The 144,179-nt window shown below is 45.4% G+C and overlaps 2 protein-coding genes across 6 annotated transcripts in view; one reads left to right on the top strand and one right to left on the bottom strand.

Annotated features, from left to right (window-relative positions):
- Positions 1-56,502, top strand: part of TP53INP2 (tumor protein p53 inducible nuclear protein 2) — a 59,528-nt gene extending 3,026 nt beyond the window's left edge. For 2 of the 5 annotated variants that reach the window (XM_054045392.1, XM_054045390.1), the window contains exons 2-4: positions 24,283-24,660; positions 40,593-40,938; positions 45,468-56,502. In XM_054045392.1, coding sequence (XP_053901367.1) covers positions 24,537-24,660; positions 40,593-40,938; positions 45,468-45,717 — 720 coding nt within the window. In that variant the 5' untranslated portion in view covers positions 24,283-24,536 and the 3' untranslated portion in view covers positions 45,718-56,502. Of the gene's footprint in view, positions 1-7,595; positions 7,664-24,282; positions 24,661-40,592; positions 40,939-45,467 lie in introns of those variants that run through there. The other 3 variants (XM_054045393.1, XM_054045391.1, XM_054045394.1) reach the window with 3 other exon arrangements.
- Positions 56,503-64,727: 8,225 nt separating this feature from the next.
- NCOA6 (nuclear receptor coactivator 6) lies at positions 64,728-131,581 on the bottom strand. Its single transcript, XM_054045630.1, has 16 exons — positions 131,463-131,581; positions 120,507-120,622; positions 115,703-115,857; positions 114,428-114,706; positions 111,075-111,230; positions 109,969-110,091; positions 107,131-107,259; positions 103,182-103,997; positions 99,827-99,973; positions 97,749-98,859; positions 89,695-89,816; positions 85,200-88,121; positions 82,261-82,329; positions 79,711-79,747; positions 70,500-70,648; positions 64,728-64,774 (listed from the first exon to the last, which is right to left on the bottom strand). Exons 4-16 carry the CDS (start codon positions 114,660-114,662, stop codon positions 64,728-64,730), a joined length of 6,063 nt encoding a protein of 2,020 aa, XP_053901605.1. The 5' UTR covers positions 114,663-114,706; positions 115,703-115,857; positions 120,507-120,622; positions 131,463-131,581.
- Between the last annotated feature and the right edge of the window lie 12,598 nt (positions 131,582-144,179).

The raw sequence follows: 144,179 nt of genomic DNA, 5'->3' as shown, positions 1-144,179 counted from the left end.
ACTTTTTTAGATCAAAACTTTCAAATGCATCCCATGCAAAACTGGTGTAATACCTTTATAATAAGTTATTTGGACTGGAAATGCTGCCATCACGAAATGCTAGTTACAGATTTATTTAACATCCCATATTACTGAAGTTTTGACTAGTTAGATTTTTAGACCCTGATTCAACAAAGCACTTAAGCGAATGCATGAAGTCCCATTAGCTTCAGTGGGATTTAGGCATAGGCTTAAATGCTCCGCTGAAGGTCCTGGTGTCCATGTTAGGCCTTAGCAGATTGACAGATGCAAATACCGGCACTGGCATGGTGAAGTGTATGTTACAACCCTCTCTGCACTATGGAAGTTTACAAGAACAGCAACAAATCTCACTGTTCAGCTGAACTTGTGTTACACGCACATCAGCCCTACTGCAGGCAAATTCTGGCTGCTGGACCTGTTCTTACCACTTGCTTTTCAGGTGGTTAGAAATGTCAGAAGTCATTAGATCATCGTCTACTCTAGGGGCCGGATTTTCATAAGGGCTGAGCAGTCAGCAGCGTCCTTTAAGTCACCTACATTAACTGGCCAGAGCAATGGAAGCTGCGAGATGCTGAGCCTCTGAAAATCTGGCTCTAGTTGTGGGTTCTTAGCAATGGGGACGGGGAGTCTAGCTTCAGTTCACCAGTGCTAGAACTAGTGGAAGCCCTGGGATAAGGAGTGGGGGGAATCATTTTGTAAATTTCCCCACGGTAGACAGAATCTAAGGGGTAGATACACCCCCCACTCAGAGCCCAAACCAAGGCCTAAATGCTATTTAAGCCTAGGGAGATTAAAGCATTGTCCCTGCTACAAGAAATACCCACCGCTGACCATGCACGTCAATAATGGGTGCAGCTGAACGGGTATTGACCATGGTTTTCTGCAAGCATAGATAAGGGCATTCTGTGTATCAGAAGCCACAATTAAAACTTGTGTGGGGCTTTGTGTTCTGCCCAGGGCCAGGGGTGAGTTTCACCCAATTCCTTCCCTTCCTTAAAAAGCTCTCCTTTTCTACAATACCTACAAACAAAAAAACTTGACAATGGTTAGGCCACTGGTGTACTGGGACCACAGCCTATCAAACTGACCAATATTGTCTCAGTGTTTTCTTGTGTTCCCCCATCAGCCGGTCTCCATCTGTTGGATGATATTTAGATTATAAACTCTTTGGGGCAGGAACTGTCTTTTTGTTCTGTTTGTACAGCACCTCACACAATGGGGACCTGGTTCATGACTAGGGCACCTCAGTGCTCCAGTAATACAACAATCTAGTTTATAATTCTGCCACATTTAGTCTCAGACATATTTTAAAAAAAACAAACAAAAAAACTTTGCCCTTCAATAAGTTTTCCCCCCACTCTTCCCAATAGCAGCAGAGAGACCTGCTTAAAAAAAAAAATCCAATTGTCACAGTAAACATTCCATGGTTTACATCAAAATCTCTGAATATCTGAATGAATGTATGAGATGCCAGCAGTTTTAGTTTGAGGAATAATTTTGCACTAACATCCAGTGCTTGCAGCCAAGAGTAAAGACCTCTGAGTTCTAATAAATTATTTTTTTGGCCCTGATCCTACAATAAGCTCGGCCCAGGCAGATCAACCATGCAATCCACAGAGCCCTAACTGAGCGCTGTGCAGATACAGGGCTCCAACACCATGGTGCTCATTGTAGGATTGAGGCCTTTGTATTTTGAAAGTAAAATGTTCCAGATTAGCATTCAGTCTTATGGTTTTAAAAATTAGCAATTGGCCTGTTCATCCCTTGATAAACATATATACAGGTACTCCTATTAATATTGTTACATATCTGCTTCAAAAGGAGACCAAGGTGGCTTCAAAAAATCCACATGCTAAACCATGGTGCTTTTGTATATCCCAGCCTGTTGAAACAAAGCCCAGACTTCTGGGTAATGTCTTGAAGTCTACTCTTGACTTTTCTCCACATACAGCATGTAATGTGTTAAATTTATCATCAGTGAAGTGCCACTGACTCCAATGGATTTATATCAGGGACAAATTTGACCCATTGGGTGTTGCTTTCAGCAAAGCTGTCTTCACTGTGGGAGTTGCAGTGTATTTGTATGCCTGGGGTTTGTACTTCTCTCAACTTCTCACCCATGAGAGCAAGAAAACCCTTGTGTCCACTTCAGTGACAGAACAAAGCCCATCAACTTCAGTGAGGTGTTGAGACAGGATTCTTAAAGGGATGCTGCCAAGCATAACATTTTTTGAGAGAGTGGAAAAAAACCCACACTTTTCCTTCTCTCCACCACAAGTTACTTAGAGTGTTATTTTGTCACCTGAAATAGCTATAAAACCCATGTATGATGTATGTTTGCTGCATTTCACTCAGCTTGGAGAATGAAACTAGATAGTTTCATTTTTCTGGTTCTCCTGCACAATGCCTGAGTGCTTTGGTCCACAGTATGTGAGCAATCAAAGCAAAAGTAGTCTTCTCCACTGAATGTAAAACTTACTGATAAAAACCATTTTTCTTCATATTAGATTTCCCAACTACAGAGCACCTCTTCAGCATTTAATAACTGATAAGGCCCTGAGCCTGAATTCAATCTTCACAGACCGACCCTTGAGCCCAAGTGACACGCCACTGGAGTCGATGGCTCTACATAGGTCCTAATCCTGCAATTGGCTAACTTTGAGCATCAATTAACATGGACAAAGTTCCCTTTGGGGAATGCATTAATGGATTTAGTTCACTGTTAGTTGGCAGCCACATATAGACACTGGGCTTGATCTGCAGAGATTTTTTTTTTTTTTAAATGATGGATTAAATGCACTAACCCAGCCTTGCAAAGCTGCTCTGAAGATTTACGAGCCCAGGAACAAGGTCTGCTCCCCCACCCTTTGCTGTGAAGATTGATGTTAATGAAGATATTGATATGTCACTCATCCATCCAAAAAACTCATTACTGTCTGGGTGACCACAATGTTGGAAGGCTGCATACAGCTCCTCACCCTATATTTTTTGCTAGAGCAATAAACTTAAAATGTGTATTGCATCCCCTCCAGTGGCTATTAGGATAACAGCCTTACTACTGTTGCCATATAATGGAGTTTCCCCTTTAGCTAATGGTGTTTAGAGGTGTGTGCCGTGGTGTCAAAGGTCCCATACTCAAGTGCTGCTGCTGACCTATGACTGTGGGTAATGCTAGCACATCTGTGTTTTAAGAGCTATGGGGTTTATATATTTCCAAAAACTATCTGCCTAAGAATCCTGGTCTAGTTAACATCTTGGGATTGTGACATTTCTTTCATTGCACAGCATTTTCCAAGAATAGGATGATTATAGACACCAAAGGAAGGAATTATTTGTTTGTCTTTTTTGTAGAACTAGCTGAAAATAGCATTTCCCAAGAGCATCAGCGGAATGCACTTGATTTGTGCCTCCAATGCATGACAGTGACGCCTGTATGGGGTATTCTTAGCTCCGCTTAGGAAGAATGTAGTGTTTGTCGTCAGTCCCTGTCCTGCTGTGTAGTATTTATGGAAAGTTTCTGGGATCATGGTGCCATTTTCTGAGTAGTATTACAGCCTGCGATTCTAGATCTCCTGCCCCTGTTAGCTACAAAGAAACAGACTCCTACTCCTAGCTTCGGCAGGATTCCTATGCATCAGAGGTCTTTGTTGCCATTCCTTTCTCCTATTCTTAGCTTCTAGGGCTATTTGCGGAGACAGTGATTCACAAAACAAAGCTAATTATGTATGCAGATTATGGGGAAAAAATAGTTAAAGCCTTTAAACAAACTCTTATTTGAATCTGTTTAAGTGCTTAAAAATATGGAATGGTTGGACTTTTCAGAAGAGTGATGACAAACTTAACCCTTAAGAAGCAAGTTTATCCTTAAGGGGGTGTCATTTGAAGACTGTCTACTTTCCACAGGGTGTCTGGCCACTGGGGATTGCTGTAGCAGGGAAGAAGTAGCCTCTTGGTGCTGGAAACTGAGGATGGGTCGGGATTTAGAATTCTGACTGGTCCTCTTCCTTCTGTTGGGGACACTCCAGTTGGCCCACCTTCCTCTGCTGGCAGTTTCAGAATCAGTCTTCAGGGTGGGGGCCAACCTGGAGAAAAGGCAGTACTGACTGGAGAACAACCTATACAAAACCTTGGAAAATTCTGCATGGGATTAGGGGAGCGGGAGGTGGAGAGGAGAAAAACCCAGAGGAATTTATAATCCAAGTGTCAGCCAAAATGTTGTACCACAGTGACTACTTGCTCGTATGCAGGAGAACTGGGTGTTTCTTCTGCATATAGCGAGTTGCTGCTTTGGGGCTTGAGGTTGATGTTTCACAGATGGCAGCTTGTATCACACAGAACTTGGTGGCACCAGCCACATCTGTGTTTGATTTCCCCCCCCCCCCATCTCTCCAGCCCAAACAAAACAAAGCTTTTGTCCATTCATGCAGCACAGTGTAGTCCCCTAGCTGTCAGACTGTGAGCAGATGTCCCCTACCCAGGGTCATCCACAGATAGTCTGAACTGTCACTCCATGGCTAGCTTCCTTTGCAACTCAGAAGGAGGAGTAGATTTGTGTACAATCCCTAGACCCTACTTCACACCAGGACTAGGGTGACCAGATGTCCTGATTTTATAGGGACAATCCCAATTTTGGGGTCTTTTTCTTATATAGGCTCCTCTTACCCCCGACCCTCTGTCCCGATTTTTCGCATTTGCTGTCTGGTCATCCTACACCAGGACACTTTGCTCCTAGACTCAAGGAAGTGATGCACAGACAGGGCTAAGGCCAGACCATGCTCGCCTAGCCAAGTGATGGATGCTGTCCCAAGCATACAGGAGTCTGCAAACCTCCAAAAAACTACACAGGTGTTTTCCCTGGGTGCCCTACAAAGCGCTCCACAAAGCAGCTGTGGGGTTCTGTTAAGATGGAAGAGTTTGTGGGGAGTTTATCACTGTCTTTTACACCGTGTTAAACACTAGAACTGGTTGGAAAGAATTGGCGGGTGGTGGGGATGGAATCTTTCCCTGTGGAAAGTTTGACTTTTGATTGGGGAAAAGAAAAAAAAAAAAGTCAAAAATTAGAACTGTCCATTTAGGAATTGCCATCATAGTGCCTCATGGAAGTTGTAGTTCATGCTCCCATTCTCCTCTGTATGCTGGCCTCAGTGATATAACTGCATCTCCCATGCTATGCCACTGTCCCCCCTTTTAGGGAAGATTCCACACCCCCACCTTTAATTTCAGTTAGATGGTTGTAGGTTTTGCAGTTGCCAAATGCTGTTAAACCATGTTGTACCCCAGAATTGGCTACATTTCACTGGTGGGTGCAATGATTCCTGCCTATCTACCTGGAGACAAGAGACGGTCATTACTCTGAACATTGGAGTGGACAAAGCATCTAAGACCATCTATATTACAAGAACTGACTCCAGGGACAGTCTTAGATGCAACTTACTGCTGGGTCCCGTCTACACTATCTCCACAACTGGGTTAAAAACCCCAGACAGTCCAAGGCTTACATCTCATTATGGAGAGCAGTAAGGGCCCCTCACTCCCGTCTACATTATTTTTAACCAGGGACCCTAGCTTTTTTCTGTTAGTGGGGCCAAGTTTTTTTAAAATCCAGATAAATGATTGACAGACAAAGCAATTCTCTAACTACTTTAGCACAGGCCTTTTTATTTCCCTGCGTGCTGCTGCAATCAGCGGCTACCATTGCAAACAATGGATTGGCGGAACATTTCTAAGAGCCCGAGAAGCAGTGTGTCTGCACCTTTGCTGGATGCACTGCAGATGTGAGGGGGGCAATTGGCGGGTTACTCCTTAGCCATGAAGACAGCTGCTAGCTGCCCATAAGCCTTGGCAAATGCTGAGTTGATCCCCTAGGAAGGGAATGTTTTCTGTGAATGGCTGGGTGGTTTATGGCACAAAGTGCTAATCATGTTGGACAAGAGCCACTGATTGTAGGGCATGGGGAAACAGCCTGATCCTGCCTCCCTTGGAGTTTTGCCATTGATTTTAGTGGGAGTGGGCTCCCGGCCCATGTTAAGATCAAAGGTCATGCCAGCCCTTGTACAGAGAGCGCTCTCTCTACTACAGATGCAGAAATAGCAGTTTTCAGACCAAAGTGCATTTCACAAGCTATCCATACAGGACTGTCCCCCAGCTCTGAAATGCAGCTGCCTCTAGGATGAAGGGCAGCAGTCAGTGAGCTACAGTCGTGCAAGTAGAATTCAATTCTTACTGGTATGCTGCACCAGCATGGGGGAGAGGGGACGTGACCTCCCCATATGATCCCACTCCAGGGCCCTGTGCGCTCCCCCTCTCATGTTACCTGGGGTGGGGGGCGCTCCCAATGGGTGAACAAGGCACAGCTGCTGTGTGGGTTGCTAAGAGAAGAGGAGGACTTGCTCTCTGGAACAATAGCCGGCTCAGAGTCACACCTGCTTTGGGAATTGCCAGCAGAAGAGCTTCAAACCAGCTCCCTCTGACAGAGAATATTTTTTTCAGCCACACTGGCAACCGAGCCTCACGCCGGCAGCTCCCCTGGCATGGCTGTACTGCCCCCAGCCCTTCCATGCAGCTGCATCTCCTGAGTCCTGTCCGGGGTCTGTGCAGCAGCCCCGCCGGAGGACAGTGTTGGGGTGGCTGGGGGGAGAACGAGAGTAGGGGCGGTACAGCTGCATCAGAGGAGCTGCCAGCATGGGGTTCTGCTCCTTTCGCCGCTGTGGTTTCCAGGAGCACCCTGAACTGCGGGGCTCTCCTGGGAACTGAAGGGGTGAAAGGAGCAGAACATGGGGCTGCTGGGTGGCCCCATGTGGGCAGCTCCTCTGGTGTGGCTGTACCACCCCCTGGCCTCACGCCCCCCCCCCCCCCCCAGCACTGTCCTCTGGTAGGGCCGCTGTACAGACCCCAGACAGGAGACGCAGGCACACAGCTGCGTGGAAGGGCTGGGGGCAGTACAGCCGCACCGGAGGAGTGGCTGGCGTGGGGCCACCCGGCAGCCCCATGTTCTGCTCCTCCTGTGTCTTTCTGGTACGCTGTACCGGCTATAAATAGCTTATTGGTACAGCGAACTGTACCGCCCTACTTGCACCACTGGTGGGCAGTACCGGCAAAAGTGCAACAATCACACATGACGCAAACATGCCCGGAAGTGTCCTTCACTAAGCATGACCCTTGTGCATTCTTTACAGTAAGCCTTGAATGACCGAGCTTGGCACCAGCTATGCCTGATGTTGCAACAGGAGTAGAAACAACATGTTGGCCAAGGACACCCAGGCAACCCTATCTCTTATGAAAGGCCTTTCAGGCCCTTATCTCTCTGTGCAGGAGAGATAAGGATCTCAGTTTTAGGTTTCACTTAAGCAATCATCAACTAGATGGAATTCAGTTTCTCTGCCTTGGAAGGCTGTAGGCCTGAACTGCCTCTGAAAGCCCAAACCTGAGATTCCAGAGCGTGTAAACATTTCAGACCTGATCCCTAGGCAACTGAGCCCTCCCCAAGTCATTCTGCATTATCTTGTAGGACATCCCCTGGATTACACTATGTAAGATTGGCAGGCCACTTAGGAGGTCTTCACATAAAGAGGAACCTGTTGCTGTAAGTGCCTTTCGTTAACTACTTCCCCCTTCCATTCATTGTGGAGGTTCATAGATGGAGGTAAGGAGCAGGAAATGGAGTTGGTTTTGAAAGGAACCTGCTCACCCATAAAGTAGTAACTAGTCTGCTAACGGTGGGCATGTTTTCACTGCAGAAGTAACCCTGATGGCTGGCACCTGATTAACTGAGCTTACGTGTGAGCAGCCACACTGCAAAGTCCTACCCCGGTTACCAGTACCGCACTCCCCCATCTGTTATTAGGACTCCTGGGGGCAGGGCTGATGAAAGGGGGACAACTGTACTAGGGCCCCAAGCTAAGCCCCCCCCTCCCCCTCAAAACCATATAAGTCTGTGTAAATAAAGTGCAGTGGGGGAAGTGGGCCCCAGCTTTCTCTCAATGGGCCTGCCTGGGGGCATATCCCATTGGTCTTTGCATTGAAGTAAGCTCAGCAGCTGAATTGTCAGCTAATTAGCCTGTTTGCCTGGGCCCAAGTGGAATTATGGGAAGGCTCTGGAGGACTATTAGAACTTGAGTGATTTAGTTTGTGTCCTCCATGCAAAGTGAAAGTTCGAGCTGGGCCAAAAGCACCACCAAATCTGTGTGAGAGGGTGGCGTGGGGAAGGAGGAGGGCTCAGCAGCAACTCCCAGGTTTACTCTGCAGTGAAGACAAACCTTGTGTATGTAGAAGTGGCCGTACTAGTGCCCCATCTTCTCTCCTTGTGTTTATTTTGCTTTAAGTTCGGGTAGTTGTAACAAACCATATGGTTCTAAGTCCTTCAGGCAAGGAGTGGAGACCTACTCACCAGGGGGGATTCCCTGACTCCACGTGGGAAAGGAGCAAGTTGGAGGACTTAAGTGTTCAGCTCTAGCTTGGAAAACCATAGTTAGGTGCAGCACTCAGAACCCCCTCCACCAGGTGTGTAGCCAGGGTTTTTAAGGGCCCCTTTACAGACAAACTGAGGAAACACTTTGCAGCTCTCTCTTTATCATCCAGTGGCTCAGAATAAAACATTTGGTGAGGGAGTGAGGTGGGGCACTGTCACTTTAAGACTCAAGTAGCATGTCACTGCTATCCCACCTTCCCAAAAGGGGGAACCAGTCGATAGCAATTTCTGAGGGTGTTGCTTAGTTGGTGTCACTATGGGCAGGTTCCATAAAAATAAGCCAAAGGCCTCCCTATTTTCCCTTTTGCTATGAGCCAGGCCTGGTGACTATTTCATGCTAGCAAGACCCCTGTCAAGACAATATACATGGGGGCCAATTCATCAGCTGGTTTAAGTCAGGAGAGCTCCACTGAAGTCAGTGGCATTACACTGATTTGCAACAGCTGGAGATTTGGCCCAGAATCTGTATTCCCATTAGTAAGAACCCCTTGTGCCCTTACTGAAATCTGTCTTCCACTGGACACACCGACTGGTTCATTGTTCCAGGATTGCCTACACAGGGTTTGCCTATTGTAGGGTTGCTCACGGCAAGCACTGGGCTACTGTTAATTATTAAACACTTGTGAAGACATCATTCCATGGCCTTTGACAACAGATAAGAAAAAGCAATTTTGGGGCATACTAGACCTAATTGTAGCTGCCTAGCTGGTAAAGGTAATAGCTTCAGGAATATAGAGCCTTGGACAGTGGCTAAAGCAGGGGTCTGAGAGCCAAGAATTTTAGTTTCAGGCACTGCCAAACTCCCTGTGTAACTTTGGACATCCAACTTAACTTATCTGTGCCTCATTCCCCCCTTTACCACCTGAGAAATAGGGATACCACTTCCCCGCTTGGAGGAAGGTTGAGCATCAGTTAAAGTCTAGACTCGAGTGTTTTATTTTTAATATATATATATATATAAATTATTTCCATTATACACTCTGATGGCCTAGTTTATAACTCAGCCCTAAAATTCACACACAGGCAAGAAACTTGCTATCTTGGGGGGCAAATCTGTGAGCAAGGTGTATGTTTGTATGTTGTTCTGCAGCAAAGATCAATTAAAAAAAAAAAAACCCTATGACTGCAATTCAATATGGGACAATTGCCAAGAGAAGTCCACGTGTAGGCCTAAAACATTGTCAGTGACCTTATAACTTAGGCCACTTTCACAAACAGTGTAATTTAAGGACACAGCAACAACCTTGGCCCTGGTGTCCCTTGTTATCAACCAAATTCAACCCAGGTGTAACACCTCTGAAATGGAGTTACACCAGGGATCAATTTGGACTTATACATATATGTATGTACAAACACTGTGTTGTTTAACAGTGAAGGCAGCTCAAGATAAACAGCCAGCAACATAAGCAGAAAAGAACCTAAGCAACCAACAGTTACATTCTGTTGTATAGTCAACAAAACACCTAACCTGTGACAATTTATAGAATGCTTATGACCAGGTCCTCATCCTACTTATACCAACTGAGGATCTGGCCCCTAACCCTTAACTAACCCTTTCATCATATTTGTTTTAGATCTCCTTCCCTCCTGATCTGTTTTGTTAATTAGAAGGAAAAATCTTAAGATTTAGAGAGCAATTTAATTGGAGTGAGAGAGAGAACTAAATTCTCTCTCTCTCTCACCCCCCCAATAGGGTTGCCAATCCTTCAGGATTGTCCTTGAGTCTCCAGGAATGAAAGATCATCATGTGATGAAGCCTCCAGGAATACATCTAACCTAAATTGGCAACCCTGTGTGTCACATCAGGCCATAGATTGGGCTGTGTTAGTCCTAAACTTTCTGTACAACTTGCTCACATGACAGATGTTGTGCAAAGAGACATGATAAAGTTCCAGTGCTGTATTGCTAGAAGAAGGCACACAGTTCCATGGTAAAATTCAACTGACTTCTGCTCTTGGCAACATGTGCCTTTAGCAAATGTAGACACATTCATGAGCATTCAGATGACTGGCTGATGGAATCTAGTACTTGCCATGCTGTAAAGGGGAGCCACCCACATTAAGATGTTGTATCAAAACCATGGCAACTCAGGAATGATCACTTAGATCTTCCAATGCTGCTGTTGATGGGACCTCAGATCCTCCTGCTCCAAAAGCACAGCCCCCCAGCGACTCTATTAGTGTAGGGCCTCTGACACACAGCTGAGCTGTTCTGGTTCCATCCAGCAGAAGTCATCAGGGCACATATGCACTAGCCAGTTAAAGCAGTAAACTTAAAAATATATATATAAATAAATAAAGATTGCTGGATCTGCAGAGAAATTAGAGCAATTTATGGGCTTAATTATGAAGTGGGCTCACAGACGCCAATATAAACTCCCAGAGAGCCCCAGTATCATGGCAATGGTTGATCTCATGCACTAGGAACCATTTAGCTTAGTGCAATTTGAAATGGAGACAAGGGCTCAGATCTGCCGATATCTAAAGCTCTTCCTGCTGCCAGAGAAAGTAGATCTGCCCAACAATCCCAACTCTGTGCCCCAGAGGAAAGTGAAAACCGTTGTGCTTGGGGTGGGGAAGGGAAAATCCTTCCTGACCTCAGATTTAGTAGGGCAGATTCCCTGAGCTTTCTGCAGCCTCGCTTTGAGCTCTGCCCCACCTAGAGCCAGCACGCTTTCTTCACGCCCGCTTGGAAAGTATCTAGCAGATGTAGGACTCACGCTAATAATTAACAGTCATTGCTGTAGGGCCCAGAGGCTGCTGGGATCAGGGCCTTACACACTGCACAGGCAGATAACATGGCTCTGTCACAGACATGAGCGCGCACACCCCGACCTCAGCTCTCGGGAACAAAGTGACGTTTGCTCCAATTCAAATTCCTGTTGTAACTTTTGCCCTTCTTAGTAGCACTATATTTATGTAGTTTGCCTACAATGCTAGTGCCATCTAGGAGGGGGATGCTGATGAAACAAGCTGCACTTAAGGCTTGGTCTGCCCTGCAGACTTACATCAGTATAACTACATCCACCCTCCCAAGAGACACAGCTATACCGACGGAACTCCCGACGTAGGCAGCAGTACATCGCCAGGTGTGCACTGCCCATTGACATAGCTATCGCCGCTCAGGGAGGTGGAGCGCCTACACCGATGGGAGAAGCATTAGATAGAGTCGTCACCAAGCGCCGCTGCAGTGTGTATGTGTAAACAAGCCCTAAGGCAGGGTTGGATTAAAGCAATCTGGCATCCTAGGCACACCCCTGGCCACACCCGTTTTGGCTCCTACTCGCAAGCCATCTGATGGGTTGGTGGGATGGGCAGGTTGCCACATTATCTCTGGGGGCACGGGGTCTCCCTGGACCACCCAGGCTTCAGGGAGCTGGGGTCTGTCCTGAAGGGGGGAGAATTTATGCCCCAGCCACCCAGAGGCCTGGTTGGTATTGGCCAGGGCCCTCTCACAAAACAAGAGTCCAGGGAGAAGCTTACGAGCTTTATTTCCCCTGCCTCCTACACCCGCAACTTACTAAAATACCGTGGCTGGGCTGCTTGGACCTGCCTGTGTCCCACCATGGGGCTGGCAGCTGCCCCTCTGATCTCCTGACTTGGAGGCAGGAGTGCTACAGGCCTGTCCCAAGAAGGGAAGAGACCCCTTGTTAAGTCTCTTTTGGCGCCTGACCCTTTGCCCATTGACTTTCTGGGGCCAGTGTGAGGGCACTGGGGTATAATCAGAGGCCGTGCTCTAGACGCACTCCCCCACATGCCAATGTTCACACTGCAGAACCACTATGGGGAGACCCTATAAGAACAGGCAAAGGGTGCTGGATTTCTCCACCACTCTGGCTGGAAGGAGCCAGTCTCATGAACAAGCTGGATTCATAGATGTCCAGCATCAGTCTAGTCCGCTTAGAAGAGTGGAGGCCTCACAAGCCAAAATGCAACTGGTTGATCTTATTTCCAGCCTGAGCAGCTTGGCATGCTCCCTTTCAAGGGCTGGTTATGTGCCAGCTCTGAAGTCCACAGGAGCCCCCCATGATCAGCCTCTGTCCTCTTCATCAGGTCAGAATGTGTCAGTTCCTTGCCTCTCCTGGAAATGGCTTCCCCTTCTCCCTCAGCCAGGACAAGCCCTGTGGGAGAGCCACGTTCAGCTGCATCCCACTCTGCTCAGGAAGTGGGAAGCCAAGGCCTCTATATAGTGTGAACCACAGATCTTATTCCAACCCTCCCTATATCCTTCAGAGGAGCTCTAGGCTTTAGACAGGTGCCAACTGCGTTGCCCATGTTTGCTGCTTGCAGCTCAGTCCACACCATGGCATGAACACAGCTCCTCCCTCCATCGCCTTTTCCAGGGTCACTAAGTGATGGTGTCAAGAGGGAGTTGCTGACTGGACTAGGGACTTAAAATCCTTCACTGCCCTTAATAAGGGCCCAGCTGGGCTCATTGCAAGCAATTGTCAAAGGCTTGGATTGAGTAGGTTTTAAAGAGACTCAGGCACAGGGAAGAGTCATTTCACTCACCAACATCCTTTCCTCCTAGCCCACTCATTGCTGATCTGAACCGTCAACAACTCGGTCACTTCTGCTCCAGAACAATGCTCTGCAGTTCTCTAATGACATCCAGCTTCAGACATGGGGGGTTGGGGAGGATTCACCCCAGGGCACTGGGCCCATACGAGCAACGAGGCACTGCTTACCCTCTGCCCCATGTTGAGGCCTGTTCTGGGGCAGATTTCACCCTTGAGAGGGAGGTCACTTCTCCCCCCCGCACACCCTTTTACAAATGGGAATATGGGGGGGGGGGGGAGGGAAAGAGATGCCAATATTTTCAAAAGTGGCCATTGATTTGGGGTGTCTGAGTTCCTGAGTGCTCAGCCTGTGCCCCCCTGGAGGTGGTTTGCAGAGTGGTGGAGCACCCACGACTCCGCTTTAAGTCAGTGGGAGCTAAAGGTGTTGAGAACCTCTGCAAATCAGGCCCAAAGTGTGTCTTAACACCCAACAGTTGAGCTGCTCCCCCAGAATCTCACCCCCTTTGGAGGACTCAGCACTAAGTGACTTGCCCAAGGTTGCACAGAACTCAGCTCTCCTGCCTCATGGACCAATGCGTTGAAGGATGGTTCAGCAGTTGTCTGCTCTCCCTGGAGCCCCTGCCCAGTTCACCTATCGATGCCATGTGCCTCTGTATATTATCGTTAGGATTGCTTCCCTCACAGTGCTGCACTCTCTGGGCATTCATTATGACCCCTCACGTTCATATAAAGCACCAGCAGACACTGGCCCAAAGGGTTTAAGAGGCAGGAGATGGCTCATTGTAAATGAAAATGTGTCTCTCTTAGGGCTGAATCTTGCCATTGTTCCATGGAAACCCTACGAAGGCAGCAAGAGTATTTCTGAACGGCTGCCAGAGTGAGATATTGGTTCTTCCATTGGCCTGGGACTGAGAGCTAGGTTCTCTAGCGCCAAGTCTCTGTACGAATCTGAGTTGGCACTTTGTGTCTAGGCCTCACAATCCCCTCTTATAGGATTGGTAGATGCACACTTCTGAAGGGCTGTATGGTCTGCGTTTGAAGAGTAAACTCGTAGAGCGCTAATACTGGGGCTGATCCTGCAGCATGAGCTCATGGGAGTAATCCCATAAATGTCAGTGGGCCTATTCTGGATAGAGCTCCATGCGAGGAATGTTTATGGATTCTCCTCCTCCCAGTACATGGAGGGACTCCACAATTTAAATGAGACGCTCTAATGGTTTGTAACATGCAGAGAGGGCTGCTACAGGAACTAACAGGGACCGCTTGAGTGCATGTGTATGGAGATCAGGAACTAAGGTAGACCAAACATGTAGAATAAGGCCGGTGATGGTTGGAGATACCAGCAGCTCTGTAGAGGAGAGCAGAGGGCCCTCTTCTTATAGGGAGAATGGCATTGTTACCGGAGTGATGTGACCCTCCCTCTTCCCTAGCTCTATAACACCCCTGTTTATCAAATTCTGGAAGACTGCATGCACAACTTTTTTCTAATTGAAAGCTGACTTTCATCCATCTCTTGTGTCCTCTCCACATTGCCTGCATAGCAGTTCCCATCAAGATGTTTACACGCCAGATTGATTAGCTTTGATGCTGCCAGTTACACAGTGTTCTCCAGCCTTTCATAAACAATGGAGCAAGTCATTAAAGTGCTCCGTTGTGCTAGTTACCTAGACTGTGCTTAAGCAGTGCCCCGATCTGAAGGGCATTCATAGCCAGTGAATAGAAAGCTTCCTGAATGCTTTTTAAAAATAGTTGAATGCAAAAAAGTTCAGCTTCACTGCAGCACCAGGGAGCAAGTGCTCCATGGTCAGCAGTTCAGGTGGTTCACATGACCATATTGTGCCTCTGCATTGTTTTCTTTTCCTCTGTGTTAAGCGTGAGCGGTGAGGTGTCTATCACGTTTTTAAATAGGCCGAGGTTTAAAGCCCTAGATTTGCCGAAGGCTGATCGTCAATGTTTGTTGACACAAAACATGCTCCACCAGCGAAGTGTCAGGTGGCTTTACATCCATAATGAGTTTATAGACAAAATGCCCACAAAGAAGGATGCCAGACATCCCAAGGAATGCAGCCCAGAGCCTATGGCAGGGGTCAGGGCAGAATTAAGGACCAATCTATACTCTAAAGTGGAACCATGTCATAACCAGAGAAACCATATTGTAACTGGCTCCCCCAGAGCAATTACATCTGCACTGGAGATTGGTACTACCAGGGCACAGTAGGCCTTTGCAGCAGATAAGAGGAAGCAGAGTGCAGTGGGCTAAATCCTAGCCCATGGCTCCATCCCCTCTGGACACATAGAAGGGATGGAAAGTGGCCCTAACCAGACAGCTGGGCCTTCATAAGAACAACCACACTGGGTCAGACCAAAGGTCCATCTAGCCCAGTATCCGGTCTTCCAACAGTGGCCAATGCCAGGTGCCCCAGAGGGAATGAACAGAACAGGTAATCATCAAGTGATCCATGCCCTGTCACCCATTCCCAGCTTCTGGCCAACAGAGGCTAGGAACACCATCCCTGGCTATCCATTGATGGACCTATCTTTTTGAACCCTGTTATAGTCTTGGCCTTCACAACATCCTCTGGCAAGGAGTTCCACAGGTTGACTGTGCGTTGTGTGAAAAAAAAAAAAAAAAAAAAAAAAAAAAACACGTCCTTTTGGTTGTTTTAAATTTGCTGCTTATTAATTTCATTTGGTGACCCCTAGTTCTTGCATTATGAGAAGGAGTAAATAACACTTCCTTGTTTACTTTCTCCACAACAATCATGATTTTATAGACCTCTCTCTCTTTTCCAAGCTGAAAAGTCCCAGTCTTATTAATCTTTCCTCATACAGCAGCCATTCCATATCCCTAATCATTTTCTGGATCTTTTCCAATTTCAATACATCTCTTTTAGATGGGGTGACCACATATGCACGCAGTATTCAAGATGTGGGCGTACCATGGATTTATATAGAGGCAATATGATATTTTCAGTCTTATTATCTATCCCTTTCTTAATGATTCCCAACATTCAGTTTGCTTTTTTGACTGCCACTGCACATTGTGGATAGTTCTCTGAAAACATCCACTCAGTGACTCCAAGGTCTCTTTCTTGAGTGATAACAGACAATTTAGACCCCATCATTTTATATGTATAGTTGGGATGATGTTTTCCCATGTGCATTATTTTGCATTTCTCAATATTGAATTTCATCTGCTATTTTGTTGCCCAGTCACCCAGTTTTGTGAGATCCTTTTGTAGCTCTTCACAGTCTGCTTGGGACTTAACTATCTTGAATAGTTTTGTATCATCTGCATCCCTTCTCTTGACCTATGGGAGTCTGTGGTGGTATAAAGCTGATGCAGCCACCCAATCCTGAACCCAAGCATAGATTAGTGTGCTGGTGTGGCCAGAGAACCTTGCACTCCAGCAATTCCCCAGCCAGCGCAGTCGTCCCTAGGGGACTATCCCTGCTGCCATAATTTAGAGCAGCCTTTAGGCTGCGTTAAGTTTTCCTGGAGATTGAACAACGTCTCAGCCAGGCCCAGGATCTGCCCCACTTCATTTCAAGGCTTGAAGCAGATCAGACTCAGAACACCCTTCCTGCATCTTGCTAGTGGACTGGTCACTTTCTGCAGAATACAAGAGAAAACAAACAAACAAAAAAAAACCCAGATGGCCCTTATTGAAACACCTCTTAGCTCAGTAGCATCCAATTACAGTGCCAAAGGTCCAGGAGTATGGATTCCTGGAATGAGGTGGATTCTGGGCATTTAAATCCTATTCAGCTATACCCATGGTCAATGGGTGACTTTCCCAGCAAAGAAAAGACTACTGAGCGCAGCTATGGGGAAGCCTGCAGGAGCTTCAGAGAATAGCTCATATGCCAGCCCAGTTACACAGGTGCTTGGGCGAACCAGCCACATGGAGCACTATGATATATGATTGGAGTAAGTTCTATTAAAAGATCTCTAACAGGGATATCACTGGTCAGGTAGTCTGCTGTACCCTATGGTACTTGATTTACCATACCTGGGAGAGGTGTACATACGTGGTTCTATACCTGGAACTCGGCCTGAAGTTCTGTGGCCATAGCATTTCCAGAGAGCTGTGCTTCAGGATCTCAGCTTTGTTATACTTCTAGCCCTCACAGTTGAGAAGAAAGCCTTGAAAGCATGAACTGAGCGTAACTGGTGCAGTATTATCTTTCTGAGCCTGCAGCCAGCCAGCAAGATTCACCACAATGACCTAGAAGTCTGTTTAAAAAAATCTAATGTGGATTTTTTAAGAGAGATGGGGCTATTCTAAAACAAATTGCATTTACTAACACAAGAGGTCCTGCCTTATTCATTTCCATGTTTAGTTCATTAAGCCTCTGTTTGTAAGTATTTAGATGAAGTGCCGCAGAATTTCCAGCCTGCTGCACCAGGCATTGCAGAATCCTGGGATCTTGGTGCGTCTAGCTTCTAGCTCATCTCAGACTAGCCAGGGCCTTACTGGTACTTACTGCATGCTCGGTGGTTTCAAGTGTGCCAACCCACCTCTAAGAAAGCACTGCACCCTGCAATAGCTTAGTCCAGGTCGGTACCATTAAAAAAAAGCCATAAATGTACAAATATAACAAACCATGGCCACAGATACGCCATTGTTGGTGAGCCTTAAATACAGAACCTTAGCACCACATGCTCCAGCCCCTACCATTTGAGCTAGAAAGCCAGCTTGTATGAGAGCCACTGTTCACTGAACTTCATTATGGACCTGATCCAGAGCCCATGAAGGTCAATGGACATCTCCCAATGGTCTTTGGGTCAGGCTGCTTAAGAGGAGAGGCAATGCAGTCATAGTGAAGGTTGCTCAGGTGAAGGGACAGCTCACCTGGGGTTTAATGATCCAGGAGAGCTCGTGAGGAACGAGAAAAGCGCTGAGCTGCTGCCCAGTTACTCTTGCAGCCCCAACTCTGGCTGCACGTGCTCAGGAAGCGGCTCTGAAGGGCTCCTTCGCAGGCAGGGCAGGCTGTAAGTAACAAGTTCTGGGGCCAGACACTAGCAAGGGACAGGGACATGGTCAGGCCAGCGTGTTACACAAAGCTGTTGTGGGCTGGCTGGTTACATAAACCAGCTACCACTTCTGTCCCCAGACCTTAGTGTTACCAGCTTTCAGGTCACTCTGCCTCAGAAGGGATAAGGGCCAGTGCTTCACCTTCACCAGCTTCCAGTCCCCCCTTCCCTTCAGGTCCACCATCTCCCTTGGCAGAATGGGTGGGTTGGTGCACTTGGATCTCTGGTTACTTCATAAGCTCCCCTTCTCAGGGATGGGGGGCAAATAGAGAGTCCACACAAGACATAGATACAAGTTCTGTCACTTGCTGTCATGGCCTCAGTGGTCTGTCTGGCCATCTTCACACCCAAATGGCCTTTGCCTGAGTGCCACTGGTTTAGTCCTTGGCCCCTCAATGCGAGGGCTCCCCATGCCTCAGGGGTGGGCCACCATTCCTGCTTCAGGGCTCAAGAGTCCTTCTAGCCCTCTCCCCTGCCTGAACAGCCCCTCAGCCCTGGATGAGATGCTCCAATAAGTCACTCTTCAGGCAGGGGTCCCTCACAGCCTTCTCCCTAGCTGTAGTCAGTCCACCACCCTTGGCCAGCATTGTCTACTCACCCCTCCAGGAGGCACAACTGAAGGTGCAGGAGAGTCTGGTCTCCCCCTCTACCCCAGCTCTAAGGCCCTAAATAAGGGAACAGCCATCTACTTTAAGGTCTTCCATCCCCATCTCTGTCCCCTCAGGCCTGCTTCCCACACTGCTTAGGTGGGGCCTCTTTGGCCTTTACTTCAGGCCTTCTTCCCATACTTCCCTAAGTCTGCCCCAGATCCTTCCTGGCTAAGCCCCCCTCATGTTCTGCTCTCTGGTTTCTCCCAAAAGGAATGGGGGGGGGGGGGAAAGAGAAGAGAGAAAGAAAGAGAGAGACCAGGCAGCATCTTTAATAGCAAGAATTGCATCCAGCCCAATCATCAGACCCAGCCACATGACTCCACTCCTATGCAGGATTCAGGGAAAACCAGACACAAGAGGTCCAACTCCTTTTGAGGGGCAGCTCACCCTATGACAGCCACCCTCTCAAACTAGAATCCTCACTTGCACAAACATATGCATGCAAAACTGTGTCTTGTGCATGCAAGTTCAATTTCCCCAAATCTCGCCCTTGATGTGGTTTTAATCCCTGTTTTTTTTTGGTCTCATCTGAATATATTTTTCCATTAATATGTCACACCGCCATTCTGTAGGTCTTCAAGATCTTTATTGACAATAATGAAGTTCAACCCTGCCCCCAGTCCCACTCTGAGTTAGAGAATTACTTCCCCCCCCCCCCGCCCCATCAGTAAAATTGGGATGGTAACAAGCCATAACATGGTGAAATGCCTGCCCTGGGCTAGAGGCAGGAACTGAACAATGATTGCCTGGCTCTGAACACTATGCTCTAATCACTAGACAATGCTTCCTCCCAAATCTAGAAAGAGAGACAAACTCAAGTATTCAGCCCTGGAGTGTAACTCTGTTTATTTGACCATTCGGACAAATATTTTATTTGACCTTCTCTCCCCTTTAACGTAATGGAGTTGTCAGAGGTTGTTCTGAAGGAGCCAGTTCTGTGCGGTGCCCCCAGGAGATGCTGCCATGAGGAAGAGGCGAGGGAATGGTGGCATTAAGTCATCTTTGCACCCTCTGAACTCTGTGGTGTTCAAAGGATTCAAATGGCCCCTGATATAGAGGAGAGTCACCCCAGCTGTTTAACTTATCGCAGTCCTTGAGCTGCCTATAGACCGCAGTGCATCCCAGAGTCCCTGGAGCATTACGGGCCTGGCTGAGTCCCTTCCTAAGCTGGTCTCTCACCTTCTTTTGTCTTTCTCCTAAAACCATCATATGCAAAATACCAAACCGCCAGGATAGAACTTGTGGGACTATCAGGACATTCACAAACCATCACTCAGTTCTCTCTGCTTGTGCATTAGACCTTTTCCCCTACCTCCTTCATCTTGTTTATTTAAATAAGCTGCTTGGGGGCAGGGATGGGACTATTTTGTTTGTCCTAGTACAATGGGGCATTGACCATGGCTGGTCTCAAGGCACTACCATCATAGGCAATATCCCAGGGCTCGGAACAGGGGTATAATGGGGTGGCTTATGGCAGTCCAGTGCTGGGGGAGTTCTTGCCCAGCCGCCTGGGACACATTAACCGGCCCTTTACACTGCCAGAGGAGCCAGATCTTTCCTCAGTTGTTTATAGCATAGCCAAGTCTCTGCTCTACTCTGCTACACAGTTTATTGATTTGGGAAGAACATGTATCACAAGGTTTGTATTACACACCAAGGTCATCGCAGATCTGGACCATAACATCATTGTAACAAACTAGCCCATGTGTTTTTTGTTGGGTTATTTTCTTCTTACTGCACTGCTGTACATAATTCTAATTATATACACAAAACCACATTACAAAGGCATTATTAAAGTTGCACAGCCAAGATTGCAGTAACTAGGAAATGCCAGGCATTGCCTATGCATTTCCTGTCACCCCTCATAGCCTGGGAAGGTGCTGCAACTCCCCTGCCTTAGTTTCCCTTCACTCAGACCTCCTCAAATACTCCACACAGGCCAGAGGTATAAAAACAAAAAGTGTTTCCCTTCTGGGGTCCTTTCCCAGTCAAGGAAGCCCACAGCCCTCTACTGGGGCTGTGCTCTGCTTCAGGTCAGCTTCTTCCAGCTGGCCTCTCTATCTTCCTCTAATCCAGCTCCCCCTGGCCCTACACAAGTAGCAAAGACTCACAAACACAAAATAAGCTCAAAATGAAGAGTCCTCACCCAGTATCTAGCTAGGCAGAGCCTCTCCTTCCCAAGGGTCTGTCTTCCTGCTCACCAGCAGCAACTCCTCATCATCCACAGAAACCTTCTTCTCTCTATAGCCATCTGCTAGCCCAGGCCTCTTCCTTATCCACCAGAGGCCTGATCAGGTGTGGTGACCCAAAGGTCACATGACTTGGTTAATTTTCCCTACCTGGGGAGGAGAGTTGGCGGTGTTACAGATGGGCATGAGACCCATTGCCTTTTAAAGGGCCAGCTACCCTGACTTCTGAGTACTTGACTTTGCAGCCTTAATAATATTATTTTAACTACTTTGTATGTGAGTGCGTGTATGTCATTTCCTAGGTGTTTAAAAAAGCAAACTGAAAAATCAGAAAGTCCACCTTGTGGCATCACATTGACACCCAGATGGGTCATCAGCCACATTGGAACCTTTAGATTCACCACACAGACCTCTGCCACTTGAGCAAATGATAGCAGTAGTAGGTTGTTATCTTTTATATGGAGTAGCACTAGAGGGGGGAATAGGACACTTTGCCAGGGGCTTTCACAGATATTTGCTGTCAGCAGAGGAAGGGGTGAGACTCATTTCTTGGGTTCCAGCCCAGGCTCTGGAGGGGAGTGTGCTCTAGTGGGCACAGAACACTTCTGTCTGTTTGTACCCTCCCTGAAGCTTGACCCCTTCTGCCCTATCCCCTCCTAGCAGTCCCTGTCTTGTGTCTCCTCACCCTAGGCTCCTTGTCCCACTCTCATTCTCCTCTCTTTTCCAGTCCCAGTCTCCACTCCTCAGACTTTTCATCTCAGTCCTGGTCTTGTCCAGCATGTTCTAGTCCCACCCCTCTGGGCTCTCCTTCCCAGTCCCTGCCCCCAAGCCCAGGCTCTTTGCCCAACCATTCTAATTCCCGCCTTGCCCCTAGTTCCTTCCTTCTTGCTTCCTTGTCCAATCTAGCTTTTTCCCTCCTTTGGCCTCCAGTCTCTTTCCCCACACCCCATGTTCTCCACCTCCCCTGGGTCCCGGTCCCAGTCCCAGTCTCCCTATCCAATCTCAGTGTGCCTCCTCCCAGCCTCTTTGCCCAGCCACTCCCATTTCTCCCCCTGTGCCTCAGCTCATCAGCAGATCTGTCTCATCTCCTTCTTCCTCCACCCCACAGGTTCCTCAGTCCTAGTCTCCTTGCCAGGCAGTCTGACTCTTTCCCCTGGATCCTTATCCGGTCTTGGTCTCCACCCCACCCCAAGCTCTCTCTTTGATCTCCCCAGCTCCCAGTCCTGGTCTCCTTGCCCAGCCTTCTCGTCTGACTCCCAGTCCTAGTCTCCCTCCCACCCCAGATTCTCTCTCAGCCCTGCCAGCCTGTATTCAGTCTCCCCCTCCCCCAGCTCCTTGGCCCATCTACCCCTCTCCCCCTGGTTGTTGAATGAGGCAGCTTTCTCTTCCACACTGTTCCTTCCTGCCCAAGGTACGAATGCAAATGCAATGGAGATGGGCCAGCACGCATGTGCTTTTGATTCTGCAAAACCCCTTCGGTTCATTTTCTTTCCAAGCCCAGGGTGGCTTGGATGTGGGTCCAATTTATATGAGCATGCAAAATCTGGCCGAGAGGGTGGTCAGATAAGTGGCTATGTCATCTCTTCTGCACTCCAGCAGGGAAAGGGCTGCTTTGAGGGCACGGCGCAGTGAAGCACTTTTCCTGCAATCTTTCATTATTCATTGTTCTCAGAGTAGATAAATATTAAATTAAAACCCACCCCATCCAACCACAGGGCCCTCATCCCTTAGCACAGCCATTGATAGAGGTTGTTAGTTCCCGGGCAGCAGCCTTGCCCAGCGGAGAGAGCAATGGACTGGGAATTGGGAAGTCTGTTCTCACTTTTGTCACTTAGTTGCTCTGTGCCTCAGTTTCCCCAGCTGTGAAATGGGGATAATGATATGCAGCTTTGCAAAGTGCTTTGAGGTCTAAGTATTTATTAGAGCTGGAGAGAACTAGTGGACTGACTCAACACATTTCAGTGAAAAATGGGGAGAACATGGCTATTTGTAATTGCTATTTATTATTCTCTTGTGTGAAGCTACTTCTCTGTCTGCAAAAGAGACATTCAGCCAGTTTAACAATCCTGCTGGCTGAGACTTACAGGCCAGGAGTTGCCTGTCAGCAGATGCCTGCTTTTTCCGGGTGTATATATTTAGTGTCTCATCTGTTTCCTCTTGATAAGGGGTGAATTCTGTTGATCAAACCCTAAGACTTAAATTCTAATCAGCTTCCTGATAGGATCATGCCATTATGCCCTTTCAAATCCCTTTCCAGCTTTTCATCTGCTGCCCCAGATTCTGCTGTGTAAATCTGGAGTAACTCCATTGAAATCAACAGGCTCCAGATTTATGCCAGGGGGATGAAGATCAGAACCTGGCTCAGGGTCTAATTTCCACCACTGTAATTAAGATTTATTGGACCCCCTCCCTCCAACACCTCCAACTCTCACCCAAGTAGGAGCACATGATGGGAAGACACGAGGATGCCTGTGACTCAAGGGGTGACTACCCATCCCAATAGCTGTGAACCAAACCTTAATCCTTGTTTAGTTAACTCACCGTGGGGGAAAGGGATAGAGGGTGGCCTGGTCATTTTCAATGCCTTTTGGCTTCCTGCTTCTGACCAGAGGAAGCCGCACTGACATAACCGGGAAAGTCTATTCTCATGCATTTTCCTGCCCAGCTCTACAGTCATGAGTGCATCATGTGCTCCGTGTGACCATCTGAACGCTTGAGTGTTTATCCAGTCCAGCCCCTTAGCCCATCCCTAGCTTTTCATAATAATAATATTTGGCACAATATCATAGTTTTCACCCCTCGATCTCACAACACTTTTCACAGATGGGGAAGTGTCAACATCCCCATTTTACAGAGGGGAAACTGAGGCACAGCAAGGGAAAGTGATTTGCCCGAGGTCACACAGTAGGTCAGTGGCATAACAAGTACTAGAACCTAGGTCTCCTGACATACAGTCTGCTCATCTCTTATTCCTTATTTAGTGCCGGAGACCTAGCCTGCACTTTGCAAACTCTGTGCGAGTGCCAGCGCGAGGCTGGTTTGTTTGCTCTCGAGGAAAACAGGTCAAAATGAATAAAAGCAAAAGGGGGTGAAGGGAAGGTCATTGCCTGAGGCACCGGGAGGGGAAAGAAAATGCTGAATGAACTCAGCATTACAGGAGGTGTCTGGGTGGTAAGAGTGACACTGTCAGAGATCAAGGGGCTGCAGCCGCCAGCCCTGAGGGGCTGTGCTTTCCCCAGCACACAGTACCCTATAAAAAGTGAATGGTGGCAGCGACTTGTCCTTGAGATCCAGATCAGGGTTTCCTCTCCCTCCTCCCTGCAGCCCATCTGAATCCCTCGTGATGCAGGAAGCTCTGGCTTCCACAGGGCATGAATGAATTTCTCCTTTCTTCGCAGGCCTTTGCACTGAAGCCAAGTGAAGAACCTCATGATTGCACTATACATAACTCGACTCAGCTAAGCTTTCACTAGGAAGGAAGGGGTTTCTGCCCTTCAGAAGGACTCGTCCACCCAGACAGGACTCTCAAGCGTCACTCTCCCACCCGGCACCCACCAGCAACATCCATCTCCGTGCTCTGAGGCAGGCACTCGACGCTGGGTTTTTCTTCTCTCTTCCCATCAAAGCTCACCTTGGAAACCATTCCCCAGCCATGTTCCAACGCCTCACCAGCCTCTTCTTCAGTGACAGCAGCACACCTGAGGGCCTGGAGGAACCCAAACCCTTTGTCTCTGAGGAGGAGGAAGAGGATGGATGGCTCATTATTGACCTTCCAGGTGAGAAAAGCAGAGGGCAGGGGGAGGGGGCCACCGCTTAGAAGGCCTCTTGTTTCACCGTAGGCCTAACGATGAGTGAATCACTTCAGATAAAATCCATCCCTTCCCACCCCTGCATCTGACGCTTTGACAGAAGCCCCAGCTGAATCTTCAAGGTTCTTGAGGGTCTGGTTAACTGCCCCCCACGTCCCATTATTATCTTTCATCCTCACTCTTCTTCTGGCCAAGGCAGGTCCCACTTCCGGGTCAGTGAGAGGAAGGGTGGTCCAGTGGTTAGAGTGCTAACGTAGGATTTAGGAGGTCTAGGTTCAAGCCCCTGCTCCCCAACAGACTTCCTGTATGACCTTGAGCAAGTCACTTAGTCTCTCTGTGCCTCAGGCTGCCAGGGGTGTTGCGTGGCTAACTAAATACTGTGAGATGCTGTGGTGATGGGGGCCACACACGTGCCGGAGAGAGCTGACGGGCAGTGGAGGGGTAGCTTGCACTGCTGCTGTCTGTGCTACATCTGGTCTATGGAAAAGCAAAACACCTAGTTTCCCTCATGGCAAAGGTACTTTAGGTTGGTACAGTGGTGGTTCCCAGCCCTACCGCTCACGGTAGTGATGTTGGAATTTCACCCAACACGTGTGCTCTGAGTATGCAGGTTTCTCTCCCTATCTGCCCTGCCTCACTATCCCTCCATTGGTTATAAATCATCTGGAGGCTAGTGCTGCAGGAGCTACCTCCAGGGAGTGTGAGGAGGGGAGATGTTCAGGATCTCATCTGGAGGGCAGCCGGGAGCTGGGGATCAAGCCCGCTAAAGCTGACAGTGCCACACGCCACCTGCTCCTGGTTTGTTTGCTTGGAGAGTTCCTAGCACCGCAGCGAATGGCTCACACAGAGTCCATCCTCCCTGCCGTGTTTGAATTGCAAAGCAAGAGGCTGAAGTTACGCTTCTAACTTCACTGCCAAGCCAAACACGATCAATCTGGAATCAGTCATTCGATCGCTCTCCTAAACTGACCCAACCAAGAGCAACAATCTGGGTTGGACACTCTCAGTGGCACTACCGTCACAGAGAGCAAGAGCATGCGTGCTAAGTGCCAAGGGATCTCTCACCCATGCTGGGGATGCCCAAAAAACATTTTCAGGTTAGTATCTTGCCTGAAGGATGAACATACAAAGGATTCTGAAACCCATCCAGAAATCGAGGCCCCCACTAATTCACATACAAATCAATTGGGCAAAGTTTCTGAGGTATGAACTTTACCTGTAAATGAGCCCTCCGTCGGGTATAAACTGATTTAAAAGGTTACAGAAGATCTCTTTATGTTCGTTTAATCAAAGAGTATTTTACCCTGTTGACCTAACGCAAACTCATTTGGCACTTACTTGTTTGTGGACTGTTCTCCCAGAGTTGGGAACAGACATGAAGGATATGCAGAATGCCCATTCTCCCCCAAAATCCATTTTAAAAGCAATGTCTTATTGAAGGCTAATGTCTCCCAGGCCTTTCATTTCTTATTGCTTTGTTCATTTAATAAGAAACAAATTTGAAGATTTCAAAATACCGTTCTTTTTGCCAATATGTTTGTTTTTTACTCTATTTTCATTTTCCAAGACTATTCTCACTGGGCCGGTGAGAGGGAAGCATGATTTAAGAACAGATAGAAAGTTTGGCTGCACCCTGCAGTTAGAGTTTATATATTTTATCCAAGCCTCTTAATTAAATTGTTGTGCCCAGAGCAAATTGTGCACACAAAGGAGTAGGGTGCAAACACCTACCTGCCTGAGTTGGGAGTACAAATGGGTGTCTAAGAGCTGCCAGCTGCCCAGGTAGTTTGTTATGGGCACAACATTGTGAGCAAAGCTTATGCTCTAATAAATTTGTTAGTCTCTAAGGTGCCACCAGTACTCCTGTTCTTATTGTGAGCAAAGTCCATGGGCCAAGTTGCTCCTGGGGCAACAAATGATTTTATCTCTGACCAGAGACTCTGTCAACTCACCAAAGTCACAGGTCTGAGTCTTCTTAATTCCCTGACATGTTGCTCTATAGTGTCATCAGTTTTTTGCATGCATGCAAAAAAATGGTCTCTCTCAAAGGTTTCACTCCTTTTTAGCATGCAATCTTCCTCAGATTTAGTCAGTATTTTACTTAATAATAATATATATATGGAGATATACCTATCTCATAGAGCTGGAAGGGACCCTGAAAGGTCATTGAGTCCAGCCCCCTGCCTTTACTAGCAGGACCAAGTACTGATTTTGTCCCAGATTCCTAAGTGGCCCCTTCAAGGATTGATCTCACAACCCTGGGTTTAGTAGACCAATGCTCAAACCACTGAGCTAGCCTTCATTGTCTTCAAACATTCATTTGTGGCAGACTGCTCTGTGAAGGAGATTTAACTTTAGAAAAAGCTCTCCAGAAACTGTGAAAGCACAAGCTAAAGAGCTGGATTCACCAGAAGGGTTATCCATGTACTAAATACAAAAGAATATAGCCAGGATAGGTCAAACCAGAAAGCGGAACTACTTGCTATGAAAACCACTGCTAGGGGAAGACTGGGTATAAACGGTGATGTGGAAGGTGTGGATCACAGCGTGGCCCCAAATAGAGTGTTGCCTTTGGGAAACTCTGTCAGAAATGAGGGGGAGATAATCATTTTGCAAAATGCTGCAGATGCCAAATGCAGAAAGCATTCAGTTGAAGACAACATGGTTGAGGAATTCTTCATAAACACACTGAAATCAAGCAAGCCTGATGAAAGGGACTGGATACTGCCTATGACAGTGAATAGAACAATAATTCCACTGAAACTGGACACAGGAGCTCAGGTTAACATTCTGTCTGAACAAGATTATGAGAGACTGACGATAAGACCAAAACAGGGACCAACAGAAAAAAAAAAAGTAGCTGGTTATTCTGGAACAAACATACCAGTGAAGGGGAGGTGCATTTAGGGTGACCAGATCACCAAAGACAAATATCGGGACGCGGGGGGGGGGGAGGGGGTGACGTGGGGGGGGCGTGGCGGGGGGCGGGGCCAAAAAAAAAAAAAAAAAACCCTTCCTCCGCAAGCGCTGGAGGGAGGCCCGGGAGACTCAGGGGAAGCGCGGGGCCGGGGTGAGTAACTTTCCGGCCTGGTCCCTTGCAGGCAGGACTCAGTCGGGTGGTAGGGAGAGGAGGGGGGCGGCCCGCGGGGCCAGGCGGTGGCTGTTCTCACCCCTGGCCAGCGGGACTCGGGAGCAGCCGCTGCTGCAGCTCCCACTGCCGCGGGGGCAGGAAGCGGCCATGGTGCTCCGCGGCTGCGGCTCTGGCGCCCCCGAACCCCCCGAGCCTGGGCCTGCTGCGGGGACCCAGAAGCGCACACGCTGCGCCCAGCCCCTGGCCAGTCGCGTCTGGGCTGCTGCCCAGCTGGTGCAATCCCGCGGCAGCTCCGGAGTGGGGGCAGCAGGCCCCAGCCCCCCCGTCCCGCTCGGGTCCCGCAGGGGAACAAATGGGGCTGCCGATGCCTCCGCCCCGGGGCCGCCGCGGGATTGCACCAGCTGGGCAGCAGCCCAGACGCGACTGGCCAGGGGCTGGGCCCAGCGTACGCGCTGCTGGGTCCCCGCAGCAGGCCCCGGCTCGGGGGGTTCGGAGGCGCCGCAGCCGCCGAGCGCCATGGCTGCTTCCTCCCCCCACGGCAGTGGGAGCTGCAGCAGCGGCTGCTCCCGAGTCCCGCTGCCCGGGGGTGACTGTTACTCACCCCGGCCCCGCGCTTCCCCTGAGTCTCCCAGGCCTCCCTCCAGCGCTTGCGGAGGGAGGGGGAAGGGTGAGCCCGGGGAAGAGGCGGGGATTCGGGTAGGGAGCCAATCGGGGGAGGAGGGGGCGGAGTCGGGGCCGGGGGGGGGGAGGTGCGAGTACTTCCGGGCTCTAGGCTCCTCCGGGGCATTTCCTTGTTTGTCCGGTGTCCCGACCGCATGTCAGTCGGGACGCGGGACAAACAAGGAAATATCGGGACGGTCCTGATAAAATCGGGACGTCTGGTCACCCTAGGTGCATTGCTAGTATCAACCATAAAAACACCACATACAGGCTCCCGTTCATTGTCGTGCCAAAGGAGGAGACACCAGTTTTAGGGCTGTCTGAGTGTGAAAAACTCAGTCTGGTAAAATGGGTGCTCTCACTACATTTTTTTTTTTTAATGGAGATATCCTATCTCCTAGAACTGGAAGGGACCTTGAAAAGTCATTGAGTCCAGCCCCCTGCCTTCACTAGCAAGACCAAATACTGATTTTGCCCCAGATACCTAAGTGGCCCCCTCAAGGATTGAACTCACAACCCTGGGTTTAGCAGGTCAAGGCTCAAACCACTGAGCTATTTCCCCCTCCCGATTTGTTGTGCCAAAGGAGGTGACACATGATACATGATCGTACTGTACCTGCCTAGGAAGCACTCTTTCGGGAATATCATGATCTGTTTCAAGAGTTGGGCTGCTTGCAGGGTGAACATACAATTCGGCTAAACAAGGAGGTCCCTCTAGTTGTCCATCCATGTAGAAAAGTGCCCTTTGCACTCTGTGATAAACTCAAGATTGAGCTTGCCAGGATGGAAGCAATGCAAGTGATACAAAAAATGGAGGCACCAACAGAATGCGTGAGCTTGGTAGGCATTGTGGAGAAAAGTAACAGCCAGCTATGCATATGCTTAGATCCCAGAGACCTCAACAAGGCTATCATAAGAGAACATTTCAAACTACCAACCAGAGAAGAGATTATGGCTCAATTTGCAAATGCACAATATTTCAGTACAGGGAGCGGGAATAATTTGTATAGTGGGGGGTGCTAAGAGCGATTGAGCCAAACTGTTAACCCTGTGTATGATGGAAATCACTTCAAGCTAAGGGGTGCAGCAGGACTCCCAGCACCCCAAGTTCCAGCACCTGTGTTTCAGTAAATTGGATGCAGCCTCAGGATTTGGCACCTAAAATTAACTGAAGAAAGCTCAAAGTTATGCCCATTTAATATCCCATTTGGAAGACATACATTCTTACACTCAGAGCCGGCTCCAGGCACCAGTGCAGCAAGCAGGTGCTTGGGGCGGCCAACTGAAAGGGGCGGCACATACGCCTCTTCGGTGGCAGTTTGGCGGTGGGTCCCTCAGTCCCTCTCGGAGGGAAGGACCTGCCGCTGAACTGCCGCCGAAGAATGAAGCAGCGGCGGTAGGGTTGCTGCCGAAGTGCCGCTGATCGCGGCTTTTTGGTTTTTTGGCCACTTGGGGCGGCAAAAATGCTGGAGCTGGCCCTGCTTTCACTTACCCTTCAGCATAGCTTCAGCACCAGAAATGCTGGTGACCACAAAACCATACATATGATCTATGAACACATTAATGGTGTTGAAAACCTCAATGGATGACATCATCATCATCTGGGGCTCAATGTAAAAGGACTTCAGGAAGTCCTGGATGCAACTACAGCTGCAAACCTCAAACTAAACAGGGAGAAATGTGTTTTGGGGGTTACAGAACTGACTTTTGTTATTTCCAATGAAGGTGTAAAACTTGATAAGAGGAAGATTTCAGCCATTGAAATGATGCCACATTCCCAGTCGAAGAAAGATGTCCAGCAGTTCCTGGGAATGGTTAATTATCTTGGAAAGTTCATACCTAATCTGTCAACCAAAGCAGCAGCTTTGAGAAAACTCCTAGAGAATAAAAACACCTGGTGTTGGGGTGCAGAACAGGAGGAATCATGGGAAGGTTTAAAACAACAACTGATACAAGAACCAGTGTTGAAGTTCTATGCACCAGAAAGGCCTATTAAAATCTCAGTAGATGCTTCACAGTCTGGGTTAGGCGCCATGATTTTACAGACATATGAGGATTGTTGGCAACCAGCAGCATATGCATCCCAATCACTGACTGAGGCAGAAACCCAGATATGCACAGATTGAGGAGGAGCTTTTAGGAATATTGTTTGCCTGTGAGCGATTCAATCAGTATATTTATGGACAGACAGTGGAAGTTGAAATGGACCATAAGCCCTTGATAGAGTTATTTAGCAAACCGCTAAATGACTGTAACTTAAGGAGTCAAAGAATGATGATAAAGCTGCAAAAGTATGATTTGATTGTGACCTACATGCCCGGTAAATTCATGTTCACTACAGATGCACTTTCCAGAGCAGTGCCTCCCACAAAAGCAGAGAAGACTTTAGAGACAGAGATGCAAATCTATGTAGATCTGATTATAAAGTCAGTTCCCATAGCTAACAGGAAACTGCGACAAATAAGAGAGGAAACAGAGAAAGATGAATCATTGGGGCTATTAAAAGAAGTGATAGTTAAAGGGTGGCCTGAAAAAATAAGGAGTTGCTGTCCAAGTATAAGAGACTATTGGAACTGCAGACATGAACTTGCTCTGATAGATGGGGTGATTTTCAAGGGCAGTAAGGTTGTAATTCCAATGAACCTCCGAAAAGAAATGGTACAGAAGATCCCCAAGGGTCATTTATGAATTGTTAAGTGCAAACAACAAGCACGAGAAGTGCTGTATTGGCTGCGGATCAATCACCAATTACTAATTTGGTAGGAAACTGCTTTTCCTGCTTGAAATACAAGCCATGCCAACCAGCAGAGTCACTGAGACCTCATCCAGTTCCACAAAGGCCTTATGAGAAAGTTGGCACTGACTTATTTACCTGGCAATTAAAGGATTAGTTAATAGTCACAGATTATTATTCTCCGTATCCAGCAATTTGCTCACTGCACCGTACTAATAGTAAGTCAGTGATAGCCGGCATGAAGGGAATCTTCTCCAGACATGGAATTCTAGATGAAATCTTTAGTGATAATGGGCTGCAGTTTTCCAATGCAGATTTTAGGCAATTTGTTGTAAATTGGAATTTTCATCACAAAACATCAAGTCCAAATTATCCCCCATCAGATGGGCTTGAGGAAAGGTTTATACGGACAGTAAAGAACCGTATGAAAAAGACTTTTGACAGTGCGGGTGATTTGTATAAAGCTTTATTGGTTTACCGAAGTACACCTCTGGAGAAAGGTTTTTCTCCAGCTCAGCTGTTAATGGGAAGAAGGATCCGATCTAATTTACCAGTCACTGATAACTTGCTGAAATCTCATAACAATGAAACCATACAGAAGATGAAAGAAAATCAGAAGTGGAAGCAGAAATTTTATTTTGACAAAAGGGCCCTCCCCTCTCCTAACCCAGGTGGTAGAGTGTGGCTGAGGAATCATACCTCTATTGAAGCCAAAGAACAGCTGCATCCAAGGTCTTATGTGTTCCAGACAGACCAGGGGACACATTTCGACAGTAAGTGAAGGGATTTAAGAGTACATAAGAACATAAGAATGGCCGTACTGGGTCAGACCAAAGGTCCATCTAGCCCAGTATCCTGTCTACCGACAGTGGCCAGTGCCAGATGCCCCAGAGGGAGTGAACCTAACAGGTATAGATCAAGTGATCTCTCTCCTGCCATCCATCTCCACCCTCTGACAAACAGAGTCTAGGGACACCATTCCTTACCCATCCTGGCTCATAGCCATTAATAGACTTAACCTCCATGAATTTATCCAGTTCTCTTTTAAATGCTGTTATAGTCCTAGCCTTCACAACCTCCTCAGGTAAGGAGTTCCACAAGTTGACTGTGCGCTGTGTGAAGAACAACTTCCTTTTATTTGTTTTAAACCTGCTGCCTATTAATTTCATTTGGTGACCCCTAGTTCTTGTATTATGGGAATAAGTAAATAACTTTTCCTTATCTACTTTCTCCACATCACTCATGATTTTATATACCTCTATCATATCCCCCCCCCTTAGTCTCCTCTTTTCCAAGCTGAAAAGTCCTAGCCTCTTTAATCTCTCCTCATATGGAACCCATTCCAAACCCCTAATCATTTTAGTTGCCCTTCTCTGAACCTTTTCTAGTGCCAGTATATCTTTTTTGAGATGAGGAGACCACATCTGTATGCAGTATTCAAGATGTGGGCATACCATCGATTTATATAAGGGCAATAAGATATTCTCTGTCTTATTCTCTATTCCCTTTTAAATGATTCCTAACATCCTGTTTGCGTTTTTGACCGCCACTGCACACTGCGTGGACGTCTTCAGAGAACTATCCACAATGACTCCAAGATCTTTTTCCTGATTCATTGTAGCTAAATTAGCCCCCATCATATTGTATGTATAGTTGGGGTTATTTTTTCCAATGCGCATTACTTTACATTTATCCACATTAAATTTCATTTGCCATTCTGTTGCCCAATCACTTAGTTTTGTGAGATCTTTTTAAAGTTCTTTTTGAAGTAATCCCAGAAAGTTCCAAAACATTGACAGTCAATGTGGACTCTGGCATTTCCCAACTGACTGATCATTTATCATCAACGGAGGAAGGAGAAACAGGCTAAGAGTAAGAGAACAACTCAGACTCTAATGAAAGGCTGATACTGAGAAGATCAGAGAAGGAGATTAAACATCCTGAAAGACTCATAGAGATTTGCTAACCTGCTGGGAAAAGGGGTATTTGAGGAAAGTGAGTGGTAAAGACTCAATCCAGAGTGATGTGCTGGTAACCTCTCCTCCCTAGGTAGTTGACACATTGATTTATGGAAATGAACTAGATGGGTTGAGAATTTTATGCCTGTGTTATTAGATAGTCATTAGCTGTTTATATATATGCATATAAGAGCTAATTGTTTTTTTTTTAAAGGGAAGATGTAGAGATATGTTTGTGGAAGATTATAATTTAGAGACACTCCCTCTTAAGGGACAGTATTATGAATAGAGGAATTTAGAGATGTGCCCTGGAAGCTGGGGTTGAGAATCGAGTGTAGCTGTGCACAGCAGTTCACCACAGAAGCTCTCTAGTTTATTCTGTTAAAAGTTTTATTCCTTTCTCATTCACTGGTTTGTTGTTTAATGAATCCCAAGGTCATTATTTATTACATGCATCAGCTGATCTCTGTCGGGATGGTGCACAATGAAGGCGTCTCAGAAACCATGCTTCCACTCCCCCGGAAGCTTTGGCACTGCTAGGGTTACCATATGTCCGGATTTTCCTGGACATGTCTGGCTTTTTGGTCTTCAAATCCCCGTCCGGGAGGAAATTCCAAAAAGCGGGACATGTCTGGGAAAATAGGGAGGGGTCGTGGGGCTTGGGTCCGGGCTGGAGCCGCTGGGGCTGGCCGTGCTCGGCCGGCGCCGGGGCCGGGGCCGGGCTGGAGCCGCTCAACCGGAACCGGGGCCCGAGCTGAGCTGGGACCGGGCCTGTGGGTGCTTGGCCACCGGCCGGCGCCGCTCAACTGGGGCCAGGGCCAGAGCTGGTGCCCCGGGGCCCAAGCCGGTGCCCCGGGGCCCGAGCTGAGCTGGAGTTGCTAGGGCCGGAGCTGCCAGTGCCGGGGCGGGATGGAGCCGCTCGGCCAGGGGGGCCGGACTGGGCCACGCCTACTCACGCCCCCCCCTCCGCCCCCCGCCCCTGCCCCTGCCCCTGCCCCAGCCCCAGCTTACCTGCTGGCTGCCTGCCTGCCTGTTTCAGGCTTCCCGCGAACATTTGATTTGTGGGAAGCAGGAGAGGGGGAGACGCAGGGGGGCGGAGCGTTCAGGGGAAGGGGCGGAGTTGGGGCGGGGCTGGGGCCCCATGGAGTGTCCTCTTTTTGGAATATTAAAATATGGTAACCCTAGCGCACTGCCCAGTGTCAGAGACAGGTTACTGGGCTAGATGGACCATTCGTCTGACCCAATATGGCACATCTTGTGTTCTTATGAAGGTCCCCTTGAAGTGAAGCTATTCCCAACACCGCTTCAGGCCCTCCGATGTCTGGCAGTCATTTGCAGCGGTGTTTGGGAATAGTTTCACTTCTAAGGCCCTTTTGTTCCCCTAGAAGTGAAAGTGAAACCATTCCCAACACAGCTTCAGGCCAATGCTGCTGTGTCTAGGTCAGGGGTGGGCAAACTTTTTGGCCGGAGGGGTTGCAAAACTGTATGGAGGGCAGGGTAGGGAAGTCTGTGCCTCCCCAAACAGCCTGCCCCCCCCAATCTGCCCCCTCCCACGTCCCACCCCCTGACTGCCCCCCTCAAAACCCCCAACCCATCCAACCCCCCTGCTCCTTGTCCCCTGACCGTCCCCTCCCGGGACCCCCCACCCCTAACCGCTGCCTAGGGACCCCACCCCCTAGCCAACTCCCCCTGCTCCCTGACTGCCCTGACCCTTATCCATACCCCCGCCCCCTGATAGGCCCCCAGGACTCCCATGCCTATCCAACCCCCCCCCCTTCCCCGTCCCCCCCCCGAACCTCCGCCCCATCCAACCGCTCCCTGCTCTCTGTCCCCTGACTGCCCCCCGGGACTCCCCACCCCCTTACCATGCTGGAGCCAGCCATGCCAACGCGCTGCCTGGCAGGGGCGGTGGGCCAGAGTGCTGAGGCTGCGGGGGAGGGGGGACAGCAGGGGAGGGGCCGGGGGCTAGCCTCCCCAGCCGGGAGCTCAGGGGCCAGGCAAGATGGTCCCGCGGGCCGTAATTTGCCCACATCTGGTCTAGGTGATACCACTGAGTCGCACTTAGAGATTGCTTTTTAAGGTTTACCATTTTCAGCCCTGAACAGGGGCCCTTCTGCCAGTAGCAGATAGCAGCAGCAGGTCAGTGTAGATGGGGCTTCTCCATCTTAATTTCAATGGTTTGTGCCTTTTCATTTCGGGGGTAGATTAGCTCACTCAGCCATTTGCAATGACAATTTAGGACCGTTTGCTTACAATTTAAGCAGAGAACTTGAGCAAACAACATTTCTGTGCACTGCCTTTCTATTCCTGCCGCTGCCTCGGCTGTCTCTTTTTTACCGGAGTCACTCTTCCTTTTCAGATATTTTTAGATATCCTGGAAAGAGACTAAGAATAAAGCTACCAACTGATACAAGAGCAAGTCCTGGCTGTTTTATCACCAGGACACCCTTTGCTTGATGGAAGGAGACTGAAGAGAGCTAGTCTCTCTAACCGTGAGCTAGACCCCTGGGATCAGGTGTTGCCCCTCCCTCGGAAGGAGTGGACTGGCCTCACTCTTATGAAAGTGCCCAGGTGGTGGTGATGGGTCTCTAAGTCACAGCATGGATGAGACTTTAACCTTCCCTCCCAGTTTTTTAGCAAGCACTGGCACTTGACACAGAAACAAGCTGGAATAGGGCGACCGGATTTTTCTAAGCAAGAAACTGGGCTACATGTCTTGGGAAGGAGGAGACAGTGCAGTGCATGGCCAGGAGAGCGTTCCTGGGGAATCAAGTTGGGGTACATGGGATGGCGATGGGCGAGGACTAACTGGGAGGCTGGACTGGCCTGTAAATGCTAGATGATTCCTTGGTTCTGAGGGATGTCTGGTGACTCATTGGGTGGAGGAGGTCAGGTCTGCAGCATGAGACGTCTGGCTGTGGGGAGGTCTCTGGGGCACCCAAGCTCAGCCACCCTGCTGTGAGTGTCTCTGGCTCAGCTGACCACCAGCTCCTTCAGGTCGCCTAAGCCTGTGATGGGGAGGAGAAAGGGGAACGTCAGATTTGTCAAACTGACAGAAACTCCAGGACAGGCCCTGAATCCCCACTAGTCAGGCTCATGCACACACCCCCTAAACAGTCCCCTTAACAACCAGCAGTCGATGTCATGCGGGCCACAGCCTTCCTGCTAGAACCCCACCAATGGTCCCTTGCATATAAATCCATGATATGCTCATATCTTGAATACTTCATGCAGATGTGGTCACCCCATCTCAAAAAAGATATATTGGAATTGGAAAAGGTTCACAAAAGGGCAACAAAAATGATTTCAGAGTATGGAATGGCTGCCGTATGAGGAGAGATTAATAAAACTGGGACTTTTCAGCTTGGAAAAGAGATGGCTAAGGGAGGATATGATTGAGGTGTGGAGAAAGTAAATAAGGAAGTGTTATTTACTCCTTCTCATAACACAAGAACTAGGGGTCACCAAATGAAATTAATAGGCAGCAGGTTTAAAACAACCAAAAGGAAGTATTTTTTCACACAATGCACAGTCAACCTGGGGAAACTCTTTGCCAGAGGATGTTGTGAAGGCCAAGACTATAACAGGGTTCAAAAAAGAACTAAATAAGTTCATGGAGGATAGGTCCATCAATGGCTATTAGCCAGGATGGGAGTGGATGGTGTCACTTGATCATTACCTGTTCTGTTAATTCCCTCTGGGGCACTTGGCATTGTCCACTGTCGGAAGACAGGATACTGGGCTAGATGGACTTTGGTCTGACTCAGTAGGGCCGTTCCTATGTTCTTATGCATCACAGGCTGATGAGTTTTTCCTCTGCATTCTGCCTGCCAGTCAGGGATCTATCCCTCCCCCTTCTCATGGGGGGAGGGATAGCTCAGTGGTTTGAGCATTGGCCTGCTAAACCCAGCGTTGTGAGGTCAATCCTTGAGGGGGCCACTTGGGGATCTGGGGCAAAATCAGTACTTGGTCCTGCTAGTGAAGGCAGGGGGCTGGACTCAATAACCTTTCAAGGTCCCTTCCAGTTCTAGGAGATGGGATATCTCCATTAATTATTATAATTATTCCAGCCCTCTCCTGGAGACTGGAGTTATGCAAAAACACTTGAAGGCTAAGCTGGCCAGGTCCACCCTATGAGCTAAAACTGTAACGACAAAGGCACAATAAGCCACCTACATAGGGTTAAATGTTACTCACGTCTTTGTCCCTCACTCACTGCCTCCTTTGTGTGTGCTGGGTCACTTAGCTAGATCATTTCAAATGGGTCCCTCCTTTCCTCCTCCAGCCCCAACCTGGGGCTGGCTCTGTGAGACCCTCACACAACTGATGAACCACTTGGAGCCTGAGGGTCTAGGCCCAGCTTTCAGAGGGGGTTGGGTGTAGCAGCCAGTAGCGAATTGGGGCAGACCAGGAGAGCAGCAGTAGGCAGCTTGAGCCAGGATGGACAGAAGCGTCTTCAGGCTTCAGTGGGGGTCGGAGGGGAAGAAGAGTCTATTGGGGTAGGTGGGGAGAGGGGAAAGCTATGTGGCTGGGTATGCTGCCTCCTAAGCACTCCTCGTGGCCCGGAGTGGCTCTGCTGCATCCTGACTCAGTTTCCCCTTCTGCTCAGGGCCCCTTAAGAATTCCACACAGTCCAAAAGATTTAAGACAAAATTCCTCTGCTCGGCTTCTACTTTGCTGAGCCCAAATAAACTCTTTTCCACCCAGACTCTAGCTGGACCCAGTTCCCCCTACCTGAGGGTCTGTTGTCTGTAGTTCTCCACCATCATTCCCCGCTGAGGGGTGTCACAGGCCTTCTCCCCCAGGCTATGCAGATTCACATAGGTTCCTGATCCTGGAGAGGAGCCTTCTTCACCCCAACATCAGAGGCTGTCTCTTCCTGCTCTCGGAGCTGCTGGAGGCTACACCCCCTACCTTCCCTCTTCTCCAGCTTCTCGCTGTCTCCCCCTGGCTGTCCACACACCTCTGTTTGTCTAGCCCTCCCATCCTGGTTTAATCACGTCACCGTTTCTCACATGACTGAATTCATGCTCTCCACCTGGGGCAGCGAATCAGCTGTGTCACAGGTGGGCTAAGCCCGCTCTCCCTTTAAAGGGCCAGCCACCCTGTCACAGGCTGGGAAAGGAGGCATGAAAAGTCTGTGCAAAAGCAGAGTCCTCAATGCCCATGACCTGGCAGGATCACGCACATGGTGTTGGTTGCCCAACCTGAATGGCTGAGTACCACAAGCGCAAAACCATAGGCCATTCTGATCTATGTGCTCAGTGAAAACTGCAGCTCACCTGGGAATTTTAGGTTTCCCTTCCACTTCCTGTCACAGTTACACATATTGCCTGTCTGGAAGGAAGCCTCCCTGAGAACCCAAGTGCTTGGTGGATCAGACACTTATTTAGCCTGGATCCTCCCCTCTTCTCCCAGTTACACAATTGGCTCGAGCAGTAAAGGTTCCGAGAAGTAAAGAAAAACAAGCAACCCAAACCACTCCAAACTAGTCTTTATGTCGCTAAATAATCTCCAGCCGGGCCTCTCGACATCTATTAATAGCCCAATCTCCAGGGACTGGGAGAATGACTCCCTGCTGTATGGAAGTCTAATTCTGGAGCAGCATAAGCCCTTTGGAAATATGTCCCCTGAAATGAAGTCTCTCATTGGCTGCCCTCTTCCAGCCCAAATGGCATCACCCCTTTCGTCCTGTCTCATGAACAATTGACCCAACATTTTTTTAAATGATTATTTTCTCAGAATTTAAAAAAAGATGATGCCTATTGAGGATCTCCAGGCCTTTTGCAACTCCCTGTAAGGAAAGAGTTATTCCGCCCTTTGTACAGAAGGAAAAACGGAGGCACAAAGGGTTTAAGTCATTTGCCAAAGGTTGCACAGGAAGTTAGTGGCAAAACAGAGGATAGCAGCCAGGATTTTGATTGTGACTTGACTTTGCTTTAACCACTACTCCACACTGCCTCCCAGTATTATTATGATCATCCATGAAATTCATGCTGGCCTGAAAGAAATTAATACTTAGCACCTGTAGAGCACTTTTCATCCGTCGCTCTCCAAGCAGTCTACAAAGGAGGCTAAGGGTTACTAACCACGCCTTACAGCTGGGGTAAGTGAGGCAGAGAGATGAATGGTCTTTCCCAAGGTCACCTAGTGATTCAGTGACAAGGCGAGCAGTAAATCCGGGTCTCAGCTCTCCCAGCCCACACTGGACCACAGTTGCTCACTGTAGGCAGATGCCTCATTGATGGGACTAATTGAAGCCATCAGTGTCAAACTAGCGATGAGTTTAGTCTGCCCAGCACTTTGTGCTTTCATATATCTTCCTTCCCATTGTCTTGCTGCAGACACACGTTCCGCTCAGATTTCACTCACACCCCAACCCGCAGAGGGGTCGAACACTAGACTGCACAAATAGATCTTTGCTCAGGGCTCCCTCTTCACTAGACCAGTGACCACTAGACCACTTCACTAGACCAGCCTGAAGCACACTGAGGAGCTCAGCAGAGGTTGGAGCAGTCCTGACTGAACCGAGCCATAATAACATCTTCCTCTGCTAGAACACAGCCAATATCAGAGCGAGGGGGGCCTGGAATCACACTCTTCCACCTGAGCTGCAAGAAACTGATGACAAGAAGCAGGGAGAGGAACTAACAGATTAGAGACAGGCTGAGCAGCTCCGTAAATTTTGACACGGCTGCCATTTAGGCTTAGGAAGGCCCCATCAACATCACAGCTATGATGGGGTCCAGGGCCCTGGTTAGAACACAGTGCTAAGTTACCGTGTTGGTCACATAAGCTTAGACTGTCCAGGTTTAGAATCCAGTTCCAATACGCCATTAACCTCCACCACCAGTAACCAGCTCAGGGAGCACGCGCATTGGAAGGGAGTCTAGCGCTGCCATAACCGTGGGGCCCCACCCTTCGGAATGCTCCGCTTGGATACAGGAAGGAGGAAGACGCCCTGGAGGGATACGTTTCCTCCTGACTCCTGCCAGTCCGCGTTGGTTTAGGTGGGGTGGACGGAGCGTATCTGTCCGAGCGCAAAGCACAAGCGAGACCAGTCCCCCGTGCTTTTCCCTGTCGGTGCTCTCATCATTCTTAGTGGTCCCTCGGGCACGCGGATGCTTGGCTGAATCGCCCCTTGAGGTGGCCGCGCTGTGCTGTGGTGGTGTTTTTATTTTGCATGGTGGTTTATACTTCAGTAAAGGTTTTATCGATTGAAAAGAAAGAAAACAATAATGCTGTTGGGGTGTCATTTTTACTAATAATGCCCCCTTTTTCTCCCCCCTTCCCCTCCCCTCCCCACCCACTGTATATTGTATGTGTGTGTGTCTCTCTGCTTCTTTATTCTTCCCTTGCCTGCCCCCCTGCCCTGCTCCCACTCTGCATGGCTTCAAACGACCGTGTTTTTTTGGCTGCTCCCACCTTGTGGATGGTGGCTCTTGTCTCTCATTAGCTAGTTACACTTCAGCCCCAAGCGAAGAGCAGCGGGTAGGTGAGAGGGATTCCGTTTGCACTTCCCAGTCCTGTCCTGGGTCCCCCCCACCTACCACTTCGTCATCCCACTCACTCAGTGACTATGTCGGCAGGCCCGTGCCCTCCCAGCCCGACCCCTGCTTGATGGACGAGAGTTGGTTTGTCACCCCTCCCCCCTGTTTTACTGCAGAAGGCCCCGGCCCCGTCAGGTTGGAGAGCAGCCCCATGGAGGACCTCTTGATCGAACACCCCAGCATGTCCGTCTACGTCACCAGCAACAGCATTGTGGTGGAAAGGGAGAGTCCTGACGAACCGATCAGTGAAGGGTGAGTCCAGCCTGGGACGCTGCGGATAGTAATAATAGTACATGGTGTGTCTGTAGCCCATGGCAAAGGCAGACAGGTATCATCATCTCTGCTTTCCAGCTGGGGAGGCAGAGGAATGGAGGCGTTAAGAGACTAGCCCAAGGTCGCACTACAAATCAGTGGCAGAGCTGGGATTAGATCTGCAGTTTGGGGGGACAGGCTTTGCCCAGTGGCTAGAGCACTCTAGATATCCAGGCAATGCCATCTGGCTAAAACACTAAAGAAAGACTTTCATATTAAAGGTGGGGGGATGGTCCGTGGTCTCTACAGCCTTGTCTTCAGGGGAATGTTCTTTCCTTATAACATTAATTTTTGGCACCCACAAAAGGATTTTTGTTTTGCTTTTTTCATCCGGGATCCTATCCCACTTTCATTCATTGGCTTCGGAAGTGAGCGAACTCTATGCTGGAAAGAGTTAATATGGTCTAAGATTCATGTGGGTGCCTCTTTATTTTGGATTAATTACACCAGTCCTGGCAGTTCTCCCACTGTTGTCCCACGTTGCATAGCTTCATGCCTGGACTGGCTTGTCTGTTTCCCTGCCCTCTATTGCTCTGGAGGCACCTTGACCGGTTGTCCTCTCCCTGTTTAACTGGCAGCCAGGCATGCCCCTCTACAATTTCAGCTTGTGAAGAGTTTACACACTCAGAGTCACATACTAAACCATGTCCTGTGTTTCCACATGGACCTATCAGGAGGGCCTGGACTTCTCGCTTTCTGGGGAGAGGAGCATGTCCAGGACCTTCTGGACAGCAGTAATGGAATGCCAAGATCTACAACCTGGCAGAGCAAATGCAGGAGATGGGGCACCCCTGGGACATGCCCAGCGCAGCAAAGGAGCTCTGCTATCATGAACCAATCCAGACCACCCCATATTCATAGTGGTGAACGTTCCACAGTAATCAACTTGGCCTTGCTGTTGATGAACTCGGAGGACTGGTGTGGTGGCCAGGAATAAGGACATGGGTCCCATCCATGCCTCCTATACAATTTGGGAACCCTCCATTCACAGCCCTAATAGTTGATCTACCCACAGAAGCCTGACAGGTAGCATCGAGAGTGGCAAGCTTCTAGATGTTGGTGACCGCACACTTTTCTGCGCTGAGGGCAGCTCTCCTGTTGGTGTTCCACTGCTGCAGCTCTGGAGTGAACTCCACACAGATCTCCCGGAAAGGAGCCTTCCCACATCCTGAAGTGCTGCCATTACCAGTTCTCCATTACTATCCTGTCCCACCAGTCAATGCTATAACATTGTTAGCAGGTCACTGGCCAAGTTGTCAGGATTGTCCTCCCTGCTTCCTGGGGAGTTAATGGTAGAAGCCAATGTGAAGCATCCTGATACGTCCCCCATGTCGCCCGTTATGTTGTGGTCACGGGCAGTTTAACTTGAATCTTTACTGTGGGGCTTCTTGATCTCCCCATCCCATCCCTGTGGAGCTCAAGAACAAAGAGCGTGCCATCTGGTTACGGACTGCACTCCTTATCATCTTGATGATGGATGGACACGTTTGACGTCCCTGGATGATGCTGCCATGATAGAGTGGCAACATCGCTTACCCAACATCTCATTCATTCTGCAGTCAGAAGCCAGACACCAGAAGAAGTCAGGGCTAGTTTGCCAAGCCCAGAAAGCAGAGCTCAGTCCAGTCAAGTCACTCCAGGAAAGGGTCGTACAGAAATAACTGTTCAATTTCATCCTCCTCCTCTAGCCATATTGACTCAGCATCACTGTGCCCCAAGTACCCCTTGCAGCTGGGTACCCTAGCACCTTGCTTACCATCACTTCCCCTCTCAGCCCTCGAAGGACTCCACGACAGGCTGTCTTGCCTCAATCATATCCCCTGCCCCTTGGGACAAATTTATTACAGTGAAAATAATCCATAGCAAAAGTCCCCAAACGTAGTCCATTTATCACCCCAGTGCACCTAGTCCATTGACACCACACATACTGCGCTCCGGCATCTTCCACAACACCTGGGCTCTTCATAGGTCCTCTCCTGTCCTTCTGCCAGGACACCCTTCCAGCTAGAGTGCAACTCTGCTCTTCCCAGTGCGAAGCCCCCCTTCCCACCGCTGACTTCTCAGCTGGGAGTTCGTCCTCACCCGGGGAACATTCATTATCCCCCTATTTCATTAACCTCTCAGGCAAGCCAGCAGGGAGATGCTTCCACTGTTCCCTTGGGTCCTCTGGCTCCAGTTCTCCAGCAAGGAGATGTCAGCTGGTAACCCTCTCTCCTGCTCCCTTGCCTTCCCCAAGGACCTCCTACAGCTGCCTTCAGAGATCTCCTCCCTGACCCTTATTAGCCTCAGGTGCTGCTCCGCCCTCTGAACTGGCCAAAGGTGGAGCACCTGTTCTGGCACAGAGGGACTGGACCTGCTTCATTTAAAGGGGCCAGCCCTCCTGTGACACTGCAGCTGTCTCCTAACCCATCCAAAGCTACCTGGCTGTGTGGCTGCCCATACGTGTGCGGAGCGGTTTGTTCGTATTAATGACGATCAGGATCACAGTGCTTCCTCCACACTGCCGGGCAGCACTTTGTAAATAGTGCTTACGCTCAAACAAGGGACAAATTACGGGATGCTAGGAAGGGAATCATGGGAGTTTGTTCATTTGAGCCCAAATCCCAGAAATCCAATAGACACCCCACAATGCACTGCAAGAAAAAGCCCAGAATGCTGGGCCCCGAGGAGCAGAACATTGCACCGGGGATATCTGTTCAGAATGGTGCGCAGTTATTTCCAGAAAGTACAGAGCTTTGTGAAGGCAGTGCTTGAGAAGGGAAGTAGCGTAAGCTGGTGTAGACAACGCAGTGTGGGCACACTCTTTCAGTCATACCACCGGTATTGTTACAGCACAAAACCAGACACCAAAAAAACAAGCCTGTGGCAATCAGGCTTTGGAGTGGACTTGGCTCCACTCACCTTTCACTGGTGTCTTGGAATTTACCACGTTGGCTCTTTTAGGAAGGATATTTGTCGGCTTTCCCTCCTCAGCTCAGCTCATCTGCATCTCCTCCGCCCTGGTCCTGCAGTGCAGTTCTAGTTCTGAGCACAAAATCCTCCACTCTGGAATGTGGTTCTTCCTGCAAATTGAGCTGTCCTGGGCACCGAACCGTCCCCCCCCCCCACTCCTAGGCAGAAAAAGAACCCCAGAGAGGGGACCAAAGCCCACTGCTTTTCCGGGAAAGGGGACCCTCCTGGGAGACAGCAGCAATCCTTACTTCCAGTTCCACACGTTCTCCCATCGGCAGCCGCAGAGTTCACAACCGATGCCCGGAAGTGCAGCCACATGGCAAACTACAAGCCACGCAGGCTGCTCAGTGTTTTGGGACGTGTTACCAGAGTATCACAACAGCACATACACACCAAAGGCAAACTGGGCTAAGGCCCAGCCATGAGCCAGCCAGAGAGCTCGATGGCTTTTGGCATTAACACTCCATGGGACCGTGGGCCAAATACATCGTTATTGTTTATACAGCACCACAGAGGGACATGGCCCAGTTCAAGAGCGAATTCCCCGGGCAAGTCTCAGAGGACGACACTGAGCATCATCGGCTGGGATCTCATTTGCCCTTTGCAAACTCCTTTTTCGTAGGGCCAAATTCCAATCTGGCTGGAGTCAGTGAAAGTTTGAAGGCAGGGGGTGAAATACAAAGCAAAATGGCTACAAATAATAGTTAAAAGTAGGGAGGAAATGAGCTCAATTTGCCCTTGATTTCCCTCATTGTTGGAGGAGAACTTCTGCTGACCGAGCAGCTGGCTTTCAAGCTCTCTTCTCCCCATGAGTCATCGGTGCTAATGGAACCTGGTTCAATCACGCCAATCGTTTGATCTGGGGAAGTCCTTTTCCTTTTAACAACTCTGCTTATTGCAGATTGGCCTATGGAGCAGTTCACTCATAATTCCATTGGCCTTGTAAGAGGCTTTGAACAGCGTTGCTTACAGGAGACAGCAGGCCAAATTCAGAGGTGATGAGTAGGGGAAGGGTCTCAATTAAATGCCAATTACTAAATCAAAGGGAGCCTAAGCTGGAGTAATTTGCATGCTGAGAGATTAGAAGAAACCACCTTAGAATCTCTTCTAAATTTGTCCCTGTATGTGTGTTCGTCTGTAAGACACTCGCGCGCAAAGCCAGCTAAGTGGTTGTTAAGGGGATGTCAGCCTGGGTAATACGAGCATTTTAAAGAATTAATCTGCCATACCGATCTTGGGAAAATAGCTCTATTTCCATGGTGCTATCACCATAGTACCGCATGCAACCTCCAACGGAACAATTCTTGGTCGTGCTGAGCATGACGTGGGGCTCGTCTCTTCTTTTGTTGTATGGGCATTTGCACATTTGACTCAGAAGGGAGCTGTCAGGAGTCTCATGTGTGACTCCAGTTGGCAGTCGACCCCTTCGTGCCCTGGGGAAATGCAAAGTGGTGTCACACCTGTCTGAGGTCATCCTGAGCTTAACCATTAATGAATGTGTCTCTCTCTCTCTCTAGGGACGTGCCTGAACCCCGGCTGGAGCGCCGCACCCCGCACCACCCCACCTCTCTCACGGCAAAAGCTGCCATCTTGGAGAAGGTCAGCCAGGTCCGTCGGATCCAGCGGGCAAAGCAGCTGGTGGAGAAGCACAAGCTCAGTCAGAAGGTCATGCAGCGGCAGAACCGCGCCAGAGAGCGCCACCCCCGGCGGGCCAAACACCAGGGCAGCTTTGTCTACCAACCATGCCAGCGCCAGTACAACTACTAAACTACTTCAGGAAGTCTGCACCGCGGGGCATTACCCTTTTAACTCTCAAGCTTCACGTCCCATCTTGCGATGCTTTCTCCAGCAGAGGTGTCTTCATCCTTTCTCTGGAATAAACCTATCCCCATGAGAGACGCTTTTCAATTTCTTCTGAACTGGTGATGCTCCACAGCAGATCCTTGCTGGGCTCTCCTTCGGTTTCACTCCCCTTTTTACACTAGAGTATACATTTACTTACCTATTATTTTCTTCCTTCTCCACTTCGATACCTTGTACTCCCCTCCCCACCATTGCAGCTTTTGCTCTGGCACTGAGCAGGAGAGAAAGCCGGCACATCACCCTCACGTAACCTAATGACACTGGCTGGGGGACAGCTTTTAAATGTCAAGAAATGATTTAAAAGAATCAGTGCTAAAGTTTCTGGAAAAACTTGTGTCCAACCAGTTACCCTCGGGAAAATGATTCCTGATGGAAGGTATTTCCCCAGCTCCCCGACTCCCTCCCCAATACTTGAGTAAGTTCTTCCAGCTGCTCTTGCAACGGTTACCAGTATTTGAATTCGAGTTTGGTGTTCCCAGTGAATGCTCTACTTTTCACTAAGCTTAACACCAATGTTACGCTGAATTTATGGGAGGGTGAAGACGCCCCGTCATTTCCTTTGTCCCTTGCCGTTGTATTGGGAGCCTGTGACGTCAGTGCCTTTCTTTATGACATCACACTCTTCTCCGTGGAACAGATTGTGATGTCACAAACGGAGATACCAGATTCAAATGCAAACTGGAACAAAATAACAACAAAATTGGCTCAAATTCCAGGAAAATGTAACAATTTATGTGGAATAAAGACCATTCCCCCCATCCCCCTTTAAAAACTGGATTGTATATTAGATCCTCTCTGAATTAACTTGGGAGCTGGGATTGTGGTGTCACTGATGATCCTTACTTGCATGCTTTTATTATCTAGCTGTCTGTTCAGAGGTGCCATGCTGGAGTAAAGGGAACCCTGCTTGAGCATCTCCTAGCAAGTATTTAAGGCCTGATTTTCAGAAGTGTTGAGCACCGACAACTCCAACTGAAATCCGTGGGAGCTGCAGCTACTGAGTGCTTCTGGAAATCAAGCCTGTGCAGTATTACTGTAGCCCTTAGTTCCCCACAGCCTTTTAAAAAGAGTGCAAAGTCCATTTTATTATTCCGGTGCTTTCAGGTTACAGTCGGGTGTCTTACAATATGTTTGGCCCACCCCTCCAAACAGCTTTGCTTAAGGGACAAGTGTCAAAGCTCTAAGCAGATTATTGCATGTGGAACACAGGGCAGAGATCAGGTGGTCTTTAGAAAGGCTGAACAAATCTGCCTCGTGAAATGGTCAGGAACATTCACCAGCTTAGGCAAAAAACAACAAGAAACAAATCCCGCAATGACTTACTTGCATTTTACAATGACGAAGCCCTTAAAAAGCCCTCATCCATTCGAATAAAGAATTCTCATTCCAGGCAACAGGCTGGGCAGAAGCCTATGGGGGTGGATTATCTGATTGGTTGTAAACACCATATTAGATCTTCAGAGCCAATGGTTGAGCAATGAACGAGGAGGCCTACCCCCTAGACTGGGTTGTCATTTCCTTGGTCTGTCCAAATCACTGGATTTCTGGCAAAAGGCTCTCCCTGGTCTCCGCTGGTTTTGGTGCCCCGGGGAAGCCAGTGATCTGTACATGTCCAAACAGGTCTTGGTGTTTTCTATTTTCAGTCAAAATCTGGGCCCTCGGAAAACAAACCCGCAAAGCAGCATTGTGTAAATCCCACTACCTCCAAGGAGCTGTTAGAGGAGCCACTCCCAGCGGACAGGTCTAGCCTCAGTGGATGATGATACTTCTTGAGCATGATCCTAAAGCTAGTGGTTGAACATAACCCATCACTCAAACCCCCAGGCGTGAGAATTCTCCTTCACGCTGGTATAACAGCCTGTGGTTTGCTGCCCCATCTAGCGTTTGGGAGGACAGTGCAGAAAGGGGCTTGTGCAATAGTCACAGAGGTGGTAAAGTATGTCGAAGCTGGTAGCGAAAGGATGTGCAACAAGAGAGGAAGCGAGAGAGATTGGGACAAAAGAAAGGCAGGAGGAGAGAGGCAAGACAAGAAACAAGGATGGAAACTGGAGCAGTTGAGAGGGTACAAGCCCAAGGCCGAGAACTGTGTAGCGCAGAACTTGTGCCTACGTGGATGGAAAAAGATACAAGTCCCTCAAGAAGAGGTATATATGGCAGCTCCCCTATTCCACTGTTACAGGCAGGCCTAACGCTCGCTAGTCTGATAGTCCCTACAGGACTATAGGGAGTTTCCGATGGGAAATAAAGTTCCAGGCGTTCAGCCCAGTTGAGGAATTTCTTCTCTGTAGTCAGAATGGGCTAATAGATAACCCCCGGTTAACTGCACTAAAGATTGTGCCCTGTGTCATGAATAGCCATATTCATCCCTGGTGGTTTTAATGCTGCTACGCCAGAACTGGGTTTGGCCCAACATGTTTATCCTTAAAAGGCCACTGTCAAGATATAAAAAATTGTATGTTAATAATACGCGATTAGTAAAACCGCAAAGCTGTCTGAAAATCACTTTCCTCCATTAATGCTCTTTATTTACTGCTTGCACTTCACTCCCTGGGGGAACGAAACTAGGCTGTCCACAGGCAGGCTCCCGTTCCCATTTGCACAATGCTGTTGAGTTTGAGTTTCCACCATGCAAGGCCATGTTGAGCTACAAAAATAAAACCACTTTCACTGGAATTTCTTCTATAAACCATTATTCAGACATTTACCTTCATAGTAGGTTTTGTGAAATTGTGTTTTTAAAAATAATTCTAAACAAGTGGGCCTCCACCATGTGAGCGCCGCTTTTAAAATGTCTAATAATTGAGCTCTTGAGACTTTTGAGAGGAAATAAACTTACAATTAGCAGCCTCCAGGAATGGAGGCTAACAGATCTGGTTAGCCCGGAGAATGGCTAATATAATTTTGCCTGCAGGATCTAGCTAAAATGCAGGTGCCATGGGAGCCTCTAAAAATACAGAGATAAATGGGATTATTTTAAATATATTTAATATTTGTTGTTCTTCAGTGTAATCAACCATTGCTTGAAACAGCCCTACTGCCTCTATAACTCTCCCAGTTTGGCTTTTGTAAAATTCTGCACAAGACCATTGTTAGTGTCTCCAAACACAAAGCCCTGCTGCCCTCATGACACTACTGAACAGAAAGTTCTCACACAGCATGGAAATAAATTCTAACCCGCCTAGAGAAATAAGAGCAGTGCCTGGCAAAGATTAAAAAACAGTAACATCATCCTGTATTAATGGAAAAGACGCTGCAGGCAGCTATATCTGATTGAATCATTGGTGACTCTAGTAACTAGAGATAACTCCCAACCAATATGCTGGACCTGAACTCCTCCCCCACCCCCAGCACACACAAACCTTGTTGACGTTCCAGCTGGCTCTGAGCTCTGTAGCTTGGGCCCATCTCTAATAGGAACCTGATTTTTAGAACCTGATCCCTCCTTTCATTGAAGTCAAGGGCAAAATTCCCATATTGCTAGGATCAGCTGTTTGTTCCTCTTTGCTTTTGCACCCTTGTCAGCATCTGGCGAGGCAGCCGAGCTCATGTGCACAGATCTCTTGGCAAGACGGTTTAACAGCAGTTAAGAGAAAGAGAGAGAACTTGAAAAGCCAGTGTTATTTCCCATGGTCCGGATGAGCCCCACCCCTGTCTGTTGTTTGATACCAGCTCCACATTGTCTCCATGTGTTGGAGCAGGCAGTGGTGTGATAGAACTTCATCTGCTCACTGCTGAAGGTCCCACCAGGAGCGTGTTAAAGATGGCAACACGTCTATTATTTCATTTGCAGCCGACTCCTTACCAGAACTGGCAATGTCTTGACTTGATGGGACATTTACAGCCATTCACATCCTTGGTTTTCTATTAAATGCCTTTTTCTCAAGTGAGCCCTGATGCAAGTTGGGACTGGTGCATTTTACATGAACGCTGACTCAAGTTCCTGCAGAGGTGAGGAGGAGCTATTTCCTAAACTCGTCAATGTCCATGTCAGAGTTAAGAATTTTTTAAGCAGCAGCATAGGAACAGGGTTAAATTTTGGATGCTCATCAAGTCTCTGCCCCCCCGCATCCCCAGTTCAGTTCTCCTTTCCATAGGCTGTTTGGTCAATCTGTTCTGCAGCATTAGGCTGTTTCATACACATAAGGTGGCTTTAGAGGGAGATTTCCTTGCTGGAGCAGACACCAATAAAGAGCTGTATGAGGTCAGTAATTTTCTGCCTCCCGGTCAGCTCCCACCTGTTACAGTTACACAGTTACACCTCCACTTACGACATGCCTCAGGCACCCTGCAAATGACAGTGATGTCACAAATTTAACATGATGATGTCACCCATGCCCAGAGCCCCCATAACACTTGTGATATTTGGAGCTGACCATTGTGTCTTGCTGATCAAACAGGTGCCAAATGGCTGCGAGAGAGCGAGAGCGAGCAAAGCTTCCTAGAAACACAAATTGCTTTGGGGAATGCTACTCACCTTATACACCTTACAATGCGTGTGTCTGCTAAGCTGCTCCCAAGCATTTCTCCCAGTAGGAGAAGTCCCTCTTTAAAAGCCTCCCAGCCTCGCTAATTGTCCAGGACAGTGAGAAGCAAAAACTACTCAATTAGGACTTGATCCAGCAGCAATTGAAGTCAATGGCAAAGCTCTAGTCGCCCTCAGTAGTGCCGGCCAGGGCCCTTAAGTGCTGTTAAAACAGAGGCACTGAGTCCAATAGCCCAACTGCCCGTTTCAGTGGTAGTTCATTTCTAATATTTAAAGTTTTATTTTTTTTTAGAAGGAGAATGCAAGGAACTTTGCTTGGATGTCATCGTTCTGCACAACTGCATCATGTTATCCCTAGTCAGCAGGGGAAACCAAGCAAAACTACCATCCCACTTTATATCAAGAGTTTAGAAAGGGTTAATCAATGATTAATAATGTTTTACTGAAAGGTCAAATCATTGTTAGACAGGTCACTAGGTTACTATTACCATGGCTTACAAGCATCTAAAACACAGACTGTCCTCAACGTAATCATTTATTAACCCTTTATAAGCTGATTAGAAATGGACCTGCTATCAAGTGTAACCAAACAGCTAATGCTGTGACAGAGGTGTGTTCACACTGTGCTTGGAGGCGATCACTAGAAGTACTGGTCTGCTACCAAATGTCCTGTCCTAGTTCTTTAACGATCAACCAGAGCCCGTCACGCTGAGGTTGGATGGCTCTCCTTTTATCTTAAAGCAAACAAAAGGTGCTTAAAACACAGAATCTTTGGGTGCACGTGTGTAAATATTTTAAAAACACAGAGTGGCTGTACGGTGTTGATTTTGGTTTTGCATTCAGTATTTCCAGTTTGTGGTTAGTTGTGTGATGCTCCCTGTGGCTGGGAGCGTGTTGTTCTGATCTCCTACTTTAATGGCTATGCGGAGTTTTCAATTTCTTTTTTATTTGTGTAGGGGAAATTACAGCGTGGACTCAGGGACAAACACGTGCATTGGGATCTTTAAAAGTGCATATTTCAGAACATTTGATTCTGATGCGTTCTTTTATTTCCTGGGAGGCTGTGGATATGAATCTGCACGTCCTAAAGGAATCTGTGAAACCTAGTGAGATGTCTTTTTATTTTCTTAGCATGAATTGCTAGTATCAGCTGCCTTTTGGACGAGGAAAAGGATTCGACTGGCACCAGTGTAACTGTGTAACAGATTTAAAGTTAGCAGTGTCCACTTACTAGCTATGGGGCCACCCAGGGGCACACCCACCTCACTCATGTGGGTCCCAGGAATCACATGGAAATTGTTGAAATACAATTTATTCCTCCTCTAGGCCAGCGTTATTGGAAATATCTAGCTAGCTATTTTTAAGGAATATGTTTTGAGAGGGCATCAAAGCCCCCAAGGGCTTGGGGGCAATGCCAAGATCTTGGAGGCAGAGCTAACAACAGATCTGTGCTCCACACGAATCACAAACTTGAGCTAGATCTTGCTCCCAGCGGAGTCAATGGGAGCAGGATAGGGCCAGGCGGGTGCAAAATGGTTTGGAAAAAGTGCGTTGAAAGTAAGAAGGGGGCAGGGGAGGGGGCACTGCGACGGTTGTTCGCGCTCTCAGGAATAATGTAATTTCTGATTTTTTTTTTTTAACATTAAAAAAAAAAAAAAAAAAAAAGACACCGGGTGGAAAACAAAGTCCTGGGGGCGCGTCTGTTTAGAAAGCCAGATGGGCTTGGCTCTTGCTTTCTCAGCGGGCTAATGCTGAGGCCACGGCCAGCATGGGCAGTGCAATGGAGTAGATCTTCTAATAACTCTTGCCCATCTTTAGAGCATAGAAGCCAGATCCCTGCGAGGTACTATCCCCCCCCCCCACACACACACACACACACATGACCCAGGAGAGCGCTCACAGCCAGTCAGGCTCTATGCGAGGGGAGGGGCAGACTGCAGGGAGGAGCCAGGGGGATGACTGTCATTCTCCCGCCACCTGGGTGGAACTTGCATGGAAAGAGCAACATGGCGCCAGGCGAGATTATCTCTTCTGCAGAGTTCCTCTCCAGGGGCCAGAGCCAGGGGGGAAACATAACCTCTGCCTGGCTGACCCTGCCTGCCTGTGGATTCTCCCACAATCGGCCTGGTGCAGAATCAGAACCCACATCCTCTGCCATGCAGCGGTAAATTCCGCCCTTCTTAGTTGCAGGGGGTGAGAGAACCGCTTTGCCCATAAACACCACTGACCCTGCTTTTTTGAAGTCAACAAGAGGTTGGCTTCAATGGGGGCATGGGCAGCCCTTGAGCACAAAGCTGGGGGAATGCCCCCCTTTTGTTTTAAAACATTTATGTAGGGCCAAGTCTGAAGCCACGTATTCTAGCATTCTGCATAGAACACCCCCCCGAAGCAGCCCTAGTTAAGTGATCCTGGTTCAGGGGCTGAATTCAAAAGCGGGTCACAGCAGCCCACTTAGTCCTTGATCACAAACACACAAGCAGTCCATGATGCTAGACTCTGCCTACTGCATTTTGGCCGGGTTTCATTTGCATTTAAAGGGTGATGAGGAGCGCTGCTGGGCGACAAGCTGGGTGCTATGGAAAGCACACCTGCCAGCAGAGCTGCCCTTGAAATCCAGCCCTTCGAAACCAGCACCTACAAGTACCACTTCCGAGAGGCACCCACGCTGCTGGGAAAGCCCAGCCTTGAGGAAAGTCAATTCGGTCCAGCAGGGCCCCTTTCTTTTAATATTGCAAAGTACAAATTTAGGTATGTAGTTCATCCCAAAGCTCCTCGCTTTAGGAACCTGTTATTTCTCTTTGTATATTTTAAAACCGTATGTAGCTGTGTGTGGAGCAGTTTCCTTTTCTCCCCCCAAGTCCCAGGGGGGAGGAAATCCATTAGTGTGTTTGATGAAGGCCATGCACAGTACCAAACTCTCCTGCGATGTAAAAAGCCCATGTTTGCAAGGGCACAGGGCTAGGATAATTCCCCGCCCAACTCCCTTGCATAGATTGGGGCTGAAATTGGTGGTTTCCAGTTATGGAAGAGGTGTTTTTTTTAACAAATGAGCATGGCCGATATTTGTTATTTAATAAATAGACAAATATGACTGCAGTGAAAAGTGAAGGTTCAGCAATGGTCACTCTCCTTGATAGTGGTTCTCCACCATTTCCATAATGTAACGCTATATTACAACAGAAAAAAGCTTTGGGACCCATCTAGCTAGTTCTCTCTCTCTCTCTCTCTCTCACACACACACACACACACACACCCACCCCTCTCTCTCTGTTGGAGAGCCCCAGGTTGAGCACGGATGCTTTAAAATAAGATGGGAGACAAGTATGTCTGGATGATGCATCTACTCCCCCAAGCTCTCAACTTCTCCAGGAATGTGACCATTCTTTCATGGCATGGATACCTAACAGTACAAAGAATAGTACGATGCCATTGTCTGCACTAATGGCGCACCTCACCCTGTAATCAGTTAGTTACTTTTTCTTTAAACAGATTGAATTTGAAAAGGAGGAAGAGAAGTAAAACTGCTTGAGGTCAAGGATGTGGAATTTCTTCTGTATCCCTAGGGCACCTTTGGAACCTCTTCTGTAGACTCTCTAGGCCTCCTTCGCCTCGCCCACTGTTTTTAACTCCACTGACCTCTCTCTGGCCAATTTGACTCCCATGTAGGATCAAAGTCAGGCCAACCATCGTCTTTTCTCCTTTAGTTTCAGGTGCCTCCTCTATGCCATTCTAGAAGAACCTTTGCCTATTACGCAGTTTGGTATATTCACCTCCGTCCATTTCTCCTGCAGCTGTTCCTGTGAGCTGTCAGAGATACAGCCATTCTATGAACACCTCCTTGGCCCAGCTCTCATTCCACTGAACTGCCTGGGAGTTTTGTCAATGGGAGGGGGAATAGGGAGATTAGAAAAAAGTCTATTTATAAATAAAAATGGGGAGGGGGAGAGGAGGAAGTGCTCTGGCATGGTTAGTAAATCACTTTTGTTTTGACGTGTGAGAGTTTTGTGAATCCTCATAACAGAGGAGATGCTGCCTCCCCCTTCTGCTCACCCCCAAAAAGGCAGCCTGGCACCTGGAGCATGCAACAGCGGGCAGCTCTTGGAGTGCAGAAGTGAAAGGGTGACAGCACTCTCGCCAGTCAGAAACACAGGGTCGGATTTTTAAAGGGCCTCACTGTAGCCTCCGGCTTTATGCCCTTGATGCAGGCACAAAAAGGCTCTTTCTAAAAAGTTAGCTCATGAAATTTAATTTAAAAAACAAATCCCACATTTTCCTCAAAAAAATGGTTATAAAAAAAGTGAACGGCTCCATCTAGTATCCAAGCTGATGCTGACTTATTCCTTCTTTGCTCAATAAACAGCTGCAGCTTCAAGTTCTTTACACCTCCCTACCCCCTTTGTTTACAAGGAGGTAGAGGATGTGGGTTAGCACCTGATGAAACATTCAGCCCGTACCCGTCTAAACCCACTTGGGCAACACCAACTTCCCTAATAATAAGTCTGCCTGATTAGGCTCTGAGATATGTCAGGCTCATTGTTCTAGCTCAGCACGTGCTCTTCTCCACACTAGCTGCCTGCAACTAGTGGCTCTTCGGTCAAAGGGAGTCTACACTAGCCCCCATCGTTACAGCCACTGCCACTGCTCAGCCTTCCTACATGGAGATTCAGACTCCGGGTGAAAGCCTGGCTCCACTGAAGTCAATAGCAAAACTTCCTTTGACTTCAGTGGAGTCAGGCTTTTACCCTTTATCTCCAGGCTGTGGGAGATCCTATTCCTTGTGGGGAGAGGGGGAAAAAAACACCCTACTAGCATGTAACTTGTACAGGGTCCCCCTGTATGAGAAACCCCAAACATCTTTGCTGTTCCAACTCCTTCTTGCCTAACAGCGAGCGGGGGAGCAAAGCTGACCATAAATACAAACTATTTTAAACACCCAATTCTCACTGCAAACAACTTGTATCTAATTCACTTTTGTGCTTTCAAAATCCAGCTTTTACCCTTCCTGAGACAAAGGTACAGCTCACACTGTAACAGCAACATAGTAATATTCTTTTCTATTGTATCAGAACTGTATCTGTAACGTAGCATTTGAGTGTTGCAATGTTTTGTGTATATATATCTCTCAACTCCCACAACTAGGTATTATACTCATAATACTCTCCTATATGCATTATACCTCTTCATAGTGTATTGACTGTGTATGTGCCTTTCACCCCTTTGCATGGTTTGGTAACAAATTAGGGAACCATAGTTAAAGTCCTATGCAAAAAACGACTGGGAATTTAAATTACAAAAAAAATTCTGCAGCTGTATGTTATTGTGAAAAAAAAAAATAGATCTGGGATTTTCAAAGGAGCCAACAGAGTTAGGCCCCCAAATACCCTTTATTTTGGTACCTAAATCCCCTATGCACCTTTGGGAACTCCTGCTTAAAATCTGATTTCCCACCAGTTTGAGGGTGAAGATAGAGTATAAAGATGACATGACTACCACCAGCACTTTGCCAAAACACACTGTATGTTAAAAATCCATTTTTTTCCCTTTCAAAGGCTTATCTAAAGAGGAGGTACTATTTGGTTTGAAAGGGTTGCCTTAAACCTTCTTAAAATGAGTTTGAGAACATTTTCTGGTTTTGCCATCTCCTTTCCCCTCCCTCCACACCACCACTCTAACAAGCAGCAAATTTTGAGTGCGTGTGCATTTGACCTGTTTAGAACACAATCCCGATGACCAAGCAGATTAAACTCCTAGTAGGTTTTTTTCCCCAGCTCTGTTCAGCTGAGAGGGTGATTTAAACCTTAGAATCTATTGTATGCCTTACAATAGCAGGACAACTTTTAAAACAGGGGTTTTGAGAAGACAAAAATAAAAAGCCCCACATTTTCTACATCACTATACTGTAGGAACTGAAACCTAGTTCAAAACAGAAAGCTAACAAAATACATTCTTGTTGTGTGTTACATGTTAAAGCAATGTAAGCAAGGCTCGTAGAAAGAGGGAGTCTACTTCACGTAGAATACTGTTTAAACATTTGCAATATGTTGACAGAGCGAAGGACATGACTGCCTGGGACATGTTATGTGGTGTGCGTGTGTGTATGTAACATGGTTTTGGTTGTTAGATTGTAATGCTGTCCTGGAAAAAAAAAATCTAATATAAAGGAAAACCACAAGAAATTAAAAAAAAAAATCTATATATTTAAAGCATACTTCGTGTGTGTGTTTTAAATCATAAAGGGAACCAGGTGCAGTAAAACTGGTTACATCCACCATTCAAAATCCAGTAGCGTATTTCACTGACTGTAGCAAGTGTTTGTTCCCGGAGAATGGTTAAACACTGCCCTAATGAGGGAAGCACCAGCGTTTTACATGTCAGTACAGATCAGAACACAGGATTTCAATTTCACAAGCCTGCAAGAAGTTTAAATAAAAAGTAGTAAAGGGTCATGCTGCTAATCACAGTTCTTGTCCATGCAGACAGTGGGAATCTGTTAAAATAAAAGCCTTCGGCTCAAAGTGATGCATTCTTGATACAGCACATCTCAGTCTGTGTACAGTGGCAGGAGACCTTAAATCGAGTTAATAGCTTTCGTACTAATGGCCTTTTCTGAGGCTTGGTGGAGAATACTGTCCTTAAACAAAAGAATACTAACCTGCAGAATTTTGCTACCATCCAAACTGGGGGGTTAGGTTTTTATTTCTAAGCTATCTCCGCACAATCGTGTGTTTATCTTTATCACAACATCCCATTCACATGATGGGTTTCATTTTAACATGTTTACAGAAGGCTCTGGGCTTAGTGCCATTCTCCAGAGTTCACACTGGACTCACTGGCAGAGAGGCAGCACCCTCAGCTGTGGAGCAGGACTCAGAAACAAAGCTGGTTAGGCTGAATATGGAAGGGAGAAGGCAAAGAAAATGGCATAGAGACGAAAGGATGCAAAGCAGACAAACCTCAGTGACGGTGGAAAGGAATGAACTGGACACTAGCTAGTAGACTGACTATAGCAATAAAATTATATGGGTCTAGTATAATTTCCCTACATAAACGAGCCCGAAGGGTTGGTAGGAAACTCAGACTAGATGTTTTTTCCTCTCCCACAAGCCAGGTGGCAACCGTACACTGATCATCTCCACAAGGCTGCCCCCTCTTTGATCAAACAATTTCCAGCCTATGTAAATCCCAAACCAGCTATACCAGCAGAGGTTCATCAGCTTCCCTCGACTACAGAGCACACGGAGGGATAAATAATGCGAAGGGTTGGAGCATTTGCACTATCCACCACAGCCCAGAAGGGTGCAGAGAAGAAAGAGGGAGTCTACTTCACGTAGAATGTGGTTTAAACATTTGCAACATGTTGACAGCTAACCTCCCTAGAGTCAGAACAGAACCCTCCAGTCCAAAGACATATTCTGCAACATTTTATATGTAGAAATCCTAACCACAGGTGCTGGTTGAGTTACACACTGTCACAGAGTCTAGGATTTCCAAACAGTGGTTAGAGGTGCTCCAGTAACAAGGAGATACATTTTATATTAGATATCTAGAACAAAAAAGGGGACTAAGTCACAGCCATTCTCACAGGAAAAGCAAATTTAGGGGTACTGAATGACTTAGTGGACTGGTTATGAGATACAGCACTTTTCACCTCAAGGTCAAGTGTCTAAAATGGTTCCCATCTGAGGGTGGTTTAGTGGCCTCTAAGTCTTGTGGTTTTGCTCCAGCTTCCATTCATAAAAAATTTCACCATAACTGCCCCCCTTGCTGTCAATCTCAGCAGCAAGGCCAAGAATGGCATGGTAAGAGACCAGATTACCCCTTCCTTATAGGTCTGGTCCCTCAAGTTTCAGGCCCATTGGTAGGGTTGTGTGGAGAAGACTGCACTGCCATTATACAACTTACACCTGTTCTGTGGAAAAAGCAGAGCTCAGTTTCCACAAATATCACCCCAAGAGTTTTCACCAGCATAACAAATAAAATGTAAGGCAAGACTTAATGAACCTATAAATCAGCCCAGGGTTCCCACTTACACAAAGGTTTTAGGGAAAGTGACATGTGGACCTCTTCCTGGGTCTGATCCTGATCCCATTAAAGTCACTGGGAGTTTTGCCATCAACTTCAATAAGAACAAAATCTGGTGCAGTGTGATCTTACAAGTAGGAAAACACAGAAATATTAAAATAGTTTAGTTTTACATCTTAACTTGTTGAAGATGGTAGGATTTCAAAGAAGCAGAAGTGTGGAGTTCGGAAGTGAAAAGGTAGAATAATTGCCCCTTTTCAGGGTTTTGGCAAAAATCTCTGAGCCATACTGCCTTCCGGTGGCTCTTCAATATCCCTGCATCAGGAGTGGGTAGACATTTTTGGGGAAAAACTGATTTTATACAGTAAACCAAGGTATCAAAAGAGCATGACTGAGGGTATGTCTACACTACGGGATTAATCCGAATTTAGATAATTCGGATTTGAGAAACAGGTTGTATAAAGTCGAAATGAGTGCGGCCACACTAGCACAGTAATTCGGTGGTGTGCGTCCAAGTACTGGGGCTAGCGTCGATTTCTGCACCGTTGCACTGTGGGTAGCAATTCCATAGCTATCCCATAGTTCCCGCAGTCTCCCGCGCCCATTGGGATTGTGGGTTAAGATCCCAGTGCCTGATGGGACAAAAAACATCGTCGCAGGTGGTTCTGGGTACAGCCTCACTTCCTCCCTCCCTCCCTGCATGAAAGCAACGGACGGCAGACAACCATTTTCGCGCCTTTTTTCCTGGGTGGGTGAACACTGCAGACTCCATACCACGGCAAGCATGGAGCCCGCTGAGGTCAAGACAGCACTCATGAATATTGCAAACACCTCGTGCGTTCTCGTGGAGTTTATGCTCAGCCAGGACCAGAAAAACGAGGCGAGGAGGCAGCGGCGGCGGCAGCGCAGCGACAAGCATGATGAGGACATGGACACGGACACGGACACAGAATTCAGTGAAACCACAGGCCCCGGTGCTTTGGAGATCATGTTGTTAATGGGGCAGATTCTATCCATGGAACGCCGATTCTGGGCAAGGGAAACAAGCACAGACTGGTGGGACCACATAGTGTTGCAGGTCTGGGACGATTCCCAGTGGCTGCGGAACTTTCGCATGCATAAGGGCACTTTCATGGAACTTTGTGACTTGCTGTCTCCTGCCCTGAAACGCCAGAATACCAAGATGAGAGCAGCCCTCACAGTTGAGAAGCGCGTGGCGATAGCCCTGTGGAAGCTTGCAACGCCAGACAGCTACCGGTCAATCGGGAATCAATTTGGAGTGGGCAAATCTACTGTGGGGGCTGCTGTGATGCAAGTAGCCAAAGCAATCACTCAGGTGCTGCTACGAAAGTTAGTGACTCTGGGAAATGTGCAGGCTATAGTGGATGGTTTTGCTGCAATGGGATTCCCTAACTGTGGTGGGGCAATAGACGGAACCCATATCCCTATCTTGGCACCGGAGCACCAAGCCACCGAGTACATAAACCGCAAGGGGTACTTTTCAATGGTGCTGCAAGCACTTGTGGATCACAAGGGACGTTTCACCAACATCAACGCGGGCTGGGCGGGAAGGGTTCATGACGCTCGCGTCTTCAGGAACACTACTCTGTTTAAAGGGCTGCAGCAAGGGACTTACTTTCCGGACCAGAAAATAACCGTTGGGGATGTTGAAATGCCCATAGTTATTCTTGGGGACCCAGCCTACCCCTTAATGCCATGGCTTATGAAGCCATACACAGGCAGCCTGGACAGGAGTCAGGAGCTGTTTAACTACAGGCTAAGCAAGTGCAGAATGGTGGTAGAATGTGCATTTGGCCGTTTAAAAGGTCGCTGGCGTTCATTATTGACTCGCTCTGACCTCAGCCAAAGAAATCTCCCCATTGTTATTTCTGCTTGCTGTGTGCTCCACAATCTCTGTGAAAGTAAGGGGGAGACCTTTATGGCGGGGTGGGAGGCTGAGGCAAATCGCCTGGCTGCTGATTACGCGCAGCCAGACACCAGGGCGATTAGAAGATCACACCATGAAGCGCTGTGCATCAGAGAAGCTTTGAAAACCAGTTTCATGGCTGGCCAGGCTACCGTGTGAAATATCTGTTTGTTTCTCCTTCATGAAAACCCTCCCCCTTTACTGACTGATTTTCTGTAAGGAACCCACCCTGCCCCTTCCCCCATCTTTCTTTCAAACCAAATAAAGTCACTATCATTTAAAAATCATTTATTCTTTATTAATAGATTAGAAAAAGAGGGAGGGAACCCGGGTGGTATTTGGGAGGAGGATTGCTGGGAAGGAAAAAGCCACAAAGAAAAGGTTAAAAAAATGACAGCCTTTTGCTTGGGCTGTCTACTGGGGTGGAATGGGAAGGTGTACGGAGCCTCCCCCCCCACCGCGTTCTTACACGTCTGGGTGAGGAGGATACGGAACATGGGGAGGGGGGAGGGTGGAAAAGGGGCTGAAGCGGCAGTCTGTTTTCCAGCAGCCGTTCCTGAACCTCCACCAGACGCCGGAGCAGCCCCAGCGTTGCATCCTTCATCCCCTGGTCTTCCTGCCGCCATCTCTCCTCACGTTGGTCCCTCCTCTCCTCACGTTGGTCCCTCCTCTCCTCACGTTCACTGACTTCTTTCCTATACTTTGAAACTGTTTCCTTCCACTCATTCAGATGAGCTCTGTCATTCCTGCTGGATTGCATAATTTCAGAAAACATGTCCTCCCGCGTCTTCTTCTTACGACGCCTTATCTGTGATAACCTTCGGGATGGAGGAGGGAGGCTTGAGGAATTTGCAGCTGCTGTAGGGAGGGGAAAAAAGAGAGAATTGTTTTAAAAGCTACATTTTGCAGAACAATGCTTATACTCTTTCACGGTGACCAACACTGTTCACATTACATAGCACATGTGATTTCTGTGCAAGGTCGCATTTTGCCTCTTAATGCTGAGTGCCTGTGGCTTTGCTGCTAGAGATCACAGGTCTGGGCAACAGAATTCGGCTTGCATGCGGCCATGGTAAGCCATTGTTTTACAGCTTCTGCACCCTCCTTTCCCACATACCAAGCATAGCCTGTAGAGTGCTGCAGAAGCCTGGCCAATCTCAGCCAGTTGGGGGGGGGGCAGTGTGGGGGGGCTTGTCTGGGCCCCTTCAGGCAAGTAGAGTGCTGCGGTTTTTCTGTTAACATTCAGCAGCACCAGAAAACAAACTAACCCCCCCCCCCCCGCCATGAATTCTCTGGGATGATCACGGTACCCCTCCCCCCACCGCGTGGCTGGTATCAGGGAAGATCCCTGCAGGCACCAAACTACCCCCCCCCCCGCCGCCGACCCCCCCCCTCGCCATGAATTCTCTGGGATGATCACGGTACCCTCCCCCCACCGCGTGGCTGGTAACAGGGAAGATCCCTGCTAGCCAAACGCGAAAAACTCAGGGCCAATTTCCCATCTGCGCTTGGCTAACTGCAGGGAAGGATTTATTTTCCGCCACAGGCAAACAGCCCAGTAGGAACGGCCACCTCTGTCCCCTTAATTAAGTTCCCGTATTTCAACCAGGTTACCAGGAGTGATATCACTCTCCTGAGGATTACACAACAAGATAAAGAACGGATGTTGCTTGAATGCCAGCAAACACCGGGACCATACGCTGCCAGGCTTTGTCAGGCAATGATACCAGATTACTTGCTGCAAGCATGGCGTGGTCAAGTGTCCTACCATGGAGGAGGGAATAAGGATGCACTGCCCAGAAACCTTCTGGCAAGGCTTTCGGAGTACCTCCAGGAGAGCTTCATGGAGATGTCCCTGGAGGATTTCCGCTCCATCCCCATACACGTTAACAGACTTTTCCAGTAGCTACAGACTTTTCCAGTAGCTGAACTGACCGCGAATGCAAAGTCAGGCAAAGTAATCATTAAAAACCGTTTGCTTTTAAAACAAGTTTTATATTTTAAAAGGTAAACTCACCTGAGGTCCCTTCCATGGGGTCAGAGTCTTGGGTACTGGCTTGGGAGGGTACTTCAGTCAGGGTGATAAAAAGATCCTGTCTGTTGGGGAGAATGGAGTGCTGTGTGCTCTCTGCAAGCTCATCCTCCTCCTCCTCCTCCTCCTCTACCCCATCGGCAGAATCCTCAGGCGTCGAGACTATCCCCGACCCAGAATCCACGAACAAAGGTGGGGTAGTGGTGGCAGCCCCCCCTAGAATTGCATGCAGCTCGGCGTAGTAGCGGCATGTCCGCGGCTCTGACCCGGAGCGACCGTTTGCCTCCTTTGTTTTTTGATAGGCTTGTCTGAGCTCCTTGACCTTCACGCGGCACTGCTCAGAGTCCCTATTGTGGCCTCTCTCCATCATGCCCTTGGAAATTTTTTCAAAAGTTTTTGCATTTCGTCTTTTAGAACGAAGTTCTGCAAGCACTGAATCCTCTCCCCATACAGCGATCAGATCCAGTACCTCCCTCACGGTCCATGCTGGTGCTCTTTTTCGATTATCAGCCTGCATGGTTACCTGTGCTGATGAGCTATCTGTGGTCACCTGTGCTCTCCACGCTGGGCAAACAGGAAATGAAGTTCAAATGTTCGCGGGGCTTTTCCTGTCTACCTGGCCAGTGCATCCGAGTTCGGATTGCTGTCCAGAGCGGTCACAATGATGCACTGTGGGATAGCTCCCGGAGGCCAATACCATCGAATTGCGGCCACACTAACCCTAATTCGAATTGCTAAAATCGATTTTGGCGCTACTCCGCTCGTTGGGGTGGAGTACAGAAACCGATTTAAAGGGCCCTTTACATCGAATTAAATGGCGTCGTTGTGTGGACGGTTACAGGGTTAATTCGAATTAAAGCTGATAAATCCGAATTAAAGTCGTAGTGTAGACCAGGCCTGAATGTGGCTCTCTGGGGGAAGTTAACAGTTTCAGAACACAGGTAACATCTACTGCCCTTTGCAGTAGCCCAGGGCAGAATTTTTCCCTCTGAAGTTTTATATGCAAAAAGTTCAGCTTTCTGGGGCAGCCCCTGACCAATCAACATTTGGCATTTTTGGCACAAGACAGCTTATTTGCCACTTTATGTTCCACAGGCCATTTTTTTACAAGGTGCAATACTTGTCAAAATCACCTGTGTGCAAGGTAACATGCAACCTAGGAAGACTTGTGTCTGAGGCCATGTCTATACTTACCTAGATCGGCACTGTTGCAATCGATGCAGTGGTGTCAATTTAGCAGGTCTAGCGTAGACCCCCTAAATCGAGCACAGAGTGCTCTCCAGACAACTCTGGTAGGTACTCCAGCTCCCTGAGTAAGGGAAGTTGGCGGGACAGCATCTCCCGGCGACACAGCGCGGTGTAGACAGCGTGGTAAGTCGACCTAAGCTACATCGACTTCAGTTACGTTATTCACGTAACTGGAGTAGCATAACTTAGGTCGACCTCCCACGGTAATATAGACAAGGCCTCAATTTCTTACCATGAAAGCTTCCCAGCACAGGAAGGCTGACCTACTTTCTTGTGTAGTACACGTGAACAAATCACTACTGAGCGCAGAATACTTATCCAGATAAAACTTCCAGGTACCAGATTTCAGAAAGTCTCCAGACTGCATTCTTCTGTCCAGTATCTTCCTCTTGGTGAACACTTCCACATGGAGAAAGCTATCTTTTGGGGCACCTCGGTCCATATTAAATGAATGCATCCTGAAGACTGGGGTAGTAGGCTTTGAATATTTTCTTGCTTTGCAACAACAGCTGCACTAGTTAATTCATTTGTGGTTAAACAAATTCCTCTTTAAAGCTCCAAATAAGGAGCTTGTAGGCCTAGAGCTTCAAGTAATCCATTCAATCTCCCTGTACAGTAGTATGCTGCTGCTAATAATAATACAACCCAAATTATAGGACAATAACATTTATTTAGAGCATTAGGGATTCCACATTATACAAACCCTTCAATTTATTTGTATTTCACTGGTCTGTTTCTACAACAAATACATCCGATCTACTTTATAATAAAATTATTTACATTTCCAAACAAGACTGGGTTTGCCTGTAACCCTCTTACTGCTATTCACATACAGTACTTAAAACAACAGCACAATACATCATTTTATTACCTAAAAATGGCAACCCTGTAATCTAAATTTTTTTTTTATGAAAAGTGGAAACTTAGAAATAAGTTTACAACTGCCTTTCCCTCTCTCACATTTCTTACAACACATTAGCCTAATGCACTAACTCTGGACTTCATCTTAGAATACCAGAGGGTTTAACAATAATCCAATTTTATATCCATTTATTTGTTTTTAGAAAAAAACTTTCACTTACTGGGAACAGTATAATATTCAGATGACTTTACTGTACATCATTTTATTCTTTTTTCAAAAAAAGAAAAATCACAACTCAAAATTGCTATTGGTAAATTCACACTCATTTACAAGTCTTGTGTTACTTGGATTTTCTTCTTTTAGACTGCATTGCACTGGCATTCGTCTCTGAAATGAAAAGGAAAAACCTGTGGATGCTAAGCTAGTAAGCCTTTCAAGAGAGGCACACACATTGCTTTTTTTTTTTTTTACATGTTAAAAAAAAACATACTGTGGGGGAGGAGAATTCAGACTGTGAGCTCCCCAGGGCAGGGATTGTTTCTCATCTTGAGTTTTTACGGCTCCTAACCCAATGGGTCCCTGATCCTGACTGAGGCCTTTAGGCAGATAGGACAAACCCAAATAAATAATGATAATAAACTCTCAGTAGCTTCTCTTGCAAGGATATGTGCAAACAGCTTCCCCGCTCACAGGGATGTCCAGAGGCTTAAAATTTGCAAAGGTCTAAGATCCTTGGCTGAAAGATGCTGTGTAAGTATTATTACTGTATTAGCTCTAGTTATGATTCTGCCATCTTGCAAAGCGCTGCCACAAAAAGAAACCCAGGAAACATTACATATGGCTTGAAGAACTTGAACTACACAGTTACATGTGCAGTGCTTAGGCACTCCAGAGATGGGTGTAATAGGAAAAAAATGAATGTTTTTTGGAATGTGCCTTTTAAGTGCAGACTCTATTGGTCCAGAGCCGGCTCTAGGATTTTTGCCGCCCAAAGCAAAAACAATTTTGGCCGCCCCCCGGCCCTTATTTAATTACCCCACCCCCGGCCCCGCCTCAACTCCGCCCTTTCCCCAAATCCCCAGCCCTGCCTCCTCCCCCCAGGCTCTCAAGCCTAGGAGGGAGGGAGGGGGAGAAGCGGCGCCCCGGCCACTCGGAGTCTCCCCCCCCCTCCCAGGTTTGAGAGCCTGGGAGGGAGGGGGAGACTCCGAGTGGCCGCGGCGCGGGCGCTGCTTCTCCTCCTCCCTCCCAGGCGCCCAAGCCTGGGAGGGAGGGGGAGCAGCGGCGCGCAAAACGGCTGCTCGGGATCTCCCCCTCCCTCCCAGGTTTGAGAGCCTGGGAGGGAGGGGGAGACCCCAAGCCACCGCGGCGCGCGGAACAGCTGATTCGCGGGCCGCTGCTCCTCCTCCCTCCCAGGTTTGAGAGCCAGGGAGGGAGGGCGAGTAGCGGCGCGCAAATCAGCTGTTTCGCGCACCGTGGCAGCAGCAGTGGAGGTGAGCTAGGGCAGCCGGGGCACATTTTTAGGGGCGGCATTCTGGCGCCGGCCATGCTGCCCCTAAAAATGTGCCGCCCCAAGCACCAGCTTGTTTTGCTGGTGCCTAGAGCCGGCCCTGTATTGGTCCCACTACAGAGAGGGCTTGAGTCCTGATGTTACACAACTGTGTATGAAACTCTTGCTTTTGCTTAATGTATGGTTGCTGTAGGGAGAATCCACTATGCTTCACTAATAACTTGCATCACAAGTTACAAAATACTGTAGCACTTTAGCCGTGGAAACAGAAGTACTTACAGAAGCTAGAGCGAAAGTAGAGGACATTTCAAGTGCACTCACAATTTCCATTTTAAAGCAGTAAGAAAAATATTGAGCAAGGACTGAGGAAACCTACATCCTTACAATTTTAACTAAATACAACACTGTAAAAGTTTGTGATGATTCTTTGGCTCTTTACAATGTCTTCTGAAGACTATCCTTCGGTAACAGTCTGCATTTTAAAACCAGTGGGGAAAAACAGTGTTGCAAGGCAACAAAGCAAAAAATCAAATCCTGTGTGCAATTCTGGTCTCTCATGTTTAAGAAAGATGAATTCAAACTGAAACAGGTGCAGAGAAGGGCTACCAGGATGATCACAGAAATGGAGAACCTGCCTCACAAGAGGAGACTTGGCCTGTTTAGCCTAACAAAACAAAGGCTGAGGGGAGATAGGTTTGCTCCCTATAAATACATCAGAGAAGGAGAGGAGTTATTTAAGTTAAGGGCCAATGTTGGCACAAGAACAAATGGTTATAAACTGTCCATCAACAAGTTTAGGCTTGCAATTAGACAAAGGTTTCTAACCATCAGAGGGGTGAACTTCTAAAACACCCTTCCAAGGGGAATAGTGGGGGCAAAAAACCTAATTTGTTTCAAGACTGAGTTTGATACATTTATGGAGGGGATGGTATGATGATGTTGCCTACAATGGCATATGGTCCATTCGCGACTGTTATCAGCAAATATCTCCAATGGCTAGAGATGGGACTCTAGATAGGGAGGGCTCTGAGTCCCCAACAGAACCTCACCCACTCATTCCTTCCCGACCCCAGATACGGCAGTCAGTTGGACCCTGAGCATTTCAGCAAAATCCAACAGCCAGAGAATTGTTTCCCACATGTCTAGCTTTTGGATCTTGCTGAAATGCTCAGGGTCCAACTGATTGCCATATCTGGGGTTGGGAGGGAATTTCCCCCGGTTCAGATTGGTAGAAACCCCAGAGGGATTTCCCTTCCTCTGCAGGGTGGGACACGGGTCACAGGTCACTGGCTGGTTTGAACTAGAGTAAATGGTGGAGTCTCAATAACTTGAAGCCTTTAAATCAAGATTTGAGGACTACAGTAACTCAGCCAGAGGGTATATTGCCAGAGTGGGTGGGCGAGGTTTTGTGGCCTGCGATGTGCAGGTGGTCAGACTAGATGATCATGCTGGTCCCTTGTGGCCTTAAAATCTCTGAATCTATAAAACACAATGGTACATCCCTGTGCCCATTAAATGTTACTGTAGTAAAGTCAGCATGAATAAAAAGTTACAAAATTTGATTAATCAAAAGCGACAATGATAAAGGCTGCAGCCAGGCATGTTCCAGTGGTTCTCAAGAGTATCTATTCAGTGCCACTACTCAAAAGTGAACTGCACTAACAGGCATGACTTATACCAACTGGAGTTTTTTGCTCCTAGAAATCTATACCTGTCAGTTGAGTTTAACTCCAAGCAGTCATGCAGCATTCATATCCTTTGGCCACAAGCAACACTAGTTGTAGGGTTTGTTTTCTGTTTGTATTAAATAGGGTTTCTGGTGTTTGGTAGAATAAATGGCAAGCTTCCACCATTATATGGAGTACTGTTTCAATCACTCACTTTTGGAGCCAATAGTCTAATATCTTCTGAACATTACTGGAATTCTAACACTGGTCACTACCCAAAACTACAAACTAGTGTGTGCCACATATGTAATGATCACATAAAACTGACTCAGTTTGCCCACTTCTACAACTGTCCTTGGGCTGCTTCTACCTTGCTGCCTCTCAGCAAGGGCACTGCACACATGAGCAGGTCTGCAAAGCTACAACCCTCTCTTCATTTAAATCCTTCCTGTGTAGAGCCACTTCTTCCAAAATGCCTACAAGAACTAGCCAAGTATTTCTCTTCCAACAATGTCTTTTACTCCATCTTACTATGCACTAGATTTTGTTTAGAGAACTTGCATCACCTCTCCTATCCCTCACTGCAGAGTTTCTGAAGTCAGTTTGTATGTTTCTTAGTGCAAGGATTGTGCTTTTATTCGTAATGAAAGGCACCTAACACATTCCTGAATGCATTTAAAATAATAAATACACTTAAAAAAAAGTTCTCATTCGCTATTAAAAGGTAGAACAGTCAGGAGTATGCACCAATGACAAACTTCTTCAGGTTCCATCAGTTCCCTAGCTAGCTATGATAGGCATAGTGCGTTTCCCCTGAAAAATTCTTGGGTTTTTGTTTTCATTTTTGTCTTTGGTCCTGAACTTGCCCAATCACCTAAATGGGGGGAAAGGAAATCAAGGCCCTGTGTACAATTTGGTAAGCTGGACCTAGATTCTGTGGCAGCTTCAGATACATGGTTAAAAAAAAAAAAAAAAAAAAGGAGGTTTTTATTTCATTAATAGAAAAACAAATAGTGGAACAAACGTGTTGTTTATTCCGATACTAAATACCATTTATTTTATGCTGTTCCCACATTTTTCGTTTTTAAAATGCCATTGTCTGTCTGTCATGTTTAGGTTTCAGAATTAATCTACTACAGTGAATGGGGCAGGTTACACCTCCCAAAGCTATTGTTTCAGGCTGCCTCAAACTCATGAAGATATCACTGTATCACTCCACATTCTGTTCACATTTTCAAACTTCTTTAAAATCATCAAAGATCATTAATTTTTAAAATGAAAGATGAGATTCTGGAGCACAATTATGTTACAGGAAGTGAATTTCATGGCCATGGGACTACAGAATACATAGATACCTCAATGCAATTTTTGATACTATATTTTGATTCAGTACTATATTTAGCTGGAAGTGCTCTCTGGAACACTTTGAAGGTAAAAATGTAAACATTTGTAATGTTTCCAGTGTGGGAAAAGGTTGCTGAATTTAATTTGATCAATTTCATTTCATTATAAATCTGTGTTATTTCTTAATGTTCTATATGTTATCTTTAAAATATTGGCAGAAAATTCCTCTTGACATTCTCTTTACATCATTACATGAGTCTCACCTACCAGAACTTTACTGACATGAGACTGACCCCATCAGCTCAGTCTTCACTTGCAAGTTAGGTGGACGTAGGTATGCTAGTCAAGGGTGTGAAAAAGCCATACCCTGACTGATGTAGCTATGCTGACCTAAGTCCCAGTGTAGAGGCTGCTATGTTGAAGGAAGAATGTCTATGTCAACGTATGGCCTGGTCCACACCTAAACAGGTCAACCTAGCTAGCTCACTCAGGACTGCGAAAATGCCCTGTGCAATGTAATTAGGTCAACCTGACCCTCACTATAGACACTGCTTGGCTGACAGAAGAATTCTTCCATCGCTCTGCATATGACCTCTCAAAGGGGTGGATTTATTACAGCAATGGAAAAACCTCTTCGGTTGCTGTAGTAAGAGTAGACCTACCCATAGCTACTGTCATTTGAGGATGTGGTGTTCTTAAATCAACGGGAAAAAATGAGAAGCAGTTCAGCAGTTACGATAGCTCTTGTACCTGCTTGTGCCCAGCCCTGCTCCTGCCTTTGACCCAGCCTTGCCTCACTCCAGGTAACCCAGCTCCAACCCTCAGCTCTGGCATCTGGTCTCTGACTTCTGCTCTGACCTGTGACTCCAACCACTAGGACTGATTCTGGCGCCACCCACTAGGCCTGACCACCCACGTCCCAGTCACTGTCATCATGAACCAGGCATTCTACCAATGAACATATATGTGCCACACAAATGCTGCATACTTTGTTCCTGACCATAGCCCTTAAAGAAATAAGACACTCCTGCAACTGCTGATGCCATGGGTTAATATCTGTAACTTTAGGATTTCACATGTTCTTAGACAGAACAGCTGAGGATCTGTGTACCAGCACACAAAACTTTTGGACTGTCATCGAGGCAGCATTCTAAGCATGCCTGAGCAGCATAACAAGACCATTTGGATTTGCGAAAGCAGATCACACACTAGAAGACATAAGCTTTTGTCTCACTTCTTTCAGACTGTAGGAAAAATGTCACTGTCTTGCCTGAGTACACTTCTTTCAATGTCTGCCCATTACTGCCAAGAGTACTATATTTTAAGAGTACTATGATTTTTTTGAATGCTATGTTAATGAGTACTGCAGAAAACAAACTACAGTAAAAAATTTGCATACAAGAGATTTACTGCAGGTACTGAACTATGTAAACTTCGAAACTCCAGTCTGTCTCTAACTCATCAGTACTAACTCTAGGGTTAGGAGCATACACTGAACACCATAGGCATGGTGCACTTATTCAAATGACATTATTATTTTGGAAACTACTTCACTTCCTGCCCATTCCACAGTAAGGATGGCTGTGCATTTTACCTTTTGCGGTGCTAGAGGCAGATGATGGCCTGGAGGACCTCTTGCGCTGTCCATTCTCTACTGTTTCCTGTGAAGCAGCAGATTCCTCTGTTCTTGAATTTCTTCTACTTGGAGTTTTAGATTTTTCACAACTCTCTTTTGCCTCATTACTAATAAAGTGAGACAAAATATTTCTGGTGAAGTGCAAGAATCTTTTTTTAATGCAATTCATTAGACAAGCATACAGGTACCAGTTCCAGATCCTTAGCACTGAAGATATGAAATGCTAGGGATAAGGGAAGAGAGTTATTTGAAACATTCAAATGACCGAGAAATTGGGTGTATTTTAAATGGTCAGCAGATATCACCATTACTGAAGTCTAGGGAAAGTCTTAGGTTATATAAGAAACTGCTATAATAAGGAAATACAGAACTGAAGTCACAAATGAACACAAGAGAGAATCGTGAACTTGTAAGAAGGGACTCTTGTCAACTATTTTGTACAACTAAGAAGAGTTGCTTCACTAATCTTTCTAAATGATTTATTCCCAGACCAAAACAGGCTTTATTAAGCTGGGTTTAATGCTTTGAAAGAATTAATAACAAAGTGCAGTTCTGCCATGAAAAGTTATTCGACAATGGTACTGTGGGGCTTCACATTTATTTTCTCTCACACCATATTAGCAGGTGTTTACATTTGTTTACATTTAAAACCGTTTACTCATTTCTACCAGCCTTGCAAACTCATCTTGTGCTCTGGGAATTAAGCTAAGTTATTTTCTTCTCATACACAGACACTAATAAGTTTCACTGTTGTATGCAGTGTTTTTGCAGCCGTGTTGGCCACAGGATATTAGAGAGAAGGTGGTTGAGGTAATACCTTTTATTGGACCAATTTCTGTTCGCGAGATAGACAAGCTTTTGAGCTACTCAGAGCTCTTCCTCAGGTCTGGGAAAGGTGCCACAGCTAAATATGAGGTTAAACAGATAGTTCAGAACGTATTTATAAAGGACCATTCAAGATGAAGTGCCCCGTTAACACCCTGTAGTCATTGGATAAAAAGGGGGATCAGTGGGTTACAGATTGTTGTCATAAGCCATAAATCCAGTGTCTTTATTAAGACCATGACCAGACGTTAGCAGAACAGATGCAAAACCTGCAGACATCTCTCCACTGCTACCATCATCAATATCCCCCACAACACTCTTTTCAAGATCCATGGATCCTACACATGCTACTGTGTACCTCATCCAGTGCACTAAATGCCCCAACAACGACTATGTGGGTGAAACCAGACAATCACTATGCTCTTGAATGAGCTCACAGAGAAAAATTAAAAAAAAAAAAAAAAAAAAAAAAAAAAAAAACCTGTATCCCCTATGAGTGAACACTTTTCAGAAAGTGATCACTCTATGTCTGACCTATCAGTCCTCATCCGCAAAGGAAACCTGCACAACACTTTCAAAAGGGGAGCCCTGCTGTTAGACACTAAAAATCCTGACTTTAATAAAGATGCTGGATTTACGGCTTATTACAACAATCTGTAACCCACTAACCCCCCTTTTTGTCCTAGGACTACAGGGGAGTTAACAAGCCACTTCACCTTTAGAATATGGGCTAACTACTCATGCTAAACTATCTGTTCAACCTTGTATTTAGCTGTGGCACTCTGAGTTACCTTTCCCAGACCTGAGGAAGAGCTCTGTATAGTTCGAAAGCTTGTCTGTCTCACCAACAGAAGTTGGTCCAGTAAAAGATATTACCTCACCCACCTTGACTCACCAGTAAATTTCAACAGGCCAAATGAAGCCCTCAGTGACATCTATGCAACCCCATTGTCTTCTGTGGGTTCACAAGGTAACTAAGTGGAACCAATTAAACAACTCTCTGTTGATAACACACAAGAAGGAACAGAATTCACTTCATGCCCTCTTCATGTGACGTCTCTGCAGGACTAACAAGAATAAAAATGTATTTTAGTCAGCAGTCCTGAGTCTGAAAAAACACACAGAGGAGATCTGTAGAGTACAAAGGTTCTATTTTTACATAGTCACTTCTAAGAGGAAATCCTCATTTTAAGAGAGAAAACTTATACAAGTTTGTAGTTTTAACAGCTGATGTCTGAAAGCCAAGGAATTCAACAGTCAAGTTACAAAGACAAAAAGGCACAGAACATTGGCAAGCATGGAAGGGCAGAGAGCAGGTAACCAGGTAGGCAAATAAATATCCCCATTTTACATATGGGAATACAGAGGCACAGAAAAGCTAAATGACTTGCCTAAGACATAAAACAAGTGTCAACGCCAGGCTTCGACCCCAGCTCTCCAGATCTCATATCTAACCCACTAGATCAGTGTTTTTTAATGTGTGGGTTGCAACCCCCAGTGGGGTCACTGGAGGGATTTAGGGGGTTGCAAGCAGGGCCAGCACTAAAGGGTAGGAAGCAGGGAAATTGCCTGGGGCCCTACAAAGCCAATTTACATGTTTCATGGGGGACTGAAGCCCTGAGCCTGCAAGCCACGGTGGGGCTGAAGCCCTGTGCCTCAAGACGTGAGGAGCTGACAGGGTCAGCTCCAGGTTTTTTGCCGCTCCAAGCAAAATAAAAAACACCTTCAAGAGGGCAAACGCCGAAGCAAAAAAACAAAAACAAAAAACCCTCCGAGAGCACAACTGCCTAAGCAACAAAAAAAACTCTACCCAGAACGCAGCCCTGGAATTGTGCTGCCCCAAGCACGTGCTTGGTTTGCTGGTGCCTAGAGCCATTCCTGGGGGCTGAAGCCCTGAGCTTAAGGTAGGCTGTCGCAATTTTTTCTAGAGGAGTCACGATTTTTTTTTTTTTAAGTCCAAAGCGGGTTACCAGCACAAAAAGATTGAGAAACATTGCACTTTAGACTAATCCATTAGATTAGCATTCCACATGTAGGTCCCTTAGCCTCTGTTTTCCCATATGTGATTAGTAAAATAAAGATAATGATAATTATCTACTTCAGAGGGGTGTTGTGAGGCCTACCCAAGTAACATTTGTAAATGCCTGTAAGTATGATGTCCAGTCATTGGCAGAGGTGGAAATGGAACTGGAGGTTTGACTCCCCATACCTGTGATTAATGCACAAGACTGTGTGACATTTGAAGGTGCCATTACAGCCACTGCCCTTGCTGCTTTTACAGGGATTAGGAAATCCAAAACAGCCAGAGACAACCTTTCCTGAATTGTGTATGACCTTTAGTACTTTTCATGAGGCAGGGCTCTCCTAATGTGCGTGATACTTATGCGCAGTTCTGGAAGTCCACATTCAGCTTGGGAGGATTCCTTAACTCCATAAAAACTGACTTGCAGAAAACTTCAGAGGGATTCATAAAGTGACAGACACTGCCAAAAAAGCCATTACCTGTTTCTGAGTCACTGATAACTCAGAAGAAAGTTATGTTGAATGCTTTTAGATGTCCTAGAAGATAAAGCACAGGATGGGGTATTGGTGTCTGTTACAGACCTCCAAATCACACAAGAGAACAGGGTGACCGGCTTCTTTGCACCTATTTATAATGTTAGGGGGAAAAAAGGTGTGTGATCATGGGCAACTTCAATTTGAGTGACATATGTTGGGGGTCTCATGCTGCCAGTACTCCAACATCCTTAGAATTTCTAATATTACAGATGACCATTTCCTAACTTAAAGTATGGCATCCAACACAGGGGAAATTTTATATTAGACTTGGCCTTAACTAATGAGGGGGAACTGATCACAGAATTAAAAATTAATGGTTGCTTATGTACAGGTGATCATGACTTGATCACATTTATAATGTGCAAACCGAATGAAGTCCAGACTAGTAGTATATATAGTTGGTGCATTAACAGGGCCAATATTACAAAGCTGAAAACAATTATGAGACAAATCATCTGGGAGGAAAAATTTAAATCAGAAACGTGTGACTGATAATTTGTAATTGTTTAAGAACACTTTACTAGATGCCCAAAGAGCCACAATCGAGGAAGCAAGCTGTATTGGTTAAAAAAAGATCTGGTTTAAAGAGGAAGTGAAGGCACCTATAAATTTTTAAAATATATAACAAATCAAAGAAAGGGGAAGTCGATAGTAATGATTATAAATCGGAATTTAGGAACTGTAGACAAATCATAAGGGACACAAGGAGAACTCTATGGCCAGCAGAGTGAAGAACAGTAAGAAGGGGTTTTTTTGTTTTTGTTTTTAAGTATATTAGGAACAAAAAGAAACCTAACAATGGTATTGGTCCATTACTAGATGAAAATGATAGAATTATCAATAATAATAATGCGGAAGAAGTAGAAAAGTCCAATAAAAATTCTGTTCTGTATTCGGGGAAAAACAGATGATGTAGTCATATCATATAATACACTTTCCATTCCACTAGTATCTCAGGAGGATGTTCAACAGCTGCTACTGAAGTCAGACATTTTTAAATCAGCTGGTCCAGATAACTTGCATCCAAGAGTTTTACAAGAGCTGGCTGAAGAGTTAACTAGACTGTTAAAGCTCATTTTCAACAAGTCTTGGAACACTGGGGAAGTTCCAGAAGACTGGAAGAAAGAATATTTAAATATCTACAGAATATTTAAAAATGGCAAACAAGATGACACGGGTAATTATAGGCCAGTCATTCTGACATCGATCCCAGGCAAGATAATGCAGGATAATGGGGGAAGAGGGAAAAGAGGCAGTTGGAAAGGAAGGGGGAAGAGAAGGGGGATGAGGAATGGGGCAGGGGGATGGGGCACTGGGGCGAGGGGGACAAGGGCAGGGGACAGTGGGGAGAGCAATGGGGAGGGGATAGGGCAGGAAGGCAGCTACAGCAACACTGGGAGGCACGAGAGTGGCAGCATTGTTTCAGCAGCTGGCGCCGGAGTGACCGCAGCTCCCACGTTCAGGTCACCAGAGCAGCAGCAGCAGCTGGGGATCCCCCGTTAAGCTGGCCCATCTCTCCCCAGCACCAGCAGCCCAGGTACCACTCCGGGATGGTGAGGGGGGGAGAGCCAGTGAACCAGGGGAACTGGCTTCAGCACAATCCTGGGTACCCCAAGAACTGTCACACTGATGTAGTCAATTAATGAAGAACTAAAAAAAGTAACATAATTAATGCCAGTCAACATGAGTTTTGGAAAACAGATTCTGTCAAACTAACTTTGTATCTTTTCTTGATGAGATTACAAGTTTGGTTGATAAAGGTAATAGTGCTGATGTAATATACTTAAGACTTCTGTAAGGCGTTTGACTTGGTACCACATGACATTTTGATTAACAAACTAGAACGACAAAAAATTAACACCGCACACATTAAATGGATTAAAGCGGGGTTCTCAAACTGGGGGTCATGACCCCTCAGGGGGTCATGAGGTTATTACGTGGGGGGTCACAAGCTTTCAGCCTCTACCCACAGACCCTGCTTCCCCTCCAGCAATTATAATAGTGTTAATTATTTAAAAATGTGTTTTTAATTTATAAGGGGGTGGGGGGGTTGCAGTCAGAGACTTGCTGTGTAAAAAGGGTCACCAAACAAAAGTTTGGGAACCACTGGGTTAAAAGCTGGCTAACTGACAGGACTCAAAAAGCAATTGTAAACAGGGAATCATCACCTAACAAGTGCGTTTCTACTGGGGTCCCACAGGGATCGGTTCTTGGTCCTACGCTATTAACATTTTTATCAATGACCTGGAAGAAAACAAAATCATCCCTGATAAAGTCTGCAAATGACACAAAGACTGGGGGAATAGAAAATAATAACGAGGACAGGTCACTGAGCGATCTGGTTTGCTTGGTAAGCTGGGCACAAGCAAATAGAATGTGTTTTAATAGGGCTATACACCTCTACCCCGATATAACGCGATCCGATATAACACGAATTCTGATATAATGCGGAAAAGCAGTGCTCCGGGGGGGGGGGTGGCTGCGCACTCCGGCGGATCAAAGCAAGTTCGATATAATGCGGTTTCACCTATAACGCGGTAAGATTTTTTGGCTCCTGAGGACAGCGTTATATCGAGGTAGAGGTGTATGTAAACATAGACATCTAGGAACAAAGAATGTGGCCATACTTACAGGACAGAGGACTCTACCCCGAGAAGCACTGACTCTGAAAAAGATGTGGGGGCTGTGGTGGATAATCAGCTGACCATGAGATCCCAATGCGATGCTACAGGCCAAAGGGTATTGCGATCTTTGGATGCATAAAAGGGGAATCTTGAGTAGGAATAAAGAAGTTATTTTATCTCTCTATTTAGCAATGGTACAATTGCTGCTGGAATACTGTGTCCAGTTCTGGTGTCCACAATTCAAGAAGGATGTTGATAAATTGAAGAAAATTCAGAGAAGAGCCAGGAGAACGATTAAAGACTTAGAAAACATGGTTTATAGTTAGGGAGCTACCAAATTCACGGCCATGAAAACGTGTCATGGACCATGAAATCTGGTCTTTTGTGTACTTTTACCCTATACTATACAGATTTCACAGGGGGAGACCAGTGTTTCTCAAATTGGGGTCCTGTTCCAAAAGGGAGTTGCAGGGAAGTTGCAAGGTTATTTTAAGGGGGTCGCAGTATTGCCACCTTTACTTCTGCACTGCCTTCAGAGTTGGGTGGCCGGAGAGCAGCAGCTGTTGGCCGGGCACTCAGCTCTGATGGCAGCACCCTGCCAGCAGCAGTGCAGAAATAAGCGTGGCAATCCAATACCATGCCACCCTTACTACTATACTGCTGACTTCAGACTTGGGTGGCTGCTGACTGAAGGCCCAGCTCTGCAGGCAGCAGGGCAGAAGTAAGGGTGGCAATACCATACTATGACATCCTTACTTCTGCGCTGCTGCTGGCGGCAGCTCTGACTTCAGAGCTGGGATCCGGCCAGCAGCCACCACTCTCCAGCTGCCCAGCTCTGAAGGCAGCACCACCACCAGCAGCAGCACAAAAGTAAGGGTAGCAGTATTGCAACCCTCTACTACAATAACCTTGCGACCACTCAACTCCTTTTTGTGTCAGGACCCCTACAATTACAACACCATGAAATTTCAGATTTAAAGATCTAAAATCATGAAATTTATTATTTTTAAAATTCTATAACCATGAAATTGACCAAAATGGACCGTGAATTTGGTAGGGCCCTATGTATAGTGATAGACCCAAGGAGATCAATTTATTTAGCTTAACAAAGAAAAGGTTAAGGGATGACTTGATTACAGTCTGCAAGTACCTACATGGTGAACAAATATTTGATAATCGGCTCTTCAATCTAGCAGAGAAAGTTCTGACATGATCCAATGGCCGGAAGTTGAAGGTGGACAAATTCACACCAGAAATAAGGTGTAAATTTTTAACAGTGAGGATAATGAGTCATGAGAGGTGGTGGTGCATTCTCCATCGCTGGCAATTTTTAAATCAAGATTGGATGTTTTTCTAAAAGATATGCTGTAGGAATTATTTTGGGGAAATTATCTGGCCTGTATTATACAGAAGGCTAGACTAGATAATCACTATGGTCCCTTCTGGCCTTGGAATCTATGAATAAGACACAAACATATTTGGAGTTCCCAGACACTTTGGAGTCACATAATGTGTCAAAAAGAGTTAGAAAAATGTTCAAGTGTTGTAACCTCATTTTGTGAGCCCTCGTATGTCCCATATGTCTGGTTTGTTAGCCTCATTTTATCGGAAAAATTCTGCACTATAAGACACTCTCACCCACGAAATTTCAGTTTAGCTTTGCTGAAGCTAAAGGGAGATTATAATGATAGGCAATCTCCAGACTTAACTATACAATTACGGTGATAGCCCAGTGCATGCAACAAGATCGTTTATTTTAAATAATTAACTCAGCAACAGCCCCAGGAACTCTGCATTTTTTTTTCTGCTGCCTTCGAGGAGGGCTACACCTAAGGAGGATTCACGGAGGGTGCTCCGACGGCCGAAGGCAGCTCTGGTTCCCCCCTCCCGGCCAGGGGCAGCCCCAGAGCCTGCAGAGGTTTATAGCGTTAGCCCCCATTTAGAGCTTGGTACTCCCCACTATCCCAGTGGGCCCTACGTGGGTAAGGTTTACCATTTGCCCTGGCTAACAGCTATTCTGTTGTATTTAGAAGAGCATGAAAGATATGATCAGTAGTCTTAGCATAACTATTTTCTCTCTGTCAAAAGTCTAGCAATATTTCTATCATTAGATACTCCTATAGTCAATTTAAGGTTCCCACTATTAAAAGGTATGGCCCAAAACATCAATAGACCGGTACTATCATGAAAATCATACTTCATCCTGATGTTTAACCACCTGAATTACTGAATACGTTAGCCAGCACCTGTCCATGTATGTTCTACAAGACTCTACTAATATCAGTTTTCAGCAGAATAAATGATAGCAACCATATACAAAGTTCTGTTCAGGCTGATGTACAGAAGGGGTTCCCTGGCCTGCATCTGAAGGAAGTCTCATGGCAACCTCCATGAGATGCTTCCTGAGGTAGAGAGCCCAACCCTTCTTGGGTACGGTTGAGGAAGGACTGATAGATACTGCACCTGGCCCTCTCCCAAGGTGAAGAGGCAGTGTTGATGTTTGTCACTGACTGAGAAGGAATGAGGGCAGGGAGGCACAGATTTTAAAGCCTGAGGCATAGTACAGTACCCGTGTTTGGATACCAGGGGCAGGGAGAGCAAAGACAAAAAACAGGCCCCCAAACTAGCTAGTCTACGCTAAAACGACTAAAAACAATAAAAGCAGTACACATCTATAAAAACTAACTATATACGAGTTACCGGGCGCGGTGGCATGCGCCTATAGTCCCAGATACTTGGGAGGCTGGTGGATCGCTTGAGCTCAGGGGTTCTGGGCTGTGATGCGCTATGCTGATCGGGTGTCCGGTACCACTGACAGCCTGGTCAGCGGGTGGCTGAGGGAATGGCTAGAACAATACGAATGACATGTGAGGGCTCTGTGAGGGCTGATGGACCGATCTGACAAGGTGATACACAAGTTTGCTGTCCAGAAGTGTAGGGGCACATTTGGGAGTCTTAATGCAACAGTATCCTACTTTAATAACACCTGGCCTAACCAGTCTTTTCAATAGAGAAAAAAGATGTGTGGCCAAGGAGAATAAAGAGGCTGTGGCAATAAAGAATTTCTTGAAAGTTGTATGATTAAGGCAAAGTCAAAGAGAAACAGACACCCTCCAAAGATAGCTACATTCATCCTGAATCTATAGCGACTATCTACTTACCTTTGGCCAGCAACTATTGCAGCATTTGCTTCAAGTTCTGCAAAAGAAAAAGATATATTTCTAACCTGCTGCGGAAATATATACACGTTAAAAATCAGATATCTGGAAGATATGTGACTGCTACCTGTAATATAAGCTTTGGGGGAAAACTATGAAATACACTGTAGGATTCTCTCACAACATTTCATGGTAATGTTAAAACACAGCAGAAATATACACAGGCACATCTATATTTTAAGAAACCTAGACTTCATTTTAAATATTCTCAGTGTAACATACAGTATAACTTTTTTCTCATTAGTATAACTTGATCCCACCCTTTGCCTCAAAATAAACACAACCCTTTAGGCACCATTATTTATCTCAGATCGCTTATCCTAAACTGGGTTGGTAAAATAACTTCCCTACTCTACAAGACAATTGTTACTCTCAAACAACCCTATAGCTAGGAAATTCCATACTGGATCAGACCAGTGGTCCAGCTAGCCCAGTATCACATCTCTGACAGTGGCCATCACCAACTACATCAGAGAAAGGTACAAGAAACCCCGCAGAAGGCAATTGTAGAATAGCCTGTCCACAGGGAAAGGTTTTTCTTAACCCTCATTTGAGTTAGTCTTTGCCTTATGCCATGAGGCATGAAGGCTTATATCCCTTCCAAAGGGGTTTCTTTTTTAAATCTTGAAAGTATAAGTCAGGATATTCTTAATATAAATGTACAATCCTTTTTTGAGTCTTGCTAAGCTCCTGGCCTCAAAGATAGCTTATAGCTATGAGTTCCACAGTCTTGTTGTGTATTGTATGAAAAAGTATTTCCTTTTTTCAATTTTAAACTTGACATCTTTCAATTTTATTGAATGTCCCCTTGTTCTTATATTATGAGAAAGGATTACTAGAAGCTGCTGGTCTGCCTTCTTCATACCATTCATTATTTTGTACAACTTTTGCATGTGCTCCTCTTGTATGTCTCCTCTCTATGGTAACCAGTCCCATTTAATCAGATTTTTTCCAGGTCTCTAATCTTCTTGTTGCCAGTCTTTGAATCCCCGCTCTTTTGGCTAAGTTTTCATTGAGACAGGGTGCCCAGGTATGAACACAGTATTCCAGACAAGGACATGCCATTGATTGACAGAATAATGTTATAATTTAATATATTTTCAGTATTATTCTCCACTCCATCCTGAAATATCCTAAAATTTTGTTCACTTTTCTTAGCCACTGCTGCACAAAGCACTGACAAGCTTTTCCTTGAAGAATGCTTTAACAATGCCTGTTAACTTTTTAATTAAAATGTAATTTTTCTACAGTGTGTTCCAAATGTGACAGTTAGAAAAATAATTTTTTAAAAACTCACTAAGAAATAAGGAGAGTTGGCTTATCAAATCACTGATTTCATATTCTTGTTTGACCCACAACAACAGAAAAGCAAAATGGACTGAATATGCTAATCTAGAGCAAGAGACTGAATTTTGAAATTACTAGAAATTTTCCTTCCATGCAGAATTCTATAAGCAAGGATAATATTCCATAGTAAAAATCAGAATTGCGGTTTCTTCACATGAACTTCCTGTGACACCCACATCCCCCCAGCTTGAAGAGCAGAACATAACCCCAAAAGCATGCCTGCCTGTAATTGTTTTCTTTCATTTAAATGGATGTTTTTGAACAAGTCAGTGCAGTCTTTTCTTCAAGACCCATTTCCAGTCACACTAAGGCCTCCACACACATGCTGAACTGTACACATATTAATGGTCCCATCAATGACAGTGGGGCTACTCACGTGTGTGTGTTTTTAGGATAAAGGCCTCAGCAAGATTTGTTTGTTTAAACAGAATTTAATATGTCTATTATCTTAGATGATAGCAAATAGCTCTTCCCAAAGGCAGCAAGAAAAATGGATCGGTGCAAACGTTGCTGTGGGTTCATTAAAAAAACGAGTAGAAAAGAAATTAGATTTTAGGGCCAGAATTTCAAAAGGGATCATGTATCCAGCAGCACATATTTAGGCCTCTAAGGATGTGGACAGTTTTTCAAGAGCACTCAGTTTCCCATTTAGGGACCTAAATGGATTTCAAAGGTCTTCAGCACCCAGGAGCTCCCATTTAACACCTCTGAAAATCATCTAGGTATCTAAATGGGAGAACTGAGTTCTTTGGAAAATCCAGCCCTTAAAGTTGATGGCTGAGACTTTCAAAGCTGTCCTGGGAGATGTAAATATACCACCATTAAAATAAATGGAAAATGTGTCTAAATCCCCATCACTACTTTGAAAATTTCAACCTACATTTCAAAAAACAATATAGTCTGTTCACATAAATTAAAATTAAGGCATGCAGGACAAAATGCTTAAACAGCAGGAGGCACCCAAGCTATCATGCTGATCATTCCCATAAATTTATGAAATAACTGTTTCAATGAATAACAGTATCAAAATCGTTTCAATAAGGACAGTGTGTACAACAAAAGGCAACTGCTTCCGAGAAATGCAAAATAATGCAAAGTTGCATACATAACGCATAGGTGTATGCTGATTTCCATAGTAAAAATTACCTGTTCTTTGAACAGCACTTTCTGGTGTTGCAACTGGAGTTTCCTTCTGGGTTAAATGTTGGGAAGATGCTAAAATAATAGGGAGGAAAAAGTCAGCTCTGATCCACTTTTCTTTCAAAAGCAATTACAGGATTTTTTGCCTTGCACGATCAGCCCAGCCTACACAGCAATATGGTAACCTAAGACTGATTGCATTTCTTTTTGGGGGAGGGAAGTGGCGGTGGTAGAAAAACCAAGGAGAAAAAAAATTTCTGCTTGTTTTTTGCATTAAAAATTTTGGATTTCTCCAATCCATATAGTTTGGTTGGTTGGAGAATTGGTGAAATTAGACATCACATGAGATAAAAAACTGAAAAAGTTAAGGGATTTTCATTTAGTTTTTTTTTTTTTAATTCTGGTCTTTCTCTGGTTTTAACAATGATACAACTCCAATACCTAATGAACATTTGGGAGAAAGGATGTCTATTAATGTTAAACACTCTTACCCTTTCAATTAAATTACAAGAGTTTAAAATACATTGCAGAGATTCTCAAGAAGACCTCCAGAAAAACCAACGAAGACCTGACTTAATATTCTTTATACTACTAAGTTAAAAATAAGCAGGGGAAAACAGCCTTGTTAGAAAAAAAACATGCTAAATAATTCAAAAAGAAAATAAACCCAGAACTGTTTAGGTCCAACTTAAACAACTGACTATATAACTTTAGAGCCATAAAATTATACATACATTTTGAGATAAAACTGAAAACTCAGTTCTTCCTTTAACTGCATGGCAAGTCTAACTGAAATTCTGTGATCTTCCTTCAGTGGCTGATGCCACTGCCAAAATCTAAAACAGCATAGAATATGCAACTATCTACCTCTGCTTTACAAGTTGGTGAACTCAAGTTACAGGATAAAGACAATCTTGAAGGCAGCTTCTTCGCACATAAAAAGGCTTTTGCTTTCACCTTTAAAATACCATCACCTCTGGTGTGGAACTGGTGCAGCAATCACCAGCCCTTTTACTATTTCAAAGTTAAATGTTGCCACACCACGTTATGGGTTTGTAACTACTGCCTATGTTACATAACCAGCTAGGCTGAAAAAGGTTACATAGTGTTCAGAATGTCAAAAAAAAAAAAAAAAAAAGGTGTGGGGGCGGGGAGGAAGGGGACAGGGGTTCCTGTTACTTTTCAGTGAGACATGGAGTTTTCAAGTGTGGAACTGCAGCTTGCTGCAAACATTAGAACAACTATCTATTTTGTACTCTTGAAATAAAACCTACATAATTCCAGGGGTTATATTCCCATGAACTAACAAGGTCACTCTACCATATTATATTTTATGCTTCCAAGGAAAGCTCCTCTCTCTGTAACTAGATTACACATCTGTTCCCATTCCTCTTCTCGGTATTTATCTCACATACTGAATAAAAGGAGCAGCAGCAAAGTCACTTGGAAAGTAACACAACATTGTTTGCCATCAATGTTTTAGAGGAAGATTGTCATGGCTGATTTTTGTTAACAGCTACCTCTCCCCCCCCTCCCCGCCCCCCATTGTGGAATAATGTTAAGACATCTAATTAGCTGATAAAGCTATCAATAATACTTCAGGTGAAATTGTGGCCCCATTAACATCTATGGAAAAATTCCCATTCAAGGGTGTCAGTATTTCAATCCTGGTGTCCAAATTTCATGATATAAAGCACTAACGGGAAATGCTTCCAAGAATTTACTTCAGAAGCCATTTTATTTCCATTCCATTTTCAGGGGGACTATAAAAATGACAGCAAAAATTAGCTGGGTCATCTTAAAACCTTTTCAGCTGCTTGAATAGTAATAGTGACCAAAAAACCCAGGTTAGACATCAAGACACTTTTTGTTCTCACATGACATTTACTCATAATTACATCTTGCTGCTTTGTGTCTCTGAAATGTGGATATTTAAACTCACTCTTTTTAAGTGAAAAAAGAGAATATTAAAAAAGTTGCTGCACATTGATGGTAATTAATAATTTCCAGAAAGGGTTAACATTTTTAGAATGGGGACCTTGTGCTCATGCTCACAGTTAAGTCTTCTTACCCACATTTAATTCTTTGGGACAAAAGTTTTACTTCACATACTAATTTGAAAGAAAAATCACTCTAAACATAATACAAAAACAAACTTGCATTCTCTGGCAAGAATATTTCCAATCCATACAGAATTTTCCTGGTTGGAGAATTGGTGAAATTATAGGTCACAAGAGATTGAACAACAGAAATTGTATGTACACCTTTTATCATCTTTACATGTGTTCAAATACAATTTTTCTCCCTACTTTTGATCTTTAAGTGAAATTACTCATGCATTATAGCATCAGAGCATACTGCACTTGAAATCTCATGTTAAGTATTTTGCTTCACAACAGGATTAAGGGGAAGAAATGGTTTTGAGCAAGTAAATTTGTATTTTGAACACAAATATATCTTTCAGATCTACTGCAGTAGCAAGAAAAATTATGAATTTCACATAATAAAATTATTTAAAAATTGGGAATATTTTCACAAGCTCAGCATGTAGAAAAAATTAATGCAGCCTCTTAATACACTCAAAGACTCTCATAAAGCTGAACTGAAATCACAGTTTTTATGAAGACGCTTTTTGTTTCTGTTCTAAGAGCTGACCGACAGCAATTCTCTTATGTAAGAATTGAGTTAAATGTGGGAACAAGAAACACTTTTTAAAATAAAAATAAGCTATTTTCAGTGTAGTGTTACAAGCACAGTTATACCATTCAGATGCTATAAAAACAATGCTCTAGGAGCAGCAACTGGGTAATATTACCCTCTGTTGAACTGTCTGGATTTTATGTTAATTGCAAATGCAGATTCCTAAAGCTCCACATATCAGCTGAATTTCTGGCTCATAATTGTAATAGGTGGTGGGAGAATAACAGTGCACACAGAGTACGTACCTATATTCTGTGGCAATTCCTGATGTGCTCCTCCTTTTTCCTCCACTAAGCCAATCCCAATTTGCTCATCTGGTAAACCACCACGGTTACTATTAGTGCTTGGAGCGGTGGGTGCAAGCTCTGAGATTATAGGAGTGGTTACTACCGACAGTACATTCGTGGGAGGAGTGTTGCTTGATAAGCTTGGAGATACAGAAGCAGAAACAGTAGCAGCCGTGCTAACACTCAAATTCCCAGGCCCAGAAGTGCTCTGTCTTAGAAGACTGAGTGCTGGAGGTGTCACAGTTCTATTGTCTAGCTCTACAGGTAATTGCTCTGTTCCCAGATTATTAGGGCCCTGGCCTTCAACTTCTCCATCCAAAGAATGTTGTTCCTCCCCTTTTTCAAGGGAGCCTGTAACTTTTTTACATGCTTTGGTCAGCAAAAATTGACCAATCTTGTCCACTTTTCCCTTTCCCTTACCGGATGAAACTGGACTTCGCCTGTTTCCAGAAGATCCCGGACTACTTGTTAGAAGAGATGTAACCACAGCTCCAGACTGTGTCGCCGTTACAGAGCACTGATCAGCTGATACACTAGCTTGAGAACTGGACTCATCTGGGTTAAAATCTTTGACTTGTTGAACATGGGGATGTGGAAGAACATTTGAAGATGCCATAGACGGGGGAGAAGGAAGTTGAATAGGAGCTGCCAGTGGATTAAGAACCAGTGACCTGCTTGTTGGTATACTAGGGACAGGACTATTAGGAGGAGCAGGCCCTGATGAAAACTTTATGTTCTGTGGTATGTGCAGAGGACCTACAACTGCAACTGACTGAGGCATTAAATTAGAGTTAGAGGTCAATGGTGCAGTTGGAATTGTACTTGGCTGAGATCCTTTCATAACCTGAATGATTGAAGATGAGTTTATAAAAACTGGTGTAATGAACTGAGGCCGGGAATTAGACTGAACTGCTGATTGTCCCTCAGAAACCATAACTTTGTTACCTACATTGGGCATAGTGACGACAGTAGAGACTAATGTAGGCTGTAAATGAGATGGTAATGGTGTTGATGTGTTAGCAGAAGATGTAATGGGGTTTGAAGTTACAAAAACTGTTATCTGATTGGGTGGTAAAGAAGTGGAAATAGAGGAGGAGCTAACAGGTCTTTGTATTACTGGAGGGACATTCTGTGTAACGTTTAAATTCATCTCTCCTAGTTCTTGGTGCACTTGAGTTGAACAGGCTTCATTATTCTGAGGCAAGCTTAAGGAACTAGAAGGTTCTTTGCTTGAAGAGGAATCCTGTAGTGGAGGAACAACAGCTATCTTCTTTAGCTCCTCGCCAGAGGTTACCATTGATGGTAATTCAAGACTGGTGAGCCCAGGGGGTTTAATGGTTACATTGGGAGCTCCAGAATTATCAAGAAGTTGACTTAAGGAAGTTGGTGCCTCTCTCATAGTCTTATTTTCTTCCAAGCTGGGAAGCTTGTTAGTATCTAAAGATGGCTCATCTTTTTTTGGTTGTTCTTCAGAAATTTTGATTTCTTGGCTGGGAAGGCCTTTTAGTTCAATATTAGGCTGGTCTTTGTTACCCTGGACAACCTGTGTACTTTGGCATTCATTGTCTTGAGAAACATTAAGGCTCTCTTTGCTGTCTTCAGGAATGCCAGTCATAACAGATACAGAAATTGCAGGATTCTGAGTATTCAGCATGTTGTTATTTGGAAAACTTGTTGTCACAGGTGTTGATAAAGAAGTTGGACCAACTACCATGTTTCTTTGTAGTTCCATGTTTTGCAAAAGTGATGGGTTCTGTGGAGTCGGCAATGCTAATTTAGCTGCTTTTGAATTTTGTCTGCCAGGACTTGGCGTGGTTTTCCTACTAGATCCAGGACTGGACCTTCTGCTATTGCTTGGACTTGCTCGCTTTGTTCCTCCAGTGTTGGCTTGCTTTCCTGAATTGACAACAACAGTATCCAGCTTGTGAGACTGTGGAGCAGCAAAACCAGACTGATTGTTAATTGTGAGATTTGATGGGGCTTGTCCAATGGCCTTCAAGGTAGTTGGATTAAGACCCTGTTGATCAAATCCTCTGTTAAGATTAGGCCTTGGAGGCAAAGGAATATTAATTTGGGGAGGAAAGAGACCTGCAATAGAAGCATTAAGTCTCTCTGGAGATAAGCTTATTTCTGAAGGTTCTGTGCTAGGTGGACGATTATTAGGAGTCTGAGGATAGTATGGTCTTGGGCTTGCTCTGTTTGGGGTTTTAGGCCTTGAAGTTTGAGATGGGGTGGCTACATTTGGGAAATGGTGTGTATGAGAGCCAGGTAAAGAATTAGATTGTTGTTGAGGACTTGCACCTTGGGAAGTTGAAAGTGGAGAAGGTCCAGGTTTTGGCCCCGTCATCATTAACTGAGTTTGTGAAACTACTAAATGAGAGGTCATATTATTTTGAGCCCCTGATGTCGGTGGCCCATCAGCTCCATTTCCTTCTGGGAGAGAGGGTACTGATGAAACTTCTCCCAGTGGTGAACTGGAAGGATTCTGTACATTATCTTGGTAAACCATCTTTCTTGCACTATTCCCCAGAGGAGGATTGCCTGGCAAAGAAATTCTTTGCTTATCAGGAGATGGAGGTACTGATCCAGGACCTTGTAAACTAACCATTACTGACATGTTACCACTCTGCTGCATTGGCATTCTTTGAGTTTCTGGATTTAAAGGGCCCCTAGGTGGATGAACACCATGTGGCACAGGAAGCCTGACTGATTTAGGATCCTGTTGCATCATAAGCATCATCATCATTTGTTGCTGTTGCTGCTGAGTCTGTGGCTGTGCCTGGGGTGGTGGGGGTGGTGGCTGCTGCTGCTGCGCATGTTGAATAAGTTGAGGTGGTATCTGCTGAAGAGGCCTTTGTTCAACTGGCTGAGATGGATAACCTAAAAACAGACACAAAAAAACCTAGACGTTATTAATTCTTAGAAACTTCAGAAAAAACAGTATTTGTGTGACCAGCTCCAACAGATAAATAATGTTCCTTTTGTATCAGTGTAACATGACACTGTTCTCTTTAATTAATATCTACAAGTTTATATTCACTCCTGGGTTACAACCCCCCCGGACAAGAACCATTTTACCAAGGGAAAATGGTTAACACAAACAAACAAAAAACCCACATGGCATTTATCAGTGCCTTGAAGGGGCTTACATATAATGCTTCATTTAACGTACCGCTGACTTCCAGAACCTTGAATTGCAGGAGGCATGTAATTTTATTACAGCAATCAGTAGCTACAATTCTGGGTCTACCTCATCTGAAGAATAAGGGTACGTCTACACTACCCGCTGGATCGGCTGGTAGTGATCGATCCCCGATCGCTCAGCCATCAACTCCGGAACCCCACTGCGGCGAGAGGCGAAAGTGGAGTCGACGGGGGAACGGCAGCGGTCGACTCGCCGCCGTCCTCACGGTCAGGTAAAACTTCGCATAGCTGCAGTTGCGTATCTTAGGTCGATCCCCCTCCCAGTGTAGACCTAGCCAGACTCTGCAGGCTTTTATAGCTATATTTTCACTGACAAGGGCAGAGTTGAACATTGCCTATATTTACGTATGTCTTTGAAATGGGAAAAAAATTAACAGCAACTGTGGGACTCTGAAGAGCAAATTCGTGACTGAAATTTGACAGCTTCAGGGGTACATTGCAAAATCCCACACCATATCACATAGCCAAACAGCAAAAATGGTGTGGTGGTCCTAATGGCCATTATGGTTTAACATCTGAAATATCCTCTACCTGCGGTCTCTATCCTGTATAAGCAGGGAGGATAAATCTAATTAGGTCTTTTACTAGTTTCTCCATGACCTTATTTAAGAAATACATAACATATCAATTTGATGTACTATAGGCCCTAATGTTACCATTAGATCGCTTCTAAAAAAAGACAGTGAGCAAGTATGTCTCTATCAATAACATCTTTCAAAAATAAGCAATAAAATAGACAAAAACTTCTACTTTTAGGTAAAGAAATCAGTCTTTAAAGACAAATGTTATCTCTGACTCTATGCCCTATAAGACCAATAAGCCAAAGACTTAAAAATACAAGCACCAAGAAAAAAAACAGGTAAAATAATAAAAGCAAGTCCAAAATGGATTTCCAAATCAAATACAAATCTCTAAATTTCACTGACAGAAACATGAAAGCAAAGTGAATATTGGCCAAACAATTATAGTAAATTTCACAGGTTAAAATGTTATCCCTGTAAAATCCTATTGAATTCAATAGAATACTTCCAGGTATAATGCAGAGCAGAATTTGGCCTTAAGTGTTCAAATACAGCTTAAAGCTTTAAATGAAACAAAACATTTAGACAACATGCACCAATTATTTGCTAATGCCTGATGTCAGTTAAGAAACAATATATATCCCCACATATAATATTCCCATAATTAAAAAAATACTGTATATCATATTTGTTTACTACATTATATAATCATGTTAAGAACTTATCACCTGGTGGCCTGTTTGTGAAATCTGAAAGTTTGGGGCCCGTGTTGTCTAAATTTATTCCTTGCTCTCCAGGCAACGGTGGCTGATCAGTCTCCTCCAGGCCAGCTGGACGTGTTTCTGAAGAACTTAAACAGAAATAATAGTAATTAAAGAACATTCAGCCGTTCCAGAGCCAGTGCCAAATTTTGTTCTAAATTTGCTTGAATTATTTAAGATTGAAAAATAAATAATCCTTAGAATTTATGTAGTACTTTTCATTCATAGCTCTCGAAGTGCTTTACTTAAGTGGGTAAGCAGTCCCATTTCACAGATAGGTAGACACACACACAGGTTAAATGACATGCCCAAGATCACACACAGAAACGGGTAGAGGCAAACAGAACCCATGTCCCCAGATTGCTTGAATAGTTCTCTAATAACACAGTGACAGCTATAGTGTAACTGCATATGGTTGTTAGAAGAGTTTAATTTTTTTTTAAAAGGTCCTGCACCATGATTTCCCATATTATACTCATAACAGACTAGTTCCATATCTCACAGTCCTCTATCAAGATTCCAGAAAAAATCAGTTGAGATACTAGACTTCCGAGGCTAATTAGCCAGAATGTAGAGATCTGTGGATTGTGGATACAGAGGCTCTGCAACTTGGTCACCAGGAACTCAATTATACATGTTTAAACTCTGCAGAAGCAGTACCAAAATAGTCAGTTTGGCCATTGTATCTAATCCTTTCACAGACACTGGAAACAGCCTTTTCCTAATACAGAAAACAGTCAATTCTATGGACATCAAACATACCCAGAGGATGTTCACTATCATTACCACCTATTGGTGAGAAAGCTAGGGCAGAGATGGCGGCTGAAGCTTGACAGCTATGCATATACATGTAAGATGAGGAGAACCTTAACTACATGAAAGCTCCAAGTTAAAATTAAAGTGAGATCACTTCAGCAAAACAGGGGAGGTGGTACAGTGGTGAAGAGGTTCCTTGCCCTTCCCCTAGTCCCCCAATAATCTGAGCTGGAAGTGAATGTTGGTGGAATCCATTCCCGTCCTCAGCAACTAACCTTAGTGCCAGGGAGAGATGTAGGGAGCTTGCAAGGTAGGGGCTGTGATGCTAGCAATTAGAGCTAGTATAATGGTCTATAACGCGTTGCACCATTTGTTAAATTGGTTATTTTGCTATTCATAATTTTGGCAGGTATAAACACTCTCGTAAATGTCTATGCTTAGGTAGCTAACCAGAAATGTTAAGTTTTTGAATTATAGTAGGTAAGAAAAGCAACATGGCATCTCTGTGCAAGAAAGAGCTTTAAACCCAACCAAATAACCCTGTTTGTAAGTCAGTTCCTAAAGATCATCATCAGACAACTGCTGATCTACAAAGTATGTTGTGGAGAGCTTTACAAACACACAGCTAAGATTTTCATTTGCTCTGTGTATAGCAATGACTAATAACTTATTTGAACCTTAAATAATGTATATGGCTGAAGTTCACTATGCACACTAAGGCCATGTATGCATTATGCGAACTATAGTGCCACAGGTATGACACCAAAGCTATGCTGACATAACCCTGTAGTGTAGGCACAGCCTACAGTGACAGAAGGGGTTTTCGGTCACTGTAGGAACACCACCACCCTGAGCGAGAGTAGCTACATTGACAGAAGCCTTATTCTGTCACTCTATCTGCATCTACTCCAGTGGCTGGGTCAGCAAAGCTACAGTGCTTAGGGGAGTGGATTTGGCACATCCCAGTGCTCTGTAGCTATGTTGACCTAAATTTTAAGTGTAGATTAGGCCAAAGAAACAAATGATTACCATCCACGTCAGTACTTCTGTATGTAACTAGAGAGGCAGAATGAAATATTGGTTCTTTGAATTTCACCAACACTCTTTTGGATTTAAAAACAACCAGTAACAGATTACGACAAATCCAAAAAATCTGAACCTAATGTTTCAGAATATGCAAACCCTTCACTACAGAGCTGCAGCTCTGAAACACAATATTTAATTTCAAAAACCCTATTCTGAGAAACAAACGGCAGGGAGTACCCCTGCATAAGGAGAAAGAATGTAATAAATAATAAAATCCAGCTGTTATCCAGTGCTTTTCATCAGCAGAGCTCAAAGCACTTGATATTTTTAGCTCTTTCATAATTCCCCCTATTTTATAGAGGGGAAAACAGACAGTGAGGTGAAGTGACTTGACCATGATCACTCAGCAGGCCAGTGGCAGAACTGGGAATAGATCCCTGATCTCCCAAGCCCAGTCCTCTATCCACTAGACCACACTGCCCCACTCTCACTTTGGCTCACTAGGCATTACTGAAATATACATAAAGCAATTAAAAAAAGTTGAATTAAGACATGCAAAAGTAAGATCAGAGGAAAGGCACAGGCAGCAACAGCCCCTACGCATCCAGCATACACATGGCTCTAATGTGACCCACCCTTTTGTACGAGGGCTCACATTTGCAGCATTTGGTTGTGGTAAAAATCTTTGGTTTTCCATGCATTCTAGCAAACCATGACCTCCCCACACCCACCACCTTGCGTGTAACCAGGAACGTTCCCTTCCACCTCCCAGTTAAAAGCACTCTGACCCTTTATCAAATGACAAAATCCTCCTAAATGCTCTTCTGCCCAGCAGTGCTAATCACTCCATCACCTCATAGCTGCTAAATCCTTCTTACCAATATATACTATATTATTGCAGGTGTCATCTCCACATAACTTGCCTCATACAGAGTTCTACAAATCCTAGGGCAAGCCTTAGGTGCAGATTTATACAGTGCATTATTGTTTGCATCCTGTTGGTGCCTTTGATGTGCACTATCCCTACACAAGAGAACATACACAGAGCTGTAAGGCAAATGTCTAATTAAACTTATATTTAGTAATACTAAACCTATTTTAAAAGTTTGCATGAATGAGCAAAATTTCTCATAGCTGAGCTATGTAGTCCTCCTATGAAGCAGTCTTTTTTTCTCCCGCTACTCCTCAACATCCTTCTACACTGACCTCTTAAGGTTGCAGGTCAAATATTTCTCTTAGAATAAATCTTCATTCAAGTGTTCTGCTCACTCATGAACCTAAGTTCAAAACTGCATGTTGGAAAATCTATTTTCATACTCTAATATGGTTTCAGTTCACATACCAATAACTATTATAACTTTTGGCCACTGAATTAATACAAGTGTAATTTCCAAAAGAAAAAGGAAGACATGAAAACCTTTTTAAGGACCATCTTTTTGTTCTGTGTCTGTATAACATCTGGCACCACAGGGTCCTGGTACATGATGAAGTTCCTTAGGTGCAATGGTAACTTTATATATACAAGTGCAGATCACACTAGTAGTGTTTTTAGTCAAAGTTCACTGCTCTAAATTCTTCCCTATGGCTTGCATGGAAACTGCTCTGTAGCTCTTAAAGAAAAACTCTCTGCAAAGAAATCCTTCTTGTTCTTGATGCATAAGGAGTTAATACAGGCCAAGAAAGTTAAGAATAAAAAATTTTAGGCAATCACTGAAAGGACTGATTTCAAGACAAACAAAGCATAAAGCTTCTCTAAGCAACTCCAAGTAGCTAGATGGAAAGGAAGGGCAGAAAGAGAGAACAAACTTGTTTTAGCTATCAGAGTAAGACTATGCTGAAGGACAGCAAGGCAAAAGTTTGGAATAAAAAGGGAGTACAGCAACATCCTAATATAGCCATACCCTTACAATACTACTGACTGCTCAATACTAAGCCAAACAAAATTTAGACTCAAAATCCTATGCTGTATAAAGGTTATGGAACTGTACTTCGTAAAAGCCAGGCAATGATATCAAAGCACTACTGCAAAAAAATACAGTACAGTAGTAAAACAAATAATAAAACTAGTAATAATCATTGCCACAGCTTAATACAAACAAGGTGCAAGTAGAATTTTTCATCCCTATTTAGAAGGCTATCAAGAGAACAAATAGCTTTATGTGACATTGTAATTCTAGAGGACAGCTTTACAAATCCATATATTGATGTCTTCTAGGCTCGTAATGAAGCCCGGTGATCATCAAGGTGGCAATTGATGAAAACAAAATATTAACATTGGCTTTCTTTAAAGTAATGATATTAACAACTTTACTTTTCAGAAAATGTGTCACTTTTTTGTTCTCTTCTGAATTATTATTTTGTTGTTGGTATGGGAAACAAGACAGGCAACTAAAGCTTCTGTTATTTTAAATTGCCGATAGCGCTACTGGGCGCTGTTAAACAGCTGCTGTGTTTTATCCCAGTGGTGGCTGAAGTGATACCAACAAATTCCTCTCCTATAGTGAGTAATAATTAACTACCGTTTGTAAAACACTTGGAAATCTTTGGACGCCAGGTGCTGTATAAAAGCGAAACATTCTGATAAAAGGGAAAACAAAACAAATAAATTGGATCCTTTTCAAGAATGTCATTATATTAATTGAAAGTGTGATTCTTTCTATGGACTGTAGAAAGATTCAGACACTTCATAAGGTTGTTAGAATGCTCTTTGACACTGGAATATGATACTATACTTGGTGCATTTCATTCCACTATAAGCTGCTTTTGTTGTAACACTTCAGTTGCTTTGGTTCTCAAGGATTAGTGTTTTGAAGAGTGCACCAGGAGTTTGAGACACACTACAAACATACATACACAAAACACATTAAAAAGATGCATTGCAAGGTTAGCAATTAAGAAATGCCAAAATTAAGGTTGCTTCTGCAGCCTTGATTTGTCCCCTTTGTGCATATGCATTATGATGTAGCCTTAAATTACACGATCATATAATATTCTTTCCACAGGACCCCTGCTTCATTCATTGCACATGATGAACCTGTTCTGCGGATAAATTAGGGTTGTATAGTGTAGTGAAAGAGAGTGTTGTCTGTAGGACCCCTGCTTCATTTGTTAATGAAGTTGGAAAGCATGTAGTTAATGAACCAGGGAATTGTAGGAAAAGAAAGGATGGGCTCATGGGTAAGGCAGTTAAATGCTTTGGAGAAACTGATTCTATCCCTGCCCCTACCATAGAATTCCTGTGTGGTGCTGGGCAAGCCACTTGAACCAATAACTTTTCACAGGTGGTCACTAATCAGGTATTCCTAATTTTCTGGGTGCCTGATTTGAGACCCTGGAGCCTGATTTGCAGAAGTGCTGAGCACTCATAGCTGTAACTGAAGTCAATGGAAACTGTGCTTGGAACATATAAAATGCTTTATAGTGCCAAGAACCTGAAAAATTAATATCCTTAATGTCTCAGTTTGGGCACCCAAAATGAGTGGGTACTTCTGACCTTAATCAAGCTGTGCCTCAGCTCCCTATCTGAAAAAGGCGATAAAAATCACATCTCAAAGGGGTGTTGTAAAAATAAATTCATTAATGTTTGTGAAGCACTCAGATCCTGTAGTGATAACAATAGATCATCCCATGAGGAAATTATCCAAATCCTGCTCTGAAGACAGAATTCTTAGTGTGGAGTAAGGCAGAACCAGGGCCACATATTGAACAATGAGGAGAAAAAGTATCGAATAGCTTCTCATTGAGCACCAGGCATTCTGTGCAAGGCAAGGCTCTTGTGGGGAAAAAATAGTGTGTGACCATGTAATTAAAAACTGTATCTTCATGCATATGCACAAGAGAGACAAATTAAAGTTTTCACAGGTTAATTCTGGCATTTGCTAACTTCTGAGTGCTTGACTTTGCAACCTTAATAATATTCTTTTAATATAGTTTGTGTGCATTTAATTTCCTAGGTTTTTAAAAAGCAAACAGAAAAATCAGAAATTCCATCATATGGCTTCATACTGAAACCTACCTGGATCACAAGCAAGGTTAAAACCTCAGATCTACCACACAGATCTTTCCACTTGAGCTAACAGAATTAACTGATAGCAGTAGTAGACTATCATCCTCTACATGGACCGGCACTAGAGGAGGGTGGGATACTTTGCCAGTGGGTTTCACAGGCATTTGCTGACAGCGGAGGAATGGTCAGATTCAGGATCTTGGGTTCCACTTCAGGCTCGGGAGGGGAATGGCCTCTTGTGGGTACAGACTCTTCGGCCCATTCCTCCCAAGCATGACCCTTTGTGTCCTCTCTTCCAACCTGTCCCTGGACCAGTCTTGTCTCTTCCCCACCCCTGGCTCTTCATTCCAATCCCATTCCCCTTTCCTACCCAGTCCTACTCTCCACCCCTCAGACTGGTCATCCTTCCAATCCCAGGCTCCTACCCCAGTCCCTCCCAATTTCCCTCTTCCCTGTCAGCTTCCACTCCCAATTCCCTCTCTTCCCCCAATAGGTCCAGCTCTTGCTCTTGTGCATTTGAATCAGGTAGCTTCCTCCTCAATAATGCCTGGGCCCAACTGTGGGGATATTAAGACCAGAGAAGAAACAGTCTCTCTGCTCTCACTGCAGGTGTTCAGACCAGGCACAGCTTGCAGCATCCCAGAGCTGCAATTGCAGGGAAAGTCCTACTTAGTCCCAGGCTGAAGCATGCCCAGTGAGCACAGAATCTTTGGAGAATTTAGCTGCTAAAATCTAAGTTTCAACTGAGCATGTGCAACTGCCATTTTTCATAGAATCATAGAACGTCAGGGTTGGAAGGATCTCAGGAGGTCATCTAGTCCAACCCCCTGCTCAAAGCAGGGCCAATCCCCAGACAGATTTTTGCCCCAGATCCCTAAATGGCCCCTTCAAGGATTGAACTCAGAACCCTGGGTTTAGCAGGCCAATGCTCAAACCACCAAGCTATCCCTCCCCCCAAGGCTTATAACTTGTCCAAATTCAGACAGATATTCATGAGAACAGCATATCCCTGACACAAATACCACTCGTGCCAATTTCAATCCCTGCTCCAAAGAATGGGAGCACCAGACTTTTTCAAAGAAAAGGTGGCCAGAATTGTTTTTTCACATGTAAGCAAAACGATGTATTTTTCTTTAGCCTTTTTCTTTGAAATGGCTGAACCATTTTGGCTGAAGTTTTCCAAAACATTTCACACTTAGACATATAGCATGGAACATCTGCCAAACTATAACCATTTAGGCTCAAAGTTATATGTGACTGAAAACAGGATCTTACAATGGAATATGTTGAGCAGCCTTATTAATAGCCACCCTTACACGCAGTCAGACAAATTTCAAGAAGATTTGCTCATTACAATCTTTTATAGCTACAAATAAGGGGTTTATTGATTAATGAAGCGGAGGGTCTATGATCCCTATTCCACTCTAGGGGGAAAAGACACCAGGTTGAACAGCTTTAAGATAGTGACGGCTCGTGATCATTATTTTAGGTGTGACATTGGAACCCTCAACAGATGCATGCACACTAAGTAGCAGCACTTCTGAAAGTGCCCCTCAACCCCTCTCACTGTGGCTGTCATGCTGCAGAAGTATGAACAGTAGCGGCGCCAGGGTTTTTGGCGCCCTAGGCGGGGGTCCTTCCGCGCTCCCGGTCGTCGTCGTCAATTCTGCGGCGGGGGGAGGGGAGGTCCTTCCGCGCTCCCGATCTTCGGGGCACTTCGGCGGTGGGTCCCAGAGTGAGTGAAGGACCCGCCGCAGAATTGCCGCCGAAGACCCAGAGCACAGAACGACCCCCCGCCGCAGAATTGCCACCAAGGGCGGCAAAATGCCTCCCCCCAAATCCTGGTGCCCTAGGCGACCGCCTAGATCGCCTAAATGGAAGCGCCGGCCCTGAGTGTGAATGCTCCCTCCGAAGTCCTGTAGCGCGGCTGCTTCTATTGCGGTCATAAAACAACTTATACACCTTTGAGTCCCCAAAGCAGTTAGGGGCACTGACACAGCAGTCTCACATAGGCCCTTCAACTGGAAGATGCACAAAACTGGGATGATGGCAAATTTATTTTTGTAGTTTAATTCCCTACCCTTCCCCCCCGAATGGAGGCAGAACTTCAATGGCAGAACTACCACTGCTTTAGCATTTAATCTTTCTTCAAAAATACTTTTGCTGCAACATGCAAAATTCTGGGCTACACACACATGTTCTCTTGTTTTCAGCAAGACAATGTTAAACTTACTTCGTTTGTTCTACTTGCTGATTATTTTTCTTCTTCCTTGGAGGCTTTTTCTTTTTGGGTTTATTGGCATTCTGATTGTTCTGTTTGTTGTTCACACCAAAATGTCCTGCAGATATATCACTCTGTAGCAAGTTTACCAACAGTGGACTTGTTAGAGTGACATCTTTATTGACTGGAAAACCAGGATTTTGTCCACAGGAAATCTGATTCCCATTTGGTGGTCCACTAAAAGAAGCATTAAAAGGTAACCCATGTCCAGTAAAATGACTTCCCGAATTACTGTTGTTTCCTTGCATTGCCTGCAAGTGGGAAGGCACCATATTTGGCTGCTGTATGGGAACTTCAGGTAACATCTGTGTCAAGTTTACATCACTGTTTGTTGTAGTAGTAGAGTCCCCATGTTGCTGAGACATGTGGGGACCAGGTACTGTGGGTCTTAAAACCTGTCCTTGAATTCCCATAACCTGAGAAGGATTGCCGTTTACAGGGCCTTGCTGTGCCATAGTGAACTGCACCATGTTTCCTTGCATATTTGGGGTTGGTCCTCGCATTATTTGAGCTGGCCCCGTCATAACATTAGATTGGTTTTGAGTATTAAATGGTTGTTTATTGCCTTGTATCTGATTGGTCATCATCTGTTCCATCATTGAGTTTTGTTGTAGCAAGACCTGGCCTTGAGGTCCCATCATTTGATTATGTGTCGCCATCATCTGTTGGCCCTGCTGGGGAATCATTTGCTTGGGTGGAGTCATCCTTTGTGGTGCAGGACCAAGATTTTGGTTTTGGGGTGTTACCATCATTTGGCCTTGTGGCATAAGCTGGGCTCGAGAAAGTATCATCTGATTTTGAGGGTTTAGAGATCCTTGAGCCTGAATGTTCACCATTTGTGCTTGGGAGGATACAATTTGCTGATGCATTCCCATAAGCTGAGACTGTGGTCCTTGCTGAGGCTGTCCCTGCATGTTGCCCATATTAACTTGTGGAACTCCACTAGCACCAGCCTGCTGGTTGTTTATATTTCCATGAAGTCCCATTAAACTGGTCTGCATCATATTTGGTGGGCCATGTGGTACCTGCATCTGATTTTGAGGAGGGCCAGATCCTTGACCGCCTTGCAAAATATGAAAATTTAAAGTTAAACATTAAAAATTGCACTGGCATTAGACAAACAAATAACTTAGTTAAAAGAGAAACCCACCAATGTAGTTACTTTATCATTTATTTTATTTTTCCAGTGATTTAAAATATTTGTCAACACATTCACAAATTTCTGCCACAACATTTGACACTATAGCAGATAGTCATATGGAAGTGAAAAGGGTTAGGACTTAATTCAATCCAGTAAAAGTATGTTTGTTCCTACATAAACAAGCTTTAAATCTTGAAGCTATTCCATAATATGTTTCATAATAAAGACAGCAACATATGGGGAATACTGACAAGATGACGTTATCAGAGCTTGCAGAACTGAGAAGAGATGTCAGCCTAGAGGACTATATTTGGCAAGTGACTAAAGCATTAAAAAGGAAATTGCTTGTAATCAAAAGAGACAAAAATGTGACTGTCTCTGAACAGGAGTAGCTTTAAAAGTTTATTGGAAGATGAAAAGTTTTACTGGAGACTATGCGGGATTATATTTCTTCTAAGACAAAGATACTACATATTGTTTTAAACTTGACCCAAGACTCTTCTTGTGGGGAGGACATCCCTTATGGATCTTCTCCTTTACTATTTCTACACTCAGGGACCCAGTGTTGAGGCACAATCTTCTTTTCAGACATAGACGGCTGGATGCAGTTACTCCTGGAGCCCAGAAGCAACACCACTCTGAGCAATAGCAGATGGGGTTGTTTGAGAAATGAGGAACTTCCTGTGCTTGCTGTCACCCTGGAAGCTAAGTATGCTGCCTCTGCAGTATTCCCAGCCCCAGCTAGCAGAAATTATATAAAATTGGCAAGAGTAGAACATTTTTGCTGAACAAAGCTGCCTCCATTACAGGAGTAAAAGTTAATTACAGAATAATTAAGACAAGTAAACAAATGTTGAGGATTACAGGAAAAAATAAACTTGACACAGACCTGTATGTTGCACATTTTGACTTGTTTGTAGTTGAGGGGCTCCACTGTTCACAGGTGTACCTGGTGCTGTTGAAGGCACCTGACTTTGCATAAAGTTTTGATTAGTTTGCCCTCCAGGGAAGCCAGGTGGGAGGCGCTTGGGCATTCCTTAATACAAAACAATTATTTATTAGTTTCTGTAATTTGGTTACACAACTGCAGACTGACAGGGTAGCTCTTCCCATCAAGTTAGCAAGGACAGGCGGCAACAAACAGGAACCAATGAAAATCAAAATATTCTAGCAGCTCAGTTCTTGCTCATCTTCAGTTTAGGAATTTCCAAAAAGACAATGTTACTTAAGATTAAACACAAAACTATAGTAACCTTGAGTCACTGAAAAAAAGATGTTTGTGCTGATGTACTTATAACCTTGAGTACAGTTTATAACAGCTGTCTGCTTTAACAAACATGGTTAAGAAGCTACTGTGTCTTGAATCAAGTTGTGATTACCTACATTGTATTTCCTACGTACACCATTATTCATTCACAAAGGGCAGATTTTATAAAAACTGAAAACAAAGTATGATGCTTTACAGTACTCTAATCTCATTTTTTATTGAGTCTTTTCCTTCCTAATCACGCCCGGTATACAGTTAACATACACACTGAGTGTGTGGCAATTTCTTGTGCTCTTTAGTGTTGATTATGAACTCCTTGAGACAGAAACTGTCTGTCTGTCTATAAGGCACCACGCACACACCTTTTGACACTATTTGTGTGTGTTTGGAGGGAGGGGTAGTTTGGGCGGGAAGGGGAGTTTAAATGCAACTTCTAGCCTCAGAAGAAGATGCAATTTAGCCATCATTGCTTTCTACTTATCCCTATATATCAAAATAAGCACAATCTAATAAAAAGACTCAGGGATAGATTTAACTCAGATGTCTACAATTGCTTGGTCTTCTATCTCCATATTAAAAAAATTATTTTAACAATTTTTTTCTCACATTGATCAGGCTACATTTGTCTTCCTTCATACAACAAAATATATACACAAAACAAATGGGTCTACTTTATTTACAGTGAATAGCCTTATTTTTCAGGTTGGTAACTCTGCTAGATTACACACAACCTTTAAACGGTGAGAATTAGTGAGTTCTACTAATTGTAGTCATGATCTAATCCCAGTGTAAGGGGTAGTGCAGCACTGTGCTGCCCCTGAAGTAACCCCGGAGGGCAACTATAACTCAGCAAGTTGCAATCTTCTTCCTGTTTCCCCTGCTACTCCAAGACGGAATAACTGTGCTGCGTCTATACCTGGCACAGCACACATTCGCTGGTGTGCCAGCATAGCTACACAGTTGGTGTATTGGGATAACAGGGCCAAGGCTCTACATAGTCCCTGCAATAATTCTCACCCACCTTAGTGAGGGGTGGTGTAAATGACTCTGCACAGCCCACTTCCTCCTCTTACACATCCTGTGATGTGGGTAGCTGGCACACAGGGGCATAAGGGGGAGCCTTGCACCTCTTTAAACCTCTGGCCCCACTGAGTTCCTTGCAAATTAACAACGTTCTAGCACATTTAAATAAATCACTGGCACATATATAACTTATAGGTCAATCATTAATATTTCATGACATCAAGATTACTGGTCAAGTCTGAGACTCGGGCAAATTTTTAACAGACGCTCTTTGAAATAACCTATGGAAGGACTGTCAACTCCTAATAGTTTAGCAGGAGTTAAAGTTCAATCATTCAGAACTCAGAGAAACACAAAAAGTAAAATCTTACGTAATTTTTGCCATATATTAAATCTAATCTAAAGTTTGTACTATGCTAAATTAAGTAAACATTGAATAAAATGAATATATGCATATATCTGAATTATTTATAAAGCAACATAGAGTATATGGTGCTATGTAAACAAAGACAGATCCCTACCCCCAAAGCCGATGTGCTTACAATTTAATTCAGACACAATACAGCAAGGGATAACAATGAACAAAGGAAAGAGGTAAGAAGCAAGATCCTCAGCAGGTGTAAGTCAGTGTGGCTCCTCTGAAATCAATAGAACTGTGTCAAATTAAACCAGGCGAGGATACAGTAACCCATGTCCTCTCCATGGCCAATAAGATCTGGAAATAAATTCAGATTATATACATATCTTGCTAGTTGGTTGTGTCTTTATGTGACATGTTTAAATGGTTATTAGAAAGAGTGGGATTTTATGTTTTTATTAAGTTAACATATTAAGAATTGAGGGGAAATATTTGACAAGATTATAGGAGTGGACATCAATGTTAAGACTACCTATCTGGAAGTAGTGAATCCTGATGAGGAATGAGGAGACCACAGTGTGTGGAATCACAGAGGCTATTCCAGGTAAAAGGGTATCTGGCATCAGAAAGGGTAAAGGATTGCCTGTGGGTGTTGGAGATGAGGGAAGTTACAAGACACAGGCCCATGAACAAGAGCATGAAGAATTTGAATCTGACACAGAAGGAAATCAGATACAAAGTGCAAAGACTAAACAGATGAGAGATTTGGTTGGAGCAAGAGGCACGGAACAGCCTTTTGAATGGACTTGAGGTGTACGACACGAGAACCTTGGAAGCCACAGTGAATGGTGCATTAGGCAAGGAAAGAGATTACTAGAGTATTGACGAAAGTTTTTAGCAGTAGGGATTGAATTAGACAGATGTTTTGTGAAATAAAAAAACCCAGCAGGATTTAGCAACAGCTTGAATGTTGAGGGGAACAAATATGATGAACTGAATGCTGCCATTCAGTGAAATGCTGAAGAAATGTTCAGAGAAAGTATGAGATCCAGTCTAGCACAAAACTACAAATGCCTAAAGAGTAGAAAAAGTCTAGGATGAGGCTGTTGAAGGCAACAGACAGGTGGAAGACAACAAGAACAGGGATGTGGGATTTGGCCAAAAGCAGGTCCTTAGTGACCCTAGTGAAAGTAGTGTCTGGAGTGATGCAATAGAAGCAGAAGATCAAGAAGAGAGTTAAAGAGGAGAAAACTGAGGCAGCATGAGTAGACAAAATAGAAGGAAGAAGGTAGCGAGGCAGGTGACATCAAAGAAGGTGTGAATTTTAGAAAAGAATACAGTAGCATAGCTTGAAGGCAGAGAGCAAAGAGTACAAATGTGAGGAAGGGGATGACATGGAGCAAGAGAAGGGAGGAGAGGGTCATGGGGATACATCAGCAGTTTGGAAGGGGAAAACTGAGACAAGTTATGTACTTATTCAATGGACCGGGTTTTTAAAGTACTTTTTTTAAAGTAACAGTCTGATATAATAAATTCTAGCTGTCTTTTTATAATGTAACTTTTATTTTTGATGACAGAAAGGTCTGATTTTCTTACCTCCTAAGCCAGGATGTAAACCTTGTGGACCTTGGCTTTGCTGTTGCATCACCATGAAGTTGGGGGGTACATTCCCCTGTTGCACCATAGGATTACGACCAGGAGAACTGACAGGCTGTTGAAATCCCTGGGGAAGTGCGTTATTCTGAGGAGGCCTTGGTCCCATCTGCTGCTGTGTTTGGTTAACTGTTGGAGAAGATGCAGGAGATCCCTGCTGGAAGGAGGAGGGAGAAGAAGCAGGAGATTTGCTGGTCAGGTGGGGTTGCTGTAGTGGTGTAGGAACCCGTGAGGGCCCTCCCTGAAGATTCTTCATCTGCGGAGCAGTAAATTGACCAGGGTTGTTCATTTGAGAAAAGTTTGGGTGAGCCTGAGAGGCCTGCTGGCTTCCAAAAGGGTATGGAGGTGGAGGGTGGGAGGGAGTCTGGACTGTTGCTAAAGATGGCCTTGCTTGTAGTTGTTGCTGCATTTGTCCAGGCAATGGGGCCTTTTTCCATCCCTGGTTTACTGTCAATGTACCCATTGTTCCTTGGCTTGGAGGAGGTTGAAGTGCTCCTGAAGGCAGCTGATTCCAACCAGGAGGAACTGGAACCTGAGCTGGGGTGGTAAATGAAGGTCGAATACCCTGTTGTGGCTGCTGATGCTGCTGGGGGGGACGTGGCTGCAGCTGTGGCTGTTGCTGCAGTTGCTGAAAGTTAGCGGGGTTCATTTGTCTGTTTACAGGAACTGACTGCATTGAATGGATCTGAGGTGCTAAAGAGCCAGATGGATGATTTTGCTGCTGGATAGTTAGTCCAGACAAGAGTGGATCCATTGAATCTATTAAAATAGCAAACAAATGTGACAATAAATAATATACTGCAGCCAAAGATAGAAAACAAGAAAGAGTAAGTTACTTGCTTGCATTTGCTTTCTCCTCTGAACTTGAGATCCAACAAAAATTCACATTCCAGCATTCCAATTTTCCAACGTATACAATAATTAGTACACTAAAAGAAGCCAGAATTTCTGGCAACCTTAAGAATCTAATCTTAAGCATTGTGAAAGGTATAAATACAGTACTGTAGGCTCCAAGAACCTATTCTTATATAAGCCTTATATATAGTTAATGGGACCAAAAAAATCTCCCAACTCTGAAGGGAAGATGGAACAACAAGAAATTATGAAGACTGTGTAATTGGATAACATTTCCAGAGAATAGTTAATATTTTCTATAAAGAAAAATGATAATGTTTTGCTTTTGCATTGTGCCTTACGTTAAAAGGATTTTAGATGCACTTCACAAAACTGGGCAAGAATAATCACTATTTTACAAAGGGGCAAGTCACTTAACCGTTCTGTGCCTCAATAGTCCTAAACTCCCACAACTTGCAGTGGCAAAAATAGGTAGAGAAATCAGACTTTCAACTTCCAGTCAACTTGTATTGAAAAATTTTACTTCCCAAAGAGGTGCATTTGCTTCTCATTTTACAGTTGCCTCAACCAACACATCCTTTTCCTAGCCCTACCTACCATAGTATTCATGATCGTTAATTTATTATAGATTCATATATAATGATATCAAAATGTAAGCTCCTCAGCATGGGGACCTTATCACTTTGTGAAGTGCCACGCCCACCAACGGCAGTGTATAAAGTAACAATTCTAATGCAAAAGGCCAAGGAAAGGAGACTCTAGTAGGAGCTGCACCTCTGGGGGTGGGGGGAAGAAAGGAAATCAGGCCATTTATTTAGATGCCTAAATATCTTATTTAGATAGTAGCAAAGCTGAAAATATATTAGATGTTTCCAAACACAATATCCCTATCCTAAAAAGTGTACAGTCTAAAAAGACAAAAGGTAGACAGATCCACATCACAAAAATGCCATCACCTTAGCTGGAAGTCTCAGTAATGAGACGAATGGTATGTCTTTGCAAAAACAAAAAAAAACCACCATGGCACCAAGTCTCAGAGCCTGAGTCTACACACTTGGGCTTGCGGGGCTCAGGCTACAGTGCTAAAAATAGCCATGTGGATGTTCTGAGGAGGGTGGGTCTCAGAGCCCCAACAGGAACATCAACATGGCTATTTTCAGAGCTGCAGTGCAAGCCCAAGTTTGTAGATCCGGGTGGGACACCCTGGAACCCCAATATTCACCACTGTCATTTAATTAGGATATGTGAGGCCTTGTGAGGGATCGTTCTAAAAGTCTTGATTTGCTAGACATTAATATCGCATTGGATTGTATGTGCTATTGTCGTATGTGAAGTTATGAAGTTTGGCTTTGAATGAGTTACAGAAACATGTTGTGAGATTGGAAACACCCACAAGCAGCCTTTCGGGCACAACACTAAAAAAGATTAAACAACGTTAATGGCTTATTGAAGAAATGCACACAAGCATAAGGATTACCCCAGGAACTGCGTACGATAGAAACCTCTCAGAGATAGCACTACAGAATGGAAACTGTTTGACCCAGGTCACAGCAAAAGAGCTTTCCAGCAAGTGGGAAGAAGATATAAAAGGGGAACAATGACATCATGATGGGACCTCACTCTCCCTGCAACAACACACTTGGAAACACCTGAGGGGCAAGGACTGAACTGTGGGAAGTGATGGTCCCAGGCTAGAGGGATTTTTAGACTGTGTATGAAAACCTGGGAAAGCCAAGCTGCAAAGCCAAGGCAGCTTGTGCCTTAAGAATCTGCCAGCCTGTTTATCACTCAGGGTGAGAATTTGCTAATTCATATCCTACCTAGTGTGTTAAGCTCAGTTTGCGGTTTTGTTTATTTACTAAGGTAATCTGCTTTGATCTGTTTGCTACCATTTATAATAACTTTAAATCTAGCTTTTGTAGTTAATAAACTTGTTTTTGTTTTGTTTAAAGCCAGTGTGTGGGGAAATTATAACTTGGGGCAGAAAGCTGTTGCATATCTCTCTCCACACTGAGGGAGGGGGTGAATTTTAGGAGCTTACGCTGTACAGTTTTCTGTGCAGTGCAAGACGGTATAACTTTGGGTTTACACTCCAGAGGGGGTGTGTGTGTGCCTTAGCAACTGGGAGGTGCCTTAGTTGAGCCTTCCCAGGCAGAGCTGATCTCAGTACCTGTGTGAGAAGCTGCAGGGAGTGTGTCCCTATCTGTGTGTATGCTGGTGAAAGAGGAAAGCTTGGCAACTTATCACAGCACCACAGTGTGAAAGGGAGCCCAGACTGGTGGGTTAGGCGGGCTCAGTGGTACCCCAGTTCCAAGTGGCACCCTGAGGGGAACTTGTCATACTGGGCTCTGGGACGCACTGCCGCGTGTGTGTTTTTGCAATGTAGACATACCCTAAGAACTGACAGCACACAAAAAACTAGATTATTCTCTGACCCTGAGTGGTGATCCCTCCAGGCAGAGAGGAGGAACAACAGTGTGGGGAAGCTTTCCTTTCCCGATGCAACTAAAAATATTTTAACAGTACTACAGTAAGAAACAATTCTGAAAATGGTCATCAAGATTTGTGTTACTAAAGGTTTTTCTAATGTTTAAAACCTGTTAGAAGAAACCTTTCCAGGTAATGACAATACTTTCTTCCAGTGAAGAAATCATTCAAGGAGGGGTGCCTGTTAGAAAAGTAGGGGGACAGCCCAGGATCAAATTTTGGCGATATCCTTCAGCGTGTACTCATGGGTCTGTCTGTATGCTGAAGGAAAAAGAATTCAGAAGTACTTTGCAGTAAAAAAATGTCAATAGCAATAGTTGTATGCAGTGTTTTTGTAACCTCTTTTATTGGACCAACTTCTGTTGGTGAGAGAGACGAGGTTTTGAGCTTACAGAGAGCTGAAGAAGAGCTTTGTAAGCTGTGTAACTTTGAAAGCTTGTCTCTCTCACCAACAGAAGTTGGTCCAATAGAAGATATTACCTCACCCACCTTGTCTGTATAACAGCAATAGTGACAGATAAATGCTATTACTGTAAATGTTCTTTTTTACCTGACTGTGAAGCAGGTCGCGGTGTCCTGGGCTGCAGCTCTGCATTAGCTCCACTTGCCATCATAGAAGAGGAAACATTTCCACTCTGGGACATCATAACAGTTGCAGGATTGTTCATTCTTATTAACCCTGGAAAATTAAAAATCACTATTTGTTAGATCTTAGATGCAGTTGGTCACATTACTGTACCTACAATGGATAACACTGGTTTCAAAAAGAAAAAAGTTAGAATAGCATTATTAATTTTTAATTAAACAAAACATTTCTTTAAACGTAAAGAATTCTTCCCCAAGAAAAGACTCAAATTGGACTTACTTAAGGAAAACTCCACTCAACCTATCAGTCTGAAAGTTTGCAAAGTAAGAAAATTCTCACTAGGAATAAAAGGAGGTATTTATACAAAGAATATTTTGAAATACTATTGGAATTTCTGAACCTACTACTGGTGGCATCTACTGTGCTAAAAAAAAAAAAAAGTGATATCTGACTCAATGGCAATATGAAAGCTTCACATGAGAAACTGAACAAAATGCTTAGCTACCAAAGAGAGGACGTGATGTAAAAATAGATTAGATGAACTAATATTTCTCTAGGATGGAAACTTAACTGGCATAAACTTTTGATTAATTTTTAAAGTGCTTTATGACTGTTAAGCCAATATTTTACTGGGATGGCAATTTAGTCTCTTACATGTGGCTTCCATATTGACATTGATTTGCTTATCACTTTTTCCAGCAAGATGGTCAACTCCTTTAGTGTGTTCAGAAATACCAAAAGGTAATTCCAAGCATGTTTTCATATGTATGTATGTATAAATAAAACAAAACATCTACAATGTAAATAAAACATTTATGTTTAACATATTGCTTTGGTACTGAATCAGTAGAAAAAAGATCAGTGGCATCCTAAATCTTGCAGTGACTGAACTATTAACCAGCAAATATATATAGTCCTTTTATTTCTGGTGAGAAGCATTTCTTACCCTGAAAACTTCAGATTCTAGGGTAAACAGACAACTTTATTCCAAATGTATTCATTATTTTATCTCTTAAAAGAAAAATTAGCTTTAATTAAAGTAAAAATTTGAACTCAGAAGACCTTTGAAAAATTTGCAGCTAGTTTCTTTGGTAATGTTCAACCAAGTAATAATGTATAATGCACTTTACACATTCAAAAAGCTGTACATTCTCAAAATACACCGTGCGGTGTATTCATACACATTTTCTTTGTTACAGATGAGAGGCAAAAGCGGTAAAGTGACTTGCTCAAAGCCATACTTCAAATCAGTGGCAGAACCAGGATGAGAACTCAGGACCTGAGGAGTACAAATTCTAACCTTATTCCTCCAGATTACCTAGACTCCTCATTGACAGAAATATTATTTTAAAATCAGAATATGTTAATTCAAAGTTATTTCTTTCCTGAAGTCTTCTAGCCTATTCAACCTCTCTGCAGAATGGATTTGTAGTGGGAATGGTAGATTCTTCATTTTTTCCTCACCCAAGAAAAGGGGCCACAAGCATCATTGGCAGGCCCCCATCCTCCAAAAAAAAAAAAAAAAAACAAGTCACAAGGTTCGAGGAAAAAAGGGAATGGAGAATCAGTCCTACTTCCATGAGCCTGTGGCAAACATACTTTAGTTACAATAATGTACCTTAGATTTTTTTTTTCTGTGCTACACAGAAGGTAAAAAAAAAAAATCACTTATCTAAGTGAACTTTTGGGACAGTACTCTCAATCCCACATATACAAATCTAGCTCCTAATCCCATAAAGCTTTACCCATGTGCATAACTTTACACAAATGGAGTCCTATTGACTTGAACAGGACTACTCACTTGTAAGAAGTTACACATATACTCAAGGCTCTAGAAAAGCATTAAGGAGATGGAGAGAAAAGGACCATATGATGAGATATTTGGAGGAAAACCTTCACGGTTTCACTCAGGCTGAAATTTTCAAAAATGTCTATGGGAATTAGGCACCCAAATCTCTAACTTTCAATGCAAAGTACATTAAGACCTAGGAAATGAAGCTCAGAGATTTTCATAGTGGAAGTAATAAATATTCTATTTCACATTTTTTGTTAATTACAGTGATTTAAATTAACCAGATTTCCACCCATAATTTGCAATTTGTAAATTTCTTTTCCATTCATTCCAGTGGATAGCTACATTTCTCTTGTCCTAATCTACTGTACATGAGAAGGTCAATGAGAGCTCCCTATTTGTTAATTTTTTAAAAGTTATATTAAATCATATTTTAATTGTTTTAAAATTATTTACTTTGCGCTTTGTAATTAAATGCAACTATTAGAATACTTTATTACAGAACAATTTTCCTTTAACTTATTTAATCAGACATCCTACAATTTATGAGTTATACTGGCATGATAGGATAATGGATGGCATATATGCAGTTTTGTTTAAGCATACAACTTGGATGAGAAATAGTTCTCCATTACAACAATGTTAATATACAAGAAAACAGCCATACTAAAGTAGCAGTAAAACTGAGTGAATAATGCACAAATTTATTGTGAGAATTTGTGCTAATTTTAATATGAATTCACTTTTCTGTGATCATGCACCTTTTGTATTCACTATCTGGACATTCAACTGAAATTTATTAGCATGGATGCTCATGGGAAGTAACAACATACAAGTATTCACACACTGGATATTTTACATGGGATGGGACACTGACAGCAGGGAAACTGGTATGCATATTAGAGTTACAACTCTGCTAGCAGCTGTTGCTACAATCAGTGAGGTTACATGATAAGCTTAGTAATAAATTTAACAACATGTAATACTAAATTTAACAAAACTGAACTTACCTTGGCCACCCTGGATGGAAAATCCTGTCTCCATTCGTATTGAATTGCCTGCTCCCATGGGCCCATTAATCCTGACATCTTGACTTCTATTTTGACCTAAAGCCAAGTTGATGGCACCTTCACCTGGAAGTAATACACAATCTATTAAGTTAAATTATATGCATGGGGTGGGAGAGCAAGGGAGAGAAAGGAACCAACCTCAAAGCAGCATTTAAAGATGGTGTCAAATTTTGACCTGCTGCACACACTTTGGAATATAGGGTGATTATGTAACACACAGTACTCTTGCCAACTCTTCAAGTATGCAGTCAATATATTGAAAAATTGAATTGTGGTCTTTAATAAGAGAAGAAGGGAGCATCCTGAGACAAAAGGACTGAAGAGCTACATGCCCTGGGTTTGAACCTTGCACGCTGTGCCCTTGGCTTGTTCTCATAGGATCATCCAGGAGCGTAATTTTAATTATGAAAGCCACTGATTTTAAGAAGGAAGTTTCACCTCAGGCCTCAGACAACATGCATTTTTTTTTAAAAGCTAAGGGCTAGTCTACATTAGAAGCACTACAGTGGCACCGATGCAGCTGCGCCGCTGTACCACATCTAGTGAAGCTGCTCTATGATGACAGGGGAGAGCTCTCCCATCGACATAATAAAACCACCTCTACAAGATGCAGTAGCTATGTCGGCAGGAGAAACTCCCCTGCTGACACAGCACTATCCACACCAGCGCTTAGGCTGGTGTAACTTACGTTGCTTATTCACACCCATGACAACATAAATTATACTGACATAAGCGGCTGTGTGTACAATCCCTTAGTAACATGTTGGTAATGACATTCAGAAACACCTTCTACAGAATTTTAAACTCCTCAAAGTCAAGTAACTATTATATGTAAACTTATTCCTGAAGGAACAAAGTAAGTGTTGTTTCAATACAGCTACGGAAAAACGGACTGCTTCAGAAAACAAAGGAAGACATTTCTCTAAACTATTAAGTTGCAGAATGTCTGTGAGGCTCATTCTCAAGCACGAAAATTGCTTCTTATCAATACTGCAGTTTTAGCACATCCACAATTTTAGTACCTCTTAACAGCAGGTGTGACGTACCTTCAATCTGAACAGAGAGAATTCCCAAGTCACGGAGCTGCTGGTTGTTGCTCTGAGCCAGAATTCGCAGCCGCTCTGCAGCTTCCCGGGGTATATTAAATGTAACACGTACACTGTTCCAGGGTTCTACCTTCTGCAATTTTAACTTGTTGGATTCTTCGTTAAAAGAAAAATAGAATGGAGTATTAAGTCATTTTTCAAATAATGTAATAGCATAGCAGAACAAAGATGAAAACTGAGCTACCTATTTGGCTTTCAAGATTGTCAATGGTTATTCCAATACGTGGAGATGGGGAAGTTTTCCCATACAGCTGTGTAATCATGCTACCTGCTACACCATACCAGTTACTTTCCCTAAAAGTCAATTTCATAAAGAACCAAACAGATGAAAACCAGTACACAATGGCCAACATAGTAACTCAGAGAGGCTATCTGAAAATTAAAACTTTTTTTGTGTAGACTGGTTTGGAAGGGTGTAACTATTCAAAATGAATGGTTATACGGAGAAGCCGAGTTCCAGACTGAGTTTTCATTCCTGTAATAGTCTTCACTATATATGTGGCTCTGAAACTTATCAGTAGGGTCTATGAAGAATACACATCCTTAACTTCAATTAACTTGCTTAAACTTTTTTGTTATATTCAACCCATATTTAGACAGCATATATAACAAACATATGTAAAACCTACAGGTTTTTCAGAAAGCTAGCTACATTGAATCTATTCAGTCCCCTCTACGTAGATCATCAATTATTGGAAAAGTAATAGGTAGGAACCAGAATAGATATGTGAAAGGCAAATCATCCTGGATACATTTATTTAAGTTATACTTATCCAAAACATGTCACTATGTAGTACATTAAAATTATCTAAAAATTATTCCTAATATAAATGTACAGATCTATAATTTTTAACCCGTTCAAGAAAGTCTCTTTACAATTTGGGCCTATGGTTGCTATTTCCCAACCACTTGATATTTCCCATAGTAATAAAAGTCTTACTAAATTTGTTAACTGTTTATTCCTTAACAACATATCACTTGTGAATGTAATAATCCATCACTGCCAAGTGCTTTGTGTCTCAGTATCCTAGCCAAATGATTACTGTAACAGCAGAAAGAAATCTCTATTGTCCTGTTTATCCTCTTTAGTACCCACAGACATTGCCTCAAGGGTAAATTATTTAATCCTCCTTTTCACATTGATGTAAAGAACTAATTCTTCTGCCACTTCCTTTTCTTTCATCAATAGTTCTTTATTGTTCTATCCTATCAACAGCCTTATTGGATCTCATTTTGTACTTCTAAAAAGACATATTAAAGATCTCATTACTGGTGTTAATATCCCTAGCTATTAGTGATTCATTTTCCCTTCTTGCCCTTCAAACACTATTTATCTCGGGTTCTTATATAGGTCTCACAAAGATGCAGTTTACATCCCCTATACTTTCAGAGCTCTATTGTGTTCTAAAATCAGCTTAAACAATTTGCCACTCATTCACATGAATTTTAAAAGTTTTAGTTTCACATAGAACCATGCATTTTTAAAACCAATTCCTTCACTTCTTTAGACTCTGAACAATGTTCATCAACTCCACCATGAACACTGGTAATTGATTTCACTATGTAGATTCATCCTTTTATTGAATCCAGTTTGCCAAATACACACAATTAAATTGTCTGATATGACTGAAATATTAATGCATGTAATTTTATATCTGTAATTGTGTTTTTAAAGCACCTACTGCCATAGTTTATAATATATGCTATAACAGAGTGAGATTTGCTAAAATTAAATATAGATCCACCCTAGTGCTTACTAAAAGCAATGAAAAGACTCCCAATTCCCACTGAAGTTGATGGATCAATTCTAAGGTACAGAATGAGGAGAAGAGATTAACATGAGGTGAAAAGGATTTGTTTTGTGCACTCTAGAATTGGTAGACCAATTACATTATAATTATTAATTACCCTACACTGTGGAAAGAGATCCATGATAACGCAGGAAGTATTTTAAACTCTGACCCATAACATAAACAGTCCAATATGCGAACACACAAAATTGATTACATGGAATAGAGAGGTCGATTCTTAATTCAAACATGTGGAGCGAGAAAAAGAACCTTCCACAGAATCTAAGACAGATTTCTGAGAGTCTACCCCCCCACAGAGAACTCGAAAGGGTGTAGCCCAAAACCACTGCATAAGGGAAATGCATCTAGGAGAAAGAGCTTCTTACAATAAGGCTTGTCTTCATGGGGAAATTATACTGGTATAAAAAAAGTGTCAGTTTAAACTGCTATAGTTATATCCCATCTCCTAGAACTGGAAGGGACCTTGAAAGGTCATCGAGTCCAGCCCCCTGCCTTCACTAGCAGGACCAAGTACTGATTTTGCCCCAGATCCCAAAGTAGCCCCCTCAAGGATTGAACTCACAACCCTGGGTTTAGCAGGCCAATGCTCAAACCACTGAGCTATCCCTCCTTATTTGTATAGTCTCCTTATTTGGTTTATCTTATGTTGCTTGGGAAGAGGTTTAAGTTAAACCAAAAAATCCACTTATATTGGAGTAAGAATGTCCACAAAGGGGTTCATACCATTAAAAAACAAATTTAGTTTATAGCTTAATTTAATTATACCTGGTACAACTGGTAAAACTTTTTTGTTTAGACAAACCCAAAAAAGGGAGCAAAATTCTTTATACCGATCTTTTCTAGAGAACTAAAGTTCTCTAATAGCTGGAAAGAACCTTAAAAGTCATAGTAAGCCTGGCATCTGCATAAAGTACGCAATAAAAACTATTTTAAAAGACTATAAGAAATCACTGACAAAAATAGTGCAAGATCCTGACCAGTTTTCCAGACACACATAATTATCCAGTCTCACTCTGGGATGGGGAAAAACAGCAGATATCATGGACCTCTTTGCTGGTCTTAATAATAGGCACATTAAAGGGAAGCTGTAGGAAGTTTTCAGCTGTGTACACAATTCCAGGGTATCTCAGAAAATCTGTGGGTGCAGACAGGACATGGACCAAAATACAATAAAACAAATATGTATGTAACTTTTGGTGAAAAGAGAGTTAAAGAATTGACAGTGGGATAGGAGAATTCAATAAGTGGTAGAAAAAATGCTGAACTAATAATACAATCATAATGATATTAAGCAGCTAAAGAATTTCAGAACATGTTTTCGCTCTATGCTGCCCAGAAGAAAAGTACTGTAAATTTTTACCAAAAAAAATAATCTCAATAGTTTATTACAGTCTAGAGTACCTTAATTTAGAATATGATTTGTGTGAGAGAGAGAGAGAGAGAAGGAAACAGAAGTTGAAAAGTGACAAGAAAATAGATTACCCATGTGTAAAAGACCAGGTACATTCTTCAATATGATACCCAGTTTCTGTTTAAAGTCTTTGTCATCTATATTTCCTTTAAAAGCGACAAAGATGGTGGAACCTTCAGGAGTACCATCCTGTTTTAGGTCATCTTCCTCCAGTCTGGAGTCAAAATCCACCTCTAAATCTTCCATAGTTGAGGAGAGCAAGGAAGCGTAGGTTTCTTTTAAGTTAGGTAGATCATCCAAAACCATGGCTATTTTCCAGCAATGCAAGCCAGTCAGACGTTAAGTAGATGCTTTGAAGGAAATAAATAATAATAATGCACTGTAAAATAGGTACAATTGGGCATCTAAACCAAAATCATAATACATAATCTGAGCACTAGAAGATATTTTCTAGAGGAACAAGGACAGGAAAATGCTATTGTGTTACATTTCTTACAAGTGATCCCAGTGCAGATTATTCTAAAATTCCGTGGTACAATAGTAACTGTCTGATAGTCCAATATAAGATTATTTCACCCTCCTTGTCTCTTTAAAAGAAAGCAGAACTGGAAGAGAGGGAGAAGGGCAGCAGCCCTGAAGTTGCTCAGAAGACCACCAATGGCCCCCATTACAGCTGGAGATGTCATTGCTACTCCACTGTAGTGCCGTCACCACTACCAAGACTACCACACACCATTCTGAGCAACAGACGGTAGGATACAGGTAGCAGCAGTAGAACTAAGGCAGCATGCTTCCAATTCTTTTCCCTTTTCTCTCCAGCCACTAATATTTAAAGCGTTAAAGAGGAGACACGAATCAGGCAGGAACAGTTATGGCAGACAGACAGAATGGTCCTTGCACTCTGATGTAACTTTTCTTAATTTTATGCAGTTATATATGTAGCACCAACAGTATGCTTTATAATTTTATACTGATATTGGCCCTCAAAAACTTCTATTATGGCTAATACCTGTAATAAGATTTTCCTAAAGCATTATTGGAGGGGGACCAGCCAGTCTGATAAAGAAAACCAATAGATTCAAATCTAGAGGCAACCATTGCAGGAGAGTTACGTGTGAGTGTCAAGGTGTCCTTGTCAACAGAAATTTTGAGCAGATCAGGGCACCTTGGAGAAGGCCAATTACAAAAATGAAAGCAATAGATGCCAAATCAGAGAAGGCTGTAGAACTCTTTGAAACCCTGGCTGCTAAAGTCACAAAGAATACAGACTGAATAAAGGAGCCAACTTTTCCACTGCCACCATGGAAAGCACACAGAGGCTGCCAACAAGAAAATAAACAACCCACCAGGCGACCCAATGTCAGGGACTGCAAGACAAACAAGCTGATCTTGAAAATCGTAGCCATCGTATTATCAGGATTGTTGGTCTGCCAGAGAAAACTCAAGGGAGTTGGTTCACAGAATTCTTCAGAACTTGACTATCAGAAGTACTCAAGTTGACCTGTAACGGTAACCAGTTAAAAATCAATTGCACTGTCATTCCAGTACCAGAAAAGGGAGAGCACCTGGTATTGATCCCTATGAAATACTTTGCAGACAAAATGCTTGTGATTAGACAGTGCCAGGAAATTGTAAAATTTTAAAACATTCCCTAAATAGTTAGTTCTCCAATATTTTTATATGGAGATAGAATGAAATGGCAAGTTTTTAACCAAGCCAAAGGCAATATTGGGGTTCCAAAATGCAATATATACTCCTTTACCCAGGAGTCATAGCAAAAGACATGGCGAACGGAAGTCCGCAATCATCTTCTTACCCAACAAACAGGGCCGGCTTTAAGCCGATTCGGTCGATTCCCCGGAATGGGGCCCCGTGCCTAAGAGGGCCCTGCAATGTACGGGGCTGCTGGCAGAACGGAAAAAAAAAAAAGTGCGTCCTGCTTCTCCCCCCTCCCTCCAGCGCTTGCACCGCCATACAGCTGATCAGTGCAAGCCTGGGAGGGATGGGTGAGGAGGAGGAATGCGGCGTGCTTGGGTAAGAGGCGGGGCCACGGCAGGGATTTGGGGAGGGACCCAATGGGGCAGTGAAGGGGTGGGGCTGGGGGCAGGGGCGGGGCCAGGGCGGGGATTTGGGGAGAGATCCAATGGGGCGGGGAGGGGGCGGAGTTGGGGGGGGGGCGCGAGACAATTCACGTCCCGGCATAAGGCCCCGCACCTGCTAAAGTCGGCCCTGCCAACAAGCTTACCCTTTGGCTAGCTACGCTGATCTATGAACAGGTGAGACTTGAACCATCCTTCTTTACAAACTACACTATACATATTTGGATTTGGCAAAGATCTTCGGATTCCTGACAGAACTAGAATCTATGTGGGTCCTTAATGCTTGGTTTTGGGTGGCTGACATTCTACTAATTCTTGTTTAATGTTCCCGATATTTTTATTTTATGGAATTTGTAGCACCAGCAATAAACCCTACTGGGATACAGTTAGGTCACAATTGTAATCTAAGAGCTTGTCTAAATGGCAAGGTAAAGCTCATTAGAGGGGTGTGATTTGTAAATTGCTTTAATATGCTAAGCTCTGACTGTCCTGGATAGACCGTGCTGGCGCAAACTAAAAGGTATCTAGATCACACCAGCAAATTCTACATGGAGCAGTTACCACGCAGCACATTAGAAGAGTGTCATTTGTCAGGTGCTGTAATGTGCTTTGACCAGTTAAGAGGACTCAATTCCTGAAAGTCATTGTCAACAACAGATGAAATTTCCTAACAGACAGGAATTGTAAGGAACACACAATTTCAAGGTTAATACAATATTCAGAAGCGTCTATCAAAACCCTTATAGCTCAGAACTGCAGTCTTCAGGTCGGGATATACATCAGTTTTTGGTAGCAATCTAGTTATTTACCCTTCATGAAAACCACAAGGCAGAGCTTAAAAGGTCATTTGCAAAAAGGGGTAGGGGGAGAAGAAATGAGTTGACCCCTTCCTTAAAAAGGAAAGGAAAACCCACCACCATCTGGAAAAGCTTTTTAAAAAAATAAGATGAGCTTGGACTTCCGCTTTATATATTATGTATATATTTAAAATACACACAAAGAAATATGCCAACAAACTGTTAAAGCTGTAAAGCACTCAGAAGTTAGGAATGCCAGAATTAAGACTGTACTTTAGTTTACACCCTTTGTGTAGATACATTAAGATGCAGTCTTTAATTACATGATCGCATACTACTTTTACTATAGGACTTCTGCCTCATTCACTGCACAGAATTGACGGTGTTCAGTGAAAACTTATTCTGAAAACAGGATGATTAATGTCTTCATGGGCTTTTCCATGGTGCTCATCACTACAGTACCAGAGTGCTTCACAAACATTAATGAATTTCTTTTCGCAACACCCTTGTGAAGTGAGTTATTATATTACCATTTTACAGATAAGGAACTGAGGCACAGATCAATTAATGTCATGTCAACTAATTTTGAGCGCTCAATTAGGATCTGATTTTTCAGAATACTCAGCATTATATATAGTCAAAGAACAGCTCCCATTGACTTCAGCTGCAGCTGAGTATGCAAGTCAGGCACTCAGAAAAATGAAGAATACACATACAGTGCCCACTTGTGAAAAGTCTGGTTTAACTGGCATCACATAGGAACTCTGGTAGAGGCAGGAATAGAATCCAGTTCTCTAAGGCAGCATTTAACTGCCGGAACCGTGAGACCATCCTTTCTCTTCCTGCAGTCCCCTACTTCATTCGCTACACATCTTTCAGCTTCTGCAGCAAACAAATCAGGAGGCCTAAAGACGACATCCTCTTTCACTACAGAACCTTGATTCATCCCCAGAGCAGGCCCATCCTATGCACTGAATGAGGCAGGGGGCTATGTGATCATGTAATTAAAGACTTTCTCATAATGCATAATGTAACACACACACACAAAAAAAAATCAACATTTGTAAGTTCAACTTCATGATAAAGAGACTGAACTACAGTACTTATATGAGGTGAATTGAAAAATACGGTTTCTTTTGTTTATCATTTCACAGTGCAAATATTTGTAATAAAAAATAATAGAGTGAGCAGTGTACACTCTGTATTCTGTGTTGTAACTGAAATCAATATATTTGAAAATGTAGAAAAACATCCAAAATATCTAATAAATTTCAATTGGTATACTATCGTTTAACAGTGTGATTAAAACTGCAATTAATAGCAATTAATTTTTTAATCACGATTAATTTTGAGTTAATCACATGAGTTAACTGCAATTAATTGAAAGCCCTAGTTAAAATTAGAAGTACAGCAGACAGAACACTTCACAGGTGCTAATATAATATAGTTTACTAAATCTGAAAGGATCACAGGCATTGTTTCACTTGACAAGGAAAGCCTTTGATCATGCTGAAAGGGCGTTTTGAGCTTTTCTTTACATTTGGGTTGTGTTCGAAGACTACATCCACACTGTACCACAGTGCGGACTATGGGGTGCAAGTTGCAGAGGGCACCAAAGGGTTGTGCGCTAACTGCCACATGTGGACACTGCTCACGCAAACTAAAAGGTACCTGGTTTGCATTAACGTAATCCTGTTGGAAAGAAAGAAAATGACTGTTCCACTGAGAATAAATGTGTAAACAGTTACTGGGCCAGAGGCTGTAGTCCAGTGATTAGGGCACCCACATGGGAGGTAGGAGACCCACGGTCCACTCCTCTTCCTCCAATCACTCTTTCATTATTTATCCACAGTGGAACAGCTCCTACAGGAGAGATTGAGGGAGCCCCACATCAGAGTATCTCACAGCTCAGTGGTTAGAGCACTCTTCTTGAGCGGTAGGAGACCCCTGTTCAATTTTCTCCCCCAGCAGGGAGGGGAGACTTGATCCTGGGTCTCAGATATCACAGGTGGGTGGGTGCTCTAGCCACTGGCCTAAAAAGTTAGAAAGTGGGTCCCACCACCACTTCCTCCTCCTCTTCTGGAAGATTTCTGTGGGATTGAGGCAGGCGCCTAACTCATTCCTGCAAGAAACTATTTAGGCCCCTAAGCTGCCTGATTCCAGGAGAGGGGTTCCCACTAGTCCCTGGGGCAGACTGCAGTATAAGCCACTCGTCACAGGCGGGGGGGTTGGACCTGCTGCCTTTCTCTACAACCCAGTACTTCTATGGGGCCTTGGACAAGGATTGCTAAAGAGAGATAAGCATGGAAGCCTGACAGTAGGGAGTTGCCTATCTCTGAGAGAGGGAGGGGGCTTAGCACACACCCCATTATCAGTACCTCCCATTGGCTAGCTTAGGCAGCTCACCACCCTGTAGACTGACTTTTTTGGATCGCATTCTAAAATGCCTCTCTCTCCTCTTTCATTGCATAGGAAGCCTAGGTGCCTAACTCAGATTTTGTGGATTGCACTTTTGTTCCTATTATACTTTAGACACCTAAAGGTTGTAAAAGTTACGTGCTGTGATACTCAGCATTGTAATGCCCAAGTTCCTTCCTGAGCCCCACCCTCACTACCTAATTAAATCTACAAAACACACCACCACCACATTTAGACAACAGAGATCCGTAGCACTGAGTGTCCTTGACCACATTGTACGACTTTATTCCAGGCATCTAAGAGCTCCACAGTGTTATAAAACACCTAATCTGTTAAAACTTTTGCCATATTGCATCATTTTTGGCAAAAGTCCTGTAAAAACTTTGAAAAAGCAAACTGCAGTCTGCTGTGTATTAACACTGCATGCACAGAAAGCAGAGGCGATGAGAAACCAATGTTATAATGCATAAAAATCCCTGAAAAAAATAAAACTCAAATATATACTAGATTTCACTTTAGGAAAAAATGTTAATGAGTGTTTTGTTTCAGTAATCTATATAAACTGTTACTTACTGAGCTCTAACCTTTGCTCCCCATGGCAACAGGGACTGGGAACATCATGCAAACAGCACAACCCCTCTGACTGAAATGGGGGTGTACAGGTACATACTTCATGTTGATCACTAGTAACTATGTGGCAGACTGAAAAAGCAGCTCCAGAGAGAGCAGATTCCTGACTTCCACTTCAAAAATGAAGTCCCTGTGACCAAGGGCCATTGAGTTGAAAGAATGGAAAGTAGGAGACCTCCAAAAGCCACACATACTCTTTTACTTACCAAGATGATCCCCCCAAGACTTCCTTAATTTATGCCATTTATGCAGCTCTTTGTTAACCCCAGACTAGTAAGCATTTTTAAACAAAGTATCCTCCAGCAGTGCTCAAGTGAAAACCCTGAAAGAAACAAAACAAAAGAAGTCGTCTATGTGATACAAATCTATCCCAAAATAGTCAGTGTTTTCAGTGAAAATATTTTTTTTTAAATAATAAAACACTGAAACATTTTGCTGCAAAAACCAGAACTACTTACCACTTGTATTTATAATACAAAATATTTTGTCGGTGGTAGGAACATAATTATTGTGCTGATAGTAGAATATAAATGGTTATAATTCATAAAAACTGAAACTCAGCATTGGGTCAATTTCAGGACATTCTCTAGGAAAATTCTGTGCCTGCCTCTACTGTTCCTCTGGAGTTGCTCAGTAGGGAGGAGGACCCCAAAAACAGAAACTGAGGAAGGGGTAAGAAGAGACTGAAAGCTCAGAAAGGTGGAGCTTCAAGTTTATATGACATCTACTAGCCAGATACCAATACAAAACAGGATCCAGAGATACCACCAAAGCAGAAAACCCAACACTGTCTCCTTCCCAGCAGCTGGTAGCAGGGAGATAGGAATCACACCAGAACACTGCCCTTGGAATTCGCTAGTGGAGCTCTGGTCTCCCTCCCTATCTTTCACATGTACCTTTGAGCTCTCCCTCTCGTAGATGTCTAGTAAATTTTTCAAGCCCTGTATATTTAGAAAAACGAGTCGAAAAACACTACAGAAGAAGTTACCATCTTGGTCTGGGAGGTGATGTTTTAGGGCTGTCGATTAATCGCAGTTCACTCACGCGATTAAAAAAAAATCACGATTAATTGCAGTTTTAATCACACTGTTAAACAACAGAATACCAACTGAAATTTATTAAATATTTTGGATGTTTTATATATATATATATATATATATATATATATATATATATATATATATATATATATATATGATTTCAGTTACAACACAGAATACAAAGTCTACACTACTCACTTTATATTATTTTTTATTACAAATATTTGCACTGTAAAATGATAAAAGAAATCGTATTTTTCAATTCACCTCATACAACTACTATAGTGCAACCTTTTTATCATGAAAGTTGAACTTACAAATGTATTTTTTTTGTGTTACATAATTACACTCAAACACAAAACAATGCAAAACTTCAGCACCTAGAAGTCCACTCAGTCCTACTTCTTGTTCAGCCAATTGCTCAGATAAACAAGTTTGTTCACATTTACAGGAGATACTGCTACCAATGCCACCAGAAAGTGAGAACAGGCATTCACATGGGACTTTTGTAGCCCGCATTGCAAGGTATTTATGTGCCAGATATAAAATTTTATTAGAAAATATTTAAAAATAAACGATACAGAAAATTTGAAGTGTCAGTTATCGGTCATTGGGGGTAACATACAGAGTACAAGGGGATGTTAGTATTTTGGGGTTGGGCAGCACACATAATATATACAGACTGCAATGTCCCAAATGGGGGGGTAAATGGTGGGCAGGATCAAGATACAGCCGACAAAGCGATGAGGGTCCATCACTCATACAGAAAGTACAGACAGTCATGGGTATAAGTAAGCGGGCTGGGTAATGGGGATGGGGTGACCCTCACGTGGTGGGATTCAGTTAGGTTTGGTGGGTTCAGGGCTCAGGGGATAAAGTCCAGCAGGGGCGGTTTATAGGTCTCTTCCCCCTTGCGGGTGCACGAAGTCTCCCCGGCTCACTCTCAGTATTGGCGGTGGCCGGTGATGTGCTCTGTGTAGATGTCCCGTGACCAACGAATAGGTCCAAGACCATGAGGCATCTCATGAGCCGCGCGTAATGACAGCCTACCCCACAGGTCCTTAGCACGCTTTCGTTACATGGGTCCCAGGCACCCAGGGCTCCAACAAGCAGAGCATCGGTGTGCACCTTGTAGCCCTTTGTCCGCAGGGTGTCAGCCAGGGGGGCGTACTTTTCGAGCTTGCGAGCTCGGGCTATACGGAAGGCTGGGGTCCTGTTCTCGAATGGAAGCATTACGTCGACCAGGATGATCTTTTTTCCAACCTCGTCCGTGACGACGATGTCTGGGCACAGCGGGCTGTCGGTGCCGGGGATGGTGCGGTTGACGGTGACCTCTCCCAGGCGCGGGTCGATGGCCTTTACGAGGCGGTCCTGGATGGCATTGTGGCGCAGTTGCCAGGCTCTGGCGTGGGGCTTGCAGCTGCATAGGACGTGGGGCAAGGTTTCGGCGACGTACCCGCACTTCCTGCAGCGCTTGTCCCGGTTCCAGTGGCGGACGGCTCCGTTGAGGGGGACGCAGTTCAGCCAGGGACGGTGTATGAACCGTCAGTTGGCGAACCAGGTGAAGCTGCCCGTGGGGAGGAAGTGGTTGCTGGAGTCCCACTTGCTGGTCACCTCGAAGGCCTTACCCTGGTCCGTTTTTTTCTTCAGGGTGTCCACATAGAGCGTGTGGACGGCGGCCTTCAGAGATCTCTCCAGCATGCCTCTGGCTCCGGGGGTGACTGCTAAACCTTCGTATGCCCCTTCATGCTTCGGCCACCGCTCCAGAGGACATGCTTCCATGTTGATGACGCTCGTTAAAAAAATAATGCATTAATTACATTTGTGACTGAACTCCTTGGAGGAGAATTGTACGTCTCCGGCTGTGTTTTACCCACATTCTGCCATAGATCTCATGTTATAGTAGTCTCGGATGATGACTCAGCACATGTTGTTCGGTTTAAGAACATTTTTGCTGCAGATTTGACAAAATGCAAAGGTGGTACCAATGTGTGATTTCTAAAGATAGCTACAGCACTTGACCCAAGGTTTAAGAATCTGAAGTGCCTTCCAAAATTTGAGAGGGATGAGGTGTGCAGCATGCTTTCAGAAGTCTTAAAAGAGCAACACTCCAGTGCGGAAACTACAGAACCCAAACCACCAAAAAAGAAAATCAACCTTCTGCTGATGGCATCTGACCCAGATGATGAAAATGAACATGCATCGGTCCACACTGCTTTGGATTGTTATCGAGCAGAACCGGTCATCAACATGGACGCATGTCCTCTGGAATGGTGGTTGAAACATGAAGGGACATATGAATCTTTAGCGCATCTGGCATGTAAATATCTTGTGACGTTGGCTACAACAGGGCCATACAAATGCCTGTTCTCACTTTCAGGTGACATTGTAAACAAGAAGTGGGCAACATCATCTCCTGCAAATGTAAACAAACTTGTTTGTCTGAGCGATTGGCTGAATAAGAAATATGACTGAGGGGACTTGTAGGCGCTAAAGTTTTGCATTGTTTTATTTTTGAATGTAATCATTTTTTGTACATAATTCTACATTTGTAAGTTCAACTTTCATGATAAATAGATTGCACTACAGTTCTAGTATTAGGTGAATTGAAAAATACTATTTCTTTTGTTTTTTACAATGCAAATATTTGTAATTAGAAATAAACATAAAGTGAGCACTGTACACTTTGTATTCTGTCTTGTAATTTAAATCAATATAATTAAATGTAAAAAACATCCCAAAATATTTAAATAAATGGCATTCTATTATTGTTTAACAGTGCGATTAATCGTGATTAATTTTTTTAATCGTGAAATCAATCGTGATTAATTTTTTTAAATTGTTTGACAGCCCTAGAGTAATGTTAAACATGAATTAAGACTTGAGTGGCAAAAATCTACAGTGTCTCCAGTTACATTAAGACAGACAGACCTCTCTAAACCTATGTCTGGATATCAAACTGACAGGCAGAAACAAATGGCTTTTGGTTGAAAGAGGGTTATCCTGTATGTAAGATTTCAATGTTCTATAGCTAAATTTAAGGTCAGACTAACACTGTTTTCCATAATAGTCATTGTTAGCACATTGTTATTTAATGATTTTTCTCTCTATTTCTGTAAAATGAAAAAATATTTTAGTAACCATTTAAGTCTAAAAGAAACAGATCTTGGAACTATAACGTGGATCAGTTACTGAGGGTGCCGCAGAGAGAAAACCTGATCCCTGACCTAAGGGGACACAGGGCCAGGATTAAGTAACAGCTTAGATAGAAAGTCACATGCATAAAGACTGCTCTCTCTCCAAAGAGTGCAGTAAGAGGGATGGCCAGAGACATTGTGAGACAGTGAAATGACCTTAAAGATCTTAGGTAGAATTATGATACACATTTGAGAGAAGTGTAGTTGATTTTAACACACATCAGTATGTGATCACTTGCCAGGAATTTGCTATGTGAACTGCAGAGGCTGAGGTGAATTGGTATGAAGTTCCCACAGTGTAAGTTTTACACTTCCCCCATATGGTATAAGCCACCATGGCTATACTTAACTTAAAATATTAGGAAAAGATAAGTTCTTGGCGACCATCCAGAAGTGAATGGCTACAATTAAGATTATCATAATGTTTAAATTAGAGTTTGTTGCAATAAATATTAAACAGGTTTGAGAACTGTTGACTGTTTATATTATTCAGCCAACAGCTCTTCCCATAATGCTGAAACAATAAAATCCTTTGAAAAAAAATCTTTCTTCCATATTTCCACAACGTGTGAAAATGCAATTTGTTAGGATGTAGGTTGGGGTGGCCAACCTGTGGCTCCGGAGCTGCACGCGGCTCTTCAGAGGTCAATATGTGGCTCCTTGTATAGGCACCGACTCCGGGGCTGGAGCTACAGGAACCAACTTTCCAGTGTGCTGGGGGATGCTCACTGCTCAACCCCTGGCTCTGCCACAGGCCCTGTCCCCACTTCACCCCTTCCTCCAAGGTCCTGTCCCTTCCCACCCCCTCCCCCGAGCCTACCATGCCCTTGCTCCCCCACTCCCACTCTCCCTCAGAGCTTCCTGCACACTATGGGAGGCATGGGGAGGGAGGCCGAGGCGCTGATCAGTGGGGCTGCCGGCAGGTGCGGTGGGGGGGGGAGATGATGGGGGCTGCTGATGTATTACTGTGGCTCTTTGGCAATGTACATTGGTAAATTCTGGCTCCTTCTCAGGCGCAGGTTGGCCACCCCGGTGTAGGTGATCTTGGGTATGAGTCATATTGATATGCTTTAATGGAATTTTATTATGTTTCATGGTGGATTTATTTGTTAAAATTCCATAAGCTTCATTGAAATTCACTGAAAAGAGTGATTCTAGATGATGTCCCTTGACATAGTTCCATCACCGGAGACATTCTAACTTTTATTGTACATAAAGCCAACTGATCAGCTCTCCAGGCATGACTGAAGAATAAGGAAGAGAGGATCTAATTTTGGAAACAAATTCCAATTGCAACTAGTCACTCACCTAAAAAGATTAATATTTTCATAGGTTAGGTCCAAATAAAGGGAGATTCCCCGCTGCCCTACCCTGCCAATTTGTTACAAATTAATGTAAAGTGTCACCATTATTCTTGGAACTGGCATCCCGTAAAATTTAATATCCGAATGGTGAATTATAATTAGCGAAACTGTTAGGGTCATGTGAAAGAGAACATTTCCATTTGGAAACAATATAAATACAATTCTCTGTTCCAGAAGAAAGTCAGAATTTTATCGTAATGCAGTATTTCATTAAAATACACAGGCACACTCAGTCATTAAACATACACAATGAAATAATCAGTTAATTAAAATTACATGTATTTTTCTGATAATAAACTGTGCTTTAGTCTGATTTTCCAAGTGCAGCTAAGGAACTAATTTTTAATTATGGAGAGACAGTCCATAGTCAATGTTGTGACAAGCTTTCTACTGAAAGGTCACTTTACCCACAACTAAACTGATTTGGCTCAAGGTTCTCATAATTACTGCTCCCAGAAAAGTCTTGGTAGTATTTATAAAATTTGTGCGTAATCAGACCAGGAATTCATGTTTTGAAATAAAAAGGTTTTAACTGCAAGTTTTTTTGCCAACTACTAAGAACAACTTGGCTGAAGAACTCCAAATCTAATTTATTCTGCTGTCCCCACTGTGAAAGTATTCTTTGAACAAGTCTGCAAAAGTCCAGAAATTCTAAAATAGTCCACGTTTTAAAGTACAAAAATACAGCATTAAGATTCTTCAAACAATTTTAACATCAAAGCTTCTGCATGAGACTGACAAATCCAATTGCCGACAGCAAGTAAGAGAATTTTCCCTGACAAGAAGGCATGTCAATTTTTGCACAATGCTAGCTATCATTTTTAAATACATGTATTTTTAACCTTCAAAATTAAGATCTTTTTGTACCTGAGCCCACATACTGATGTGTTCCTGATTCTGCAAACAACACTAGTGTCTTCTACTGCTTCAGCTTTGTCAAACAGAAGCAGAGTGAAATTAGCAAGACTCTTCTTAGTGTCACTGGTACTGTTAAGAAAGCTGTGATCAGCAGTGAAGCTGAGAAGAATCATGTCAATTTCATTTTGCTACTGTCTAGGAAACCTATGACCCATAGGAGAGGCAAACACTGAAGCTATTCACATGGGAGGACCAAAAGAAACAGAGAGTTAGAGATTTTCCTATGCTGTAGCCAAGAGACTAAGCAAGGAGCATCATAGCAGAAAGCTCTAAATGCACAACTGTCAAGAAGCTCCTGAGTGGAGGGAAGAGAGTGAGAATTCTCTTTTTTCCAACAACCAGAGACAAGTTTCAGAGGACTGAAAAGGGAGTGGGGGTGAAGTGAGGAGGCTTAAAATTTTTCAGATGCCTATTAGTGAGATACAAAAGGTACAGTCCCCACAGAGGGCCCAGTACAATGCTGGATTTATTTTTAAAAATTATTTTATTTACACTCATCTTAAATTTCATATCCAAGGCTTGCAGTTACACAACATTTAGTAGCCAGAGTGAAAAATATCTGTACCCCTCCCTCACATTCACACAGACTGAACAAAATAGGGCACACTCAATCCAAAACAACACCAGGGAGCTGCACTTAATACTCAAAATGTGTATAGAAAAGGGCACACTCCCTCTGTCTCTCTTCAGCTCTGCTCAAACTCTCCCACTTTCACAAATCTCCCCTCACAGCACCCTACATGGGGAGCTACATCAAACTGAAGATGGTTCAGATTGTAGCTGCCCAATTATTGAGTGGAATGTCATGGCAGAAGCACATTAAAAAGTTAAAACTAACACCTGTTAGTATAAACTCTAAACAAGTTGGCACCTGGTTATATAAGAGACAGCCCTCCTCCCTGTGTCATACTGCCACAATAGAAGTAAACTGCGGCACTTAATCTGGAGCTCCCTCATGATAAAAAAAGGAGACAGCTATTACCAGGGTGTTATCCATGCATTCCCCTACACTCTCAAACACCCTCTAAATCCATTCAGATGCATTAACCTTACAGTTACACTGCAATGTTCCACTATTTTCCTTTATTATATATATTTGTTGTAAATGTATTTACTGCTAGGTGCAACCAGGGAGTTAGCAATTTAGCTATGATGGAATGGGCATGTTTTTGTTATTTTGGATTAAGGTAGGATATTGTCAATTTTAATTTTACGGGCACCCAGAGCAAAGGATGGGGGGGTCTGCAAAAAAAACCACCACCACCAATAATAGCATCCGCATTGAAAGAATAAAATAAAAATATTGAGCTCTGGTGGACCAATATGTTGGAAGGAATTCAAGAGACAAGGATCTCACCTTAAAAATCCTGCCACCACCAGCCCTCCTGTTAAATCAGAAGCTTGGCTGATCTCTCAACTCCAGCAGTATCACACAAGGAGAGAGAGTGATTTTAAAAGATAGTCAGGATCCAAAATAGTTAGAGCTTCATGAGTTTAACACACCACCTTGGATTATACCTAAAAAAGTAATTACAAACTAACATAGTCCAAGGAGCACTTGACAAAACACACCTTCTGCAAGAAGCACTGCTACTCTAAATATCACAGAGCTGAAAAGGTTACCACTTGGAAGGAGAAGTCAGTGCCCTATGAAGCGGAGATGGAAAATGTACATGCTTGACCACTCCTACTATCTAGACAGCAGCTGGAGGTGGGTGGCTTGGTTTCTCAGCAGGGTGCTGCCCCTCTGGACCTTGATGATGCACCTTCATTGACATCTTTTGTATTGGCCTCAGGCTTATCAGGTCTAGTATGTTTCAAGCCAGTCTTCCCCCAACCTTCCCAAAGGTTATCAAACAACCTTATGCCTGCACACAATATAATGGGGTATGAGACTCATTTTCAGTGTTGAGTACTATACTGTCCAATATTCTACATATTAGCATGTATACAAATTCACCACGGGCACAACCTATATAACTACAAATAGCTTCTAAATAATGTAATCTCTCTGGGGTAAGACAGAAACAAAAGCATCTTGCCTACTGTACTTCAAATACACACCAACAACCTGTGCAATCCCACTTTCCCAAATACAACCAACTGATATCAGAATCTTACAGTCATATTAACCCTTTGGTATCCTCAACAGTGCAGTTCCCTGCTGCTGCACACATCACAAACCCAGTACACCTACACAACTCAACTATGATTCAAACCATTACCTAAAATGCAGTGGATCTAGTACAAGATGTCTAATATTATAGACTTTTTAAGGTCTATAGATGAACTGACAAAATATACTGGTTTTAATATGTTTAAACATGCATACTCAAAGTATACAGGGTTTAGTGGTGTCAACTCAGTGTCTTACTCAGACTTTTACTTACCTTACATGCACAATGTCCAGGGCAGCACTGAGGTTGTTTGTTAAAATGTAACTGAGCAGTTCCACATTTTTAAGTGTTTAGGCCATTGAAAGTTTAATCTTAGTTTAGAAATGCCTGGCTTTCCAAGGTGTTTTTTTGTTTTGTTTTTAAGGGAGTAAGTAACTATACGCATCAGATTTGCCACTGTTATTAATGTAAGAGTACCATGTAAGCAGCAAAGTCACCATATGCAGCTCCTCGCTTGTAATTTCTACTGAGGGGCAAGTTTGTCAGACAGAGCATTACTGCCCACAGAAGCAGCAACTTCAGGTTTCTCTCTAGGGTAAGTTTGAAGCCTGCTGAGGGGGGCCTGTGAGCAGAAGCCAGAGTATGGTGCAGAAACCATGAAATATGACCTTAGTGGCAAAAGTTAGGATCACAGAATTACCATGCAAAAATGTCATGGTAAAGCCAGGACATTCTAAGTTAATGTTAAAAGGAAGCAATATGGTTCAATGGATAGGGTAGTAACCTAAGGAGTCATGAGATTTATGTTCTATTCCCAGCTCTACTGTATAACTGTAGAGGGAATGAGCCCAAAATTATCAAAAGCAACCACAAATTTTGGGTGCCTGACTTGAAACATCGACTGTTTTCCTGACGTGTTGACACAGACAGCTCCACATGAAGTCCATGGGAGCTCAAAGTGCTCACCACCTCTGGAAAACAAAACCAAAAAAATAGACCATAAATGGCTAAAAATTGGGCACCCAGAAGTTGTTGTTTCCATAATTAGAGGCCACTTCTGATCATTTCACTCTTTGTGGCCTTTCTCCATCTGGGAAGGATGAAGAATGATGCTTGGGTACTGGCTACCTTAATATCACCTTTGTAAAGCTACAATGAAAAATGCTCACGTGGGTGTAATACCATTATGATAACAGATGCAGACTTTTCTATAATGGTGAAGCGCAGATATTTTCCCTTTAAACTTTAAGTTATGCTAAGTATTTGCATCTTAATTGAAGTGTGCAATATGCAACTTTAAAATCCAGACAAGGCTCACAGGACAAAAATTAAACTTGTCATAACCAGAACAGGGATACAACTGGCCAGGCAGGACACCCCTATGAAATCGGAGAAACCCAGAACCCACCGTTTTCTATAGTCAGGTCACTTAACACAGTTAACTTTTTAAAAATAATGCAGAACTCACAACAAGAGGACAGAAAGTTGCTCTATTAATTTATTTTTAAAAGGTTGAAGGAGGATTAAAATAAATGCATGAAATATTGCCTGCATTTGTTCAGAAATTAGAAATAGGAAGGATGATGGATCAAGTAAAAAAAGTTACAGGATCTACCAATCCCCATATGCTACAGGGTCACTGACACAACTAAAGGCAGGATATTGGATTTGAGGGTGGAACATTCTGGACCAGCCCAGCAATGCTACATTCTTTGAAGTTTAAGTGATGATATGAACATGAATGGTCGATTACCATTCAAGATTCAACACTCTCCTACTAAACTGTGATTACAATTACAAACTGCAGATGTAAGAAAGCCAGTAGACAGACTGACAAGACATATACCAATTCATAAACATAACATACCAAATTTGCTGCAAAACTATAGTGCTATGTTAACCACATACAGAGAATGCTAGGAAAGTGACACAAGTCCTCATCTCCCAGGTGGCTCTGGGTCAGACCTGGTCAAGCTGTTAACTGTGAATAATTGGGCCAGCTTTGTTCAGGGAGCCAGGAGCACCATGACAGCACAGGTGTGGACACTGCTGGGGCATCGTGCAGGGGGCCAGCCCCATCTCAGACCTGCAGTTTCTATACATGCTGGGACTTTCAAAGGACCCTAAGGGAGTTCGGCACCCAAGCCCCACTGAAATTCAACGGGAGAAGGGTGCCCAACGCCCTAAGGGTCCTTTACAAATTCCCGCCTTTAGTCCATCTAAGAGGCACCCCCCAAGGCGTGAAGCCCAAGGGAGAGCCCAGCCCAGCCCCGCTACCCACAGGGGCCGGGGCCGGGCCCGGGCAGCAAGAGCGGGGCCAGTCCCCACGCACCAGGCCAGGCCTCGGCCCCCTCTCCCGGGCCCACGCCCCCCGAGCCGGCCCCGCTCTCCGGGCACAGCCCCACTCCGTGCCCGGCCTCTGCCCTCCTCGGGCCGGGCCCACTCCGGCTGACACTCCCGGCCCGGCCCCGCCTCCGCCCCCCGGCCCTGTCAGGCCTACTCCCCCCGACCCCGCCCCGCCCTCACCTGAGGGAGCCTCCGCCGTGTCCGCGGCTGGCAGCGGGCTGAGGCCCCGGCCTTGGGCCCGTCGCACCGGGGGAGGGGGTCGGCCCGCTCCCTGCCAAGCGCCCAGGACACCCACAGCAGCCCGGCCACAGCTCCGCCTCCTCCAGGGCACGTGACCGAGTGGGAGCGCGCCGCGAGACGGGACAGCGCGCGCGCGCCTCCGCCAACACCACGGCTGCCGCCCTGCCTAGCTCTGAGCGCGGCTGAGCCGGAGAGCTGGGGAGAGCCTGAGTGCCCCGCCCAGACACCCCAGGGCACAGCCTGACCCCCCCCCAGTGCCTGACCGCCCCGCCCAGACACCCCAGGGCACAGCCTGACCCCCCCCCCCGAGAGCCTGACCGCCCCGCCCAGACACCCCAGGGCACAGCCTGACCCCCCCCAGTGCCTGACCGCCCCGCCCAGATACCCCAGGGCACAGCCTGACCCCCCCCCCGAGAGCCTGACCGCCCCGCCCAGACACCCCAGGGCACAGCCTGACCCCCCCCAGTGCCTGAGTGCCCCGCCCAGACACCCCAGGGCACAGCCTGACCCCCCCCCAGTGCCTGACCGCCCCGCCCAGACACCCCAGGGCACAGCCTGACCCCCCCCCAGTGCCTGAGTGCCCCGCCCAGACACCCCAGGGCACAGCCTGACCCCCCCCAGTGCCTGACCGCCCCGCCCAGACACCCCAGGGCACAGCCTGACCCCCCCCCCCTGAGAGCCTGACCGCCCCGCCCAGATACCCCAGGGCACAGCCTGACCCCCCCCAGTGCCTGAGTGCCCCGCCCAGACACCCCAGGGCACAGCCTGACCCCCCCCAGTGCCTGACCGCCCCGCCCAGACACCCCAGGGCACAGCCTGACCCCCCCCCCAGTGCCTGAGTGCCCCGCCCAGACACCCCAGGGTACAGCCTGACCCCCCCCCCAGTGCCTGACCGCCCCGCCCAGATACCCCAGGGCACAGCCTGACCCCCCCCAGTGCCTGAGTGCCCCGCCCAGACACCCCAGGGCACAGCCTGACCCCCCCCAGTGCCTGACCGCCCCGCCCAGACACCCCAGGGCACAGCCTGACCCCCCCCCCAGTGCCTGAGTGCCCCGCCCAGACACCCCAGGGCACAGCCTGACCCCCCCCTGAGAGCCTGACCGCCCCGCCCAGACACCCCAGGGCACAGCCTGACCCCCCCCCAGTGCCTGAGTGCCCCGCCCAGACACCCCAGGGCACAGCCTGACCCCCCCCTGAGAGCCTGACCGCCCCGCCCAGACACCCCAGGGCACAGCCTGACCCCCCCCCAGTGCCTGAGTGCCCCGCCCAGACACCCCAGGGCACAGCCTGACCCCCCCCAGTGCCTGACCGCCCCGCCCAGACACCCCAGGGCACAGCCTGACCCCCCCCCCAGTGCCTGACTGCCCCGCCCAGACACCCCAGGGCACAGCCTGACCCCCCCCCCAGTGCCTGACCGCCCCGCCCAGACACCCCAGGGCACAGCCTGACCCCCCCCCCAGTGCCTGACCGCCCCGCCCAGACACCCCAGGGCACAGCCTGACCCCCCCCTGAGAGCCTGACCGCCCCGCCCAGACACCCCAGGGCACAGCCTGACCCCCCCCCAGTGCCTGAGTGCCCCGCCCAGACACCCCAGGGCACAGCCTGACCCCCCCCAGTGCCTGACCGCCCCGCCCAGACACCCCAGGGCACAGCCTGACCCCCCCCCCAGTGCCTGACTGCCCCGCCCAGACACCCCAGGGCACAGCCTGACCCCCCCCCCAGTGCCTGACCGCCCCGCCCAGACACCCCAGGGCACAGCCTGACCCCCCCCCCCCGAGAGCCTGACCGCCCCGCCCAGACACCCCAGGGCACAGCCTGACCCCCCCCCCCCGAGAGCCTGACCGCCCCGCCCAGACACCCCAGGGCACAGCCTGACCCCCCCCCAGTGCCTGACCGCCCCGCCCAGACACCCCAGGGCACAGCCTGACCCCCCCCTGAGAGCCTGACCGCCCCGCCCAGACACCCCAGGGCACAGCCTGACCCCCCCCAGTGCCTGAGTGCCCCGCCCAGACACCCCAGGGCACAGCCTGACCCCCCCCAGTGCCTGACCGCCCCGCCCAGACACCCCAGGGCACAGCCTGACCCCCCCCCCCCCGAGAGCCTGACCTCCCCGCCCAGACACCCCAGGGCACAGCCTGACCCCCCCCAGTGCCTGACCGCCCCGCCCAGACACCCCAGGGCACAGCCTGACCCCCCCCTGAGAGCCTGACCGCCCCGCCCAGACACCCCAGGGCACAGCCTGACCCCCCCCCCTGAGAGCCTGACCGCCCCGCCCAGACACCCCAGGGCACAGCCTGACCCCCCCCCCCGAGAGCCTGACCGCCCCGCCCAGACACCCCAGGGCACAGCCTGACCCCCCCCCCCGAGAGCCTGACCGCCCCGCCCAGACACCCCAGGGCACAGCCTGACCCCCCCCAGTGCCTGACCGCCCCGCCCAGACACCCCAGGGCACAGCCTGACCCCCCCCCAGTGCCTGGCCGCCCCGCCCAGACACCCCAGGGCACAGCCTGACCCCCCCCCGAGAGCCTGAGTGCCCCGCCCAGACACCCCAGGGCACAGCCTGACCCCCCCCAGTGCCTGACCACCCCGCCCAGACACCCCAGGGCACAGCCTGACCCCCCCCCCAGTGCCTGACCGCCCCGCCCAGACACCCCAGGGTACAGCCTGACCCCCCCCCCAGTGCCTGACCGCCCCGCCCAGACACCCCAGGGCACAGCCTGACCCCCCCCTGAGAGCCTGACCGCCCCGCCCAGACACCCCAGGGCACAGCCTGACCCTCCCCCCCAAGAGCCTGACCGCCCCGCCCAGACACCCCAGGGCACAGCCTGACCCCCCCCCCCCAGTGCCTGACCACCCCGCCCAGACACCCCAGGGCACAGCCTGACCCCCCACCCCAAGAGCCTGACCTCCCCGCCCAGACACCCCAGGGCACAGCCTGACCCCCCCCCGAGAGCCTGACCGCCCCGCCCAGACACCCCAGGGCACAGCCTGACCCCCCCCTCCGAGAGCCTGACCGCCCCGCCCAGACACCCCAGGGCACAGCCTGACCCCCCCCCCCGAGAGCCTGACCGCCCCGCCCAGACACCCCAGGGCACAGCCTGACCCCCCCCCTGAGAGCCTGACCGCCCCGCCCAGACACCCCAGGGCACAGCCTGACCCCCCCCTCCGAGAGCCTGACCGCCCCGCCCAGACACCCCAGGGCACAGCCTGACCCTCCCCCCCGAGAGCCTGACCGCCCCGCCCAGACACCCCAGGGCACAGCCTGACCCCCCCCCTGAGAGCCTGACTGCCCCGCCCAGACACCCCAGGGCACAGCCTGACCCCCCCCCAGTGCCTGACCGCCCCGCCCAGACACCCCAGGGCACAGCCTGACCCCCCCCCCGAGAGCCTGACGGACCCGCCCAGACACCCCAGGGCACAGCCTGACCCCCCCCAGTGCCTGACCGCCCCGCCCAGACACCCCAGGGCATAGCCTGACCCGCCCCCGAGAGCCTGACCGCCCCGCCCAGACACCCCAGGGCACAGCCTGACCCCCCCCAGTGCCTGACCGCCCCGCCCAGACACCCCAGGGCACAGCCTGACCCCCCCCCCGAGAGCCTGACCGCCCCGCCCAGACACCCCAGGGCACAGCCTGACCCCCCCCCTCCGAGAGCCTGAGTGCCCCGCACAGACACCCCAGCGCACAGCCTGACCCTCCCCCCCGAGAGCCTGAGTGCCCCGCCCAGATACCCCATGGCACAGCCTGACCCCCCACCAGTGCCTGACCGCCCCGCCCAGACACCCCAGGGCATAGCCTGACCCGCCCCCGAGAGCCTGACCGCCCCGCCCAGACACCCCAGGGCACAGCCTGACTCCCCCCAGTGCCTGACCGCCCCGCCCAGACACCCCAGGGCACAGCCTGACCCCCCCCCCCCGAGAGCCTGACCGCCCCGCCCAGACACCCCAGGGCACAGCCTGACCCCCCCCCCGAGAGCCTGACCGCCCCGCCCAGACACCCCAGGGCACAGCCTGACCCCCCCCCTCCGAGAGCCTGACCGCCCCGCCCAGACACCCCAGGGCACAGCCTGACCCCCCCCCTCCGAGAGCCTGACCGCCCCGCCCAGACACCCCAGCGCACAGCCTGACCCTCCCCCCCGAGAGCCTGAGTGCCCCGCCCAGATACCCCAGGGCACAGCCTGACCCCCCACCAGTGCCTGACCGCCCCGCCCAGACACCCCAGGGCACAGCCTGACCCCCCCCCAGTGCCTGACCGCCCCGCCCAGACACCCCAGGGCACAGCCTAATCCCTTCCGAGAGCCTGACTGCCCCGCCCAGACACCTGCAGGGCACAGCCTGACCACACACCCCCCCCCCCAGAGCCTGACTGCCCCACCCAGACAACCCCAGGGCACAGCCTGACTCCCCTCACTCATAGCCTGCCCCCCTGAGACCTCCGAGACCACAGTCTGGCCCCCCAAGTGAACCCCTGACACCCCCAGGGCACAGTCTGCCACCACCCCTGAGAGCCTGACCCACCAGACCCCCGCTCCTGGCACAGTCTGACTCCCTCGAGTGAACCCCTGAGACACCCCCCCCCAGGACACAGTCTGACCACCCCACTGAGAGAGACCCCGGACAGTCCCAGGGCACAGCCTGACCTTCCCCCCCACCGAGAGAGACTGGGGCGGCACCCCCACAGGAAAGCATCACCCCACCCAATGCTGAAAGTAGGAGATACCTGTCCTTCTCCACCCTCCCACAGGCACCCCAGTGGAGAAACTCACCACCACCATCCCCCATTGAGAGAGACTGGGATGCCCCCTCCTCAGCATCAAAGACATCCCTTGAGTTGGGGACCTCCCCTCCAGCTACTTGGGAAGGCCCCTCAGTCCCACACAGTGGGTAGGAGCAGGAAGGAAGATCATTCCTTTTCTCCATGGAGATAGCACCACTCCACAGCCACCTCCAGTCACCCAAAACTCACCCCCCCCCCCCATTCACCACCTTCACGCCCAAGGGAAGCACTTAGCCTGAAATTCTGAGAGATTCCCACCCCATCTCTGCTGAGAGGTCTGACCCCCACCACAAATCCCATCACCCTATGTGCCAGGCCTTGCAATGAAACCCACATTAAAAACCCTTCCCCTACCAATGAGTGAGACTTGAGGAGAGTACCACTCCTGATAGGCACCCCTGATAACTACACACCACACCCTATAGCAGAATTGTATCATTAATTACAGTGTATCTACATGAGAGGAAAATCTCCCTCCCGCTCAGTGCAACAACAAAGGTTTTAAATACTGCCCTAAAATGTATGTCACTTGAGGAGCATCCCCCCCAACTCCAAACCACTGAGACTTGCCTCACACCTCATGACTTAGGATGCTGTTGGTTTTGTAACCAATTCTGCAAATAAACAAAAGGCATTTCCTGGACCAGGCTGTAAAGGAAAACGGAAACCTTTACAGAAAACTAGTAGGTTGTAATATTTAAATAACTATAATGCTTCCCTTTGAGGATCTCAAAGCACTTAATAAACATTATTAGATCATGCCATACAACATCTCTCAGGGTAGGTATTGTTAGCTCTGATTTACAGATGGGTAAACTGAGAAACTTAGGCCATGTCTACATTATCACTTTTGTCACTATAACCTATGTCGCTCAGGGGTGTGAAAAAAACCCACCCCGAGTGACGTAAGTTACACTGACAGAAGCACCGGTGTGAACAGAGCTAAGTCAGTGGGAGAGTTTCTCCTGTGACATAGCTACCGCTGCTGCTGAAGGTGGTTTTATTATGTCAACAGGAGAGCTCTCTCCCGCCTGCATAGAGTGGCTACACGTGTGATCTTACAGTGGTGCAGCTGCATTGGTACAGCTGTGCCGCTGTAAGCTCGCTAGTATAGACATGGCCTTAGACTTGTCGAAGATCACATTGGGGATTTTTAAAATGTGTGTGTATGTAGCTAATTAGTATGTCCTCAGTACTGCAAGCTGTTCCATATGGGCAGATCTCTGCACTTGTGTGGAGAGCCAGTGACTTCAGTGAGTCTTTGCAAAGGATAAAGGTCTATCCATGAAGAATAGCTTGAAAGATCAGCAGCTATAGGATTTTGTGCCTAATGCTACAAACCTGTATTCATACAAGTAGTGCTAAGGTGATACAGGACATCTGTGACATTGGGAACAGAAGTCAGATCTTCATGAACTCTCAGGCAACCAAGACTCAAATAGGGATTTAGGCCCAGACAGGGCTGCCCAAAGGATTCAGGGGGCCTGGGGCAAAGCAATCTTGGGGGCCCCTTCCATAAAAAAAAGTTCCAATACTATAGAATACTATATTCCTGTGGGGGCCCAGGGCCCGGGGCAAAGTGCCCCACTTGCGGCCCTGGGCCCAGATCCACAGAGGTATTTAGGCTCCTAACTTCCATTGAAATCATTGGCTACCATTGTGGATCTGGGCCTTACAGCTCCAGTCAACACCCTTTCTGGAGGTGTGTTCTTAGTGCTTTTCATTGGAGAACATTTGTGCAGCTAGTCCTTTGGGCCCTGATCGTTAAAGGAACTAGGCCTTTGGGAGTTAGGCACCTTTGAGGATCTGGGCTTTAGTACCTGTTTCTTTCCTCTGGGTCATACTGGGAGCCTTTGTCTGCCTACAGCCTGCTGAAGAATGAAGCTGTGAGGGGATTCCTTCTGACAGCTCAGCAGAAAAGAGGGAGGGAGCCTCATTCATAATCTGACAAGAAGAGGAGCTTTAGGCACATTTGATTTTACACCACTGAGTTCCTGTTTGCTTGGAATATTGTTTATAAGAATAGCAGCTCCCGGTGCTCTGTTTTATTCAATTTCCTATCTGTTCAGGAAGTTTACACATCGAAAGTTTACAATCCTGAGAAACCAGCTATACTAAAGTTTAGACCGGACCTCTTTAGGGTCTGAAAATCATCCTTTTACCACTCCTGCCTTCATACCTTTGTCTGTGCTGCCCCCCATGTGGGAAGTCCCTCTTCATGTTCTAATCTCCACCAACCCCACAAAACCAGCCCACACTGAAAGAAATGAAGTGTTAGATTAGAATCTTTTTTTCAAACAAACAAACAAACAAATAAACAAAGAAACAAAAAATCCCGACCTTCTTTAGGTTTCCTTCTGCACCCTTTATTCTCTTGTGTCTAGATTGCAAACTCCTTGAGGCAGAGACTGTTGTAATTTATGTGTCTAGGTTAGCAGCCAATACATTATCAATGCATAAATAGTAATAATTAGCCAGATGCATTATTTTTCAATTAAAGAGTTTAACTGCTGGTATGATACTATGTGTGATGATTTGTCATCACTCTACCCTTTGAGCTAATCATGTAAGTGCTCTGACTTCAGGATCTGGCCCTGGGAGGCTTGTATATGTAGAGAAGCTAGCTTCATGTCTAATGGCATGTAGAATCAGAGTCCAACTGTGAGGTTTTGAGTGCAATTAGCATCTTAAAGAATTGGGGCCTTGTAGAGAGTAGGGGATGACACTTTACAGTATATTCTTGTCTAATTTGGGCTCTGTAAAATACTTTTTCCTGTGGGCCATATATCCCTGTAAAGAAGGCCAGAGCTGGCACAAACACTCAGGGCCGGCTCTGGCTTTTTTGCCGCCCCAGGCAAAAAAGCCTCCTGCCGCCCTCCACCCCCTGGCGGGGAGCGTGGCAGGGGAAGGCGCCGAGCCCGGCCGCGGCCCTGCTCTCCCCGGCCGTCCAGAGCGCCGGGGGAGGGCGGCCCCGCTTTCCCCGGCTGGCCGCAGTGCCGGGGGAGGGCGGCGAGCCTGGCCGCGGCTCCGCTCTCCCCGGCGGGCGGAGAGCCCGGCCGCGGTCCCGCTCTCACCGGCCGGTCAGAGCGCCGGGGGAGGGCGGCCCCGCTCTCCCCGGCTGGCCAGAGCGCCGGGGGAGGGCGGCGAGCCCAGCCGCGGTTCCGCTCTCCCCGACCGGCCGGAGCACCGGGAGGAAGGCGGCAAGCGCGACCGCGGCCCTGCTCTCCCCGGGTGAGTGCCGCCCCCCTCCAGGTACCGCCCCAAGCACATGTTTGGAGGGCTGGTGCCTGGAGCTGGCCCTGCAAACACTATATGATTAAGATTAAGCAGCTTTTTTTGACAAAGAACCAGTTCTCCATCAAAGAATCCAGAGATCAGCTTCTCCATGCAGGTGAGGGGAAACATGTTCCTCAAGGCTGAAGGGGGGAGGAGGTGGCATCAGCGTGAAGGGGGTTAGTCTGAATGGGAGACCCCCAATGCAGGACTATGTTGAAAGCATCTATAGCTGGCAGTCCAGCTGTGGGCTCTGGTTGACAGTCTGACTTTCACCTTAGTTTGTCAGACCAATATTTGCAGCCAGCAAATCAAATGTGATTCATCAACTGCAGACACATTGAGCGGGTGTCAGAGCCATTGCAGGAGGCTCAGGGTCAGAGGGATTTTAAGTGGGGGAATTATAAGGAGATGGAGGAGAGGGGAAATTACTTGCGGGCAGGGCCGGCGCCAGCATTTCTGCCGCCGCAAGCAAAAAAAAAAAAAAAAGCCGCGATCAGTGGCAGCAGTTCGGCAGCAGGTCCTTCGCTCCTACAGGGAGTGAGGGACCTGCTGCCCCCAAATTGCCGCAGGTGCCGCCCCTCTCCCTTGGCCGCCCCAAGCACCTGCTTGGGGGGAGGGAGAAAGGAGACGTTCTGTCAGTGAACTAAAGGAGGTTTACAGGCTGAGGCAGCTGTGAAAGGAGCAGTACTGGTTGTTTCACTCCCGACAGCACCTCTTTATGCTCAGACAGGCCACTTCTTCAGTGATTTGTGCCTTGTGGGACAAATTCCCAGAATGCATTGCAACTGAACTGCTTTAGGAAAACACTAGTGTGTTTATGGGGCTTCAATGCATGGCTTCTCAAAATGGTTCAGCATGGCTAGTGTGGACAAACAGAGTCATCTGTCCTTTAACCAGTTGTATGTGACCAGCTCAATTCTCTATTGTAGGTCTAGCCAATGGTGTCACTTCAGTGCCGCTGCCCTGCTTTCCCCCAGTAGCTGAATTTCGCTCCTGAGGCTGTTCTAATTTGAGCCAAAGGGACCCAAAATATGAAGAGGTACAAAGGTGGCTGAAGGCTCCTCCCATCTGTTCCTGTGCTGAGCACTGCTTGAGCCTCTGGCTTTAGTAGGGTTACTCCTGATTTACCCAGGTGTGAGTGAGATCAGAAGCAGGCCCAGTGTTTTTAAGAACGGCCACAGGGATGTGTAGCCTATGAGGGAAATTTGAGAATAGTCCTAAGAGAGGCTCTTTCTCACCTGTTTGTAAGAAAAGAATAAATATTTCTTTTTAAAAAATGTTAAGAGCAGTATCCCCTTTAACACGTCTGACACACACCATTTGTTTTTATATTTGAAACAAATGTACCGCACCACTGGAAAGACATACGTGATATGAGAAATAGACGTGCACATACAGTATATTAACCTTTCAAACCAAATCTTACTTCGTTTAGTTGAAAAAGTAGAGCCGCAAAATGTGGACCCAAATTGGGGATATTTGGAGCTGGGGCTACTGTGCTGGCTCCTTCTATAAAATACGCTGAGCTCTAGGTTCTTCGGGGCAGGGATTGTTTCTCAGTAGATGTACATAGAGTCCCTAGTGCAATTTTGGGCCTCTAGGCACTACAGTAATACAATGCAATCTATCAATAGAACACTATAAAGGATGAAACAAGTACATCGTGAGTGCATAATACAAAAAGAAAACTGCATTTATTTCAGCCTTTTTTCATTGTATGTGAAAAAATGCACAAATACATGTGATTTCAATACAATCAAACTCACGGCTATGATTACAATGCATTTTCATAGGTCAGTATTTTCAAATAAAAATGATCCTGTACAATAAATGTGGCATCGTTACACTTGTATTCATGACCATGTATGGATTTTCCAAAATGAAATACTATGTAACAATTCTGTTATAAGAACTTAATCGCTCCATGCCCACAGTGGAACTGCAAAAAGTGAGTCCTAGTCTAGAATCTGTACGTGGTCTCTTTAACAAATATGGGGAGAGGGAGTGGGGAGCAGACATGTTTTGATGAGATTTTAATTGCTTTCTTACCACTCTGCACATACTTCTGTCTAGGTAGGAAAAAGGAAGATGACATGTAGATACCAAAGTGATGGGCACAGTATAGTTTAGCTATACTAGAAGAACCAGCTCCCTGAAGTTTTCTTGCAGCTGGTGGTCTGAGACCCCCTTGTGGAAGATTTGCACTAAGCTAAAGGACTGTCCTCAGTTAGATTAACTTCCTCCTTATCTTGAAGGGCTTCAGGTTGGAAGAAGTTACTGTGGTTGAGGGACTTTCTCCCTCCTAAGTATCCCTGTGGAAATCATTCCCTTCTGCACAAGGGCTGAATACTGGAGGGCTCTATGTTAGCAGATAGCCTTGTTATTGGAGGTTCCACCATTGAGCCTCCTCATCTGCCTTATCCACAGAGGCTTTTTTTTTTTTTTTTTTTAAGGATCATGACAATCTGTTACTCCTTCTGAAAGCTGCCCTCCCAATGTGCTCCTTTCTCTGGCCTATAACAAGAAACCCTTTGCTGATGTATAGAACTTTCTCAAAACCATTGCAAAGTAAACATTCAGCCACTATAGCAGCACTTCCCACTAAGTCAGACTTTTAATAGGTAAAAAAAAAACCCACCTTATTTCTGATTTGTGCTATAATCTTGTCCTCTATGAAAAGGTTATGAGTTTTATCTAGTTATGCTTAAGAGGCCTGATTCATCTATCCTTCAGACTAATGTAAATCCAGAGTAAATCTACTGAAGTCCCTGGAGTTGCACTGGTGTGAAACTGATGTAAGTGAGGGGAAAATTGGGCCGAAAATCCTTCTTCAGTGGACCTTGGCTGTTCTCAGTGCTTAAGTTGTGCCCAGGCTGAGCCCTGGCACCTCTAGGCTTGGCAGTTCATAGTCCCAGCACCTCTGGGCTTGCTGAACCTGTTATGAATGTAAAAAAATTACTTGAGCCCCGGCACCTTTCATTACAAATTAAACACTGGCTGTACTGGGAGAACAGATTCTCCAGAACAGAAGAGGGAATGTAGGGTAAAACAAAATAATTGTTACACATACACAAGTTGCTTGATGTCATTCTTACCCATTGTATATATCCTTACCTTTAGAGCTTTATACATAGCAGTCTGTGTTTGGCACAATTGGGAGAAGAAATGCTCTACTGTATTTAAAACCACTGAAATGTTGCTCTGAAGCTGCATTCATTAACTGCATTGAGCTTCTGTGGGAAATCATTAATTAATTGACTTGACACTCAAGGCCGGGTTCTGATCTCAGGTATTCCTGATGTACATTGCTGTATTACTCTGATTTTACAACATTGTAAATGGATGGTAAAGAGTTTGACCTGCATTGCTTTTTCAGTCACTTCCAAGATCACGATACAAACGGTAAAGGCATTTTTACTAAAATGTAATGTCAATTGTCTTCGGGTCATGTCATACTATTGTTGTGTGTGTTCTTCCCAGTGATATCAAGGCTGAATTCTGCATAAAGACTAAGGGTCAAATTCTGCTCTCATGGTGTAGCAAATTGAAGTCCACTGAAGTCAATGGAATTACTGCATATTAACATATATGTCCCTAAAAGCAGAATTTGTGTTTAAGGTTAGAATATGGCCCTTTAATTTCACAATATTTGTCTCATTTGTACATGAGGCAATACTATGTATTTTCTAGTAGAATTAAAATGAAATGAACTAAAATGAAATTCAGTGGATCTTGCCATACTAAATTGACTACCAAGATTAGAGATGCTGGTCCTAGTAGAAATTTTCTGACCAAGCTTCAATGACAAGTGACTCTGTGTCAAATATATGCTATACTGACACCACTTTTTAACCAGAGTGAATAGGAAACTATTCATAAGGCCTTTGTTTCTGTTAGATGTGGCCTTTGGGTATAATACCATCTCCCTGTTTCTCTTAATTTTCTCACCTTCCCAGTATAGGCCCTGATCCAACAGTGCACTTAGGAAAATGCTTAACTTTACCACATTTGAATAATCCTACTGAAATTCCAGGTTTGGGGTCACTTAAGTGCTCTGATGGATCAGAACCAGAGTCTTTACTTGTAAATTGTCCTTCAGGGCTCAGTGTCAGAACTATACTGGTGAAAAGAAGAATTCGATTTGCAAATAGGACTTTTATCTTTCCAACTGAGCTGTAAAGTAATGTGCACTCTTTTGGATCACTATAAACAACAATTCCTGGAACACTTGTTTTACAATCATGTTCAGTAAACCTCCATATATGGGGGACAGATCATTGCTGTCATTGTCCTAGAAAAATCCCAGATTTCAACCCATGAGGATCAATGCACAAAAATGCCTCCCTCCCTTCCCTAGTAAGCCTTACAAAGTCTGCTCCAAACCATGCAGAGTGTTATGAATGCCGTATGCAGCTTTCACTACAGCAGTTCTCCTTTCTCCTGCAGTACTACTTGGCTGATGACTGACCCACACTGAGCCATCATGGAAATTAGACTAGATAAGGGGGTTAGACTAGATGACCCTTGCAGTCCCTTCTAACTCTATGATTCTATGATTTGTGATGGAAAATATTTTAGTTTATTCATGTCTGCTTAATAGCCACCTT

The sequence above is a fragment of the Malaclemys terrapin genome, chromosome 12 (assembly GCF_027887155.1).
Source record: "Malaclemys terrapin pileata isolate rMalTer1 chromosome 12, rMalTer1.hap1, whole genome shotgun sequence".
In the NCBI taxonomy this organism is placed as follows: domain Eukaryota; kingdom Metazoa; phylum Chordata; order Testudines; family Emydidae; genus Malaclemys; species Malaclemys terrapin.
Note: the sequence above shows the minus strand (reverse complement) of the source record. Positions and strands in the feature narration are given on the sequence as shown.

Coding starts and splice junctions, on each gene's coding strand:
- NCOA6 (XM_054045630.1), bottom strand. CDS start 114,662: ATGGTTTTGGATGATCTACCTAACTTAAAAGAAACCTACGCTTCCTTG. Junction 89,817..97,748: donor CAGCAAGTAGAACAAACGAA/GTAAGTTTAACA, acceptor TTTCTGTTTAAG/TTCTTCAGAAACACGTCCAG. Junction 64,775..70,499: donor TGCCTCTAGCACCGCAAAAG/GTAAAATGCACA, acceptor TTTTCATTTCAG/AGACGAATGCCAGTGCAATG.